The sequence below is a fragment of the Micromys minutus genome (assembly GCF_963924665.1).
Source record: "Micromys minutus genome assembly, chromosome: 9".
Lineage (NCBI taxonomy): Eukaryota > Metazoa > Chordata > Mammalia > Rodentia > Muridae > Micromys > Micromys minutus.
In genome coordinates, this window is record NC_137978.1 from 56,888,084 (window position 1) to 57,032,262 (window position 144,179).

General features: G+C 42.5%; 3 protein-coding genes and 1 pseudogene across 5 annotated transcripts; all 4 read right to left on the reverse strand.

Moving 5' to 3' along the window:
- Positions 1–3,654: 3,654 nt before the first annotated feature.
- Positions 3,655–27,169, reverse strand: LOC308424357 (uncharacterized protein; the record flags this gene model as incomplete). Its single annotated transcript, XM_080921276.1, has 6 exons — positions 3,655–4,225; positions 6,555–7,124; positions 7,500–7,830; positions 23,802–24,313; positions 25,873–26,457; positions 26,880–27,169. 6 exons carry the CDS (start codon positions 27,167–27,169, stop codon positions 3,655–3,657), a joined length of 2,859 nt encoding a protein of 952 aa, XP_080777402.1.
- A 16,447-nt stretch (positions 27,170–43,616) lies between these two features.
- CFAP107 (cilia and flagella associated protein 107) lies at positions 43,617–63,415 on the reverse strand (the record flags this gene model as incomplete). Of its 2 annotated transcripts, XM_080921032.1 has the most annotated exons (4): positions 43,617–43,798; positions 44,670–44,847; positions 46,250–46,363; positions 63,305–63,415. In XM_080921032.1, 4 exons carry the CDS (start codon positions 63,413–63,415, stop codon positions 43,617–43,619), a joined length of 585 nt encoding a protein of 194 aa, XP_080777158.1. The 2 variants fall into 2 exon arrangements, with proteins under 2 accessions (XP_080777158.1, XP_080777159.1); XM_080921033.1 differs by lacking the exon at positions 46,250–46,363.
- On the reverse strand, positions 54,852–55,155 carry LOC308424913 (ubiquitin-conjugating enzyme E2 H-like; annotated as a pseudogene). Its single transcript has one exon. The product of its transcript is annotated as a ubiquitin-conjugating enzyme E2 H-like (transcript).
- Positions 63,416–78,505: 15,090 nt separating the features above from the next.
- On the reverse strand, positions 78,506–89,157 carry AADACL3 (arylacetamide deacetylase like 3; the record flags this gene model as incomplete). The annotated part of the gene is made up of 4 exons (XM_080920827.1): positions 78,506–79,280; positions 79,837–79,900; positions 80,567–80,783; positions 88,987–89,157. 4 exons carry the CDS (start codon positions 89,155–89,157, stop codon positions 78,506–78,508), a joined length of 1,227 nt encoding a protein of 408 aa, XP_080776953.1.
- Positions 89,158–144,179: the final 55,022 nt, after the last annotated feature.

Here is a 144,179-nt window from a genome sequence, read left to right on the forward strand (position 1 = left end):
ATAGCCTAGACTATATAGGGAGATTTAGGATGATCAGTGACAAGAGCGTGGATGGATTTATTAGAATGACTCTCTACTAGCTGAAATTCCAAGAGTCAGTTATTCAGTCCATGAGTCTAGATGTCTCAGGTGAGATTCTGTATATGCTAGAATCCCAAAGAAGTACTTCTATGCCAGTGACAGAAAGGACTTGCAAGCAAGAACAAGCAGGCAAAGAGGAAGCTTCCCATTTCTATTCCCTTAATTAGACTGCCAGAAGGTGTGGCCAGGACTAAAGATGGATCTTTGTGGCATTAGACACTAGTCCGTACATCCTACACTTAAATTTTGTTTTAAGATTTGCATATTGCCGAATGTGCAGCTTTGGGAAGATCTGTTGCAGTAAATATTAAAGGATGGTTTAACCTTTTATCGGCCCCTGCACATGCGCAGTCTCACTCCACGGATGCTGCTCCACTATGGAATAGAGCACACACATTCGGTCCCCTTACCACTTGGCGCTCCAGGCCGCCTCTAAGAACTCTGGTCCAGTTCACTCCATCCACTACTGCTGCTTCTGTCCCTGGGTAGATAGGACCGCCCAGGCCTGTTGTTCTCACACATATCCCAACTTCGTGACAGGCTTTATATGTTCTGCCAGTACACCTTTGAACTCAATTAAATCACAACTAAGAACACACCAAAACACTCTGATCCAAATGGTAAAATATAATTTGCCCACCTAGATAAACCAAAGGATCTTCTACAGTTCCATCCCTTATAAAACATTCATAATGACCTTATTTGTGAAGAGATGCACCGAGAGAAACATAAATGTTCACCTCCATCTTCTCAAACAATCTCCTCCTTCTCCATCCATCATCAGACATGCTGAACTGACCTCTCATGGATTTTCAGCTTGATCTGGTCAAAACACACATCAGAGACTATGATAACCATTGGTGTGGCCTTCTTAAGACCTAACTAACCCCCTCATTTTTCTTGCTTCCTCCTCAAAGGTATCTCAGCACCCATGTACAGCTTGAGGAAGTTATGAAGAGTAGTCAACCCAATTCCCTGGACTTTGTGAGGCTGGACGTGGTAATTCTAAGGTTGTCTTTCTGGAGAATTTAGAAATGGCCATAATTTAACAGAATGGAATTAGCTAGAATTGATATTTCAGCCATAATCTCATTTGATAGAAATCCTTGTAATTGTTACTAAGTTGAAGTTACAATCTCTCACATTGGTACGGAATTTGTTTTTGATACAGAATTGGGGTTTTCATTGGCATAAATTTCTTCTGTTGATACAAAAAATATTTTAAAGTACAAGGCTTGGACTCAGTCCTTTTATTGCCATTACAAACTGTCTTTAGATGAGTAACTGATACAAGTTTAAGGCCAGACAGCAAATTCTTGGCTCTGAGTTAATTGCTAGGGTGCTTACTAGATATTTAGAAACAGCTGAGGGTAGTTAATAGGCAATAGTCCAGATTATTTTACATAGTTTTCAAAAACATCAGAAATCCATAGAATGTAACCTTTAATATTAATATTAATTTAATATTAATTATCATTTGTTGAGACATATCTCCAGATGAGGTTACACAATGTGACAAGGACCTTCCCCTAGAGAATAAAGATTACAGGGAACCAATCACTGGATGAGGAGTAAGCAGGGCTTTCCAGATCGGATGGGGGGGGGGGAGAGGAGAAAAGGGACTTGAGGCCTTTGGGACAGGAGAAATTTTGGGGTTCAAGATGTAATAAACTAGGGGCCCCAAGTTAGATGGCAGATCTACCAGTATCTACAACCAGAGGATTTAATTTAGTGTGGCTTACTAATTAGGATGTCAGTATTTGTGCACAGCGATTGAGTTACCAGTTGATTCTAAGTTTGCATGGCATTTTCCTTCACATGGTGATTCAACTGATTTCTAGAGAAAAGTACATATGGTGACAACGCATCCTAGACAGCATGATGTATAGGGTCGGTGTGGTAGCAACCCACCATTGGGACTTAAGAAAGGCGAGTGGAGAGATTTTAGAACAAAGGGTCAGAGAGTCTGCAGAGAACACCTGGCCGGTGCCATGTGGCCCACCAGTATCCAGCATAGTGTGAGATGAGAGTCCTTTTTTAATTATTTAATGCTACAGAACTTCATACTTATTATGTATAGGCATAAATGTTTTGACAACCTACGTTTATAAGGCTTCAACCCTCTCCTCTAATCCACCACCCAGAAGTAATAGAAAAGTTTTTAGGATGTGGGGGAAGTAGACCTGTTCAGCAATAGTTCTTTAAGTGTTAACTCCATCTTTGGCAGCAGTTCAGTCCCAGAACACCATCTATGACTCAGAAGCTGCAAACCAGTCCTCTAGACAGGCAGATAGCAGGCATGAACCAGCAGCTAAAGTCTAATCCTTTCAGCAGGCAAAGATCAGTTATGAACTGGAAGCTATAATTCAATTCCGAAGAAGCCACCAGGCTTGCACATCGTCCTGAGGTGAGGCTGCTGAAGCAGCAAGCTGCCTCAGGAGCCTCATTAGCAATTCTCGGGCAAGTGGATGTCTTTCAGTGGTGGCATTATCCCAAGGTGAGCTCAACAATGCTATGTAAGGCAAAAACGGTACTGGTATGTTCTTACGAATAAATGCCGAGATAGAGCAAACCAAACCAATGCTCAGTGCTGGTCTCCCACTGTGAGGTCAGTTGCCTGCTAAGTTCAGCTCTACTTTCAAGGTACATTATCATCTTCTGGGCTTCAAGGGCACTGAGGCTCATATATACAAGCATACCCCACCTAGCATCCTCCTAATCCCCTTTTCTGGCCTCTTTTAGCTCCTGCACTCATATTACACACAGATTTTATATGAGTCTCATTCTGTTGCCCTTGCTGGCCTAGAACTTACAAAGCTCTACCTGCAGGCACATAATACCACATCCCACATACAAAATTCATCTTTAAAAAATTTTAAGGGACAAGAAAAATGACTCCGCAGTTAAGAGCACTTGCTGCTCTGCAGAGGAGGACACAGGTCCCTAGAACCCACATGGCAGCTTACCAACTCCATAGAATTCCAGTTCCATGGGATCTGATTTCCTCTTCCAGCCTCCACAGGGACAAGGCATATGCCTGACATTACATACAAAAAAAAAAAAAAAAAAAAAAAAAAAAAAAAATGCAGGCAAGACACGGATACTCTATAGTAAATCTTTATTATCCCTCATGTCCTGAGTATCTTGGATTGTATTCTTAATACACTCCCATCAGAGTTTACTTCAACCTTTAGATGGCAGTCTTGGGTTTATGTATCTGCCACAACCAGCCACACAGTTATGATGTAGCAGAGTCCCAAAGAACATGGGAGAGAATGCGAGAGCGATTTTATTTCAAGTGGCTGTTCACAGAACTTTCTTAGCTTTCCAAATATAAACCATGTTAGTTATACAGATAGGAAAGGCAAACATCTCTCAGTTCTAAATATGACTTTATAATTACCATGCTGGGGCAATGCCCTTATATATCTATCTTGCTCCAATGCACTCTCATGATACTCAGCAACAAGTTAACAAGCAATCTAAAACCATACGTCGAGTGTCCCCTCACTAAACACCTGTACCTTGCCTTTTATTTCCCAATGCCCACCAAATTTTGATATTTGCATACAGCTAGTAAAATCTCTGACAGTTACACATCATGGTTTTGTTATAAATATATCGATTGCAGCACTGATCACAGCGGTCAGTACCGAAGAACACCCTCCCTGGCTCCCTAATGGTTTTCAGTAGCCTCATAAGCTCATCACAATGTTGTTGCATTCTTTGCATGTGGGGAGTACCACTGTAGTCATAGCTGTCCTTAGGAACAGGGTACAGTTCCACCCTTAGGCATTTTAAACTGGCAGTGTGATGTAACAGGTCCTTCATAGCGGACATGGAAATTTGGTTCCCGTAAAAGCTGAACTTGGTGAGCTGGGAGCACCTGCTCAAGGCAGGTAGTATAGCATAGATCTGGCTATCCTCAAGATGGCAGTCTTCTAGGCCCAAGGCCACCAGGGTGGGTTCCGCTTTTACTAACAAAACTCGGAGAGGTTCAGGACTTAGACCAGTCAATCTGACATTTTCCAAATTCAGCTCCTTCAACTGTCTGACACACGGGAACTCAGAAAGATGGTTCCATTCTGATACTGAAAGATTACAGTGAGTCACTGCCAGTTCATCCAAGGAGGTCTTCACGGACCTAATGAGAAAAAGAAGCACACAGTTCCTCGAGTTGATGGCTAACACAAGAGGATGACCAAGAGTGAAATACAAGGGCCTATGGGCCAAAATCTTTGTAACTGTGTAACAGAGAAGTACCCGTGATGTTACAAGAAGAGTCTACATACTAAAATCCATACTAAGGCCTGTCACCATCCTTAACTGCACGTATTCCCCTCATCGTCAAGCAAGACCCAAGTGATGCCTAGAGGAGCAGGGCACACACAGAAAGGACTAGCCCAACTAAGATCTGGCAAAAGCCTTGCAGTACCCACTGACCAACCCACACCCTCAGCACATCCTGCCTTTGTCGTGCCTTTGTCCCTCCCCAGACACCCATTCCCTATCCAGGCTAAAAGACATAAAAACTGGGTACGGCAACTGATTATAGTAGGGCACATCTTTGATCCCAGTACATGGAAGGCCGAGACGAGTTGATGCCGGGGAATTTGAGGCCAGCCTCATTTACACAGTAAGTTTACAAGATAGCCAGAACAACAAAGTGAGATCCTATCCTTAAAAAAACAAAATGCTGATTATTGCCAACACACACAACTATAATATTGACACCAGGAAACAGAAAAAAAAAGCGAGGTGGACAAGGCCAACCTGGGCCACATAGTAAGTCATTTTAAAAATAGCCCATTCCTGCTGCGTGATGTGATACACGACATTCAGGAGGCAGAGGCAAGCAGAGCTCTTAGTTAAGAGGGCAGAACCTCTACAGAGGTCTACAGGACAATACACACACACATACACACCAAAAAAAAAAAAAAAAAAAAAAAAAACAAAACAAAAAACAAAACAGAACAAAAACCAAACAATAAGCCCAGCCCATTACAGGGTGAGATTGCTTAGCAAAGGTACCTGTCCCCAAAGGAGCTGACAGTCTATAGTTCATCCCTGAGATCTATATGATAGAAAGAGAACTGACTCCTGCAGGTTGTCCTCTGACCACCAGAGCTGTATATAGCTCTCCCTCCCCACTCTTCTGAAACACATAAAACAAATGGCTTAGAATACAGTGATGAAGGTTGCACCTGCTTTTAATCCCAGCACTGGGACTTGGGGCGAAGGTAAGTAGATCTCTGCCACTGGGAGTGAGGGCAAAGTTAAGCGGATCTCTGTGAAATTGAGGGCAGTCTAGTCTACAGGACAGCTAGGGCTGCCTAGAGAAACCCAAATCTAAAAAGGAAGAAATAAAGGCAGATGCTAGATCCTAACTAGAGTATTTAAGAGCATTTGCTGTTCTTAGAAAGGATGTGGGTTCAATTCCTAGCACCTACATGGTGGCTCACCTGAAATAGTCCCTGAGGATCAAATGAGGCCTTCTTCTGATTGCCACAGGCAAATGATATACAAGCCTACACTCAGACTCACACACATACACAATAAAATATCAAAACATCTGCATAGCAAAATTTCCCCATTTCTTCAAAAAGGATGAACTTTAATATGTTCTCAAAGACTTCAGATATTACCATTATGAATACTATTCAGATGTACAACTTTTGACTGAATTATGTAATCATATGAATCTAAGTATGAGGAAAAAGAAAATATGTAGGCCAGTCAGAATCAAGGAAGGCAAAATGATTCATATTTCAGCTTGGCTCCAAGGGAAATACCTGTCAAGAACTCTTGAAATTTTTCATGCATTTTTATAGGATAACATTTAAAGCAAAAAAGCACCATTACATTTAAAGAAAAATGCCAGTGTTTCCTATATGAGAAATTGTAGGCCAGCTGATGTGTCTGTCCATCACATGCCTGCTGAATAGAGTACAAATGGGAACCTAATGGGGTTGGTTGTAACAATGACCACTTCACTTGTTTCTTCTTAGTTGAAACACATTCACTAAGGAAGAAACCAGAAGACTCTCACTAGACCTCACTGACTTCTAATGGGCTTCTCAGCGTGCACCTCTTTGAAGGCCACCAGCCCCAAGTTAGGCCTGCATCTTTCCATTAGTGATTATGTAAGACTTTTCTCCAGGCCAAAGCAGACATGAAAGCGACACCCTTGGGCTGGAGAGATGGCTCAGTGGTTAAGAGCACTGACTGCTTTTACAGAGCTTCTGAGTTATATTTCCAGCAACCACGTGGTGGCTCTCAATTTTTGATGGGTCTGTCTGAAGACAGTACCAGTGTACTCGCATACATAAAATTAAATCTTTGAGGAAAAAAAAGGAGAAAATGACACCCTGGTATACTTATGCCTCAGTACTGCCAATCTACATTGGCTGCAGGGACCCAGATACCCACAAATGTAAAGGAACAATGCTTTGCTCTGCAGAGCATGTGTTTACCTAAGCAGCTGGTCCAGGTGTCTCTCAAGGAAGCAGACAGCTTCCAGATACAGCTTCTGGAGGCTCTGCAGCTGATGGATCTGCAAGGTGAGCCTGGTGATTATACGCCTCCTCTTCTCTGGGGAGATCAAGTTCTCTTCACCGATGTTGGAGAGAGAAAGTTTCCGAAGGTTCCTCATTCGGCGCAGGTAAGGAGCCAAGTTAATCAAGAAGACTGGGCTGGAGGAGGAATGCAGGCCCAGTGTTTCTACATAATCCAGGTTCACCTTTTGTGAGAGCTTTCTGTAGTTTTGAAGGGATGGTGACCAAATCTGAAGCTCATTACAGTACAGCTGTAACAACCCTTTCCTCCTATCACCCCACTGAACTAGGTAGGAGAACAGCCTACTCTGGCCTCCATCCTTGAGATGCAAGTCCACGGCTACCTTCAGGGGATACATCATTACTGTCTTGGAACAGCAAGGATCTACTTGAATGGTCTTGGGCAACCAGTTATCTATGGACCCAGACCACACATCCCAATAGTCTTGTCCCACAGACCGTAAGTCCAGCACTAGTAGTTTGTAGTTTCTGTGGATAGAACAGAAAAAAAAGTCTCAGCAGCTAGGTAAGGGAACAATATTTATTGTGTCTTTATTCTAGCTCTAAAGTTGGACTTCTGTGTTTCACTTTTTCCCATGGACTTTAGTATGTCCCTGTCCTACTTCTAGTACCTGTGGAAAGCAGGAGCTGGCCTTCAGCCACTGCTGTATCCAACACAAGTCCTTCACACTCTATATCCCTTCCCAAGATGGCACGGCAATGGCCAAAACCTCTGTGGCTTTGCAAGCTGATGGCATCAGAGAATCCTCCACCCCATCCTTGCACCCTTCCACACTCAATGCCCCTCATCTCTGCACTAGATTTTCTGGGCTACGCTCCGAGGTTTACCTAAGTCTTCCTCACCTGGGGCGAACCTCCTGGACAAGCAGCTTATCAATCTCCTCTAAGACAACTTGTAACTGAGTCTCCAAGTAGGGTGTTCTCTTCCTCAAAACTCCAAGCGGGAGGCGGGGGAAAGGCCAGGAAGACACTATTGTCCTCAGGACCTTAATGTGATTACCATCGTAGGCTTGCTTGAGCAGTTGTGGTAAGAATATTGTGGGTAAGTTCTCCAAAGCATAGATGGCCAAGGCCTCATTCCTCAGAAGGCTCTGCACCGCCAGCTCCTGGAGTGTGAGTACGGACTTGCTGCTCATCTTGCTGTTCTTTGGGGGTAAAGATCCTAGAGAAGCATCTAGAAAAAGAACATCTATTTTTATGTTAATGCTTAGAGAACCCTTGTCACCCATCACAGGGCCACAGTCACTGCGCAGTTCACTCCAGGTTGCACTGAGCACAAAGTCAAAGTGCCCAGTGCTGGTGGCAGTCTCGATCTTCTCTCAAGCATCATTGGCCACAACCCACTTCATTCTTCTCCATTCCTAGTAGGAAGCGAGTCCTGAGGATGCTGGAAGTTAACCTAAACTCCCTGGAGTATTTTTTTCTCACCACTCAAGACCCTGTGTTGCTGGGAGAAGTGGCCCAGGCTTTGATTCCCAGCACTTGAAAGATGGGAGCTCTAGAGCTGAAACTATGGTTCAGCAATGAAGAGCACTTGTTGCTCTTGTAGAGGACCTGGATTTGATTCTCAGCCTTCACAGGTCCGATCACAAGGGTCTGGAACTCTAGTTCCAGAAAATCTGATGCACTCCTCTGGCCTTCTCAGACATACACATGGTATATGTATATATGAAGGCAAACTCTCATATGCATATTCAATGAATTAAAGGCAGGCATGGTGCTGTACATCTTTAATCCCAAGAGGCAGAGGGGGTGGATCTCCGAGTTTGAGGCCAGCATGTTCTCCATAGAGAGTTCCATGACAGCTAGAGCTACAGCGAAACTGTCTCCTAAGAAAGGAGAATCAAAAGATCAAGGCCAGCCTCAACTACTTTGCAAACTGGACATCAGCCTGGGCTACATGAAAGTTTAACAAGATATCCTAACTTGCTGTCCTCTCCAACCAGTCATGAAAATATAAGTGTACACAAAGCAAATATTTTGTTCAACTGATAAGAAGGCTTTAGTTTTTCTTACAGAACCAAATGGCTTCCTCGTTTGTGCTAAGCAGCAGCAAAATTATTTGAATCCACACCCAGTTTCAGGCACACCGAGGATACAGACTTTTGGTACCTTGCTCAGGCATCTTGTGGTTCATTGGCAAAGATGTAGAAGAAAAAAGCCAGCAGAGCAGCATTCTCAAACACAGAAGTACAAGATACCAATATCAAGGGGTTTGTTTTTCAATTAATTAATTAATTAATTAATTAATTATAAATACACTGTAGCTGTCCTCAGACACACCAGAAGAGGGCATCAGATTCCATTACAGATGGTTGTGAGCCACCATGTGGTTGCTGGGATTTGAACTCAGGACCTCTGGAAGAGCAGCCAGTGCTCTTAACCACTGAGTCATCTTTCCAGCTTCTGCTTGTTATAAGATGGGCCTGTGTGTGTGTGTGTGTGGTGTGTGTGTGTGTGTGTGTGTGTAATCCAGGCTATTCTGGAACTCACTCTGTAGGCTAGACTCAAACTCAGAGATCCACCTGCCTCTTCCTCTGAGTGCTGGGATTAAATGCATTTGCCCTCATACCCATATATATATACATACATATATATACACATACATATATACATATATATATATACACATATATGTGTGTGTGTGTATGTATGTTTGTGTGTCTGTATGTATATGTATATTTTTTTGCCTCAGGTTTTTTGCCCTGGCCTGGAATTCTTTATGTAGACTAGGCTGGCGTCAGACTCAGAGGATCTTCCTGCCTCTGCCACCCAAGGGCTGGGATCTAGGTATGCGCTATCACATCTGGAAGTTTTCTGTAGGTTTTAATGAAAAGTGTACATTCTCACTGCTGCTGCTTACATGTAACACTAGTTCATGAGGCCAAGGCAGGAGGATGCCCCCGAGGTTGAGACTAGCTCAGGCTCCATAATGATGATTCCCAAGTGGCACTACAGAGGGAGACACCCCTCCACCAGAAAACACCCCTCCACGATGCCCCTCCATTTCCGAAAACAAAGTTCAGAGTTCCAACTCAATGACCTGGTTTCTGTCCTATAACTACAGCTCCCACCCCTAAACAGCTTCACTCTCCACACTTGCAAAGTCATTGCCTCCTTCCTTTCTAGTGTTTCTTTCTTGAAAATATGTATAATAAGGCGATGTCATTTTGTCACCAGGAATCTACCAAACATAAATAAAATGCTGCCAAGCGTCATCACCCTAGTCCTAAATCTCGGATGGAGCATGCTTGCTGCTGCAGAGGACCCCCCGGAATGACGCCCCACACTTACATAGATAGCGCGGTCCTTTGTAAGCCTAGTTCCAATGGATGCAGGGCCCTCTTCTGGCATCTGTGAGCAGTGCATAAGCATTATGAAATAAATAAGTCAATTGGGCTGGGAATGTGGCTCAGTGGTAGAGCCATTGCCTGGTGTCTAACATGCTAAGGTCAACCCAATTCTATGAACAGTCTCTGGGCAGATGTGAACTAAGAAGTTGTCACCCCAGGTAAACCACCCACTGGTGACATAGGAGCCTCTCACCCAAGTCCAACTTGGCCAATCGATGAATTTATCAGGTTTTTATACAGGATCTCGGGTGAGGTTACATACAGGAGCCTAAGTGATTCCCCAAATAGTAACCACAGTCACACTCCAACACCCCAACATGACATCCCCAGACCTTCCCTACAGTATACTCAGCCTTCTGAAACCAGGAGCAGTTAGGACAGAACGGCACACAGCTGGCACAGGTGAGGTCTAATATCCCTCGCATAATGGAAGGTCATAGACATGATCACGTTAATCAGAGCTGCTCTGATGCAAAGGTTAATGGCTCTTGGGGACCAGGAGAGCATTCCACAACATATCCCCATTATTAAATTTTTTCTTTCAAATAGGGTCTCTCTGTGTACTTTGCGCTGGCCTCTAACCCATATTCTTCCAGCCTTGATTTTCCAAGTTTTACAGGCCTGTGCCACCAAAGTCTTGCTGGGGGTGCATGCCTTTAAACTCAGCACTCTGGAGGCAAAAGAAGAACGATCTCATTGAGGCCAGCCTGATCTTCCTATTGAGTTCTAGGACAACCAGGACTATGCAGAGCCTGTGTCCTCACCAAACAGACAATTTAATGTAAAATAGGCAAAAGGCAGAAATTAAAATGATTAGGCAAGGGTGCGCATGTTCATAAATGCTTTTAACCACAGCACTGCTTGGGAGGCAGAAGCAGGCTGCTATCTTTGAATCTGAGGCCAGGCCGGGGTGACATAGGGAGACCCTGTCTCAATAAGAGGGGGTTGGGGAGATGGAGGGATAGCTCAGTGCCTAAGTGAGCTGGCTGCTGTGAGAACTGGGATTGCATTCTCAGCAGCCACACAATGGCTCACAGCTCCAATTCTAGGCTTCCTCTAGGCTTCATGGGCTCCAGGCAGTCATGTGATACAGAGGGCAGGTAAATCACCCATTGGGAGTTTCACATCAGCCTGGGATACATAACAAGTTTGTCACAAAAGCAGGAAAACATTCTGTTCACCTAACAGTCGGAATCAAGATCGTAACATATCAAGTGCATACACACTTGGCTGCCAGAGACCGGCCGTAGGAGACGGGCTGGGATGCTCTAGCACCTCACCCAACCAGCTCAGACCTTCTTGGCTTGAGAAATGACCTGACCCTCCAACCTCAGCAGGATTCTAGGTGACACCACCAAGGACCTCATTTGGGGGTAAAGGGAGCAGAAGGGACTCAATGGAGGTGATAGACTTACCAGATGGGACAGAGAGCTTTCTATCTAAGCCAGTCTGCATGTGACTCCAAGCTCCCAGATAGGGTCTTCCCTGGATGGGCTGAAGCTTTAACTACCTTTCAACTCGACCCTCCCCTTCACAGCTGGAACTCTGAAAGCTAACAGCTGATAGCTGATTAGACATTTGAATCCCCACCCAGCAATCCTGTTGTTTTCCTTGTATGAAGTAATTAAAAGGGAAACAGTGAAATTCGGTTGTGAAATTCAAGTGAAACTCAAAACTATTGGGAATAAATGCCACAAACTCTGAGACTTCCCAATGAAGTCTGAGCACTGTCTTAGGCCTTAGGGGACAGACATGGCAAAGGCTTTTTGGTCTGTTCACCTAGACTGAAAACGGAAAACCAAACCAACATTAGACCTGGAGGCGCTGGCCTGTAGTTTCAACACTTGGGATGTAAAAGTTAGAGGAGTAGAAGTTTGAGGACAGCCTGAGCTACATAGTGAGAGGCCAGCCTGGGTTACATGAGACCCTGTCTCAAACACAGAGCCAAGAAGATGGCTCAGGTAAAGGCACTTTCTGCCAAGCCTGATTACCAAAGTTGGACTCACATGGTAAAAGGGGAAAAAAAAAAAAAAAAAAAAAAAAAACCAACCAAACAAAATTCCCTTAAGTAGGAATAGAGGCTGAGAAATGGCTTAGTGGTTTCGAACACTCACTGCTCTTTCAAGAGGACCCAGTTTCAGTTCCTACCACTCACATGGCCGCTCACAACCTTTCAGAACTCCACTTTCAAGGGAGCTGGCTCTCTCTTCTGTAGACACACACAGAACGCACACACATACATACACACAGGCAAAATGCTTACACACAGAAATGAAGTAAATCTAAATAATAATGATTATAAGACCCCGTACCTTTCCCTATCATTCTTTGACATCAAAAGTTGAAACGTATTCCACAGAGAAACAGTTTTATGAAGACAGCCATGTCTTCACTCCTCTGATAGGTAACATGTAGCCAGTGTCACCTACATGGTGCTCTGATGTGTATCAGACAGGACATTGTTATACGCAGACTTGCACTAGCTGTTGGATATCAGCCATTGCTACTGGGTAGAGGATGTTTGTTGGTGGGTCTGTAAGCTTGCTTGTCTTTGGGCCTTGACACTCAGCTTTGCCGATATTTTGGCTGGTACCTTGAACAGAACAGCTGTTCCTATTTATTCCTGTTATTCCAAAGTGCAGAACCACAGTTTCTAAGCCTGAAAGTCCAAAGGGGGGGAGTTATCTTTAACATCTGGTTTAGGTTTCAGATGTTCTGTCTTTCTTTCTCTCTCTCTTTTTCAGTTGTCCCGTGTGGTGTGGTGTCATAAGCATCCCAGTTCCAGCATTCAGCAAGCAGGTGGATGTGGAAGTTCAGGGCCAGCCTTGTTCATATAGGAAATTCCAGGCCCACCCGAATAGTGAACACCTGTCTCAAAAACCAGCCACCTAAACTATACACTCCATGTGCTGTGTGTGATGTCTGACTGTCAGGTAGGAGTGGTAAGCCTGTCACTGCATGGTAACAGGCATCAAAGCACATCTTACCCCTTCTACTTATTACATAGGTTTCTGAGATGTAACTCTGATTGTCAGCTGTAGACCTTTAACACCAGGCCCGGTCTACAAGAGCTTGTTCCGGGACAGCCAGGGCTACACACAAAGAAACTCTGTCTTGAAAAGCAAAACAGAACCACAAACAAAAGAAATCCATTTCTACACTTAATCCTATCAACACAAATCAGTGAAATGTTATCTCAAATAGTCCAAGAACAGAATTTGACAAGATTCATCTACCCATTCATGATTTTCCTTTCATTACCCCACTCACCCACCCACCCAAAGGCAGCGTGTCCTGTAGCCCAGTTCAGCTTCAAACATGCTAGCTGGCCAAGATGACCTTGAATTCCTGATCCACTCGCCTACCTCCACTTTCGTCTCCACAATCCTAATGCTACAGTAACCCTTTAAGACAGTTCCAACGGTTGCTGTGACATCCAACTGTACAACTATTTTGTTGCTACTTTATAACTGTGGTTTTGCTACTCGTATGAATGCAATGTAACTAGCTGGTATGTGGTATATCTGACATGCATTCACAAAGGAATTGCCCTGCAACGTGGAGAAACAGTGCCCTAAATGCTGGGATAAGAAGCTAAGAGCTGCTCACTGTCTTTAGTGCTGAGGGTTGAACCATGTGTCTGGCATGCTGGACACATACTCTGTCACCAGGCAATGTGTGCCATTGATTCAGGTAGCCCAGACTGTCCTAGACCTCTCTGTGTAACTGGGGGTGACTTTGAACTTCTGCTTTGGTCTCTATCTCGTAAGCGTTAGGACTCCAGCCGTGTGCCACTACGTCTGGCTTGTAGCACCATTTCCGTCATTTGAAATAAGGCTAGTTAGCTTAATACTACTCTGATAGTTCTCTTGAGAATCTCAGACTCTCAGTTCAAGGTCAAAGGGATGAGATGAAGGATTTTATCTTGGGAAAGTTGGTCAAAAAATGTGAAAAGGTTTAAATCACTTAATTAAAAACAAGGAGACACAGATCTTGCTGAAACAAAAGCCTTTCCTTACCAGAGGGATAATTAGAAGAGTGTAAAAGCTAAGGCAGGAAGTTACACAATAAAGGACATAAAAGGCTGTCTCTGCTCTTTCCTTTACCCAGCACTGGGGGGAGTGGGGAGGGAGGGGAAGGAGGAGTGGGGGGTGGGGAGGGAGGGGAAGGAGGGGAAGGAGGGATGGGGGTGGGGAGGGAGGGGAAGAAGAGGGGCAGGGTGGGGGGGGCGACAAGAGGAGTGCTTAAAGCCCAAGGCAGCACTGTGTCTCTGTAAACAATGCTCATCCTTTCAGAAGCCTTTATGTTATGGTATCAATAGATTAAAAAAAAAATCAATTTATTTTTGCTTTTATGTATGTGCAAGTGTGTGTGTGTGTGTGTGTGTGTGTGTGTGCACTTGCGTGTATAGGGTACCTAAGAGGACATTGGATTCCCTGGAACTACTGTTACCAGAGTCATTACCTAATGTTGAGTGCCAAGACCCAACCTCTGGCTCTTCAGAGAGTAGCAAGCTCTCTTAACCACTGAGTCCTCCATCTTTGGAGCCCTGGTCCCTTCCCATCTTAAATCTCCTTTTTAACAGTAGTTCTGGGACTTCCAGAAGGGTATTGAACTTTCAAATGACCTGTGGTATAATTTACCCCCAAATCTAAACATGTCTGTGATCATAGACCCTCCTCATAGCTAGCTAGACTGTCCTGCATGCCATGTGAGTTGAGCTTTATTAATGTTTTGAGAACAAAATCTGAAATCCCAAGGGTCTTGGGAATGCTAAGGGAGTGAGACAGGTTTGACAGTGGCCCGAATGGCCAGGCTGTTCACTTTACTTGGCATGTGACCAGTATTATTATCCCATGGGCCTTTCTTGAGCCCAACAGGTTCCGGTAGCAATCCTGACTGTCTGTGACCTGTTTCTGCTCAGAAAAGAAACTTCAAACTGTACAGCTGGCCTCAAACTCCCAGAGATCTGCCAGCCTCTGCCTTCTCAATGCTGGGATCAAAGGTGTGTACTCACCACACCCTGTTGACGTTAGCAGATTGTAATTTGAAAACCCACAACCACCACCGAAAGATTGACACCTCAGAAGAGGTTCCTAAAAAACAATAAGTGGATAGGCAAAAAATGGTCACACCATCGTGGTGCCTCTCAGCTTTAACGCCAGTACTCAGGAGGCTAAAGGAGGTGCCTCTGTGAGTTCAAGACCAGACAGAAACTTGTTTCACTGGAGGCTTGTATCACAATGTCTTGCTTAAGGATCCTTTCCAGTGTTTGATTTGTTTGTTTGTTTGTTTTTGATATGGGATCTGATTCAGCCCAGCCTGGACTCCAAGCCACTATGTAACCCTGGCTGTCCTGGAATTTAGTTTGATCGACCAGGCTGAACTCAAATTACAGTGATCCTCTTTCCCTGGCTTCCTGAGTGTTGGGATTAAAGGCATGTGCCACCGCACCTGGTCCACTTTATTTGTTTTTAATTACTTTTGTTTTTCTGTGTGCCTGTGTATGTGTGTGTGCGCCGGGGGGGGGGGGGGGGGGCTGTACCACAGCTCCTGTATGTGAGGAACAGAGTCACTAGTACATTTAATTTGTTATATCATATTTCTAATAGCCTTAGCCCTAAGGACCTCAAAGAGCAGAGTTTAATGGCCTGAAATAAAGCCGGCTTTGTCAAACATCAGAGGCCAATCCTCGGTGGCTGTAGCTCCTTCCCGGTATTAACTGTGTAAAAAACCAAGGTTTTTAGGGGCTCTGAGACTTTTCCAAAACACCCCATTCTTAGAATGTGAGACTCTGAAGACACGGAAATGGTTAAAGTCAGACTCAGAGACTTTCCAGTCATCCCAAGGCTATGAGAGCTTGCCTGTGCCTGACAAATAAAAACAATGGCCCAGAGTAATTAATTCTCAGAAAAAAAAAAACAAAAAAAAACAAAAAAAACCAGAATATACTGACTGATAGCCACCCGGCCCTCTAGAAAGCCCTACACAGGGTCCTGATGCATGTCATAGTTAACTCATGTTCTAATCACCCAATTCTGAGAAACAAAACAAGGACAAAACCCCTCAAAGTTTTGAAATATATAAACAAGGTTAGGAAAATGTAAAAAAAAAATTATTAATAGACCAAGCTGAGTTAAGACAAAACAAAAATGACTGCTTTAGGAACAGCTCCCCTGCCCCTTCCTGTACTGAATTCCAAGGAGAATGCAAATTGTCAACAACCTTACTGCCCAAGTTTCTCCCCCTTTCCTCCCCCTTCCTCTCCTCTTTCTGAAAATTATACTGTTGACCAATGGTAAAATAGTAGTTCACCTGCTCACAAAAAAACGTATAAAAGATAAATGCTTTTCCAGGTCAGGGTTGACTCTCCCTGCGAGGATGAGCAACCCAATGGACATGGAATAAACACCTCTTGTTATTACGGCGGTCTAATTGAGCTCTGTGGGTCGCGCTCCTGAGCTAAGATTCGGGGTCTTACAACACTGGCCTGTCCAGGAAACACGCCTTTTCTAAACCCAGCTTCCTGAATTTGCTCTTCAAATGTGCGTGAGAGCTGTGTCTGATTCTAAATTTCTCTCATTCATCTTTTGAAAGGAAACATTACATTTATTTGATCATTTATTTATTTGTTGGGGCGGGGCTGTGGGGAGCACACTGCCTGCCTTAATGTGCACTTGGAACTTGCAGGGGCTGGCTCCTCCTTTCAGCCTGTGGGTTCTAGGGGCTGAACTCAGGCTTGACAGGAAGGCGTTTCCCCACTGAACCATCTCTCACCTTCTTCCAGCTCCCTCCTCTTCAAGCACATCCTACCAGCCAGTGCCACCACAGCTTTATCTTAAGGCATATGAAGACCATCTTTCTTGTTGCTTAGGCTACTGAGTGATGGAAACTTAATGTTGGGCCATGGCATGTTCGTTTAACAGAATTAAGGATGTAAATTTGAATAGTGCAAACAAATACCAAGTCTTAGGCCTGGCATGGTAACGCAGGCCTTTAATCCCAGCACCTGAGTGAGACGCAGGACCAGGTAGATCTTTGTTGAGTTCTAGACCAGCTTGGTCTACAAAGTGAGACCATTCATTCCCCATCCAAAACACAACAAAATCTAAGTGTCGTGGAGTCTTGTTTTATCATCTTGGGGAAGTGTCTGCTGAATGGCCTGGCCTTCGTCTAGGGAAAGGCTTTCTGGTATATCGTGCACATTTTATACAAGTTGACATGGCACATATGATGTGACTTGAGAAAAGTGGCTAGGCTGCACCTGTGTGATGATGAATATATATATATCCATCCATATAGACTCGGTATATGCAAAGCCCCAGATGTGATCCTCAGCCCCAAAGAAGTAATGTTTGATCCAGGCTGTAGGTCACAGACAGCGGCATGTCTGTGGGTAGCTCACTCAGCTGGTTAAAATCTACCTCTGCTTAGTGTGCCAAAACCTTGAAGCTGGTCATAGTAGAGTCAACAAGGGCAGAGAAGACAGGGAGTTTATCCAAGTCACAGGTCTTCAGGAGGAATCCACTCAGGTATCTGTTTACTTCATCCCCAGCTGGCCTGAAGTGTGAGGACTAGGGTGGCCTGAAACTCAAGATGCTTCTGTCTCCCAAGAGGTGGGACTGAAGGCCTGAGCCACACACCTTTCCGACTCTTGTGTTGGTACAGGAGTAGATCTAGAAGCCATTATGGAAAGTTGAAACTTTTTTTTTTTTTTTTTTTGCCCAACATAAGACAGTCAACTTGGTTTATTATGTATTTATGTTATATGTGTTGGCAAGGAGACAACGTGTGAGAGCTGACTCCCTCCTTCCACCATACTGCTTCTAGAAGTCCAGCTCAGGTCCTTCTGAGGGGCAGCAAGCACCTTTATCAGGAGCCATGAGTTGGCCGAGGCACCTTAGCTTAGGTAAATTCGGTTTCAGAATACTATTTATCTATCCTATTTTTCCGACAGTCTTGAATAGGATCAGGGCAGAGCTAGTTCAGCTGTTTTCCAAAATCTCATTTCAGACATGCATCTTCTCCAGGTGAGTGGCATCTCAGCCCCAGGGAGGCAGAGGCAGGCAGATCCCTGGTTCTGTTTTTCTCCTTACCTAACGGGTCTCAGAGAATTATCAGCTCTTTAGGTTTGGGAACGTCCTCATTTCTTTACCTGCTGAGTTATCTACCAGTTCCTTAAATGCTTTCAGTTACTTTCTACTGAGGCTTTCTACTGAGGAAAAGTACAAGACTTTGTAAAAACAGTTAGCTACCACCTGAGTGGATTGGGTTGCCAGCCCTTCACCTGAGTTATTCTTTTAAACAAGTTCTACCTTCAGGGGCTCAAGGTTCCAGCAGGTGTTCCACATATCTGAAATATTAAATATCTCTGGATTTAGGAGTCTGACAAGTTAGAAACTAGTTTACTGTTTTTTACTCTCTCTTTCTCTCTCTGTCTCTCTGTCTGTCTCTCTGTCTCTCTCTGTCTCTGTCTCTGTCTCTGTCTCTCTCTCTCTCTCTCTGCCACCACACGTGAGTGACAGTCAATCTTTGAGAGTCTCACTTTGCTTTTCTTTGTCTTTGTTTTAGTTTGGATCGTCTGTGACTCTCACTATGTAGACCCACTGTCCTTGCGCTCACGGAGATCAGCTCGGCAGTGCTGGAGGGCTCGCACTGCCACCATCTGGCTCGTCACTGATTTTTAAAGTTGGAGTTTGGTCTCGAATTCTCAGTGTTGTAGAGCTTGCTCCTGTTGCTTGTATCACCTGTGTCTTGAGGCTACAGGCACGCACACAAGCATTTTCTAACTGATATAATCCCTAGTCCTCCTTTATCTCCCTTTTCTCCCTCCCTCCCTCTCTCCTCTCTCCTTCCTCCCCATCCCCTTCTTATTACCCTCTCTCCTTTCTTTTCTATTTTTTACTAATTATTATTATTATTATTTTATTTTATATGTGACTCTTTTCGACTGTACATATGTGTACCATATACATGCTTAGCGCCTGTAGAGGTCTGAAGAGAACATCAGAGCCCCTGGAACTGGACAACTGGTTGTCTGTGAACTACATTGTGGGTGCTGGGGTTCAATCACCCTTGGGTCCTTTGCAAGGGCGGTAACCAGTACCCTATCCCCTGAGGCATCTCTCCGGCCCAAGTTGGTTTAATTAAGCAACTCAGGCTAGCTGGGAACTTACGCTTTCTGTGCTTGTCTCTTGAATGTACATGTACTACACGTGCGCATGTGCGTTTGTTACCAAGTCAAGGTGAACTGTCCGTCTTGATGGAAGAGAATTTCACTGTCCATTAAAGCAGCAGCCGCTATGAGACAACATAGTGCCCCTGTCCTGCTAAGGCGCAGTCCCCACCTAACCTAACCAGTTGGAATGCCACAGAGGTGGGGGTAGGGAGATGCTCAGACCACGTGCTCCTGTCAGTAGCTGGGTGAAGAATTTGCAGTCAGCTGCCACCAAAAAGGGCTGTTTCCAAGCTATGAGAAGATGAGAGCAAACCTGAGTACGAAAGACAATTTAAAAATGTGACATGGTGTGGGGATCCTCGGCTCACACCTTTAATTCCTAGTACTTGGGAAACTAAGCCAGGCAGTGGTTGTGAGGTGGAGGCCCGTGTCTGGCTTAAAGAGTGAGTTCCAGGACATCCGGGGCTGCATAGTGAGACTCTTTGCAAGAAAATCGATGGACAAAAGCTCTACGAAACCATAAAAATAGGAGGTCAATGCAAAGCCCACAATTGCCTCGAACTGGGGGACAGGAAGGTTTACTTTCTGAAGTACTGAAGGTTTTTCTTTAAGTATTCAATGTGTGTGCTCGTGTGTGTATACACACGTGTGTGTACACGTGTGTCATGGCTCGTATTCTCTCCTGCACTCCCATGGGTTCTGGGGATCAAACGCTGTTCACCAGGCTTGCAAACAGCAAGTGCCTTTACCCACTGGGCCATATCAGTGGTCCCACTAAAGATTCTGTTTGGTTGTTGCTGCCTAATGTAGTCCAGGCTTGACAGCACTAAGAACTCACTTGAACTGACCCTCCTCTCTGCCTCTAAATACTTTCGTTTGTTTGAAAGTCCCAGGCCTCTGGTTTCAGTTTCCAGAGCCTTTTGAGATTGCAGCCCTGAGCACCACACCCAGATTATTTTAAGATTGCTACAATGCTTGTACATTGGTATTTAAAATCTATTTGTGTTTTTAAAATGTTTCACTTGTTAAAAAAAAAAAACTCCAAAGTTTAACCTATTTTCATATGTATTGCATTAATTAAGAGAACTAAACTTCCTTTATAACTTTAGGGTGCATGCGCACCCATTTATTTAAAATCAGTAAGCTTTTATAATTTTAAAAGGATACACTGGGGTGGGGGTGGGGGCACATCCCTTTAACTTAGTGCGCAGGAGGCAGAGGCTAGGGCATCCTGATCTACATAGTAACTTCTAGGCCAACAAGGACTACAAAATGAGATCCTGTCTCAAAACAAAAATTTTAAGAGAATTTTTTAGTGGCACAACTATTCATTCACATCCAATAGCATTTACTTAATAACCGAGAGAAGGAGAGACAGAGAAACAGAAGGGCAGAGAGAGGGAAACAGAGAGACAGAAAGACAAGAGACACACAGATGGGGGGGGGGGGGAGGGAGGGAGGGAGGGGGAGGGAGAGAGAGGAGGGTTGGGGGAGAGAGAGGGAGAGAGAGAGAGAGCGCTGCTATGGTTCTGGCTTTCCTAAATTCATCTGGCCTGGAACTGGAAGAAATCAGCCAGTCTTTGCTTTCCGAGATTCAAGGCATGGACAACCATGTGCCTAATATATAAAAATACCATTTACTTCTTCTAAATGTTAACTTAGGATGTTTGCTGCTTCGGCCTACCAGAAGATGGCACTCAGACCCCACAAATTGTAAAGCTTTCTTAAGAGCACTAGAGAGCACAAAGTTTGTGCTCTGCTTTGGGGCTGAGCCGCGATTTAATGGCGGTCACATGTCAGAGCCTTCGTACCTGTGTCTTTGCCTTCCTCCCGCTACCAGACGCAGAGGGCAAACTGAAGCATGGAAACGGGATGGAGGAAGAGGGACACTTGTTTAGCTCCCAGTATACTAAGCCCTAAGTGTGCATCAGTACATTGGCTTCGAGAAGGGCCCCATCATCTAGGTGTGGACTGATATCCTCAGTTAATGCTAAAACTAGGGCTCATGCTACAGGCTCCCAGCCTGTAAACTACGTTACCTAGATTCACTTCGCAGAACCCACTAGGCAGCTCCCGTAACTCTAGTTTCCGGGAGATCACATGCCCTCTTCTGGCCATTGTGGGAACTGCATAAACATGGTACACATGGGTTTTGGCAAAACAGACAAGTAAAACAAAAGAAACAAATTTTTTAAAAAATCTGCTCTGGGGCTAGAGATGCAGCTCAATTGTGTGTGTAAATCCCTAGGCTCAAGCCCCAGCACTACACAGTCCTAATGTGGTGACACATGCCGGCATTCCCAGCACTTGGGAGGTAGAGATCAAAAGATGTCAGAAGATCAAGGCAATCTTTGGCCACAGGAATTCAAGGCCAGCTTGGGCTATTCGACATCTTGTCCGTAGTCATAGAAAGAAGTGGTTTGTTTTTTTCTTATAGGAAGTGGAAGAACTCATCGCGTAGAAAGATTTTTCCTTGACATGATCGAGTCCCAAAGGATACAATAATTTTAATACCATAGAACTTTAAATAAAGTATTCCATCCCAGTGTGATCTTAGTATTAGACTCAAAGGCAACATAGTTCTTTATATCAGCTGCAACTAGTTTAGGCTAAGAAGGTTTGGAACCCAGCAGGTTGACAGACATGGTTTGGGAAGGTCTAGAGGCTTTAGCTAGCTGGGAGCCTCCTTCACTGTATGGGGGTGGGGGGATTTGTTTGTGCCCTGGTGGAAGTTACCGCTATTCACATGGATTCATTATGTCAAACTCTCCTAAAATGGAAGCAGGATGTGAGAACAGAGCACTGTGCCTGTGAGAATTCCTCATAGTCACCCTGTTTCTTGTTTTTTTTTTTAAGATTTATTATGTATGTATACAAATACACTGTAGCTGTCTTCAGACATACCAGAAGAGGGCACCAGATCTCATTACAGATGGTTGTGAGCCGCCATGTGGTTGCTGGGAGCTAGAACTCAGGACCTCTTGAAGAGCAGTCAGTGCTATCAACCACTGAGCCATTTATCTCCCCACCCCCACCCCCGTTTCAAAAGAGGGACTTGCAGGAGTGTTGTACGATCAGAGCTGCAGTCATCAAAGATTTCATATCAAGTCCTGCCACAAGTCCATGCAGCCAGTGAACCTCCAAGTGGGTAACTTGCATTTTGCTTCCCTTTAAATGCATCTCTTCATCCCATTGTATACACTCATGTTGGCCAAGCACGAACATCCCAAGCTTGGGGTACTCTCGTCATTCTCAAACTTTATTCTGGAGAGTAGATCTTCATTGCAGAGCTAAGGTGCATCACCTCGTGTGTATGAACTCCAAGAGTGGCCACAGATGCCCAAGAGAGATGTGAACGGGAAAGAATTGTTGAAACCACACCATTCCAGTCCAGATGTGGTGGATCACTCTTATAATCAAACACGTGGGGTGATAGCAGTGGGGGACAAGGCAGGAGGATTATTGGGAGTTCAGTATGGATGACACATACTGAGACTTCTTGCCAGTCATGGTGGTGCAGATTTTAATCCCAGCCCTTGGGAGGCAGAGGCAGAAGGATCTCTGGGAGTTTGAGGTCAGCCTGTTCCACACACAGTGAGTCCCATGGAAACCTGGTCTATGTAGGACTCTGTCCTAAAACAAAACAAAGAACAAAAGCAAAACAAACAACAAAAAGACTTATCACACATTTATTTAAACACTGAAATTTTCTCTACATTCAATACATACACAGCAGTGTAATGATTTAGAGCTTCACAGAGCATTTGCCTAGCATGCACAAAGTCCTACATTTAATCCCCATTAGTATATTCCTAATAAAGCCACCCACCCACAGTGCAATAGGGACAGTCACTTAAATCAAGAAGTCTGAATCATTTGTAGACTGAACAAGGGTGGTCAGCAGTAACTTAGGTACCTTAAGATTAACAAATATGTTACTATACTGTGTGTCGGCTTTACTGGTTTTAAAACTTGGGTATGGTTGTTGCCTACTTAGAACTTAAGGCTTTCCCTTCCTACTTTGTGGTGGCCCTTAGCACCTGGCAGTACCATCTGGAAGCTCTTTACATTCCTTTCAGTGAAGTTGTTTAGAATCTACATTGGCACTGCCCTCTGAGCAGAACTGTGGTCTTCCTCGATGGATGGGACTGTTGGTAGGCACATTCTCTATGGCCCAGAGCTGGAGATTAAGGTGGTGGCTGCCAGTGGCTACTTTGGCCTGCCAAGCTGTGACATAGTGTATTTCATTTACCCTATAGCCTGTGGTGGGGAAGAACACTCTAGCAACTTCTTTACCCCATCCATGAAGGGGTAAACCTATCCTAAAGGGTTTCTTTACCTAGAAACTTCACCTCTTATTACTGAATACACATGTCCCAAAGGACATCAACTACCTAGGTCAACATTTCTGAGGTTGCCTTTGCTGCTCAACCAACTCCCCCATCCCCACCCCATCCCCCACCCCAAGATCATATGTTTTGTGTTTTCTTCAGGATTTATCTATACCAGAGGATTCTATTTCTAAGAGCTAGAAGGAATCACTTGCCACACAAGTACCCAGTTAAGGAAATAGCCCCGATGAAGCTTGGGCTCTGACTCAGATAGCCTGGTTGCTAGGAAAACAGGGTGCGACGCTGAACCAGACTGTCCTGGTGTGTTCTAGATGCATCATTGTCTTGCTCAGCTCCTCTCTAAGTTGATCTAGCCTCTTATGGTGGAAAGCACTCTGGGCACCATAAATCTCCCACGGGGTAGAATACATCTCCAAGCTTAAGCAGCTCAGCCTGGAGGTGTGGTAGAGCAGGCTCTCCAGAGCAGCCACTGTGATGGGATTCCTTAAGTAGTTGAACATGATGAGCTGAACACACTGGCTCAGGGCTGGCAAGAAGACACTGAGCTGGGAGTCCATAATCATACAGTTCTCCAAGTCCAGGGTCTTCAGGGTGGCTCCGACTCTCTCCAGCAGGACTTGAAGGGGCTCAGGATTGATGTTGGTCAGAACGACACCACTCAGGTTCAGGTGTTCGAGCTGTCGGATGCCTGGACACTGGGACAGGGACTTCAAGTCTGATTCTGACAGCTGGGAATCGGTGATAGAGAGGATCTCCAAGGGGTTCTCCAGGCACCTAGGGAGAGAGCAAGCATGCTAGCGGTTACAAATAGTGCTTACGTAAGGGAATCCTGGGGGTAGAATAGATCATTTTCTCTAAGGTCATTTTGACCACCTGATAAGCATCAATACCTAGTATGCTGCCTGCTCACACAGTTGCTGGTAGAGCCTCTCAGAGGAAAACTACGCAAGGCTTGTGTCTGCCTGTACAATAACAGCCTTAGTAATAGCTTGAGAATTTAGTATATGCACATGGGATAGATCCCAAATGAGGCCAGGTCACTCACTGGATGGCCTTTCTTTCAGTCTCTGCTCCATTTTTTTTTTTTTGTCCCTGTATTTCCTATAGACAGGAATAATTCTGGGTTAAAAATTTTGAGATGGGTGGGTGGCCCCATGCCTCACCTAGTGAACATGGTCTCTTCCAGTTCCATCTGCACACTGTGTGACATTTTGGCTAATGTCATCCCCATTGAGTCCTTGGACTTGTCACATACCAAGTCTCTGGGACTTTCTAGAGGTTCTCCCTGCCCCCTAGTTCTCACTCTTGCATATTTCAATTCATTCTCCTGGCCCTCTGGCAATCCCTCCTGTCTGCCCTCATACCTGACCCTGCCCCACCTTTCCCCCTTCCCTCTCCCACCCAGTTTTCTTCCTTCCTCTGCCTCCCCATGATTATTTTGTTCCACCTTCTAAGTGGGATTGAAGCATCTATACTTGGGCCTTCCGTCTTCCAATGGTCTGCGAATCGTATCATGGACATTCTGAACTTTTTGGCTAATGTCCCCAGGGAGATACTTACAACCAACCACTGGATGGAGGTCGGGGACCAATATGGAAGAGTTAGAGGAAGGACTGAAGGAGATTGCAACCCCATAGGAAGAAGAACAGTGTCAACTAACTGGGACCCCCTCAGAACTCCCAGAGACTAAGCCAAAACCAAGAAGCATACACGGGCTGGCTTGTGGCCCCAGGCACTTGTGCAGCAGGGGACTGCCTTGTGTAGTGTCAGTGGAAGAGGATGAGATTAATCCCGTGGAAACTTAATGCCCCGGGGAAGAAAGATGCTGGTGGGAATGAGGTAGGGGTAGGTGGGTGGGTGAGGGAGCAACCTCTCAGAACTGGGGAATGGGTGAAGAACTTGGGGAAGAAACCAACCTTTGGAATATAAATAAATAAATAGTAAGAGTGGGCTGGAGAGATGGCTCAGTGGTTAAGAGCACTGACTGCTCTTCCAGAGATCCTGAATTCAAATCCCAGCAGCCACATGGTGGCTCACAACCATCTGTAATGAAATCTGATGCCCTCTTCTGGTGTGTCTGAAGACAGCAACAGTGTACTTATATATAATGAATAAATACATCTTAAATAAAAAAAATAATTAAAAATTAAAAAAAAGAGTCTGCTCACTGAAGTTACCCATTCTAACTTGAGGGATGGCATTATCACTGTGGGACTAGCCCAGCCTGCAGCCTTTGAAACAGAAAACCCTAGCCCAGCTTACGTCATTAAATTGCTTCAAGGAGAAAAAGGCTGTGCTGTGGTCCTCAGGGCATGCTCACCATCCCCCCTCACCTGAACACCTGGTCCATTTGACCTTTGAGGAAGCAGACAGAGTCCAGGGAGAGCTCCAGGAGGCTCTGCAGGTTGGGAAACTGAGACGTGAACTGGGTGACCAATTCCTGCTTCTCCTCGGGGGTAATGGAGGCAGGCACATGGATGTGAGAAAGAATGAACGTGAGAAGATTTCTCATTCGGCCCAGGTAAGGAGCAAAGATGGCCAGAGTAGACAGCTTCCAGGTGCAGCACACCTCCACTTCCTCAATACACTCCAGGTCCAGCATTTCTAGAACCTTCACGATGCTCTGGATAGCTACCGTGTTGATCTTCAGCTTCTTACAGCCAAGCTGCAGCAAAGATTTTCTCTTTCTTGCCCAGACGAAGACGTAGGACAGGCACGAATCCAACGCTCTTGGCTTGAGGCACAGGTCTAAGAACACTTGCACCGAGTCTTGCTTGGCTGCCGTCTTTGACCCTCTCTTTTGTACCCTTCTCTTACACTTCACCTCTGGAACGCAAGATGCTGCCGTATCTCCAGCCCACACGGTCCAGAAGTTCTTGTGCAAAGCCCGCAAGTCCAGGACTCGCAGTTTGTAACTCCTGTGGGAGAAAGTACACGTCTTACACTTAAGACAAGAATCCATTCTTTCCGTTACACTGTCTCCATTCTTTCATTACAGGCTAGCACTACCAACCAGATCTACAAGGACTCCTTACTCCCAGCATCATTTTCCTCCTTCTATGTGCCTCCTATTTATCCTGATGCTCTTCATCCCTTCCTCTTGAATCCAGTCCAGTCCCACTAGTGTCTATGCGGAAAGGCAGGGGCAGGCATATTCAGCCATAGCTATGTCTATCCTAGTCATAAACACTTAAACTCTTTCCCTAGATGCTCAGCAATGGTCCAATGGCCTCTGAAATCCTCATCACTGAGACCAACATAAGCCTGTAACCTTCCTTCCATTCTCTATTTTCTCTCTACCCACACCTCTCTTCAGAGTACTTGGGTCTGTCTCCCTCACCCGGGAATGTTCTCGTCAAGCAGTGTATCAATCCCATCCAGGATGGTTTGTAAGATATCCAGGTGCGATGTCGTCATCTTCATCAGACCACCCAGTGGGAGGCAGGGAAAAGGCCAGACCTCCACCATCTTCCTCAGGATGTTACATCGTTTGTGGGTGAAGGCGTCTTTGAAGAGTGGTGGGAAGAGCTCCATGGGCAGGTCCTGCAGAGCAGAGATGGCCAAGGCCTCATCCCTCAGCAGACTTTGCATTGCTAGATGCAGGAGTGTGGGTGTGCTCTGCAAGCTCATCCTCACAGATCTGTAGGGAGAAAAACGACACTGAGGAAATGTCTAAGAAAAGACTTCTTTGGGGGCTAAGGGTTAAGTTCCCAATCCAGAAACAAACTTAGGGCCGCAGCCACTGGCTCTGCCTAGGATTCTCTTTACCCATCCACTTCCAGACACAATTCCATTGTACTGTGCCCTCTCGCCTTGAAATGTACTCCAAAGGGGCTGGGGAGATGGCTCAGTGGTTAAGAGCACTGGCTGCTCTTCCAGAGGTCCTGAGTTCAAATCCCAGCAACCACATGGTGGCTCACAACCATATGTAACGAGATCTGATGCCCTCTTCTGGTGTGTCTGAAGACAGCTACAGTATACTTACATATAATAAATAAATCTTAAAAAAAAGAAAGAAAGAAATGTACTACAAGAAAAGGAACTTGGACGCTTATTTTGCTTCTTAGAAAAGAAACATCCAGGGCCCTGGAACAAGGATTGAGAATGTGCTGTGGACTAACACAGTCAACTTCTCAATTTTTGCAATGAACTTGGCCAGGAACCATTTAGAAGGCTGTAGGTGATTGTGATATTTACGGGGGTGAGGGGTGTCAGTCCCAGAACAGCCAAGACTATACAGAGAAAGCCTGTCTTTAAAAAATCAAACAAACAAACAAAAAAAAACCCAACAAATCTTAAGACTGTGTGAGCTAGGTGAAAACAGCAACAGGTCCCCTGTCTCTCTTGCCTGGGGGGTTACACAGCTTCACAAAGTCACAAGGTTTAGGAAAGTGCAGTATTGGGTGGTGTGAGAAGGTAAGGATCTGGGATCTGGTAGAGTGGGTAGGGAATGAGAGGAGGAAGGGAAAGTAGAGGTTATAGCCGAATGGTTTGGGTTGTGTTTTTAAAAAGGAGAGAGCCCATGTTTTTGGAATCATTGGAAAACAGGGTGTTATAAGAAGTGAAGTGTTGGGGAGAGAGATGGTTCAGCCCACTGACTGCTCTTCCAGAGGTCCTAGGTTCAAATCCCAGCAACCACGTGGTGGCTCACAACCATTGTAATGGGATTGGATACCCTCTTCTGTCGTATCTGAAGACAGTGACAGTGCAGTGTATTTCTATAAATTAAACAAACAAATATTTAAAAAGAAAAAGAGGTCAAGTGTTTTCCCACTGCCTCTGTGACTTTAGCCAGATCACACAACCACTCCCCATCTATAAATGAGGCTCATAACTGTACCCTGCTCCTTGATGTTTTGAAAGGTACAACCCTCACACTGGATTGAAGGATTTGGTGAGGCTGAAAGCCAGATTATCTATGAAAGCCAGGGTCATAGGGCTCCTTTGGAGCACAGGACAAAAAGGAACAGAGCCTCGTGGCCCAGGACTGTAGTCTCAGCTCAAAGAACAGTAGTGGCTGAGGAATTAAGAATTCAAGGTCAGCCTCAGCTATACTGTAGTTTCAGGACGGTCTGGTCTACTTGAAAACCTCTCTAACCATTTCCCCACTAATGAGGACACAAGGAAGGGAGAGGTCCTCCTAACTCCTGAAGAACATTCATGCCTTCCCTCTTCTAATCCTGTGACGCCCACATTTGCTTTATAGATAGCATCAAGTAGCACCTAAGCTCCCAAACGTCCATTCTTGAGTAGATGCTTCTTTCCTTCCTTCCTCTTCCTTAATTCTTTTTACATGGGTATAGGAAGTATTAGTTTTCAAGTATGATTTGATTTTGGGGGGCTTTGGTTTTTACCCCACCCCCACCATATCCCCTGCACCCCCCACCCCCCAGTTCCCTTCTACACCTCCTTTGTATTTCCCTGTCTCACCATCTGTTGCCCACCCCATCTGCTCTCACCCCTTTTCTCTTCTCAGAGTCTCCTATCCAGCTTCATAACCAAACACAGTGGATGGTTTCCATCCTGGCTGTGATCTTTTTGTTTTGTTCTGTTTGGGTTAGAAATTGCAGAAACATCATAGCTACATGAAGAGTATTATTAAAACTAGCTTGAAAACACAGAGACTGCCCAGGAAGACCAACAGTCAACTAACCTGGACCCCTGGGGCTCTCAGAGTCTGAACCACCAACCAAAGAGCATAAAGGGGTTGGGCCTGGGCCTCCCTGTACATACGGAGCAGATGTCCAGCTTAACCTTCAGGTGGGTCCCAAACAACTGGAGCAGAGGCTATACCAAAAACTGTTGCATGTACATGGGATATGCTCTTCTAGACCGGCTGCCTTGTTGAGCCTCAGTGGGGGAGGGGGTACTTGAAGTACTAGGATGGAGGAATACCTGGGGGGGGGGACCCACCTGCCCAGAGAAGGAGAAGGGGAGAGGATGAGGGGAAAGGATTATGTGAGCGGGTGACTGGGAGAGGAGCAGTAAAGCAAGATGTAAAGTGAATAAGTTAAAAAAAAGAAAAAGAAAAAGAGGGCTGAATAGATGGCTCATCAGTCAAGAGCACCTTCAAGAAAGTTCAATTCCCAGCAACCATAATAGGGCTTATAACCACCTGTAACTCTAGTCTCAGGGGGCCTTCTGCCCTCTATACCTTAGGAATTCTAATGATTTTGATCATCTCACAGAGACCATCTTTTGAAACTGTATCTCCCCTTTTTTTCTTTTTTCCACGTAGACGATCTTTAAGCTGCGTCTCCCACTCATCTTGTGTGACCGTCTTCTGCATTAAGCTAAAGTTCTCTGGCACTGCCCTACCCTCATCTTCCCTTTTCTATTCTGGAACAATTGAAAAAAAAAAAGCATCTTTTATTCTACTATACAAAGAAAGTCCTTCCTTATTAAAATGATGTCTGTTTTAACTTTACAAGAAATATAGTCTCATCCTTAGATGTTCCCTAATATTTCTGTTTACTGATCCATCTTTGGTTTCAGGCCCAAGGGGTTGAGGTGCATGTTATATACCAAAGCAGACCTGCTCTCCCAAGCGGCATCCCCCACCCCCATCCTGAACTTTCCAGCCCAAGGCCTGGCTGCCCTTCCCCCAGGGGCTCTTCTATGCTTATTTCAGACAATCCCCTCACACACACACACTTTTTTTTTCCTTCTCTCGAAGCATGCACTTTCTTTTTCTCCCCCCACCTTTGTCTCCCTCCCCATGGTGTCTTCCCTAGCCTCATTCCTTGAAGCCAGTGAACTTGCCCACCAGAGAGCAGTTTCCCAACAAACATGCATTTATGCATATTTTAATCTGACTTGAATGGGCTCACTTCACTATCGGAGAAATAACTTATTGATCTCTTTCATTTCTATTTCCTTTCTTGAGATAGGAGCCCCATTTTTATGGGGGAGATTCAGGTGGAGAGAGGATGCCGTCTCTTATAGCCCAGGCTAGCCTTGAACTTAGATATAGCCAAGGATGACTTTGAGCGTCTGATCCCATCTGAATGCTGGGATTTGGGGCAAGTATCAACAAATCCACACGCAAGCACTAACACCAACTGAGCCACATCGACAACCCCTGATTTCCTTCTTCATTGTCACTGGATAGAGCAACAGGACAAACTTACTAATTACATGCAATAATATAATGTATCAAATAAGATTCCCCTCCCTGCACAGTCACTGTTCCCTGTAATCCTAAGGGGTTTTTACTCCCACTTGTATAAAAAAAGAAGAAAAAAAAGTCAGTGGGCAAACTCAGCCAAGGGACCAGCCAAGGACCTGAGTTTGACTCCCAGATCCCACAAAAAGCCAGATGTGGTTGCATGTATCTGTAATCCCAGGCTACTATTACCCAATGGGAGGCTACTACCTGCTGCCTAAATGAACGAGCTGAGAGGAATGAAATTACTCCCCATAGTTACCTTCTGACTGAGTGTGTACCACACGAGCGCCAACATGTGGAGGTTTGGTCTGTTGGTATGTACCGTAACTCGAAATACTAAACCCCAGGGTCCGGTTGACCGTGGGACAAGGAGGTCCTCACATATACCAAGAGATGCTATGTAACCTTGATCCTTAATTTAAAACTATTGGTTAAGATACTGAGCCTGTAGCTGGGCAGGAGAGGTAGGCATGGCTTCGGTTCCGGAGCTTGAGGTCTGAGGCAGAGAACATGGCCACGAGGGCCAGCCAGGTGGAGTGGGGGGTGGCTCAGGCAGAACGTGACGAGTGATATCTCTCCGGGTTATTGATAGGGAGGTAGAGAAAATAGCATAGAGGTTGATACTGCCCAGCTCTGGTATTGTTAAGGCTTATTATAAATATAGGTTTTCGTTCTTTTATTTGGGAACTAAGGGATCTAAAGTGAGGTAGAAAACTACAATTAATTTTAACTACAACACACACACACACACACACACAAATGTAAGGCTCTTTTCACATATTTTCTTTCCAAATCTCACAAAGCTTATAAGTAAAGGAAAATGACCTACCTTACAGAATTGGCCAAGATCACAACTTTCTGGTCGGTGGAAGATCCTGTATCATTAAGAAGGTGGAGAAAATACAGAGAACCACAAAATCTTTATGAATTAATTCTGCAGTTGCAGAGATCATGCCAAGGTCATGTTTCCCGGAAGAAGCAGGGTGACTACAGGTCAATCCCAGGAAACAAGGCTGACACAGCAGGGGCAAGAGAGATGGCTCAGTGGTTGAGTCCCACCAGCTGAGGATGTGGGTTCAGTTCAGGGTACCCACACAGTGGCTCACAATCACTGCCACTCCGGCTCCAGGGGTTCTGACACCCTCTTCCAGTTTCTGCAGGCAGCAGGCATGCCTGCACATAAGTAAAAATCTTGGAAAGAGAAGCCATACAGTGTATCACATAGGAAGCCTAATTCTGAAACTAACAAGGATTTGCTATTATATTTAGGAATCTCAAGGACAAATTACATGTTCTTAGTCACTGTTTTACATCCTAATTAACAAAAGCAACAACCAGAATATATGCTTAAACAGACATAAGGTTTTATAAAATACATTTCTTAGAGGGAACTCTCTCTCTCTTTTATTTTTTTTTTTTTTTTGTTGTTTGTTTTGAGATAAGGTCTCAGTTTGTTGTCCTGTCTTGTCTTTCAACTTACAAAGTATGTCTTAGCCTCTGCCTCCTGGGTGCTGGGATTAAAAGTATTCACCTCCACTCCCAGCCTTCCAAAGTTCCTTCAAACCACAGGCAGGAAAAGCTGTAAACCTGCAACAAAACCAGAAAGTGTTGGGTGAAAGTGATGGGAGAGTTGGGAGGCAGGGAAGATAAACTTGAAGCCATGGGCCAGCATTTGAAATCATGTGCCTCTGTCCCCTGAGTACTGAGATTAAAGGTGTGGACCACTACATCTGGCTCTTTAAAACACTTTTAAAATTATTATTATTATTATTATCATTATTATTATTATAAAACTTAACTTCCCTTGGGTTCCAGGCGGACACTGAACTCTACCATGTACCCAAGGATGATCCTGAATTTCTACCTCCCAGTTGCAAAAATGACAGGCATGTGCCACCATGCCTGGCTTTATGTTGTGCTGGGAATCAAACCTAGGGCTTGTACTAGTGTACAAGCTGAGCCAGTACTGTATCACCTGAGCCAGGAGTTCCCCAGCAAGGACCCCTGTGGACCCCATCGTCCTGTCCAGGACACCTGATCAACTCAGTCACTCACCAGAGTTCCACCAGAATCTCTAACCAGAATGCTCTCTAGGGACTCCACTCTCCTTCAATGAGCAAAGGCAGGAACCGAGTCTTCCAGTGATGCTTTATGAAGAAAGCCAGCAAGCTGGGAAGGCAGTGGGTTAATGCTCCCAGTAAGACACTGAATATCAGGCAAACCAAGTTCCCATCTCCTTCCTCATCAGCCAGCACGGGGGGTGGGGGTGGGAGGAAACAAGCAGTCCATCTTAACAACTGATCAGGCACTCTGCCATATTTCTGAGACCTGTGGTATCTGCCTCTCCATTTCCCATTCCACTTGTCTTTTTGTTTTGTTTTGTTTGACTGTTTTTAGGTTAAGGGTTTCCTTATAGAGCCTTGGCCTGGAACTCTCTCACGGATGGGGCTGGTCCCAAACGGATAGAATTCACAGGCTTCTGCCACCTGAGTGCTGGAATTGAAAGAGCAGACCACTAACCTTCTAACAGCAACAACAATAATTTTGTGGGTTTTTTTTTTTTTTTTTTTTTTTTTTTTTTTTTTTTTTTGAGACATGGTTTCTCTGTGTAGGCCTGGCTGTCCTGGAATTCATTATGTAGACCAAGTGGACCTTAAACTCAGTGGCCTGCCTACCTCTGTCTCCCCAGGATTGGGATTAAAGGCATGCTCCACCACAGGGGACTTTCAATTACTTTCTATTATCACCATCATTTTAGTATGCCGTCTCTTGGGTTCCAGGCTGGCTTCAAATTCACCATGTAGCCAAGGATGGCCTGTGTCTACCTCCCAACTGCTAAAATTACAAGCATGTACCAAGATGCCTGGTTTTATGTAGTACTAGGGAAGAAACCCAGGGCTTGTTTGCACATACTAGTCAAGGGCTGTACTCACTGAGCTACCTCCCCCTCCCTGACTCCTTTATCCATATTTTAGAGCACATTCCTTCTATTTATACTGAAGTTGCTACATGTAGCAGCCTACACGGGTGATTCTTGCATTCCAGACCGAGTTTGAGCCAAGTATGGTTACATAGTCAATACTGCCTCAAAACAAACAAAAACTGGCCAGAACCAGTTCCAGAGGCTCTGCTGCCCTCTTCTGTCCTCCACAAACACCAGGCACTCACAGTGTGGACAGACATACATACTAGGCAAAACACTCAACGCATCAAATAAAAATAAAGTTTAAAAGGGGGGAGGGGTAGAAGTCTGTAAAACAGATTTCATGTTATCACAGCCTCATGCTAACTGCATTGCCCGCAACAGGAAGCCATGCCCGCTTCAACCCTAGCACTCGGGAGGCGAGGAGGATTTCTGAGTCTAAGCTCAGCCTGTAGGAAAGCCACACACCTTTACTCCCGGCGCTCAGTGAGCAAGGAGGCATATAGATCGCTCTGAGTTCACGGCCAGCCTGGTCTACGAACGGAGTTCTAAGACAGCTACGGCTACATAATGAGAACTTGTCTCAATAAGTAAGCAAATAAGTAAACAAACAAACCAACCAAAACAAAACCCCGGAAGCCTGGAAGCGTAGAGCAACGTTGCACACACACCATTAATCTCAGCAGAGGCAGGCTGATCTCTGAGCAGTGACGCCCTGTCTCAAAACAAAAACAAACTAACCAAAGAAGCCAGGCAAGTGACAGGCTTACCCCGATCCTTTAGGTTTGTGTAAATGCCTACTGTGAGGTGTGCTTGAAGTTTGTGACCCGTTTCTCCGGATGCACACCGATCCTTACGCTACCCTGGACTGTTCCTCCTGAACTGCTAGAGACATTAGGTTTGTTTACCCTGACGCCTATGGAGCCAAGACTACCTTTGGACGGTCATAAATACCTGCAGTGAAGTCGCGGTGCTGAATTCCAGAGGCCAGAGACCTTCTACGGAAGCCAGAGAAAGAAAATCCTCCAGCGCACTGCCTTCCCCTTATCAGGGAGACTAAGACTCCTCCTCCTCCTCTCCCCGCCTCCTTCTAGCCCCGCCCTTTTCTCCTTGTCCCTGCCTCCCCTCGTGTCTGTGGATGGCTGTTTGCTACTACAGACTTAAGGGTCAATTCAAAGACGCCAATGTTTTAAAGTGTCCAATTGTAACTAATCCTCTAAAGAAAACTAAGGCCTCTCACTCAGTTGAAAGGAACAGAAGCAAACAGACTTCAAGTCTCTGGTTATGTTACTGCGTTCTTGCGGGAGCAACACAAGTTTTATTTTTTTAATTTTTATTTCGTTTTAAGACACAGTCTCTTACAGCCCAGACTTGACCTCCAGTTCACTATGTAGCCGGTGACCTTAACTCTGGATTTTTCTGTTTTCAGCAAAATGCTGGGATCACAGGTGCGCGGCCATCTTTACACAGTGACTCGCTCAGAATCGAATCCACGTGTGATTCTCGTGCAAACACCGAGCCAGCAGGGCGTGGATCAAAAATCCCGGGGAGGTCAGAAAGAAGTCCAGTTCAGCAAGACTCAGTAGCCGGGTTCAAATGCTGACACCCAGTAGTTTATTTTTTAGGTCTGTTTAAAAACGACACAGTTGGGGGTGGTGGGGGGAAGCTTCCTGGCGGTAAGTAACACAATCCAGTGTGTACGATAATGCTTATGGCACATCTGCATTGAAACTTTGTAAAGTGCCTCTGACATCATCCATACAGATGAGTATTGGAGACATGTGACTTTGCAGGGGTCTGGGAGAGGATCTAGTGTGGTCTTGTCATTCATTCAGCTAGAGCAGAGATCTAACCACTCCCGGCCTCTAGCCTTCTGGGCAGAAAACTGGTTATACTTCTAACTTAACTTTGAAGAGCCAGCCCTAGCCCTTTAACATTCCTGGTTTCCCTGATGCTTATAAGTGAGCACAAGAACCTCTGTGCTTCCTACGCGCAGTGCTCTACCTCTGAACTATATTGCTGTGGAGGAAGCCTGGTTTGAACGGCCCTGGGAAGCATTGAGGTCCAGAGAGTTGACTAATACGGCAACTTGACTGATATTTCGCATAGATAAAGCCCTCTCCCGGTGGGAGGATTCCTGGAACAGGCAAATATGTCCCCCAAGGGAGGGGGGGGAATTGGGAATCTGGGTTCCTATAGCACACACTGCCAATCTTTGCCTTCCTGGGGGACCCTAGAAGTTCCAGTCTAGGTATAATTAAAGCCGAGCAAGAAGGTAGGAGTAACCGGGCTCAGTGTTTCACCGTACGTTTTAGAGACCTCTGAGATACCGCCTTTCTCAGGTGACAAAACTGAGGGGAACAACCAACGTGACAGCCACTCATGTCCTGTGGGCACGAAAGTTTTGCCTCAGAATCCATGCGTGCATATTCTCAGCATCAGCCCGTCTTAACTTTACCGGCAACTTTCCATATTTTCCAAGAGCAAAACAATCACAGAGGTGGAAGTGAGGTTAAGAGTTTGGTTTGGATTTCTTTTCTTTCCTTTTTTTTTTTTTTCAATTTGCACTTGGTTTTTCGTTTGTTTTGTTTGAGATAGTCCCTTGAATCCCAGATTGGCCCCTCAAACAAGCAAGGTAATCAAGGATGACCTTGGATTCCTGATCCTCCTGCCTCTGCCTCCGGAGTGTTGGGATGACAGACATGTTCCATGGTTTAGTTTTGAATTATTCACACACCTGTTTTCGTGAGTTAATAATACCAGGCACAGAAAGATGCTGAGTCGAAAACCATTTAGCCTATAAAGTGGTGTCAAAATGGCTATGGACAGCGGGAATGCAGGCTTATGTCCTTCTCCTCCCCCCACCTATGACCTGATTCCCAAACAATTTTCTAGCTGGGCTCTAAAGTCAAGATACCATCTTGTCTTGGCTGAAACCTGTTTTGATTTCTACCTCCTGCCCTGAAACTCCCTTGGGAAAGTGGGAAAGCCACCAACCCTGTTCTAGAAACCCAGGGTCAAAATACCCCAGCTAACTGCACAGTCTTGGCTCTCGTTAAACTGCTTGCCTGCTTTCCCTTGCAATTGCCAAATAGAATGCAGTTTTTCTGTGTTCTTTATCTTCAAAACCCCTGTAATATGCCTTGGGGCTGTTCTGTGCAAAATGCTTCTCTCCAGGCAGTCATGGGCAACAGCTGGCCTACTACAGACTTTTCTTTTTTCTTTTCTTTTTATCCTCTCCTCTCCTCTCCTCTCCTCTCCTCTCCTCTCCTCTCCTCTCCTTCCTTCCTTCATTCCTTCCTTCCTTCCTTTCTTGGTCCTGGGTTCAATTCCCAGCAACCACATGGTGGCTCTTAGCCATCTGTAAAGGATTCTGATGCCCTCTTCTGGTGTGAGGATAGCTACAGTGTACTCACATAAATAAAATACATAAACTTTTAGAAGGGTGCATTGGATCCTGTTTCGATGGTTGTGAGCCACCATGTGGTTGCTGGGAATTGAACTCAAGACCTATAGAAAAGGACTCAGTCCTCTCAACACCCCGAGCCACCTCTCCAGCCCAGTACAGACTCTCAAGTCTAACTTTGGCCATGGTCTTTGGGCCTTTATCTTTTTTACAGAAATAGCTACTTGTGAATGAATTCTGCTTTAGGCCTGGGCCATTTTTTGTACTTGTTCTCTCTTCCCTCTCCTCTCCCCTCTCCTCCCCTCTTCCCTCTCCCCTCTCTGGTTTCACTAAGATTTGGCTGGCCTGAAACTTGTAGATTAGAGCTAGTCATGAACTCACTGAGATCTAACTGTCTCTGCTTCTAGAGTGCTGGGACTAGAATGTGTGCACCACTCCCACAAAAGTTCCTGACTATGCCTATAGTCTTTGTATATCAAACATTAGCAGCTACTATGCCCAGCCTTGGGCTCTATATTAATTATTTTGTGCCTTGATTTCATGAAATATCTAGCACAAACAACTTGAAAGAAAGAAAAAAAAAGAAAGAATGGAAGGAAGGAAGAGAAAGAAAGGAAGGAAAGAAGGAGGGAAGGAAGGAAGGTGTCATTTAACTTCCCCAGTTAACCTAGTCTAGAAAGTACTTCACAGTGGTGCTCACAGTCATCTCCTAGGTGATTTTAGATCCTGTCAAGGTGACAGTTCAATAGTAATGACCACAGGCTCAGTATTTTTATTTGAATTAGAAATTACTATTATGCACATTTAATAAATGAAGACACAGATTTAGCAGTAACATTGTAGACCTATTATTACAGCTAAGGAAACTTTTAAAGGATGTCTGGCTCAGTGTTTCATGTATATTCCCTTTCTTTCTTTCTTTCTTTCTTTCTTTCTTTCTTTCTTCTTCTTCTTCTTCTTCTTCTTCTTCTTCTTCTTCTTCTTCTTCTTCTTCTTCTTCTTCTTCTTCTTCTTCTCCCCCCCCCCCGTCTCTCTCTCTCTGTCTTTCTCTCTGTGACAAGATCTTATTGTGACAGAGAAAGAAAATGAAAAGTTTCCTCCATCTTGTGTTCTTGACGAATCCATTTCAGATTTAATTAGAATCTGATATCCTCGACTGAGAAACTATCTAACTTTATCTCAAAACCCAAAGATCAGGATGTCCCAGCTATCTTGTCCCAGCTTCTGCTGAGACAAACTCCCTCCCAACTAACTGCTTATTTTAGCTTATGTTTAAAATGTCTTCCTTCGATCTGCTTACTTCTGCAAAGCCCCCTGCAGCTGTCCAGCAGGATGTCAGGATGTGGTTTCTGCCTTTAAAAACCTGTCTATAAAGTGTGTGGCTATAAAGGTCATCTCTGGGGGCCTACCCATAGCATCATGTAGCTCAGGCTAGCTTCAATTTCACTGTGTAGCTAAGGATGACCTTGAACTTCTTACTCACCTGCTTCCACCCGTTGAGTGCTAGGACCAAAAATGTACATCACATAGGTCAGTTTGCACCACACTAGGAATGGAACAGAGAGTTTCACGTGTGCTGGGCAAGTGCTCCACCTCTAATCCTTTCTCTTTTTGCTGTAGAATCCATTATTTGAAAGACATTATATAACTAGAAGAAAGAATAGCCTCCTGGAGTGAGTGCCAGCTACTGTGGAAACTGTTAGAATAGCAATGGCAGTGACTCCTCTTTATCCTATTGATATAGAAACTATGGAGTGGGCCAGTGACCCCTCCCTCCACCCCCAGGGCATTCTGATTGGGGCAAGGGAGAGACTGGGAATGGGGGAGGAAAGGTCTCCCTGGGAAAGAGAGAAAAATCCTACCTTGGTCAACCAAGTCACAGATTGTTTGAGACAGGTTCCATATCCTGTTGTAATTTTGTGTGTGTGTGTGTGTGTGTGTGTGTGTGTAACAACTTTAATCTGTTTTTGAAGAATATGTGTTTGTGGTGATTATCTCTGAAAAAAAAAATATGTAACTTGTGGGCTATGAGGTAATTTTCTTCCCAATAGAAAAAAAAACCCACTTTGCTTCAAGGGGTATTAAAAAGGGGTTATGGGCTGGGGAGATGGCTGAGTGGTTTAGAGCACTGACTGCTTTTTCAGAGGTCCTGAGTTCATTTCCCAGCAACCACATGGTGACTCACAACCATCTGTAATGGGATCTGTTGCCCTCTTCTGGTGTGTCTGAAGACAGCTACAGTGTGCTTATATATAATAAATAAATAAATAAATAGATAAATCTTTAAAAAGTGGGGTTACACCCCCCACTCTCTTTTCTCTTACTTCTGGCTGCCATAGGCAATGGCTCCTGTAGGTATCTGGATCCACCTCCATCAGACAGCTGCTCTCAGTTTACCCTTTGGTGATAAAGCAAGTCTCTGGCATTCAGTAGTAAACAGGAATATGAAACTATAAGGCAAATAAACCCTCCCCACGAGTTGCTTTGGTCATTTACTTCATCACAGCAATAGAGGCCCTAAGACACTGCGTGTATGTGAGGCAGTCATAGTCTCCAGGGCCTCAGGTCAATTCTTCTTCCACCAGGCCCAGCTCAGCTGTCTGGACAGGATATGGTATAATGGCCTCGAGGAGGTAGGAATGGAACTGTAAAGGTCGGGTAGGGTATAGGTGTCCTGGCTTGGGAAGAAAGAAAGAGAGAAAGAAAGGAGGGGGGGAGAGAGAGAGAGCCCACAGGGAAGAATTCATCCTGACACCCTGCAGAGGATTGAAGCCCCCTAGACTTCCCCTGTACCCACCTGGCTCATCTCCAGATCTGTAAGAGCATAGGTGTTCATCCTTTTAAGGCAATTTGGCCTGGGATGTTTTGTTACAGCAGCTGCAAGCAAATTAATCCACTATCCTGCTGAGCTTTTCAGGGCTGCCAAGCAACTGAACCAGGCAGAGCTTTTCCACCTTCCACTCTACCCATCTTTCCTCAGGAAAACCTTCATTAGTCCTAGGTGGCTGGGTCAGATCTCTCCATTCATGGGGGGGTGGGGTGGAGTGGTGGTGTTATGGTTTCTGCTTACTCTGGCACACCCTCATATCTTCTCAAGGGCTCCAGTCCCACAGGCCTGTTTCCCAACTCCTCTGTATCATGTAGGTATTTAATAGGCCTCTTCTCCTGCTGGACCAAGGTTCTGTGAGGGCAGCCCCAGATCAATCATAACTCAGTGGATGTTTACGGATTCACAGTCTGGGTGTTGGAGCAAAGAGGAAGGTCAGCTCTGTCTCCTAGAGCTTTCTTGACCTAACCTTTTCTCATCACCTGATTCCCCCTTGTGTCATCCCTCCCTCCCTTTAGTCATTCAACAAACATTTCCCAAGCCTTTCGTACGTGTCAGTGTCTAATGTTCTGGATACATGGAAAAAGAAGGAAGGAGACAGAGTACGTGCAGAGGTTACCTCAGAACAGAAGAAGGCTGGAGGCCAGCAGGTTTCCTGTGAAAAGGATGACACAAACTCAGGTTCTGAGTCACATTATTTGCCTGCAGTGTAAAATCACACATACCAGCTTGTGAACCAAGCACAGAGAGGACCCCGGATGTTCTATATCGAGGCCCAAAGACTAGGGCTCAAAGAGCATACGTATGGCCACTTCTCTGGGTCCAGTATCTGGTTCTACACCTCAACAACTGTATTACCTTAGGTCATTGGGTGAATATTATCTCTTCCTCCTGCCCTGTAAAACAGAACTGTCTCCGATGATTCTGAAGCTTGGAATGTGGTGGTTAGTCTAAGAGAGTCCACCCCCGCCCCCAGGCCGAGATCATGTTCAATCATCAACAAAGGTTAAGCTCAATCAACCAAGCCCTCTCTTTCCTGTTTCAAAGATGTAAGAAAATCAGTTTTTAGTCATTATTTTTCTGCAAAACAGATGATCAAGAAGAGCCAGTTGCCCTGACATTGCTGAGATTCATGAATGGATAGAGGGATGGACAGAGAGATGCATTTATATATTGTCACACCATGTCTGTTTGTATACCACGAGGAAGGTGAGAGAATAAATACACTAGTGGGCTCGTGAAACAAAATCCTTTTATTATTTCCACGACTTAAGTAGAGTCACTGATGGTTCAGGGCTTCTAGATAAGGACTCAGGAGCCTTGTTTCTACTATCAGGTCTAAGCAGTGCTGAAGGGTTTTATAAGCATAAAATCCAAAAGCATTTGGGCCAATGTACAGTTATAATTTTTACCAGTTAGCACCGGGGGGGGGGGGTGTTACAGACTTTCCCAAGCATTCCATCGTTGTCAGATGACATTGAATGTGTTTTTGTCCAACCAATCAAATTCATTTATTCTCTCTGTTGTTAGGAACAGGAATTATGTTTTGGGTATCTATTGTTGCTTAGAAAGGTCAGCTTAGGTAAAATGGAGTTTGAAGTCAAATGGTAGTACAAGGTCCCTTTATCTCCTCCCAACAGTATGTATACATGTATGCATGTATGAATGAATATATGAATGAAAAATGTCTATTTATAGAGAGATGAGTGAATTGATGGGTGCATGAATGGATGGAGAGATGAGTGTATATATAAAATGATGTATGGGTGGATAGATGGATGGGTGGATGGGTGGATGAAGAGATGGATAGATAAATGTATGTATGTATGTATGTATGTATGTATGTATGTATGTATGTATGAATAGATGGAGAGATGGATATATAGTTGGATGGCTAGATCTGTGGATGCAGAAATGGATGGAGAGATAGATGGAGAGGTGGAGGGAGAGATGGATGGATGGATGGATAAATAGATGGATTAACAGATGGATGAATAGATGGTAGATGTGCAAAGGACAGAGCTACCATGAAGTGTAGTCCTCCCTCAGATTGACAGAGAGGTCCAAAGGAGGCACTTGCTCTGATACTTGGTAGGAATATCCGAGTTCTTAGAAGAACAAGGTCTTCTGGGACTGGGATTAACCAGTCTGTATAAAGTCCACTGGAGGCACAGCATGACAGAGACTCAAAGGAATAGTGTGTTGGGTCTGAAAGGCATCCCAAAAGACAACAGATTATTCACAGTCACTCACTTAAGCATCATCTATATACAGGGCATTGTACCCACAGTAGTGGATGCCAACAGCTGGAGTGGAGATGGGGATTCATAGCAGGAAAAGGTTCTCGAGAGAAAGACTGGACTGGAACTGTTCTGCCAGCATGATGACCTGCGTTCATCCTCTGGGGGCCACATGGTAAAGGCAGAGAACAGACTTCTCCTGTAAGTTGTCCTCTGATCACATTAACATTCTATGATGTGCACATGCTTGAACCCGCCCTCCCCTCAGTGAATATGAAAAATATCCTGGGAAAAGGTGCCAAATTAGAATCATATTCTTAACTTGTGACAAGTCCCCATGGTGGGTGGACCACTGTTCTGGGTGAGAACAAGACTGTTTTGTTTCTTTTATGAAATCTACTTTGTTCCAACATCCTTAAAGATCTCTCCTCCCCAGAACCCCCAAAAGATCTGAGAACTCAATGTCCCATGACTCACTTTGTGCCAGCATACCCATTCTGTAGCCTGCCAAAATCAGTGAGATGGAGTTCTTTCCTGTCACCTGCTATTGTGACACAGTCCTCAGGTCACTGTCCCTATTCTCTGCAGTTTCCTCATGGGTCTCAGAGCCAAGAATGCTTCTCCCCCTTGGGCCTGACATCCCTTGAAAGTACATACCAACTTGTAAAGATCTAAGGGAAGCTGTGGCCTCTTTGTGCCTCAGTTTTCCTTTCTGTTGAATATGGTAAAATAAAACAAGACTGCTGAGATGGCTCATTGAGTAAGGCTACTTGCTGCCAAGTCTGACGATCTGAGTTCAAGTCACAGAAGCCACACATTAGGAGGAGATAATCTACTCATACAAGTTGTCCTCTGACCTCCACATTTAGGAATGCACACACATGCACACACATAAACAAACACATTTTAAAAGGGCTTGTGATGGCATTGATACTGATGGTCAACTTGACATCTCTAGACTCACATAAGAGATAAGCTTTGGGCATGCCGGTGGGTGATGCTCAAGATTGTAGGTGGCATCACTTCATGGACTAGGATTCTGAGGCAAAAAGAAGTGAATATTGAACCCACTATCACTTGGGATGCAAGGGACCAGCTAACTCCGGCTTCTGTCCCCATGCCTTCCCCAGCTTAATGAGCTGTACCCTGGAACCATGAGCCAGAACAAATCCTTCTTCCCCTAAAGCATTTGTCAGACCACAGTGACCAGTGCAATGGACTCATGACCTTTCTGCTTTTCTCCTATAGTGTCTCCTTGTCCTCTGTACACACTTGTCTTGACAGTCATGTAAGGAAGCTTTAATTATGGCGTGTAAACAAAATCAATCTATGAGTTTAGAGAGAAGGTTCCATAAAAACAAATCATTATTCCAAGAGGTTCCCACATCCCACCCAAAACAGTGGCCCACAATTAATTTTTGGGTACATCTGTAGATGTTTGCTATCTATCAAGTCCAGGGAGGCTGTGGGTCCTCTGCCGGCTCTGGCCAGACTACAAGAGGAGCTGTAGTTCTCAGAAGCGTGGGATGGGCTGCAGTCGAGGAGGAGGGACTGGGATGGCATGCTCCCTCCTGGACATAGCACACACCGGCAGCCTGGGGTAGGATGTAGTATAAATGCTCTCTTTCAGGGCAGTCTTTGAAACAAGCCACTTTTGCTGCAGTTTCTCTAACAGTCCATAGTTTGTGGGAGGTCCTGCAAGAGAAACCAGGGTTAGGTGACACAGGGCTTCCAGGAGTCTTGTACATAGCATAGTGGTTGTAAGAACACTTGGGAGGGCCAGTGGTGGTACACATTTTTATTCCCAAAATTGGGGGTGGGGGGCAGAGGCAGGCATCTGTGTGAGTCTGAGGCCAAGCTGTTCTACAGAGAACACACACAGTCACATCGTCCATCAGAGCAAGAAAGCCATCTCATTCTGGAATGGCCCAGTAGTTGCCCGGCGTGGCAGTTTTGTGCTAATGGAAACATCTTTAGGAGCTGCTGGGGGTGAGGTACAAAAGCCAACAAGTGGGAAGCACAGTTGTCCACACTCCTGTCATTTTTTTTCCAGGCAATTACAAAAGGAATAAGGTTAGCAAGGTGAGCAGAGGCCAGAGAAGTCATAAAAGGACTCCTCAAAAGCTCTACCCCTACCTGATTCATGTTTTTATACAGGATACACCCCTATCTTGTTTATTCAATCTTGTCTTACTTAGTAATAAAATAAATCTTGGAATATCAGCAGCCTGAAGGGAAAAAATGAATGCTTGACACCACCAAGTTCCCTAGGTACTCCAAGAAAGATTCAATTACTGTGCATAGAGTCTGGGCAGAGGAGTGGGAGTGTATTGTTTCTGACCACCTTTGCTCCTGGTAAATAGGCCCCATGACGTAGAGGTGAGGCTGCCATTACAGGATTATCCCTGATGTCAAGGAAAGGAAGCAGGTGTAGTCTCAAGCAACAAGCAGTTCATTTTTCTTTGTAGGTGTTTGTCTGTGATAAGAGCACACCTCAGCCCTGTACTTCTGTGGTTCCCTTATTGACCAAACACAGGGGGAAAAACATCTCCAATTATCAAAGTACCAAGAAGGGGAAAATCGGACTTCTCTGGCAGCCACAGCAATTTCTGTCCATTCCAGGTACGCAGGGCTGGCAAGCCTGGGTTATAATTGTGCCGATTGTAGTGGTCATCATAGGTGCTGATCAGATAGCGGTGCAAGGGCTCCTGGTGATGGGTGATCAGGTGCTTGTATGGGAGACCCTAGAAAGACACACATAGCCCCTACATTATCCATTAGAGCAAGGTGTCCCTTCCAGCCCAGGATGAGGTCAGTGAACACTGGTCAAGAATCTCCAGTGGAGAGGAAGTTTCCACTGGTCACCAGAGACTCCCAAGAGCCACAGAACTGTCGATCTCACTGGGACCATCCTCTTTCAATACCCAAGCTAGCAGCTCTCACTTCTCTGGCCAAGTCCATTTATTCCCTAGGGTGAGCCACAACAGTAAATTAAAATTAAAGGCAGGATGCTCTACTGAATGGAAGCTGTCAAGACCACTCAGAGTGTAGCTTTGAGATCTGATATCAGACCCTTTTGTTCAGTGTTGCCTTGACGCCCTAGTTGCCTATATCCAAGGCGAGGGGGCATTTGGGCCTCAGATTTCCTTCATTTGCTGTTGGGAGAACCAGAGAAATATCTGTAGATCACCTTCCCCCAGGAAGGATTTATGGTGCCCTCAGCTTCAAAGCAAGGAGCCCTTTCTTTGGTGAGGAGTTATCCACCAGAAGGGAGAAAGCTGTGCTTTTCTGCCTCTGGGATGCCTGCCTGAAACCGGAGTATTCCTAAGGAAATCCTTCTAGCCTGGAAGGGAATCCTAGGGAGCTGGACTGATTGAGGGGAGGTCTGTTTGTCATGGGCTGTAGACATTCTGAATCCCAGACTTCAAAATGTGGCTTCATAAACAGAGCGCAATGTCACATATGGCCACACGAGGTAGCAGAGAGCAGGCCAGGGATAGCCTATGAACCATGAGGGAGGGATGGGGCGTGGTGAATCCTTAGGAACAGAGAGAACATTGAGGAAGGAAGTTCTGGTTGTTTGGTTGTGTGTGGATGTAGTAGTGGGATCTCAGAGAACTTTTTTGAGAAACAGTTTCTCTTTGTAATAGCTCTGAAAGCTCTTAACCACTGAGCTATCTCTCCAGCCCCATAATTTTTTAAAGTTAAACAAAAAGAAGAGATACATGTATGGTCCAATCTATAGAAAAGCCACTCCCTTTCACCTTCACCATCAAGCCACATGATTTGAAAGAATTTGTTCCCTGCCTTTGGATTCTGAATAGCTGATCTCCAGGGTCCCTTCCTGAACTACAATACGCTGAATCTCACAAACCACACTTCACGCCTTCCTACCACCAGCCTAAGTTTGAACAGGTGTCAGGCAGATGGGAAGGGAAGTCAACAGGCTTGCAAAGCAAAACAGGATTCTCACTTGGGATTCTCGGAGTGTTTTGGCACCGAGCACAACTATGTCCTAAGGATGAATGGTGACAAGCTTGTCCCCCACCAAAACCTGGCAGGAGATGACCCTCCTTGATGTACCCAGGAGTGCTAGTATCCCAGAGCCTCTGGAACACTCCCACCTGCCAATAAAGGTCACTTTACCTCCACTCTCCTACTCGAATACCACCGGGAAATGTAGTCTGGTTTGTGGTCTGGGATGGGAACATATTCCTTCCTGTAAATGCACTGGGGCTTGTGGTCAGTGGCTTTGGTAAACTGGAAAAAGAACATATATTCATGAGAACATCTGAGATGCTGCCTCTCATACCCCTGCTTTGTCCCCCATCCGAAGATAGGGATAGGTAGACAGAGAGTGAATAAAAACGTCCGGGACACCAAACAACACAGGAAGGGTTGAGCTAAGGGTCTCAGAGTTTGTCTCAGACTCACTTGGACACTTTCTTTTGTCCTCTTTCTTTCTTTCTTTTCAATTTTTATTTTTATTTTATGTGCCTGAATGTTATACCTTCATGTATGTGTATAGGGGGGTTTCCTGTCCCCTGGAGCTTGGAGTCACAGACAAGTTGTAAGTTACCATGTCAGAGCTGAGAATTGAGCCCAGGGCCTCTAGAACAATAACCAGTGCTCTTAACCACTGAGCCATCTCTCCAGCCCAGATCTGTGCTTTCTTCCATTGTTCCTGGCATTCCTTCATGCTAGTAGTTCCCACCCTCCCTAATGCTACAACACGTTCATTCAATTATTATTACAGCTGCATTAGTATATGGAATATGTGCTGGCCTACAACTTTAAGATTATTTTTATTGTTACTTCATAACTGTAGTGTTGCTACTTTTATGAATTATAATGTAAATATCTGACATGCAGGTTACCTGGTATGTGACCCCTGTGAAAGGGCCATTCAAACATAATCGACCATTGCCCTATTCTGTAAGTCTCTTCCTTTCCTTTCTCCTTTCCATTCCTCATTTTCCAACCCCTTCCTTTCTTCCTTTCTCTTTTTCTTTTTTCCTTTTTTTTTCCTGGCTTGGTTTGATTTTTCAAGATAGAGTTTCTCTGTGTAGCCCTGTTTGACCTGAACATCACTCTGTAGACCAGGCTGGCCTTGAACTCACAGAGATCCTCCTGCCTCTGCCTCTTGAGTGCTGGGATTAAAGGCTTGCACCACCAAGGCCTGGCTCAAGTTTAGTCATTTGTTTTTAACTATACAGCGCAGTGGCATTAAGTAGTCCCCATTCTTATCCAGTCACCCTCAATATTCCTATCCAAAAGGTCCCCAATCCCAAACACCAGCCCCCCATTTTTGCTACCTTGGACATGCCTACTTTCGGTTTTTATGAATGTGCATATTCTGGACACCCAGAAAGGCAAGCAGTAGCGTTTGTCCTATCACACCTGACTCATTTCACTTTGTCTTCAACGTTCACCCATGCGGAAGAATGTACAGAGTTTCCTTTCTCATAAAGGCTGTCATAACTTGTTGATCCGTCTCTCCATGGGTGAGTACCTCCATTGTGTGCCTCTCTCTTGGCTAAATGTGAATAATGTTGCTCTGCATGTGGGTACAGGAACCGCCTTCTGAATCTCAGTTTTCCTTTTTTAAACAAGACTTATTTATTTTATTTATATGAGCACACTGTCGCTGAATTCAGACACGCCAGAAGAGGGCATCAGATCTCATTACAGATGGCTGTGAGCCACTGTGTGGTTCCAGGGATTTGAACTCAGGACCTGTGGCAGAGCAGTCAGTGCTCTTAACCACTGAGCCATCTCTTCAGCCCTCAGTTCCCATTCTTTTCAAGTTATGAACAGAAGAAGAGCTGGCAGCTCATATGACTATGTGTGTTCAATTCTTTTTACTCCTATCTCCTCTCATTTTAAAAACATTAAAAAATTATATACATATACACATACACATACACACACGCATATGCATACATACATACATACATACATATATATCCAGGAGAGGCCATCAGATTCCCCTAGAACTGGAGTTACAGGTGGCTGTGAGCTTACATGTATGTTCTGGGAACTGAACCTGGCTTCTCTAGAAGAGCAACTAGTAGTCTTGACTACTGAGCCATGTTTCCTAGTCCTCAAATTTTATTTTTTTTAGATTTATTTATTTTTTAAAAATATTAATTTTTAAAGATTTGTTTATTTTATGTGTGTATGCACACTATAGCTATCTTCAGACACACTAGAAGAAGGCATCAGATCCCATTTAGATGGTTGTGAGTTACCATGTGATTGCTGAGAATTGAACTCAGGACCTTTGGAAGAACAGTCAGTGCTCTTAACCACTGAGCCATCTATCCAGCCTTTTAATTTTATTTTTAACATCAAAATATATTGTAAGAAATTCTCAAAGAATAAAAAAACCTTTAATAGTTTTATTCATTTTTATTTCACATATATTAGTGTTTTGCCTGCATATACCACATATGTGCCCAGTGTTTTTAGAGGTCAGAAGAAGACACTGGATCCCCTGAAAATAGAGTTTCAGGTAATTGTGAGCCTCTATGTGTGTGTTAGGAACTGAATCCAGGTCCTCAGAACAACTATGCATCTAACTGTTGAGTCACTTCTCCAGCTCCATTTTTAAAATGATTTTTATTTTTTATCAATTATAACAATTGTGTGTGTCATAGTGTGTGCATGTACCAGTGCCTGAAGAGACCATTAGTGTCAGATCTCTATAGAGCTGGAAATATAGAGGTGGGGGGCAGCTGCCTGATGTGGGTGCTAGAAATCAAACTGGGTTCTCTGGGAAAGCAATGCATGTTTTTAATTGTTAGGATATTTATCTCTCTAGCCCCTTAAAACAATTTTGACATGTACTTATTTGATGGAGTAAGGGGGCATGTGGTGTATATATGTGTCTGGTGCATTTTGGGGGTGAGATGACAATTTGGGAATCAGTTCTCGTTTCTGCCAGGTGGGATCTGAGAATCAAACTCAGACCGTAACACTTTGCAGCAATCACCTTTATCCACTGAGCCATCCTGGTGCCACCTTTTCCTGTCCTTTAAAACATTTTTAAAATTTTGTTTAGTTGAAACAAAACACGCACCCATTCATTTTCCTCTCTTCAACCCCTACCATGCACCCCACATTGTGCACTCTAGAAATTCTGGTCTCTTTTAAAGAAATTGTTGTTATATAAGACACCTACTTACTCACACACACCCTTCTTCCCATCTCCCTACCCCCATGCATGCACACACCTACCTAGGTGTATAAATACATCCTGCCCAGTACACTTAGTGCTACTTGCATGTATATAACTTCAGGGGTGACTGCTGACCTTAGATGTATATAACTTCAGGGGTGATTGCTGACCTTAGATGTATATAACTTCAGGGGTGACTGCTGACCTTAGATGTATGTAACTTCAGGGGTGACTGCTGACATTAGATGTATGTAACTTCAGGGGTGACTGCTGACATTAGATGTATATAACTTCAGGGGTGACTGCTAACGTTAGATAACCAATTAGGAGCCCACCCATGAGCAGGACTTTGTCTAGCTCCTGACTCTATTTGTTGCCTGAAGTTCGTTTGTTGTCTGTGGGTGAGACCCTGTATTATGCTCTGTCTTTCCTTCCCTGCTGCCGCCTTCCTTCCTTCTTTTCTCCCCTTCTCCCTCCCCTCCTCCTTTTCTCCCTTCCTTCCTCCCTCTTTCCCTCCCTCCCTCCCTTCCTTCCTCTTTACCTCCCTCCCTTCCTTCCTCCCTCTTTCCCTCCCTCCCTTCCTTCCTCCTTCTCTCCCTCTCTCCCTTTCTCCCTTCCTCCCTCTCTCCTTCCCTCCCTTCCTTCCTTCCTCCTTCTCTCCCTCCCTCCCTTCCTTCCTTCCTCTCTCCTTCCCTCCCTTCCTTCCTCCTTCTCTCTCTCCCTCCCTTTCTTCTTCCCTTCCCTCCTTCCCTCCCTCCCCTCCTTCCTTTCTCCCCTCCTTCCTTCTTCGCTCCCTCCCTCCTTCCTTCCTTCCCTTCCTTTCCTTTCTTTTTTATTCTGAGATAAAGTCTCGGTATACAGCTCAGGCAGGCCCCAAACTTGGAATGTTCTTGCCTAGGCCTCCCACATACCAGATTAAGCGTGAGGAAGGTAGATGGGGCTCTAACATTGAGCTACATCCCTAGCTCTTGTTGCTGCTCCTCCTCCACCTCCTCCTCCTCCTTTTTCCCTTCTCCTTCTCTCCTCCTCTCCTCTCTTTCTTTCCTCTCCTTCCCCTTTCCATTCTTCATCTTCTCTTCTTTTTCTTTTGACATAGCAACTCAGGTGGGTCTCTTGTTTCAGGCTTCTCTGTGCTGGGATTACAGATTTCTGCCACCACAACCTACTGCACCATATTCTTAAGAGGTTACTGGTTGGACTTGATTTTTTCCCCTCACATCTTCAACCTTTATATCAGAGTAATACTGGCTTTATCTTTTCATCTTATTTCCTCCTCTTAAAATTTTAAAAAAGAAAACGCCTGTGTTTCCTGGATTCCTGTCTGTTCGCCATGTGGATGCAGTACACACAGAGACCAGAAGAGGGCGGCATTGGATTCCCTGGAACTGGAGTTACAGATTCATTTGCGCTATCACGTGGGTGGGTCCTCTAGAAGAGCTGCTTTGACTGCTGAGCCTTCTTTTCAGCCTCCAGTGTTTATTTTTTATTTTCGTCCTATTTTTTTTTCTCCATGCTTGATGACGTTTCCCAGTAAGTTCTCGGTCTCGGAGTTTTCTTTAAGGTTTTGATGGTTTTGATTACAAATCCAGTTTCCTGATCATTATATATCCATCTCTGGCTTTTCTATTCATTTAGAAATACGTTTGATAGATTGCGTGTTTCTAGGAATTTGTTCTTTACATATTGATTTTCCAGTTTTTCAAGGGGCTGGAGAGATTGCTCAATGGTTAAGGCCATTTGCTGCTCTGGCAGAAGAAAGGAGCCTCCAGTACCCATGCCACAGAGACACTCTTGTGATTTCAGTTCCCAGGGCTCTTATCGCCTCTTCTGACCTTCAGTGCATTACATGCATGTGGCATATAATTGCATAAACATAAACAAAAATCAAATCTCAGAAAAATAATTTTTAGTATAGTGACTCCCCATTTTCATTTTACTATTTAAAGTTGTTTTCTTGGTCTATCAATAGACGATGAATTTTGCCCATTTTTTTTCCTTTTAAAAATATCTATTAGTGCTTGTGAGTGTGTACAGCATGTGTGGATTATATGGTGTAGTATAGTGTAGTGCATAGACATGTGTGAAATGTATGATGTCTGTGTGAAGTATATGATGTGTCCAATATAGGGTGCATGTACGTAGTATGTATGGTGTGTGCAGAGTACATGGTGTGTGTAGTCAGTGTGGCATGTGTGAAGCATATGGTGTGTGAAGTTCTTATGGTTTGTGTAGTGTGTATGGTTTGTCTAAGCTGTATATAAGTGTTTGGTGTGTGTTGTGTATGGTGTCTAAGCTGTATGTAAGTGTTTGGTGTGAGTGTGTGTGTTGTGTATGGTGTCTAAGCTGTATGTAAGTGTTTGGTGTGAGTGTGTGTGTTGTGTATGGTGTCTAAGCTGTATGTAAGTGTTTGGTGTGTGTTGTGTATGGTGTATGTAGTTTGTGTATGTGAGGTGTAAAGCACATGTTGTTCTATGTTTGCATGTTGTGTATGTGGTGGTCACAGGAAAACATCTGGTGTCATTCTTGGCCTTCCCTTTGTTCAAAGAGTGTCTCTTATTGTTGGCCACTGCACTGTCCACCCTGGGCTGGCCCTCGAGCCTCAGAGGACGCTAGTCCTTTTTTCTCCCCTGTGGCCATAGGTGCTGAGATCGCACATTTGCCACCACAGCCAGCGTTTTACACAGATTTCTGGGATCTGAACTCAGGTCACCAGCTTTACACGATGTGCTTGTCGGATGTTGTCAACTGGGCACTGAGTTAGAATCATCTGGAACAAAAGGGAACTTCAACTGAGAAAATGTCCCCATGAGACTGGCCTGTAGACTAGTCTGTGGGAGCCTTTTGTTGATTAATGATTGATTGTGAGTGGCCATGCCACTGTGGGCAATGCCAACTTTGGTAGTCCCGGGCTATATAGAAAAGGAGGCTGAGCAATCCACGGGAAGCAAGCCAATGAGCAGCATCCCTTCCTCCTGCTTCACTTCCTGCCTCGGCTTGTCTGTGACTGGGACATGTTAGCCAAATAAACCCTTTCCTCCCTAAGCTGGGTTTGGTCAGACATTTATCACAACCACAAAAAGTAAGCTGTGACACAGGACAAGCAAGCACTTTCCTCTGCTGAGCCATTTCTCCAGCCCTTTGTCGATGTTTGCAATTAGCCAATTCCTGTTTTCATGGTTTTGTGCCCCTCTCCTTATAGATATATAGCCCAGGTTGGTCTCAGATTCACTATATAGTCCAGGTTAGCCCTCTGCTTCAGCTTCCTGAAAGCTGAGATTATAGCAAATGTACTACATCCTGCCCCCCTCCCGTGTGTGTGTGTGTGTGTGTGTGTGTGTGTGTGTGTGTGTGTGTGTGCAGGTGCCCACAGAGTCCAGAGGTGTTGACACCTTGGAGCTAGAGTTACCAGTGGTTGTGAGCTGCTGGGGGTGGGTGCTGAACTTGGGTCCTCTGCAAGATAAAATCTGCTCTTATCTGATAACCATCTTTTCAGCCTTGCTACTTATTTCTTTTTTCTTTCTTCCCCCCACCCCCACCCCAGAGCTGAGGACAGAACCCAGGGCCTTGTGCTTCCTAGGCAAGCGCTCTACCACTGAGCTAAATCCCCAACCCTTTCTTCTTCATCTGTTTTTAATCTGAACTTTTTTTTTTTTTTTTTTAAATTGAGGGGCAGGTAATCAGAATGCTATTTTCATACAGTCATTGAAAAAAGTACACTTTTCTTGTTTGAACTCACAATCACCACCTAGCAGTTCAAGTTCAAGCCTGCCCTAGGTAGCACCCACACGAAGGCTACATCATGAGCAAAGAGCTAATTCGCAGGGAAGCAAGCTGCAAGTGCCAGCAGAAATCCCCTAACCACAACAGAGGAGACAGTGCCAGGTTACACAGCACACAGTTAAAGCCGCCTGTGGACAAGCCAGGGTGCCAGGGGACAGCCCAGGGAACCAACCCCAGAAGTACAGACCTGCTTTCCCCCCCAAAGAAACCTTTTGCCCCATGCATGTAATTAACCATTGAAATAAGTAAATGCTTTGTCTTTTTATTTAGGAAAATCATCATACAAAAAAGTTGTACTTTACGTAGATTTTCAAAGGAAAGACTGATTGTGCTTTTTGAGCAAGTGACAATTCACAAGAAGTGGTTCTTCCCCATCTCGAGCCACTTTGGTACAAAAACTTCCATTTGTTTCAACTATAACCCATATCAAATTTAGGGTGTTTGGGGTCTCAAATAACCGTACTACCCACTCCCATAAGCAGTTTGGCAACTTCCAGGAGGAAAAACTAAGGCTGGAGTTCAAGGGGCTCCAGCAACAAGGCCAGTCTTCCTCCATCTGATGGTCCACCGAGAGCCTTGTCCAGCGAGGAGACTGTCTCTTGGTAGGTGAACATTAAATCTGTAACCTAAGTACAATTAACACAAATTTAAAAAAAATTAAAAATAAAAAAAAGAAAGGACAACAAAGAAACCAAACCAAACGGGCTGCCAGTTCCCCAGCCCTGTCAGTTCAGGACAAATGGACTCCAACGGGCCCAGCGCTAGGATCAGATGTCGCTCTGCGTCTTCCGGTCACCTTTCTCCTCCAGTCCCATTCTCTCAGAACACTCTACTGGATGACAAACTGTCTGACCCCAAAAGGAAATGGACTCAGAAAATGCTTCCTAAGTGTTCTCCAAGGCAAAACCAATGTAGCTGCAGGTCTAATAGCATGGAGGGCAGGACTCTACCTAGAAAAATGCTCTTAAATCGGAGTCAAAAAACCCCCAAAGCCCCAAGTCCCACTCCTCATCAACTCTCTGTCTCACACTGCTCCTCACAAAGGCCACTTAGGGATAGGGGGCGGCTGGCCGGGACAGAGAGGCTTCACGGACTCTCAAAGCTCGCGTCCCAGCCCTTTCCTTTCCACTGTGGGAAAGCACGCTCCATCTCCAAGAGCCGATAGGTGTGGTTTGTTTCCTTGGAACCATCCATAAAGAGAAGCAAACTTTCTGTTTTTCTCATGTTTATCTATCGGAGCGGACATCTCACAGTTCAGCAGCACACAGGCTGAGTAGGCCAAATGGGCTCATGAGTGCTTCCATTCGGACTACATATTGCTACCGAAATGGATTGTGGGAATGTGCTATACACCTCAGGTTGAGAAATAACCAAGAAATCAAGATCTAAAGGGTGATGTATATGTATATGATGTATATGTGTATGTGTATATGTATATGATATATACGTATATGATGTATATGTATATATATCATGCTGTTATTTATAAAAACTTGTTTAGTAATAAAAATGTCTTTGTTTAAATATGAATGTTAGAGTCTGCTTCTCAAGGTTAGGACTAATAATCTTTCTGAAAAGCAGATGTCTTTTCTTTTTTTTTAAATTTATTTATGCATATTATGTTATGAGTACACTGTTTCCAGCTTCAGACACACCAGAAGAGGGCATCCGATCCCATTTCAGAGGGTTGTGAGCCACCATGTGGTTGCTGGGAATTGAACTCGGGACCTTTGGAAGAGCAGCCAGTGCTCTTAACCCCTGAGTCATCTCTCCAGCCCACCTTTTCTTCTACACCTTCGTGTCCTGGGCCTCATCTTCTGAGAAGTCAGACACAGAGCTCTCCTATGAGCTGTCACATGTCCTGTTCCTCCAGAGCCTCCTCCGTTGCGAACTTCTGGATGTATTCTTTAATTCTTCTGCTCCGTGCATCACCAATGAATGAGAGAATCTTCGGGGTTACGATAGGCCAGCAACTGGGGCAGGAAGGACCCAGATATATTGGTAAGATCATAGAGTCCCAAGTTTGATTAATTACATCTAAACACACAGTTCCTGACGCTTCATCGGTGTTGGGATGGAAAATTTTATTCATGAATCCTATAGATGGAGATTTGAAAGGCTATTTATCAGGAAAAGCCACTAACTTTCCACACCCCGCCTTCATATGATGTTCCTTGTGGTCCATAAAACTTGGCAACAAATTCATTGAGTCCTCCTAGGATTGTAACCCAGGTTTGCTTTCAATGAATTTGACTACGTCCCTGTCCATCTTGCCAGGACACATGGTGTCGCCGCTGCCCCTCCCCCGACGCTGCTTTGGCTGTCTGTCACAGGCACGGGCTCGCAGGGCCTGCAGCCTCGCTGGCTCCTAGGCGGAGGTGGCAACATCCGCTGTCCTGTGGGGTCCGCTCAGCCCCCGTCCCCGCTGCTTTACCCCGCACGGGGAACCCCCGGGCACTGCCCCGCCTACTGGGGGCGGGGACAGAGACGGGCGCTCTGTTTGCCCTGCTCCGTGCCAAGCCTGCCTCCTCCAGCCTGGGCTCTCTCTCCTTCACCTTCCTGCCAGCTTCCTGATTTTTTTAATTTAAATCCTACATGGTGATGGAAAGGATTTTTGTCTGATTTCAGGGTTTTTGCCTGTTTGTTTTCCGTTTTTTAGTTGCAAGTAACTTATGACATGGTCCTAGTAATTTGTCACGTGCGCTTGAGAAACTTGTATCCTCCTTCCGTCAGATGGAGAGATACTTGCGTACATTATGTTTAAACAGTTTGTGGTGGCGCTCAAGCCCTTTGCTTCCATATTGACCTTATGTTTGATTGTTAAATGTGTAGCACTGAGATTTTTTATTTTTCTCTTTTTTTTCGAGATAGGGTTTCTATGTTTAGCCCTGGCTGTCCTAGAACTTACTCTGTAGACAATACTGGCCTTGAACTCAGAGATCTGCATCCTGAGTGCGGACATTAGAGGCACCAACACCACCGAGCTTGAGATAGTTTTATAAGAGATATTGTTTTTGCTTTTATTTTACGTGTAAGAGTGTTTTGCCTTCAAGTGTCTCTGTGTACTGTGTTTGTGGAGGTCCGGATTGGACATCAAGTTACAGATGGTTGTGAGCCACAATGTAGGTGCTGGGAACGGAACCCAGGGTTCTCTGGAATAGCAGCTAGGGCTCTTAATTGCAGAGTCATCTGTCCAGCCCATGTTTTAAACACGTGAAGACTTATTTCAAGGCCAAAAACAGATTCAGACTAAATAAAGTGGTACTGTAATTTCTTATGATATGTAGAAATACAAAGTTTTGGAAATCGAAGCGATCAAGCCCTGAACCACAGGACGTGAAACTTCTCACAACAACAGCATTCAACAAAGTGTAAGGTGACTGTATTAGAGAGCTGTCACACTTCTCCATGAGAATGCAGTCAGCAGCAAGAGTCTCAGATCAAACGGACACAATCTGCTTTTATGTTTTCTGTGTTTGCTTTCACTCATCTTAAGGCCATGAAAATCTGTGCTCCATTCAAGAAGGAAATCTCTACAACTTAAAATAACAGGGCAGCCAAGATGGTTCAGCGGGCGGAGGTGCTTGACGAACCCTGATGACCAGAGTTCACGAAGAAAGGAGCTGCCTTCCAGGCTGGAGAGATGTCTCAGGTTAAGAGCACTGACTGCTCTTCCAGAGGTCCTGAGTTCAAATCCCAGCAACAACATGGTGATGCCCTCTTCGGGTGTGTCTGAAGACAGCTACAGTGCACTCTTAAATAAAATAAACCAATCTTCTTCTTTTTTTTTTTTAAACTGACTTCCAAAAATTGTTCTCCCCACCTCCATAGTGTGTCATCAAAGGCACATTCCCAAATACATGCAAATGAATAACACTTGTTTGTTTGAGACAGGGTTTCTCTGTGTAAGCCTTGACTGCCCTAGAACTCCCTCTGTAAACCAGGTTGGCCTTGGGTTCTGAGATCCACCTGCATTTGCCTCGACAGTGCTGGGATTAAAGGTATAAAGCCTCATGCCCAGCTAAAAACTTTAAATTATATTTTCAGGGCTCTGGGAATATAGGTCAATGTCAGAGTGCTTCCCTAGAATTCACAAGAGCCCGTCTTCCATCTCCAGCATCAAAGCAAACCTATCTTTAAAATTTACCTTCCCCACACAAGATCTGCCTTCACGCCTGCACCCTCATCGTCTATCTGATGGGCACGCAGCATTCTGAAAGTGAGTTTCCCAGTAAACCACAATGGCAGTGTTCTACCAATATAGACAAAAACTTGAGAAGCCCAAACCTACGGTTTATATGAAGAAACACGCACAGTATAAGGACTGTCAAAAACTGTAAACTTCTAGCAACAATTAGTTAAATGTGCAGATGGGACGACACAAAACCTCAATTTGTTGCAGCAACTGAGCAGCAAGATTTTAGAATTTCTGTTTCCTGATTGAATTGGTTATTACATAGGTTTCCTCAGATGAGAGCGGAACTGTGTGCATTATCAAAACTTGCCACATTTTATTTATTTAAATGCATGGGAGCAGAGGTGGCTGGGGTGGAACATGCCAAGCATGCATGTGGAGCTCAGAGGACAATCTGTGGGAGTCAGTTCTCCCCTTTACACCCATGTGGCTTCCAGGGATCAAACTTGGGTCATAAGGCTTGGGGACAGGCACCTTAATGCATGGAGCCATCTAGCATGTCCTGTTTTTTGTTTTACTGCTATCATCAATGACATCAGTATAAGTTCTGTGTTCATTCGCATAGATCTATAATTTCTATATGTTTCTCCCCTAAATTGTGTAGGAAATAACAGTTAGTTACAAATTTAAATTATGTAATATTGGTTTTTATCTTTGTGTATTTTTGGTTAAGTGAGCTATCATCCCTTCATCTTGACTTGATTATGTCAGAAGGTGTGACTCTGGCTCTCCAGATCGCCAGGTGATGAACTCCCTCAGTGTTTGTTTACTTGGAAATACCATTGTCACTTCCTCATTTTCAAAGGTCAGTTGTGTGAGCTACAGAATCCTCAGTTGACAGTTCTTATGATTTACTTTGAATATATTTTCCTACTGCTTCTAGGTTTTTTGATGAAAAACCTCCATTGATATACACTCTGGTAAGTTATCATTACGGTACCTGCCATGTTATTGTTCATGGTCTTTCTATCTTCCTTCCTTCCTTCCTTCCTTCCTTCCTTCCTTCCTTCCTTCCTTTTTCCCTTCTTCCCTCCTTCCCTCCCTCCCTCCTTTCCTCCTTCCCTTCCTTTCTTTCTTTCTTTCTTCCCCCTCATTCCTCCTCCTCCTCATTCTGCAGATTTATTTAGTTCATGTATATGAATGTTTTGCCAGCATGTATGTGTGGGTACCATATGCATAGTCTGGTTGCCTTGGAGGTTAAACATCAAAAAAAAGGACATAAGACCCTTTGGCACTGGAGTTACAGGTGCTTGTGAGTCACCACATGAGTGCAGAGAACTGGACCTGGGTCTTCTGCAAAAGCACACAAGTGTTCTTAACTGCTGAGCCATCTCTCCCACCCGTGCTTCTCATGTTTTCAGAAGTCCCTGTGTCTTTGGTTTCTAATAGTTTGATGCTATAGTTAACATCAATGTGTCTCTCTCTACATGTCCTTGGGATTCCTCAAACTTCTTTTATTTGATTTATTTATTATATATAAGTACACTGTAGCTGTCTTCAGACACACCACAAAAGGGCATCTGATCTCATTACGATGGTTGTGAGCCACCATGCGGTTGCTGGGATTTGAACTCGGGACCTCTGGAAGAGCAATCAGTGCTCTTAACCACTGAGCCATCTCTCCAGCCCTTCCTCGAACTTCTTAAAGTTCACAAAGCCATGCCTTTCCTCAAGCTGTGATATAAATATATATATTTTCGAGACAGGATCTCACTATGTAGACCAGGCCAGCCATAACCTCACAGAAGATGCACAGTCTCACACTGGTTTGTCTGCCTCTACCTCTGAGTGCCAGATATTTTTAAAGATATTTTATTTTGAAATAATCTTATACTTATCTAGAAATTATTCAAAAATAGTACAGAAGTCCTCTATAAAATGTTTACTTGGCTTCACCAAATAGAAGAGTTTCCTGTAGAGATGGTGCAATTACCAGTACCAGTATAGCTGGATTAATGCATAAGTATAAACCAAAACTCAGAATATACTTGGATTCCTTTGGATTTGAATAAGAAATTATTATTTACTGATCACTTACAATTTTTGTTTAATTCTACTGGGAATGAAATTATTTTTTCCAATTTTATTGGATATTCTCTGTATTTATATTTCAAAGTCCTTCCTACTCCCACTCCCACCCTCCTCCCCCTCAAGTTGCTTTCATGAAGATGCTCCCTCTCCCAGTCACTCTCTCCACCTCAGTGCCTTGGCTGATGATGGTGTTGTTCTTCCCACGAGGGTGTAAGCCTCTCAGCTCTTTCAGTTGTTTCTCTAACTCTTTTATTGGGGTCCCCATTTTCAGTCTGATGTTTAGCTGCAAACATCCCCATCTGTATCTGCATGACTCTGGGAGAGCCTCTGAGGAGACACCCATGTCTGGTTCCTGCCAGTAAACAGTTCTTGCATCAGCAATAGTGCTTGGGTTTGGTGGCTGCATATGGGGTGGTTCTCCAGGTGAGGCAGTCTCTGTAGATCTTTTTTTTTTCAATCCCTGCTCCTCTATTTTGACCTTGTGTTTCCTCTCCTGTTTTGTGTGTCCCTCTAAGAAGGACTGAGACATCCACATTCTGGTCTTTTTTTTTTTTTTTTTTTTTTGAGCTTCATAAGTTCTGTGGATGGTTTCTTGGGTATTCTGAACTTTTTTTTGGGGGGGGTACTGAGTGCTGGAATTAAAGGTGCCACATGCTCATTGATATTCTTTCTTTATCTAGAGAGACTTTGCTATCGTGTTTATTCCTTTGCCATGCTTTCCTTTTCCTTTGAATGTCTAATGATTTTTTCATTGCTGAAAAAAAAAAAAAAATAAAAGCACAAATTCTTTCACTCATTGTTGACCAGATATATACAAGGGAGAGAACTTTTTTCTTTTAAGATAGCTGGTCTTTGGAGTCAGCTGTTAATGAAGGCTGATGCCACTCTCAAGCTTTTTCTTAGAACACATCTTGCCTGGGCTTTTTTATAGTTTATCATATTCACATACACACTTCCTATTAAATGTCTAAATTTGCCTTCAAGACTTCACCTCCCTCTTTCATTTTCTTGGTATGGTCTTAATATATAGTCTATGTTGGCCTTGAATTTACAACCCTCTTGCCCAGCTTTTTCGAGTGTTGAGATTATAGACATGGGTCACCAAACCCAGCGTTTGTCTTCATGTGTTATATTAAATTCCTCTACTTCCTCCCCCCCCCCCACCTTTTCCTTATTCTACCCCTGTCCCTACATTCACTTAACAAAGTCTCACTATGCAGCTATGTGGTGTTGGGTGGCCTGAGGCCCCTTACATAGATCAGACTTCAACTCCACAAGAGATTCCTCTACTGCTTCCCAAGTGCTAGGAGTAAGGGTATGCACCACCTTTGGGCTTCTCTACTCACTGTCTCCTGTTTGAGAGAGTCCTTATTTTCTTCCAGCTTTCTCCTATAGGAACTGTGACTGGTTATTTACAGACTGAAGTCCCTTGCAGCTTTTTTTCTACAGGAACCGTAACTCGATCTGGTCATTTCCTTTTGCACGCCTTGGTGCTCCTCTTCCTCATATCCGTCAATCACAGTTGAAGCTAATGATGACTCGAGCCATGTCTGGTGATGACTAATGTTCTTCATGGAAACAATCTTTTTAAAAAATTGATCGATTTTTAGTTATATGAACACACTGTAGCTGTCTTCAGACACACCAGAAGAGGGTTTCAGATCCCATTACAGATGGTCGTGAGCCACTATGTGGTTGCTGGATATTGAACTCAGGACCTCTGGAAGAGCAGCCAGTGCTTTGAACCGCTGAGCCATCTCTCCAGCCTGGAAACAATCTTTTCAAGTCCAAAGTGATGGAACACAGTTAAAAGAATGGTGAGAAATGCCCAGGGGAACTGTGGGAAACATTTGCATTCAACTTTTAAGACATATTTATTCTTGTTGAATGTCAGAACATAGCTATAAAACCCAATCTGGTAAAGGAATATTCTGCATGTGGTCCACAGGGTACCCTCAGTCTGGATGTGGACTTCTGCCTTATTTTCATGCTATCCCAGATGTCATCTGTAGTATGTGCTAGGCAATTGTGTTTGAATTGGTCTGTCCTGAGAGTTTTGGGAAAGGGCTACTCGGTTAGTGTTTAGTATATACTTACTGACATTTATGTACATGATTTTCTGATCATGTTTTTTCCTGGACTCAAACAGCCTTTCTTGGATCATTGCCTTTCTGCTAGCTTCATGCGTAAAATAAAGTACACTAAAACTGAAGTAAAGTTTGCAGCATTTAGACTTTAGTCCACCCCATTCTTTAAGGTCCTCAAATCCTAGGTCTTCTAGAGATTTGGATAACTGTCTGAAGGATGACACACAGCTACTATCAGCTTTCCCTGTTCTCCTGAGGTCTAAGCTGGTGGTTCTGTTTTACCTTATTTTGTTTTCCATGTCCCAGGATTATATATAAGGATGTCTGGGAATTGCTGAAAAGAAATATATATATATATATATATATACATACATACCTACTATACATACATATAAACATTCATACATATACACATACATAATACATGCATACATACATACATACAGACAGACAGACACACATATAATCTTGGACTGGCTTAGGTCTTGATTTGTTATCAAGAATGACCTTGAAATATAGATCCTTAAGTACAGGCAATACAACACCTCACCTAGTTTTTACACCTCTGGAAATTGAAGTCTGGGCAGGTCTCATGCAGGTTTGATAAGCACTGTGCCAATTGAACTACTCAGGCTCAGTCCTGGCAAAACTCTAAGTGACTTCTTGCTGGCCAAAAGGGTAAAGGTTCAGTTTCAAGTATCCCACTGAGTGGAAGCCAACACCAAGAACTGTCCTGTTTGGAGAGTTAGAAGTGGACATGGGCAGGAGGGCTTGTGGAACCAGTGCAGTGAGGATCAACATAGCCAGTAACATCACTGCAGGGGATGCTATGCCTGCTTCAGTAGGTGCTGTGATCAGAGAAGGGCTAGGCTGAGAAGAGCAGAAATTCTTTAAATCAAAGTAAAAATAATGACCCAGGGTTAAAAGTGCTTACTGCTCCTGCAGAGGACAAACTTTGGTTCCCATCACCCACAGTGGGCCGTTCATAACTGCCTGTAGCTCCAGTTCCAATGGATCGGACTCCCTCTCATGGCTTCTGCAGGCATCTGCATGCAAGTGCACAGGTGCATGTGATCACAGACACATAAACATACCACACACATGCAAATTATTGTTTTTTAAAGATTTACGTATGTGTGTGTGTGTGTGTGTGTGTGTGTGTGTGTGTGTGTGTGTGTATCTTGGTGTTTGTTTACATGCATGTAAGTACCATGTTTATACAGCATGGGGAAGACAGAAGAAGACATTGGATCCCCGGGAGTTGTGTGTCAGTTGCAGTGGGGACTGGGAACCAAACTCTAAACCCAGTTGCCTGCCACAACAATACATGCTAATCTTAGCCACTGAGCCTTGTGACCAGCCCAGTGGATAAAGATAAACTTTAGAGAACTATAAAGCTGGTGGTACATGCCATTAACTCAAGAATGTGGGAGGCAGAGGCAGGAACTCTGTGAGCTCAAGGTCAGCCTAGTCTACGAAGGAGTTCAAAGACATCAAGGGGGTATGTAGAGAGACTGCCCCAGAAAACCAAATAAACAAACAGACAATAAAATTTAAAAGTACAAAGGAATTGGGGATCAGCTGGTACCTTGAAATTCCCCAGTGACAACACTGTTAGAATTACAATTGTATCAATGCCCCTGCTATGGTGTCTTCAGGCATAAAAAGGGACCTTAATTATTGCTTGAATGCATCTTTTCTATGTAGAACATAAAGACCCTACCTTATGCCAGGGCCTTAAGCCAAACCACGCACTATCTCTTTCATTTCAGAATAGCAATGACTTTACTCCTCTCTCTGAGCTAGTTTAAAGACCCTACCTTATGCCAGGGCCTTAAGCCAAACCACGCACTGTCTCTTTCATTTCAGAATAGCAATGACTTTACTCCTCTCTCTGAGCTAGTTCCCCGCCAGGTCTTCCTCCTTACCTTCTGTCTTTCTTCTACCCAGTTTCCAACGAGCACTTTGGTTGAATACTTCTTTTCAATCTTCCAGCCTGGAGTAGAAAATGCCTCAGGAACCACTGAGGTGGAAAACATGACCAGGATCTATCCCACGTCTCTTTGCTTTGGCAGATTCAAGGGCGAGAGAGATGTTAGGAGGTTCTTAGATTATTCATCTCCTCATCTATCCTTCATGAGTGGGTAGCAAGTGACACTCTTGTCACGCTTCAGAAATTCAAAGCAAAGCCAGAGAGGGCTCACTTTCCTCTGGGGAGAGTGATGTGATCTTGGATTCTCTTCTGTTGACTGTCTCCATGGTGACAGACTCTAGGCACAAATATTCTTTACTAGAAGCAGCTGATTCTGGGGGAGCAAAGCTCGCCCCACAAACCCAAGCCAAAGTGAAAAGGCACCACAATGGAAACCATAGTGAAAGGCCAGGTCTCTGTTGTCACGCCAAGAGGGCCACCCCCATTGCTGCAACCTCTTTTAATTATTATTATATTTATTTATACTCCAGATGTTGCCCCCCTTCGTGGTTCCCCCTCCCTGAGTTCTTCTCTTCTCCTGCCTCCCCTTTGCTTCTGAGATAATGCTCCCCTACCCAACCATCCACACTACCTCACCCCCACTAGCATCCCCCTTCCCTGGGCATCAAGATTTTTTTTTTTTTATAGGATAATGTAATCCTCTCCCACCGAGGCCAGACAAGGCCGTCCTCTGCTACAAATGTGCTGGGGTGGGGGGCGGCATGGACCAGCCCATGTGTGCTCTTTGGTTGATATCCCAGGGGTTCAGGTTAGTTGATATTGTTTTTCCTATGGGTTTGCAATCCCCTTCAGCTCCTTCAGTCATCCCCCTAACTCTTCCACAGTGGTTCCAGATCTCAGTCCAATGGTTGGCTGCTAAGTACTTGCATCTGTCTCAGTCAGCTGCTGCTAGAGCCTCTCAGAGGACAGCCATGGTAGGTTCCTGTCTGCAACAACAACATGGCATCAATAATAGTGTTAGGGTTTGGTGCCTGTCCATGGGATAGATCCCAAGTTCTGCAGGTAACTGAATGGCCTTTCCTTTAGTCTACCAGATTTTTGTCCCTGCATTTTCCTTTGACAGAAAGAATCCTGGGTCAAAAATTTGGAAGATGGGTGGATGGCCCCATGCCTCAATTGTAGCCATATCTATCTACTGGAGGCGGTGGTCTCTTCAAGTTCTGTCTCTCCACTATTGGGCATTTTAGCTAAGGATATTCCTGATTGGGTCCTGGGAACCTCTTGCATCCCAAGTCTCCGGAACTTTCTAGAGTTTTCCCAAGCCCCCACCCAACACTGCTCATATTTCCATTCATTTTCCTGACCCCCTGGGCTTCTCTCTTTTCTCCCTCCATATTTGATCATACTACCCCCTCCCCTCTCCCGCCCATTTCCATTCCTCTCTCTGCCGCCTATGATTATTTTGTTTCCCCTTCTAAGAGGGATTAAAGTATCTACACTTGGGTGTTCTTTCCTGTTAAGCTTCATATTGTCTGTCAGTTGTATCATGAGTATTCTGAACTTTTTGGCTAATATTCACTTATCAGTGACTCTATGCCATGCATGTCCTTTTGGGTCTAGATTACCTCACTCAGTATAATATTTTCTAGTACCATTCACTGGCCTAAAAAAATTCATGATGTCCTCATTTTTAATAGCTGAATAGTATTTCATTTTATAAATGAAACCACATTTTCTGTATCCATTCTTTAGTTGAGGGTCATCTGGGTTGTTTCCAACTTCTGCATATTACAAATAAGGCTGCTATAAACATAGTGGAGCATGTGTCCTTGTTATATGGTAGAGCATCTTTTAGGTATATGTCCAGGAGTGGTATAGCTGCATCTTTAGGTAGGATTTCCAATTTTTTGAGGAACCACAAGATTTATTTCCAGAGTGGTTGTTGTGCCAGTTTGCAATCCCGCCAGCAATGGAGGAGGGTTCCTCTTTCTCCACAACTGGAGTGAGTTGGACACTTTCCTGAAGGTGAGTCAAATGGTAATACTACTTGGTGTTGATATGTAAACCTATGCTAAGATACTAATAGGCATTCACCCACAGCACCCCTTGAAGGTTAGTCCTGTAATGGTATCTGCTTTGTAGTTGAGGACACTGAAGCACATAGAAAGGTTCAGCTGCCTAAAACCACAGGGTTACCTAGTGGGACACCTGAGGATTTCATCTATTCCAACTCAAGCTTACATCATTGTCTTCCATCCTCTGCCTTCCTGTGTCTCTGCTTAAGAGGTTTCCATGAAGAATCCTGTATCATGCTTGCAGCTAACCACAATATGGTTCATTCATTCATTCAGTTTTCATCCATTCATTCATTCATTCATTCCATATTCTCTACCTTAGGAGTCATGATGATTTGAATAAAAATGTCTCTCATAGGCCCATAGGGAATGTCACTGTTAGGAGGTGTGGCCTTGTTGGAGGAAGTGGGTTACTTTGAGGTCTCAGATGCTCAAGCCAGGCCATTGTCTCATTGTCTCACAGTCTCCTTTTGTTGCCTACAGATCAAGTTGTAGAATTCTCATGCTTTCTGACATATTGAGACAGACCAAACCTCTGAACTGTAGGCCGGCCCCAATTAAATGCTGTCCTTTATGAGAATTACCACAAGACTCTGTTATGCTGGCAGACAGGAGCTTCCTCTGAGAGGCTCCACCCAACAGCTGACTGAAACAGATGCAGACACCCACAGCCAAACATGAGACAGACATGGGATGTCCTATGGAAGAGTTGAGGGAAGGATTGAGAGACCTGAAGGAGATAAGGCCTTCACAAGAAGTCCCAACAGAATCAACTAATCTGGACCCTTGGGATGCCCAAAGACTGAACCACCAACCAAAGAGCATGCATATGTTCCAGCCCTTAGCCCGTTCTCCCTCCCCAACCCCTGCACACATATGTAGCAGATATACAGTGTGATCTTCATGCAGGACCCCCCCAAAACTGGAGCTGGGGCTTTCCCTGACCTTGTTGTCTGCCTGTAGTTCCCCTAACTGGGCTGCCTTGTGTGGGAGAGGATATGCCTAGTCTTGCAGTGACTTGAGGTGCCAGTGTGGGTTGGTGCCCAGAGAATATGGGGAGGAGCTCTGTGTGTGGGGTGATGGAGAGGAGGAAGATGCTACAATCTGAGTTTAAAGAGAATAAGTAAATACATTAATGGAAACAAAAAGGGTTTGCTGTGGTCATAGTGTCTCTTCACAGCAATAGAAACCCAAACTAAGACAGGTGCTTAGGTGAAGTTGCAATGCATTAATGAATGCACATTGGCTCAATTCAATGGGACAGGACCCAGTATCTTGATTATTCTCTGGGCCAAAGGATCAGAAGCCACTGAGATAGCTATCTACAGAGGGCTGGCTTAGCATAGTAGAGTATGTTTATATGATGTAATGTTTTACAGCTCTTATGAAAGCCTGGTCTAGGGGCATGTTCTGTAACTCAGTGGCAGAGCACTTGCCTAACATGGGAAAGGCCCTTAGATTAAACCCTCTCGAAGGAAAAAGGGAAGGGAGAGGCTGAAAAGAAGAGAAAGAGCAAAGAGCAAAAGGGAGACAGAGAAAAGGAACAGGGTTAACCCAAAAAGAGGCACTAGTAAATAAAGGAAACTGTTTAAAATTACATTTTATTTTACTTCATGTGGATAGGTGTTTTGCTTCCACATATGTCTGTGTATCACATTTATGATTATTGACCTTGGACACCAGAAGAGAACATCAGATTCCTTGGAATGGGAGTTACAAAGATCTGTGAGCCAGCATGTAGGTGCTGGAAATTGAACCTGGTTTTCTTTGGGAGAACAACTAGTGATCTTAACCACTGAGCCCTAGAAAAACCACCAGGCAGGTCAAGGGAGAAAACTGTCAGCACTCACCAGTGTTCCTCGTGCCCTGCATTCCTCAAAACTCACTCTGCACCCTAAAGACCCCAGTGTCTTGCTTTTCATTGTCTTGTCCTTCATACAGTTGGCACCCATGTACTCATTCTTAAACTCAGCTGTCTGATAGAGCAAGCACTTAGTGCTTTTAAGGCTGGTCATTAATTCCTAGAACCACACATAAAGAAACAAACAAGAAAAGACACTGCTTTTAAGAATGTATGTAAAGTGTGTGTGTGTGTGTGTGTGTGTGTGTGTGTTTGTGTCTCTGTGTGTATCTATGTTTATGATGTATTAATGTATGTGTGTAGACAGCTTTATGAACTCAGTTTCTCCTTACACTTTTCTGGGACTTCCAGAGATCAAACTTTGGTTATCAGACTTGCATGGAAAATCCTTAACCCTCTAAGCCATCTTTCTGCCTTGGATAACAGCCCTCCCACACTCTCACATGCCTTATAAGATTATGTGTACCACATGAGTGCAAATGTCTGAGGATATCAGAAATGGACACCAGATCTCCTAGAACTCAAGGTACAGGTGGTTGTGTGCTGTCTGATGTAGGTTCTGGGAACTGAACCTGTGTCCTCTGTATGACCAGTAAGCATGTTTAACTGCTGTTCCATCTGTCTAGCCTGAGGTGTATCTTTAATACTACTAAAAGATTCTAAAAGAATCATGATGTTTTGTGCAGGAATACAAACCCTGACTAATACAGTTACCACAGTGCCATCTCCTGATGCCCAAGTATAGCCATTTCCTTGCTACAGTGGTACAAACTTTTTGCTTTTACTCAATCCTTCTCTCCCTCTCTCTTCCTTCCTCCCTCCCTCCCTTTCTTTCTTTCTTTCTTTAAAATAAAGGCTAAATTTGCAACTTTTGCATGTGTGTCAGTTTTTTGTGTGTGCATGCGTGTGAATGTATGAGTGTGGTGTGGTGTGGTGGTGGTGGTGGTGGTGTGTGTGTACATGAGTTCAGGTGCCTATGAAGGCCAGCAGATTGTGTAGGATCTCCTGGAACTGGAGTTAAAGACAGCTGGGAGTCATCATATAGGTGCTGGAAACTCAACCTGGACCAAAAGTAACCAGTTTTCTTTGGTTTTCTTATTTATTTATGTATTTATTTATTTATTTATGTATGTATGTATGTATGTATGTATGTATGTATGTATGTATGTATTTATTTACGTATTTATTCACTTCACATCCTGATCTCTGTCTCATATCCATCCTCACACTGTCTCTTTCCCAGCTCCCTTCTTCTTCTCCTCTGAGTGGTTGGAGGTCCCCCTTGGGTATACCCCCTACCTTGGACATCATGTCTCTGCAGGGCTAGGCACATCCTCTCCCACTGAGGCCAGACAAGGCAGCCCAGTTAAGGGAATGGGATTCACGTTCAGGTCACAGCTATAAGGACAGCCCCTGCTCCAGTGCTTGGGAGACCCACATGAGAGCAGCCACTATCCACAACTGCTGGGCCTCTTTATAAACATTATATTGAATGGAGCTACAACCAGGCTGTAACCGACCTCCTGCGAGAGCCGCTGTCACCTTCTCTCAGTGCTGTGAAATCTCATGACTTGCTGTCATGGTAGGAATATTTGATTCACAGAATTGGCAAATCCAAGTTTTGAGGAGTAATCTTGGTTGTCAACTTGATTGAACAAGAATCCACAGGAGACATTCCTCTGGGCAGGTTTGTGAGGGTATGTCTGGGAGGGATTAGTTGAGGGGGGGGGACCATCCCCCCACAGTGGGCAGCATCTTTCAGCCTTGGCCCAGAAATAAGAAAATCTGTTGAAAAGGAAGAGCTGCTCATCCCTGCCTTCACTTCTTGCTTCTGAATGCTTCTGTCTATTGCTGCTGCTCTCCTCTGCTCCCAGCAGAACTTAGCTTCTTCCGGCTTCCAACCAGTGGTCCCACCAGGAGTTCTCCATACTTTCAGCACCAGACTAGGACAACTGAGGTGATAACCAACCACGATATAGCCAACAGGTTCTCAGCCTCTTAAGCATGTAGACAGCCACCGCTCGACTACCCAGCCCTTATCGTGTAAGCCAACCTGATAAATCCCCTTTGAAACCCATGTTCATTTCATTGGTTCCGTTCCTCTAGAGGACCCCACTTAATAGAGTTGTACATTATGGTATATTGGTTGACTGTTTCTCAGATAGCTACTTATCCTTACACTTTCCACATTAGAAATTGAAGCAGAAAGCTTAAATAGACTTATTAATTTTGAAATAATAAAAGAAAATCACATAATTAATTTTACTTGTCCAACCCCCCACCTCCAAAAAAATGTGTACGAATGGCATGGTTCTATGTACTTATTTCTTACAAAAATGTTTAATCACTGAGTTCGTAAGAGTAGATGGAATTCTTATTCATCTGTTGTGACTTATTTTTGTTTGTTTCTGTTACTTATGTTTTTCTTTTCTTTTGTTTTTGAGACGAGGGTTTCTCTGTGTAGCTCTGGCCATCTTGGAATTCAGCATGCAGACCAAATTGGCTACATAGTGCCTTTGCTTCCCGAGTGCTTGGATTAAAGACATGCACCATCACAGCCCAGCATGGCAGTGTCTTGTTCAAAGAAGGAAAGCCAGCTTCATACCCCTACATACACACATAATTGGAATAGAGAGAAGCCCTTACATAGCTTTCGTAGCGAATTGTGAAATTTTTGTTTTGTTTGGAGACTGGGTCTCACTATGTAGCCCTGGCTGTCATGGAACTCAGTACATGGATCAGTTTGGTCTCAAACAACAAGATCCATCTGCCTCCACCTCCTAAGTGCTGGGATTAAAGGCTTGGACCACTGTACTTACTGATATGTTCCTTTTTATATTGTGGTATATAAATATGCATACATCCCCATCTCCCAAAACAGATAAAAGAAGCCCCCCTCACCATTCACGGCAAATTCCCTTCAGTCAGTCCTGAGTTTTAGAGAGCTCAGTCTAGGTACATTCCTAGATAGAGTCAAAGCCAGGGGGCAGAGGTTGAAGGCTGAATTAATCAATCACAAGTAGTTAATGATGATTTCAGGCATTTCTATAAGATGCCTGAAAAGCTAGAAACGGACACATTCAGAGAGCTTCTGGGTTGGCAAGTAGATCTGGGTTTTTTAGAAAAGTGGGACATTCCCAAATCCCTTGCCCACATGCAGGATGAGAAGAGTTCCAGACAGGAGCCAGTAGGATGGCTCAGTGGGTGGAGGCACTTAACAAACTTAATGATCTGAGCTTTGTTCTAGGAACCACTTGGTGGAAGAAGAGACCTGGTGGTCTTGACTTAGCTTCTGACTACCATAACCAACGAGCCACCTCTCCAGCCCATCTTTCCTGGCTTTTATTGTTAGTTCTGAGAAAATAACCAATAGAGATGTACTAATTCTTTTAATTTTTTTCTTTTATTATTTTAGTTTGTGTATATGATTTACATGTTTGAATATGTATATATTGCTTTCTTTTTCCTTCCAGTGTGGGTTCTGAGGGTCACACTCAGGTTCTCTGGCTTTTGTGTCAAACCCTTTTATTCCCTGAGTCATTTTACCTGGTCCTGCTAATTATTTTAAGGTGGTTGTATTTTCAAATTATTTTTAAATGTGTGTGTGTGTATGTGTATTTGTGTGTGTGTGTGTGTGTGAGAGAGAGAGAGAGAGAGAGAGAGAGAGAGAGAGAGAGAGAGAGAGGGAGAGGGAGGGAGGGAGGGGGAGGGAGAGGAAGAGGAAGGGAGGGAGGGAGGGAGGGAGGGAAGGAGGGAGAAAGAGAAAGAAAGGGAGAGAGTATATGAGTAAGTGTAAGTGCATTTATGCTATAGTGCCATAAGAAGGTCAGAGGACAATGTTCAGGAGTATTTTCTCTCCTCCCACCATGCTGAAAGTGATTTAAGGACAGAATGATACCATCTTCCTCCAGAGATAAATTTTCAGCCATGTGTGCATATGAGGAGTTAGGAGCAACTTCAATTTAATCCAGTCATTGTGTAATCAGAACAGCATGTTCCCAACAAAGAGGAATTGCAGTGTGTCATGCAAAAGCTCCTTGGAAAAGAACCTAACACTGCTAGTACATAGGAAATTCAGAGAACATAACACCTACAGAAAAAAACTAAGGGTTGAACACTCCATTAACTTCTTCTACTCCACAGGACCAAGAAAAGAAACCACTAATGCCACCAGGGGGTTTGCTATCAACCTGATAGACCTGATATACCTGTCTTGATATGTCTGATGGAAGCATGAATCTTATCAGAGCTCCACTAAGGAAGTAAGCACTCCTTGTGTGCACATCCAGGTGTATTACGGAGGAGCCCTTCTGTTGCCAAGCAGGAAAACTAAGAGATTAGGAGGGCAAGCAAATGGCCATCTACCTTCCAAGATGTTTTGCAAAAACAGTAAGAGAGACCAGAGTCTGTTTTCAATTCCACCATCTTCTTTTTCCCTCTTGCATGACTTCAACTCATGATAAATCCAAGGCTAATCTTGAGCCCTGGAATCTCCGGCCTCTAACTTCTGAGTGTTGGCATTAGAGGTGTGCACCACTATGCCCAGTTTTATTTGCCTACAGGATTTTGTGCATAATGGGCAAGTACTCTAGCAACCAAGTCACTTCTACAGTACCAGAATGTGTTGCTTCACTTTATTATGAACATTGTTCTTCTAGGGATAAAAAGATGGCTTAGTGATTAAGAGCATGTAGTTTTCTTGCAGGGGACTTGAGTTCAAGCACTGCCTGAAACTGCAGCTCCAGGGAATCTGAAGCCTCTAGCTTTCAATATCACCCATATTCACATGCACATAAGCCTTCCTTTCATGTACACACAGTTAAAAAGACTGAGAACACTTGTCCAAAGAGATGCTTCTGTGGTGATGACAGAAGCAGAGTATTGTGACTTCATACTGGAGACCACCCCCTGAGGCCATCTTGTCTTTTGTGAGGTTTTGTTTTCTGTGCTGGAGAGTAAACTCAGGCTTGCTTGTGCTAAGACAGTGTTCTGCAATGCTCCTCCAGCCTTCCTTTAGGAATTTTCTAGGGATAGAAATACTAAGAAACGGAACCTCAGGTTCAGCAATTTTCTAAACAAGGCAACCAGTTGTGGCATTGGGGCTGGTAGTTCTGTGTGGAAAACAGAACAAGCCTTGGCAGTTTATGTAGGGAGAAGCTGGCTCACTGACTCCAGGCATCCTTTGCTTTGTAAGGTGACGATATCAGAGATGTAACACTAACTGTTGTTTATGAGAGTCGGGAAGCTGTGACAATCTCAACTTAGCTTGGCAGGCTTGGCCTTTACCCACTGAGCAACCTAACCAGACCTGACAATTGATCCTGGTGAGATTTACAGTAACTATGAAAACATCTGGACATGTCTGTGCAGGGATTGCTGGATTAGCATAGTTGAGAGCAAGCAACACCACTCCATAGATGGGAACTAGAGTAAAGGAGAAAGACAAAGGGGATCAGGGATGGGGAGGTGGCTCAGTGGTTAAGGGCAATCTCTGTCATTTCAGAAGACCTGAGTTTGGTTCTTAGCACCAGTATTAGGCAGCCTGTAACTTCAGCTTCAGAGAAACCCAATGGTCAGCCTCCTTTGATACTGTACTCACATGCCCATACACAAAGGTACCTATCTACATACATGCATGCGTAATTTAAAAACTAATAAAATAAGCAAGGACAAATGTCTTTACTAGATCTCTAATATAAATTGACTGAAACAGTACAAGATGGGCAACATGTAGACAATAATATATTTTAGTAAATAATATTTACTGAAATCCTCTCTCAAATTTGCATACGCACACATGTAAGTATGGAGAAGTATGGTTTTAAAGGATGTGCAACATCACATTAAAAAAAATCAAAGCAATCAGTTGGGAGTGGTTGTACGTGCCTTTAATTTCAGCATTTGTGAGGTAGAAAAGGGCAGATCTCTAAATTTGAGGCCAGCCTGATCTACAGAGTTTCAGGATAGCTACTCAGTGAAACCCTGTCTCAAAAAGCAACACCAAAACAAAACCTCCATAAATAAATAAATAGTAAAATTAAAAAAATAATTAAGGCAGGAGCCAGGCATAGTTGTGCAAAATTTTAATCCCAGGATTCAGGAGGCAGAAACAGACAGATCTCCGTGAGTTCCAGGACAGCCAGAGCTATGCAGTGAGACACTGTCTCAAAATAAAACAATAAAATAAAATTTGGAACATTAGTTAGACATAGTTAAGTGAACAGATATGAAAGGAGGTTAATAAAGAAATGTTGAGGTAGGAGACATGTCTCAGAAGTTGAGCACACTGCTTGTTCTGGTGGAGGACACAGAATCTGTTCCCAACACTCGTGCTGGGCACTTCACAACTGCCTGTGACTCCAATGCCTGGGAATCTGATGTCATCTTCTGTGCCCGTCCACCCCCAGACATCGCATTACATACATTGTGCAGGCAAACATTCATACACATAAAATAAAAATAAGTAAAGCTTACTTTTTAAAATAAGGATTAGCCCTATTTCTAATATTTTAAGATTTTACTTAAAAGGGGGATGTGTTTGTGTGTCACTAGTATAATTGGAAAGTGTTTAATTTGGGTCCTGAACCTAGGGCTTCATGCATGTTGGACAAGCTTCCTATGGCTGAGCCACACCTTCAGCCGCAAGGTACATCTTATTTAAAGCAAAGACATATAACAAAATGGCATTTTCTGATTTCAGATATACCAAGTTCTAAAATTGTTCCCTGGGGAGGAATGTGTCCCTCTGTCCCATTTGCAGTCAGGGTTGGCCATGTGTCTGCCAAGAGCATGTGAGCAGAAGTCATGCATGTCCCTCATATCCGAAGTTTGGATAGATCAGTACTACCTTACTCTTTCCCCTTTGCCACAAGACCAAAGACATTTTAGCTAGGGCCTGACTCTTACCCTATTGAGGTGAACTGGAAGGGGGTTGGAAGTCCTTTTTAACATATAAAGGCCATGCAATGTGAGAATTAGATTATTGCAGTCATAGCCCTGGGCATGGGACTGTAGATCGGTTAGCACAGCCAGATTTATCTTGGCTAGCCTAGGGATAAGATGAATAAGAGAGCAGTCGCTAGGAGCAGAGTTCAAGGGACACGGAGAGACAGGACAAGGAGGCTTATTTGTCATAGATGGTAGAGGCAAAGTAATAGATGGACAATAGATTCTAGAGCCCAGACAGATGTGAGTAGTTTCAATATGGCCCAAGCCTTCCTCTCTCAGTTGTTTGCTGGCCAAAGAAAGCAGTGTGGTGGGCTCAGAATGTGGTTCAGCAGGTCAAGTGCTAGTCTCACATGCATGAAGCTCTGGGTTTGGTTCCCACTACTGTATAACTTGGAAGTGGTAGTGCACACCCGTAATTGCTGCTCAAGTTAGGAGGATCAGAAGTTCAAGACTATCCTTGGCTAAATAACAAGTTCAAAGCCAGGTTACAATATATAAGATCCCGTCTCAGGGTTGGGGGAAAGCAGCTTAGGATGCAGCTCTTTGTCCTTTATCATGTTGTTCTGGCCGAGAACTAAAAGATGGGGAGTTCTAAACAAGTACTGGGAATTTACTGAGAAAACACTCCAAGCTCAAATTGTCTGCACCTAAAAGTACATGGATTTTTTTTTTTAATGCCTCCTAAGCACTCTAAGCTGGCCACCTCAGTAATGCATCCTAGGGGCTTTCTGTGCTAGTCAAAGCCAATCAGTCTTGAAAACACACACACACACACACATACACACATGCACACACACACACACGTGTGTGTGTGTGTGTGTGTGTGTGTGTGTGTACATATGTTTTCATCCTGACTTAGGTCACATAGAAGCTGACATCTGTGTTTGGAAAATGATTCAAGTGAGAAGATAGGCTTGGTTTCTCCTTTATATTAATTCTTCATTTCTGGACTAACAGGCTACAGTTTATAAACCACAAGTTTTCTTGTCAGGCCATGATGTACAATGTGGGAAGCCATATAGCCTTGGACATTTAATCAACCAGCTGGCTTTGAGTTGGACTTGAAAGAATTGAGAAATTAGTGCTAATTATCTCTCAGAGCATCAGCTCCCTCCTCTTAAAGGTGGGTTTGAGAATTGGATTCAGTGGCTCACATCTGTCATCTGCAATTGAGATATTGAGGCAGAAGGATCACTATGATCACTCTCAAGATCTAGTTGGGCTACATAGTGAGTTTTAGGCCTATCTAGGTTATAGAGTATAAGTCTGTCTCTCCAAAATAATATCTGCTTTGAAGCCAAGCATGAAACAAGAGTATCACCATGAATGCAAATGCAGCCTGGGCTCTGTGGGAAAACCCTGTCTCAAATTAAAATTAAATGAAAAAAAAAAAAAAAAAAAAACAAGAAAAAGATAAGAATACCCACTCTGTAGAATGGCTGAGAAACATCTAAGGAAGTGCTCGACATCCTTAGCCATCAGGGAAATGCAAATCAAAACAACCCTGAGATTACACCTCACACCAGTCAGATTGGCCAAGATCCAAAACTCAGATGACAGCAGATGCTGGCGAGGTTGTGGAGAAAGAGGAACACTTCTCCACTGTTGGTGGGGTTGTAAACTGATACAACCACTCTGGAAATCAGTCTGGCAATTCCTCAGAAAATTGGACATAGTACTACCTGAAGTTCCAGTTATTCCACTTCTGGGCATATACCCCAGAGACACTCCAATATACAACAAAGATACATGCACCACAATGTTCATAGCAGCTCTATTTATAATAGCCAGAAGCTGGAAAGAACCCAAATGTCCTTCAGTAGATGAATGGATACAAAAATTGTGGTACATTTACACAATGGAGTACTACTCAGCCATCAGAAACAATGACTTAACCAAATTCTTAAGAAAATGGTTGCATCTAGAGAATATCATCCTGAGTGAGATAACCCAGTCACAAAAGAACAGACATAATATGCAGTCACTGATATTGGGATGCTAACCCCAGAGGCTCGGACCGCCCCTCCCCCCCCAAAAAAAAACTCACAGACTGTGTGAAGTTCAATAAAAAAAGAAAAGAAAAGAAAAGAAAACAAAACAAAACAAAACAAAACAAAAAACAAAAACAAAAACAAAAACATCATGCTCAATCCTTACACACCAAGAAAACATTGACTGATTCCGGGTTACATCCTGTTTTACATGCACTTTTTGCTCATTGTAACTAGTAAGACCTTAATGCAGAGTATCAATCCTTAAAAAAAAAGAAGAAGAAGAAAAAAAAAAGCCAAGCACTGAAAAAAAAAAAAAAAAAAGAAAAAAAAAAAGAATACCCACTCTGTAGAACTCAGGTAAAGAAAAGAATGTTCAATGTTCTTCATATGTAGAGTTTGATGTCATGAATATGTTGCAAGAATAATCGAGATAAATGGGTTAACAGAAAGAAATACAAGTTTCCTCCTGGGGACCCCAGCGAGCTACTAAGGTAAAAGTCCTTTGTCTGCAATACTGTAGGGAGAAGCTATGAAAATGTACCTTCAGCCCTGAGATATCCCCAAGCCGTTTCCTTTAGGCACCATCTTCCAGTAGCATATCAGTTTCACCACCTCCCAGTCAAAGAGACAAGCACCGATCTATGTGGGAGACCAGTTGATACCCCTTCACCCTCTATTGGCTGTAGGAACATTACCCAAAACCCACTTCAGAATGAAGACCTACTCACCTCAACTCATAGGCCTTTATCAGAGAAGACCATACTCCTGGGGTTCCAATGCTTCCTACAATATATTTTCTCAGTGGCTAGGTTTTATTTTTCTACCAAAGCCATCTGCTGAATAACTATGAATGGCTTGAGAAGCCACCCATGAGAATTTCTCTCTAACGATATTTCAACACAGTCAACTGAGAACGAGTTAGGCTTTTCTGGGTTTCTCTGTGAGTGAACTTGAATGTTGGCCTTTGAAAGCTGCTGGTCAGCAAGAGACGAATTCTCCTGAAGACAGGAAGACCACATGGTCATCTTTTTCAAAGGAATTTTTACTCCCAGGAGGCAGTTGGTCATCATGACTCTAGCATCCTATTGCCACTTTCATGAAACTTGATTCATTTGGGTTTCCATTTCCATAGTCAAGTGAATGTTAATGTTCGCCCAACATCTGTCTAGCCTTTGACTAGGGAAGTATTCACTACTCTCCTACCTCCAAACCTGACTGAGTCCAAACACCAGGGGAGGCTGTTTCATACCCTGCTCCAAGGGTAGCATAGACCTTGGACTGAGCAGTCAGAAATATGTCTACTCTCTTGTTTGTAACCACCATACACAGCTCAGAAAACCAGTAGAAACAGTAAATTGCTGTGAAATTTTTGTTGAGATTGCTGAGGAAAATGGATACACCATTACAAGTTAGCATAGCTCTTAGAGTCCATATCAGGAAATTGTTTAGGGCCATCATATAAAGAATAAATACATCACATAGGAGAGAAGGGCAGAGGGTATATGAAGAGAGGATAAGCCAGCAGTCCTTTCTGAGTCCCAGCATAAGACCACGTCTGATTTATACCTAAAATTTGTTGTTATATATGCCAATCCATTTTATGTCTACATGGGACAAAATGCATTGATTCTTGGTGTTAAAACACATAGTTCACGATAAGACATCTTGTTCCCTTGACTTTCTCTAGAATTCCCACTGTGAATGTGGTCTGAGTTTCATTGAACTTGGCTTCCCTTTAACTTTTGTCTCTTAGTATTTATGACGTTGCTTTAGGGCCATTTCTTGGGAATTCACTCTGATACTTAGAACACCCAAGCTCTCCTAGGCAGGCAACTTTGGCTGTCTTCACTTGTATCTATCTAGGAGTCATTTGCCATGGGGAATCTGTCTCCACTTTCTCATAACTTTCAACTCAAGCAAGATGGGCACCCAGAGACTGTTACCACCACTTACCACCCATCAGACTTGGCACCACAACTCTACATTCTGAGCCACATTGGCAAAGCTCAATAAGACGGATACAACCAACAAGTTTTCTTCAAGATCAATTCAACCAGATACATCTACCATACAGTCTCAATCAGCCCAAACAGCCTGAGTTCTAGCTAAGGGGATTATGAACAAGCTTCATGCAGTTTCATTCTCTCAAATAGGTGCTGAAGATGGTCAGTTCCTACTTTCCCCAATAGTGAACAAGGACAGAGAGCTCCACTCCATCCTTCTCTCCCTGCATCCTCTCCATTCATGATAAAGAACATACATTGACTATCTTATAATCCAGACTAGGTTGGTGAAGCACCCCCAGGAAGGAATAAGGGTCAGAACTTTCTAATGAACTGGATAATCAGGTCCATAATTCGTAAGGAGCAAGGGAAGCTCAATAATCCATAGTCAATGGTGTTAAGCACTCCATGGAAGCCATCCTCCATATGATGCCAGGTCACAGGCACCCCCAGATCTTCCAGCCTCTTCTTATATAAGAGAGAATGGTCCCGGAGAAGATCATACTCACAGCTTACAATGCAGGCTTCTGGGAGCTGAGACACTATACTATCATCTGCAAGGAGGGGTGAGCAGGTATCGTTCAGTGCTGTCTTTATCTCTTGGTAAGCATCTTTATTCACTGGTCCCCAGGGTATAGATTGGTAACCTCGCTTCTTAAACCTCTCTGGGATGTTTTCGGCACCCAACCACTTTCTGTATTTCTCCCAGACTTCTGGAGGCAAATGCATACCATTCTTTATGACACTTTTCCAGGAAGACTTCACGTCTAGGTGGCAACAGAAACAGTAGAAGGCCAGGTCTGAAGAGAGCAGTGGGATGTTGTTATTCTGCTGATAAGAAGGGCTCCCAAAATCTACCAATTGTAGGGAAGGGTAGATCATAATCTGAGCCTGGATCCGGGGGAGATCTGTTCGGTTCACTAACAGTTGACAAGTCACAGTAGCTGCAGTTCCTCCTACACTGTCACCACAGACAACCACACGAGCTGGATCCACTCCATACACATCCAGTGATTTCAGAAAGTGGATGGTGGCTACTACACAGTCATCTTTCATCACTGGGTACTTGTACATGGGGGATTTTCTGTATCTAAAGAAGAAGAAACAAGGGCCATAGATTATGCTCAGCGCTCAGCCTAACTCCCAAGTACCCTTGACTAACATCTCATATACCCAGTCTGCCTTTGAAGTCTGTATAGGAAGAGATTTGCAAGGCCCCAAACACACAGTAGACACAAAATCCTAACATCTGCCACCTGCAGCTGCTGTTGCACTTGGGGACCGATATGACATTGCTTAGGTGATTCGGTGATTATGCAGGGCACTGCTGACTTTAGGTGGAGGAAATGTTACCTGTCTGAGCTATTAGACCTAATGAACTCTTCCATCCAAAAGCAAAGTGACCACGACCATTCCCATATGCCTCCAAATGGTAGAGTTAAATGATGTCTTTAGCCACATATGCACCAAGGAAGGGACTTCCATCCACTGTCCCTTTCTCCTCCATTTGTTGCCTCTCCTTATTGGGTCCTCACAGCCCAGCCCTCCCCCATGGTTCTTTCCAATTCTATTGGCTTCAAACTTCAGACCCTGTCACTATGAATCAGGGTTGTCTGCCTGTATGTTCCCATTGTATCCTTTCTTACCCAACTGAAACGACAACAGAGTTACAGTCCTTGGACAAACGCAAGCATATGCTGTGGTGGGTTCCTGGAAAACAAAACCAAATGTCACATTTACTAGGACATTTGTCTTTCTCCAGCATTTGTAGCTATCCTCTTCTTGTAAACAGAGCATCTGAGTTATCTGACCAGGTCATAAAATAGCTTCTGGCTTTAGAGTAAATATCCTTCTTACTGTTTTGCTTCTGTGAGTTGCCAGAACAACAGTCTCCAAGATAACCATGACTGATATATTTCACCACTTATCAAAAACACCCTTATAATGAATACAGTACAGTGACTTGGTGTGTGTTATTCTCATATCTGCTTAGGAACAGGTTAGACCATTCCATAATATACCACCAAATGATCTGTGCCTACTAATTGCCCTGTTTTTTTTTTTTTTTAGTCCTGACAGTCAACTGTCTACCAGGAGGAAGTTTTTAATACTTATTTTACTTTTACCTATACATACATGTTTGAAGGTATCCACAGAGACCAGAAGAAGAAGTTAGATTCCTTGGAGCTACAATTACAGGCAGTTGTATGATGCCCAACATAGGTGCTAGGAACCAAACCTGGGTCCTCTGGAACAGCAGGAAGTGCTCTTAACTACTGAGTCATCTCTCTAGCCCCACAGAATGACCATTCTTTCCAGCCCATTTAGCAGGGTGACAGGGAAGTCAAAGAAGCCAGAAGAAAGGCTCTGTCTTACTCAAGCTCCCTAGGATGGTTCCACCACCATGGAAGAAAATGATTCCAATCCTTGGGATGGTGGAAGGTTTCTTGGGCTTGTATAGTTTCACAGGGATTGTCCCAAAGTGAAGATCTTTGACCACAACATCAGTATCGTTTTTGAGTGGCTTCAGATCATGCAGAAAACTGGCAAATTGGGGTGCATAACAGAGTCCCAGTTTCTCAAAAATCATTCCCTGTCAAATAAAGAAGAAGCAATGAGTTATGACTGTTTATGCAACAATTATTTAACATGAAGTCTGGAGCCTGTTGGCTACATCTACCCTCTCCAGGTGTGAAGAAGGATCTTGGAAAATAATATTAATGAAACTGGACCACAGACCTCCTGCATTCTCTCTCTCTCTCTCTCTCTCTCTCTCTCTCTCTCTCTCTCTCTCTCTCAGCATCCTCATGAAGCACCTGCAGTTAAAGTTACACCTATCCAGGCCCATGTGGTTCCTCCATTGTCAGATCCACTCCTTTTCCTAGATACTTTGCATGCCAGACATGACAAACCAGGCTTTTGGACAATGTCTGAGTCTTCCTTTTGGAGACATTTGCTTTACCTGTGGTCTGGGAATTGTCTTCTTTCCAAGTCAGACAACTTGGGTCTCCCAAATATTTATTGCTATGAAGGTAATGTTTCTGAAGAAGGAGACTAGGGTATTTTCCTATCTTTCCATGGCATCTACAGAAATATTTTTGGAAAATATGGTCCTTAAGGTTTTTCTCTTTAAGAAAATTAAGAATGGGGGTAAGGAGTGAGAAGGTATATGTGTTTGTCTAGGGTCAGTGATGTCAACGCAGATGGTGGTACATGGGGCTTCTTCAGGTTGTTGTGTTATCTTTAAGAGTTAATAGCTTTTGACACAAAAGCAAATAAATAATATAAATGTAGCAATAACAATATTCCTCTGTATTCATAGACCCAGTGTCTGGCTCAGTCATCATTAGAGAAGTTGCCTTTTGCAGGAGATGGGAACCAATACAGAGACCCACAACTGGACAATGAACAGAAAGTGAGAAACCTTGGAACAATGAGTCCTAAATGGGAAATCTTCCACCAAAATCCTCCCCTAAGAACTCAGAGGGAAGAGGAGGCATAATGATTACAAAACCAGTGGGGATAAACAGCATCAAGAAAACCGTGTCCCCCAGCCAGAATAGAATCAACACACATCTGAACTCACAGAGACCGTGGCAGCACGCACAGAGCTTACACAGGTACAAGCTAGATGGGGTCCCAGGTCTAAGAGGGGAAATACATATAAGCCCCCACCCCTAACCAAGAAGCTGTCTCCAGGTGACAACCACTCAAAAAAGAAAAATGGGTTTTCTCCAGTGGAGTCTCAATGGGTACACAAACCACACTTAAGAGAGGCTCCATACACAGCAGCAGATACCAATACAAAAATTAAATGATGCTTTTGAAGATGTTTTGTGTTACAATGCTTTGTTTGGGCTTAAAAAAAACCCTTACTTATTTTTTGTTTATCTATTATGATTCCTACTTTCTTTTTTAAAAAGTATTTTTTAAAGATTTATTTATTTTATGTGTATGTGTACACTGTAGCTGTCTTCAGACACACCAGAAGAGGGCATCAGATCCCATTGCATGTGGTTGTGAGCCACCATCTGTTTGCTGGAAATTGAATTCTGGATCTCTGGAAGAGCAACCAGTGCTCATAACCACTAAGCCATCTCTCCAGCCCCAGATTCACAATTTTCTATGTATATTTCTTGTGCTCTTTACTTTTTTTGTTGTTAGTATTTTTGGGACAGTTTCTTTGTGTAATCCTGGCTATCCTTGAACTTGTTCTGTAGGCCAGGCTGGCCTGAAGCTCAGAAATCCACCTGCCTCTGCTTTCTTAGTGTTGGGATTAAAGCATACACCCCCATGCCCAGCTTCTCTCTGTTTTTCTTTCTTTAAAAATATTTATTTATTTTATATGAATACACCGTAGTTGTCTCAAGACACACCAGAAGAGGCATTGGATCCCATTACAGATGGTTGTGAGTCACCATGTGGTTGCTGGGAATTGAACTCAGGACCTCTGGAAGAGCAATCAGTGCTCTTAACCACTGAACCATCTCTCCAGACTCCCCTCTGTTTTCTGTTGTTCTATTTTCTTTGCTTTGTGTTTTCTCTAGAGAGAGAGAGAGAGAGAGAGAGAGAGAGAGAGAGAGAGAGAGAGAGAGAGAGAGAGAGACAGAGAGAGACAGAGAGACACAGAGAGACAGAGACAGAGAGACAGAGAGAGACAGACAGAGAGAGAGAGAGAGAGAGAGAGAGAGAGAGAGAGAGAGAGAGAGAGGAAGATGGGGGAAAGGAGGAGGAGGAAGAGGAGGAGGCATGGAGTGAAACTTGGGGGTGATAGGGAGAATCTGGGAGGATAGGAGGAAGAGAAACATAATTAGAATATACTGTATGAAAAAAATCAAATACGTAAGTAAATGAACAGTCCTGGGTCTTTCTGGAAGTTTCTAGTCCTAAATCACAGCCAAAATGGCTGTGATTAAAGCCCATGCACTCATCTCAGAACATTTTTTTTTTTTGTTGGTGTGTATCCTGTGTTAGATGTATGTGATGTCTGTTTTGGTGTGTATGTCCTCTATTGTATGTATGTGATGTATGCTTTGATGTGTGTGTCCTACGTTGGATGTGTGCAATGTATGTACTTGTTATCGTAGGTGTATGCACATCTGTGTAAGCAGGAGGAAGCCAGAGGTCAACACTGGATGTCTTTCCTCAACTGCTCTGTCATGTTTATTTAGCCAATTATTTATTGTTTCATTGCATTTATTTATTTGTGTGTATGTGTGTGTCTTCGTGACCCAAAGAGCATGTGGCCATGTGGTCAGAGGACAACTTGACAGAGTCAGTTCTGTTCTCCCACCATGTGGGACCCAGAGATAGAAATCACTGACATTCGCCACTGTGCCATCTTATAGACCCATCTACTGTATGTTTTTGAGACAGTGTCTCTTACTGAACCTGAAACGTATCTCGTCAGTTGAGCTAGTTAGCTGGCTAATGAGCTTCAAGGATTCACTTGTTTCTGTGCCTCCTCCCATGCTGCAGGCACAAACTCAAACCATCAGGCTCAGTTCTGTGCTTTGCTTCTCATGATATGAACCCAGGTTCTCATGCTTGAGCAGTAGGCACTTTAGAAGTGGCACCGTCTCCCCTTCACAATGCTCTTTAGACAAATTCATCCAGGAAAGCAGTTTCATATGCAAATAACTGTCAGACAAGTAATGTGTGACGAAAGGATGCACGTGCAAGAAGGAAACAAGTGATGGCTGCTATCTGATATCACCGTGGTGTCAAATGGAAGAGGGGACCACAACTTTCTATGTTTGTAGTAGATGAAAAAGCTTGTGCTCAAAACACCTGTGATTCCTCTTGTGCTAGGATTATAATTCTGCCCCTGGAGATGGTACTCTGCTAACCTCCCTGCTTCCAATTCCCAACGGCAGGAAACCCTACAATCAGAGATTAGCAGTGAAAATAGGGTAATTTTTATCCTATTCACCAAAGCTATGGGTCCTTGCATTCTGACCCTTGAGTAAACAAGCCCTGGTCTCCCTGCTGTTTTGCTATGCTTTACTCCTGGCTCTGCCCTCCGCATGAAGCTATTTGTAGCTAGATTCCTTGTGAGCTTCCTGAAAACTGGCCAGCCTCTGCTACCGTGGACTGCAAGCTCCCCCAGGCACTCTACCTAGGACTTCCCCCCCCCCAACGATCTCTGAACTCAGATCTTGGGCAGAGATACACAGGGATTGTATAACACACCATTAGAGAAAGAATCAATGCTGACAGTGTATGATGTATAAGTAGGACGTATCCTACCACAGTCGCTACTACGGTATACCTTCTGAATAACTTAATTCCCAGATCCTTGAGAAATGACAGGCAGTAGGGGCTGTTGTGAGTTCCTATTTAGCAGACAAGGAAACTGAGTCATGGTAACTAGGAACTTGAACTGTAGATCACAAACGAGAGTGCCAAAGGGAAAACCAAAGATTCTAGTCAGGTCATTTGCAAAAGCAGGTCTGGGGTACTGTTTTAAGTGTGGTACATTCGACTTAACATAATGATCCCCAGTTCCACAATTTTTCTAAAAATATACTTTCATTTTCTTTTATGGCTGGGTAAACATTCCATCTGCGCACAGCAATGCACACATTTAATCTCAACACTCACAAGGCAGATCTCTCTTGAGTACAAGGCAAGCCTGGCTTCCAAAGTGAGACCCTGTCTCATTTTTTCACTGTGTGTTTCCTACTGTGTATTTTCTTCATCCATTCATCGATTGATGGGTGTCTAGGGTGACTTTATTTTCTGGCTATTGTGAACAGAGCAGCAGTGAGCATGGATGCTCGGACATCTCCGTGGTAGGGTATAGAGATCTTGGGGTGTTATAGTGAGATGACCCAGATTTCAGAAAGAGGTAAATCATGCTCTCTCTCATACCCAAACCCAAGCTTATGATTTTTATATTTGTGTGTAAAAATGGTTCTGAGTGTGGCTATGGGTTATGAAATAGGAAGGAGGCTATGAGATGGTGAAACGGGCAGTGAAAATGGGAAACAGAATAACAGGACCTATGGGATATGAAGATAGATCGGAAATACGGGCATGGAAGTGTAAGAGAGAACAGGTTAGGGGAACAGGGGGAGAATCTACAATTTAAAAAAAAATATACCAGTATAAAAGCTAAATAGTTTCTATAACAATCATTTAAAAAATAGGGTTTTTTTTTTGGGGGGGGAGGGGGTGAGTTTGTCTTTTGTTTCTTTTTGAGACAGGATTTCTCTTTGTATCCCTGGCTCTCCCATAACTCACTATGTAGACCTGACTGGCCTCAAGCTCACAGAGATCTACAAGCCTCTACCTTCACTGTACTGGTATCAAAGACATGTGCCACCAGCCTAGCCTCAAAAAATAGTTCTTAAAAAGACAAGGAAGACAACAGCTGCTCTTTTAGAGGACCGAGGTTCAATTCCCAGCACCCACATGGAAGCTCACAACTATCTGTAACTGTAGTCCCAGAGGATCCTGCAACACTCTTCTGGCCTCCGCAGGTACTGTGTGTACATGTACACGAACAGTCACACATATAGACAAAACACCTCTCTCTACATATGACATAAGTAAATAGTACTGTTTTTTTTTTTTTTTTTAAGATGTGTTCTGGGCTTCTGCTCATATTCTGAGCTAATTTCCCAAACTGTTTCCTTAACTCCGTTGCTTGCTGACTCTCCCTAGCAGATCTGTAGTTGCTGGGACTCAGAATTTCTGAGCAAAATACTGAGGGCTAATAGAGAAGGAGGAAAGCTTTTTCCTGAGTACCACAAGTTTGCATTTCCTCTGTTGCTCTGAGGCCCTTGTGAGAAAGGTCCCAGGGTGATGCTAGTGATAGGTGGGAGAGCTTTCAGGAAGAAAAGCTTAGTGGGAGGTCACTGAAGACGTGGGTTGATGGCTGAAGGTAGAGTATAAAAACAAAGCCCAAGCCAGGAGGTGGTAGCATACATCTTTAATCCCAGCACTCTGGAGGCAGAGGCAGGCCTGGTCTACAAAAGGAGCTCTTGGCCAGCCAGAGCTACACCGGTAAATCCTGTCTCAAAGAAGCAAACAAGGCTGCCCACTCTCTCCCCACCTATTCAATATAGTACTAGAAGTTCTAGCCAGAGCAACTAGACAACAAAAAGAGGTCAAAGGGATGGAAACTGAAAAGGAAGAAGTCAAAATATCACTATTTGCAGATGATATGATAGTAAACTTAAGTGACCTCAAAAATTCTACCAGAGAACTCCTGAACATGATAAACAACTTCAGCAAAGTGACTAAATTTTAAATTAAACAAATCAGTAGCCTTCCTCTACTCAAAGGATAAATAGGCTGAGAAAGAAATTAGGGAAACAACACCCCTCACAATAGTCACAAACAATATAAAATATCTTGGTGTGACTCTAACCAAGGAAATGAAAGAGCTGTATGACAAGAACTTGAAGTCTCTGAAGAAAGAAATCAAAGAAGATCTTAGAAAATGGAAAGATCTCCCATGATTATGGAATGGCAGGATTTATATAGTAAATATGGCAATTGCCAAAAGGAAACTATAGATTCAATGCAATCCCCATCAAGATTCCCACTCAAATCTTCATAAAGTTGGAAAGAGCAATTTGCAAATTCATTTGGAATAACAAAAAACTCAGAATAACAAAAACTATTCTTAACAATAAAAGAACTGCTGGGGGAATCAATATCTCTGACATCAAGCTGTATTACAGAACAATAGTGATAAAAAATTATATGATATTGGTACAGAGACAGGCAGGTAGATAGAATTAAAGACCCAGAAATGAACCCACACATCTGTGGTCACTTGATCTTTGACAAAGGAGCTAAAACTATCCAGTGGGAGGAAAAACCCAGCATTTTCAACAAATGGTGCTGATTCAACTGGAGGTCAGCATGTAGTAGAATGCAAATCAATCCATTCTTATCACCTTGTATAAAGCTCAAGTCCAAGTGGATCAAAGACTTTCACATAAAACCAGATATGCTCAAACTAATAAAAGAGAAAATGGGGAAAAGCCTTGAACACATGGGCACTGGGAAATATACACAAAGAACTCAAGAAGTTAGACTCCAGAGCATCAAATAACCCTATTAAAAATTGGGGACAAAGCTAAACAAAGAATTCTCAGATGAGGAATATCAAATGGCTGAGAAGCACCTAAAGAAATGTTCAACATACTGAGTGATCAGAAAAATGCAATTCAAAACAACACTGAGATTCCATCTCACACCAGTCAGAATGGCTAAGATCAAAATATTCAGGTGACAGTAGATTCTGACTAGGATGTGGAGAAAAAAAGAATACTTCTCCATTGTTGGTGGGATTGCAAGCTGGTATGACCACTCTGAAAATCAGTCTGGCAGTTCCTCAGAAAATTAGACATAGTACTACTTGAGGACCCAGCTATACTACTACTGGGCATACAGCCAAAAGATGCTCCAACATATAACAAGGACACATGCACTACTATGTTAAAACACCCAGATGTCCTTCAACAGAGGAATGGATATAGAAATCGTGGTACATTTACACAATGGAGCACTACTCAGCTATTAAAAACAATGACTTCATGAAATTCTTAGGCAAATGGATAGAACTGGAAAATATCATCCTGAATGAGGTAACCCCATCACAAAAGAACACACATGGTATGCATTCACTGATACATGGATATTAGCCTCAAAGCTAGGAATACCCAAGGTACAATCCACAGGCCAACTGAAACTGAAGAATTTGGAAGACCGAAGAGTGGATGCCTCAGTCTTTCTTAAAAGGGGGAACGAAATATTGACAGGAGGAAATACAGAGACAAAGTGTGGAGCTGAGACTGAAGGAAAGGTCAACCAGAGACTGCCCCGCCCAGGGATCTATTCCATATACAGTCACCAAACCCAGACAATATTGTGGATGCCAAGAAGTACATGCTGACAGGTGCCTGATTTAGCTGTCTCCTGAGAGGCTCTGCCAGAGTCTGAGAAATACAGAGTCAGATGCTCTCAACCAACCACTGGACTAAGAATGGGGTCCCTAATGGAGGAGTTAGAAAGGACTGAAGGAGCTGAAGGGGTTTTCAATTCCACAGGAGGAAAAACAATATCAACTAACCAGACCACCTTGAGCTCCTAGAAACTAAACCACAACCAAAGAGTACAGAGGAACCCAAGGATCTAGCAGTATACGTAGAGAGTAGCAGAGGACGGCCTTATCAGACATCAAGGAGAGGAGAGGCCCTTGGCACTGTGAAGGCTCAATACCCCAGTGTAGGGGAATGCCAGAGCCAGGAGATGGGAGGGAGTGGATGGGTGGTGGAACACTCTCATAGAGACAGAGGAATGGGGGGATGGGATACAGGGATTCCAGAGGGAAAACCTGGAAAGGGGATAATATTTGAAATGTAAGAAAATATAATAATAATAAAGAACAACAACAAAAACAAAAAAAGATCAAAGTCTACTGATATACACACAATAAAATACATGGAGAAGTCCATTTGCTTGTCTGATAAATTAAAAAAAATGATTTTTTAAAAAGGCACTATGGTCCCTCAGTCCTTTCCTTGGCCATATGTGCTCTCTCTCTTAACACCATCAGGCTGACAGCACAAGTTTTAACCTCAAAAACCATGCTCCTAAAAAAAAAAAAAAAAAAAAAAAAACTTTTCACTTTGTAAGTCCATTGTCTTGAGTATTTTATTACAGCAATGGAAACATAGAGAAAGCAAGCATTCTTTGGATTGTGTGTAGTATCAAAGCATCCAGTATCTTATTGGTCCTAACCTTAGGCAAAGGAAGTGAGCAAAGCAGAGACTCACCCATGTCATTGTTAGATGGAGAAAGCAACTGAGTATCCGCAGCCTCATGGGGTGAGTGATGCCTTCAGGGATGTGTTCAGTCCGTACATATCTGAAGATCACCCACAGCAGACTGCCCAGTGAGAACACAGCAACTGCACCTACAAGGAGTGTCAGGGCCAGAACCACCATGATGCCTTCACCTCAGTGGATCTGTACCTGTCCTAGGCCATGGAAGACAAAGCAGATCAGCAGGTCTTATATATTACCAGCTTCTCTCTCCACCTCCCTGCTTCCTGTAAACACTGGCCCAGCCCAAAGGTGTCACAGATCCAGAGGAGGTTGGTTTCCCTGGCTAGCGTCCAGACAGAGGAGAAAGTGGTTTCTATAAAGTTATTCAGATGGAAAGATAATTCAGGAGCTCCTACTTGAATCCTGGCATCGCTACTAGATAGGGCATTGAGTAAGCCAAAGAGTTACTGTAGTCATTAGAAACTTGCCCTTAGATCTTATTGCCCACACCCTATTTCTAGTCTTGCCACACTCACTATTCCTCAACTAGATGAGGAGGCCCGAGGGCCTTTGAGCTTGCTGTTTCTCTGTGCAACAACAGCCTCCCGCCAAATACCTGATGTCAACTGGACTCAGTTCTTCTTTTCCTGCCTGTAGTTGTTCAAATGTCATCTTCTGCCTAGCTAGATATTTAAAATTGCAGTACCTCACTAAATAGCCCCATGGCCCTATCCTACCATACTGCTTGCTTCTCATCTGTGGCTTTTATTGTCACCAAGGATGTCTGTCCTTTGAGTGTAGAATGTATTTTTGAATATAGAAATGTTTTATGTTGTTGTCCTTTTAAGGTTTATTGATTTATTTTTTATTATATATATATGTATATAATATATATATATTTAATATATATTTTTTATTATATATTATTATATATATCATATATATAATATATATATATATATATATATATATATATATATATATATATATATATATATATATATATATATATATATATATATATATATATATATATATATGACTATCTTGCCTGCACATGTATCTGTGTATCATGCCCTTCTGGCGCACTGGATGTCGTAGGAAGGCATCAGATCCACTGGAATGAAGTGACAGATGGTTGTGAGCTACCATGTGGGTGCTGGGAATTGAATTTATGTCCTCCGAATGAGCAGCCAGTGATCTTAACTACTAAGCGATCCCTCTAGCCCTCATCTTTGTGGCTTTGAGCCTAGAGGCTGGATTAGGGTCTGGGTCCTTGTAAGGATTATGCAAATGTCCACAAAACCAAGGGATTTATAAAAAGCTTGTTTTCTCCATTGTAAAACAGAGAAGCGTGGGCGCACTTGCTTTCTAGGTCAGGTCAGAGGCTAAGGCAGTTTTCACAGACTTTCCTAGCAAAGTCCTACATAATCATCCTAATGAAACAGAGGTCCCATCTCCTGCCAACTGGTGGTGGTTGGCTTTGATTATGAAATTAACACAACCTAGAATCAACTGGGAATAAAGTCTCCATTAGGGATCGCTCACATTAGGTTGGCCTGTGCCACACCTGTTTAGGACTGTCTCAATTAAAGTACTTGATGTGGAAGACCCAGGCCACTGTGGGCAGCACTGTTCTCTAGCTAAGGGGATCCTGACCTGTGTAAGAATGGAGAAATGGAGATGAACACAAGGAAGCAAGCTGTCAAGTATGCATGCATGAATTCCTCTGTGCTGTCCTCTGTGGGTGTAAAGTGACTAGTTGTTTGAAGTTCCTGCTTTGATTTCCCCACAGTGATGAACTGTAACCTGGAATTATTAGCTGAAGTAAACCTCTTTCTCCCCTAAGTTGCTTTTCATCGGGGTATTTTATTCCAGCTGCTGAAATGAAATAAGAACACTCGCCAACAGGTAATGGAGCAGAAACCTTCAAAAAAGGGCTTTTTACCTCACACAAGACATTGGGCCAATGCCCAGAGAAGTATGGGTGATAGGTGAGCTGGATATCAGTATCTCATAGACAAATACCAGAGATCTTGCTAAGCATCTCTACACATATGTTGACTCTTGCAACACAAATGTATCTGGTCTAGCATGTCAACACAGCTGAGGTTAAGAAATTTGGATCAGGGCCATTTGGATTTGAATGTTGGGTCTGCTCAATGCCAGCATTCTAATAATGAGAAAGCAACTGACAGTTTCTGAATCTTTCCTCGTGGAGGAGTTTAGTGCACCAAACACATCAGCACATGTAAAACTTAAGTATGACTATGCCAAGCCACATGTTCAATAGATGAAGCTAAAAACAATGGCAAACACATTTCCTCCACATTCTCCCGACATATTCATGTTCCTCCTGCACACACAGGGAAGCAATGCTCTGGCCCCTGCTACAAGGGCTTGGGAACATGGGATGCATCCTGGCCAGTGGGGTGTGAGTAGGTATATTAGAGCCCATGCTTAGCCGTGGAAGGTCTGCATAGTCCTCCAATGCCTGGCTTTAGAGCATCTAGAGTCCCTTATGTTCTTTACCTTGGGAAAGGAAGAGCTCCTGAGGGTGACTCCTACCAGGTCACATCTCTGTGCCAGTCTTGGAGGGTAGTGGCATGAGGTGGACTGGAAAGCAAAGGGTATCACCAGGGGCATTTATATAAGATGCTGTGGGGGAAAATGCATAAAGCTACAGAGATGCAAGGTTACTGTTTCTGCCAGCCACCTTTTGTGGTGGCTATTTTGACAACGGTAGGCTTCAGTGGTACTAGATTCTAAATCTAGATTAGCAGTAAGCTACTCTTGTATATTTCTTTCTGATTTTATTCCTTGTTTGTGTTTTGCACCTGTGATTCAAGCTTCTACATAAAGCTGCTGTTTTTGATAGTTAATCAGCGCATACCCACATTCCCCATCCCCAGCTATAGTCTGTGTGGAGAGCTGATCTGGGGAAAGAACCATAGACCAGAAATTTTATTCATCTGTAACATAAAGCAAGGGTCCATTTCTGTGTGTCAAGCTATGGGCCAAATTCTTTGCATATGTTACAGTATGACAATGAACTCAGGTTTAACTTGCTGGTAAATAAACCAGGGCTCAGTCATCCTTGACACTGTTCCAAGGCTCTGCTGTCCCTGGTTCCTCATTAACCTTGAGCCGAATAGTTTTGTGAACTATTTGTGTTGGACGGTCCCTTGTTAACTTGACACAATCTTGAGTCATTTGGGAAGAGGAACTCTAAATTGAGAGAATGCCACCAAAAGATGTGCATGTAGGCTAGTCTATAATGTTCTTTTCTTTATTCCTTCCTTCCTTCCTTCCTTCTTTCCTTCACTTCTTCCTTCTTTCCTTTTTTCCATTCTTTTTTAAATTAATGATTGATGTTGGAGGGCCCCGCACTACGAACAGGGCTAACTTTGGGTAGGTGGCATTGAGTTGTATAAGAAAATAAACTGAGCAAGTCAGGAGGATCCATCCATCTATTCAAATATATATATATATATATATATATATATATATATATATTTGTTTATATGTACATGTATAAGTCTATATGTATGTATGTAAGCATGCATGAACACATGTGGAGTTGATTGAGACAGGTGGACTGGTGGCTGGCCTCAGCCAAAGTGTATGTGTATATGAATATATGTTTGTTTATACATACTTGCCCATATAAAGGATTTTACTTCTTTTCCTTTTCTTTCTTGCTGCTTCGAAAAGAGTTAATTAGCCCAGGCTGGGAGGAACTCCAGGCTGTCTGGCCAGAGAAGGGGACACTATCATAAATCCTTTACCTAATTCTTCCACTGTTAAGCAGCAAGTTCTAGTAACCACTGTGGCACAGTGTGGCACAAAATTCATGTTTACATATTTAACTCATCACTTAGAACTCCTTGCTCTAAGAATAGAGAGACAGCTCAGTCCATAAAGTGTTTGTTTGCAACCATGGGGACCTGAGTTTGGATCCCCAACACCCAGATATAGCAGCACACACCTGTGATCACCAGCACTGGAGTAGTATAGAGTGGGGTGCAGGGAGCTTGCTGAGACTCTCTGGCTTACTAGTTGGCTGAATAGGTGAAAGACAAGACTTAGTGGAAGACCAATCTCAAGAAATAAGATGGACTGTTGAGACAGCTCAGGGGGCAAAAGAGTTTGCTAATAAGCATGATAACCTAAGTTTGATCCCTGAGACCAACATTGAGGAAGGAGACAACCAACTTCCACAAGTTTCCCTCTAATCTCCACATGCATGCTCTCTGACACACAGACATACAGCTACACAGACACACAAACACACACCGACAGTCAAACAGACAGAAAGACACATTAAACCAGTTTAAAAGCGGTTACAGTGATGGCTCAGCAGTGGAGAGTGTGTACTGCTGTTGAAGAAGACCTAAGTTCAGTTCTCAGCACCCATGTGGAGCAGTTCACAATTACCTGTAATTCGAACCCCAGGGGATATGACCTCTTCTGACCTCTGCAAGGCGCTCTCTCACACACGGCCCACATGTACACATGCAAAAAAGGAAATCTTAATTAAGAAAAACATAGTGTGGAGAAGTAATTGAAAAAGATTCACATTGATTTCCAACTCTATAAACACACACACACACACACACACACACACACACACACACACACGTTAAATCACTGCTAGAATAATCCATGTGTGAGTAATGCTCTGGACTTGAATAAAATATTTATATTTAATTTAAAGTTTAATTATTATTGTGTGTGAGAGAGACAGAGACAAAAACAGTGGCAGACAGAGAGAGAGAGAGGGAGGGAGTGGAATGGAGGGAGGGAGGGAGGGAGGGAGGGAGGGAGGAAGGGAGGGAGGGAAGGAGAGAGAGAACACTGCAGGTAGGCCTGTGGAATCAGAAGACAACTTTTTGAGATCTCTTTCTACAGTGTAGTTTGTGGACCAAACTTAGGCCATAGTCTTCTGTGACAAGCCCATGAACCACATCATAGGACCCCAATAAGGTTTTGACTCACAGGCACTCTCCTCCCAATGAGCCCAGCAGTTGGTTGTTTTCTCTGCTGGTACTGTTGGGTGTGTCAACCCCCCTCTTTGGGACCTGTGAGCATTACTGTGATTCTGCTTCTGTATATGTCCCATCGAGTCACCTTGTGTCTCTTGTGAACAGCACCCTAAATTCCGCCTTTGCTTGCTCAGGACTCTCCTGGTAATCAGCTGTCTTGATTAAGAAAAGAGAGAGAAAGAGAGAGAGAGAGAGAGAGAGAGAGAGAGAGAGAGAGAGAGAGAGAGAGAGAGAGAGAGAGAGAGAGAGACAAGAATCACATAGGCAACCTGTCTTTACAAACACATGTCCAGGTACAAATCAGACCATCAGTCAGGAGAAGTCACAACAAGATGAAGGAGGTACCATGGGAAATGGATTATACTCATGGCCATGATGATATCAGGACAGGGCTAGAGGCCATCCCTGTTCCAAACTGCTAAAGAGCAGCTAGAAGAGGAAAAAAAAAAAAACACACACACACACACACACACACACATGCTCAGTTCCTCTGTTCCTCTGTCTAGATTTTTTTTTTTATTGATTCATGTCTCATGCTCATTTAATGAGTAAGAAATTTAGCCTTGATAAAGTTAAACAGCTTTCAGAAGTTTACAGAAACATCACAACCACAGGGGACTTCACAGACAAAGGAACTTCCTCTTGTGCCTCCTGATTTTATGCAAAGGCAACATTTCAGTTAGCAAAGAGAGCTCCTGGCAACCTTACCAGGTTAGCTGTCTGCCATCCAGCTCCAAACAGAAACATGAGTAATCTGGATGCAATCTAAGCAGAAACTGACTGTGGGTTTCTCAACAGGCAGCTGGTTACAAATCTATGTTAGGCTAAAGTTTGTTTCACAGCAACAGAAAAGGATTATTCTTCTATCTATGCAGACATACTGGTGTAAAAATGTGTTCTGTGGGGCTGGCAAGATAGCTCAGTGGGTAAAGGCGCTTGATGCGCAAACCTGACATCTTGAGTTCATCTCTTGGTACACATGATGGGAACATACTGCTAATTAAAATGTCTGTGTCTGTGCCATGGGGAGGGGGAAGTACATAGCACTGAAGTCTAGCTGTAATTCTGCACTGATATCCAAGTATTATACTACTGAACCATTCCCAAAGTTCCTACAGTAGTCTTGTTTGTTTGTTTTATGGGTTGTTTTGGAGACAGGGTCTCTCTCTTTCTCTCTCTATGTATCCCCAGCCTTTCTGGAGCTCATTGTGTTGACCAGGCTGTCCTCAAACAGAGATCCATCTGCTTCTACCTCCTTGGTGATGGGATATAAAACAAGAACAAAAATCAATAGTTAACAAACAAAATCAATACAGAAAAAAAAAAATAACAATAAAACAATGGGAGCTGGGCATGGTGCTCGAACCTGTAAGTTGAGTCAAGAGAAGTCCACAAGTTCAAGGCCATCCTGAGGTACATCACAGGATCAAATCTCAAAAACTAGACTGAAGTGGAAACTTAAGGGTTTTTGGGAACATCAGTTGGATGGTGTGTTACATGGGCAAACACGTGAAGAAATGTTTAGCTAAAGTGGATATAGAAGAAAGGCTAAGACAAACAGGTGAAGGGACATTTTATTAAAACAGACATTGGAGAAAGGATGTTCTATTAGAAGAAGCATGTGAAAAGATAAAGGATTTTTCATTAATCACATGCATCTATTGGTCCGCCTTACATTGTATAGTTGAGTTCTATTTGTCAGGACTTCATAGAAAAAAATCTACCAAAAAAAAAAAAAAAAATACAAAACAAAACTGGTGTTGTGTTGTGGCTTCAATCACTTTTGTGGACTCCGGCTAACTGATAGAGTGATGTCAGCCAAGACAGACACACACGCTTAGGCAAGACATAAAAAGGACTTGACAAACAGCGACTGAAGCTGAGCTTGACTTACTTGTGGAGCTTGCTGTACAACACTTGCTGAGCTAGCGTCTTTGCCTATCTTTACTTCGCTAAGAGAGGCATAGATAAGAATGATTTTCTGATGTTCCTCTCTGGTTCCTTCTGTGGGTTTGTGTCAAGGCTGAGGCCTGGCTATTCCTGTTAGGTCATGTCACTGCTATTGTTAACTGGATTCTACTGAATTAGACTGTCGATGTATCTTTAAAGAGCTTTCGAGTGGATCGAGCTGCCACTGCTGACAGCTATAAACTCAACTGCTGATTTCCTGACAACACAGACTAGATTTACTCCAAAAAACCCTCTCTAAGCAGGTCCACTTCCTCTGTACCATTTCTTTTCCACTACCTCTGGTGGGTGGTGGGCAAAAAAGTAGGTTAAAGTGTTTAAAAGCCATCATTGAAAATAAGGTTTAAAAACTAAAAGTTACACTAGATAGTAAAAATGAAAGAAGTCAGTGTTAAGGTGCTGACTCATTATTTTAATTAGTAAAGTTATTGTTGTTATTTATTTATTTATTTATTTATTTATTTATTTATTTATTTATTTGAGAGAACGTCTCACAAGTAGCTCAGGCTGGCCTGGAACTTGCTCTATGTTCCAGGCTAGCTTCAAACTTGTGGCAATTCTTACCCTCATCTGCCAAGTGTCATGATTACTGACATGTACCACAATACTTCCCTCATCTTTGAATTTAAGTCAGATCCACAACTTCACATTTTTCTTAATTAACATCCTCAAAATTGTATGAACTCAAGCCAAACCAAACCTAAAATTGTGTGTGTGTGTGTGTGTGTGTGTGTGTGTGTTTTCACAGATGCTTATGCTTATGAATTTCCATGGGATATTTTTACCTGCTCTTGTCTTCTTCATGCTGACTATTTATATAATTTTTGGAGTCTACAAAATTGATTTAATCAAGTATTGTTAGACATCTAGATTGTCTCTAATTTCCCCTCAATTTTGGATAATAGTTATTTTAGTAGGAGAAGAAAAGAACTCTAGGTAAGGATTAATAAATTAAAAAAACAGACCGAATACTTCCACATTTTTGGTATAGAGAGACATGTTATCCCTCAGAACAGCTTGTATTTTGGTCTAGAGCAGACTGGAAGTCATCATTCCGATGCTCCCAACACACTAAACATTATCATCATTCTTTGATTTGTGCTTCACCTCACGGTGTACCTGAGGATGACCTGGAACTGAGGATAAATCTGATTCTCTCGCCCCATCACCCAAGTGCTGGAATTGCAGCACCAAGTCTAGTTCAACAGGCTTGGTCTTTTCCTTTTCTCTCTACTTTTTTTTAAAGATAGCATTTTTATTACAGGAAACATAGAATTATCAAAATACAAAGTTCTAGAGCTCAGTTCTAATAGATACATCTACAACACAACTGCTAAACTCAAGGCTTGGAGAACATTGAAGAAGACAGCGCTTTGAAGATAGTAAGAGCCAGAGTAACAGGGTATCTGCTGGGACTTTCTGTCTCCTAGATTTTTAAGGGAAGTTACATTTACATTTATTTTTTTTTTTATAAATCTTCCATTCCTTCTATTGTTGTTTAGTTTCTGCTTGTATTTTGATATTTATGAATGTAAAAATTATTTGAACATATAAGAACCTAGGGTTTTAATTTTTAAAAAATGTGTGTATTTAAGTGTTTTCTATCATCTATATCTAGAGATTAGACGCATGTTTGGGGTCAGGTGTCAGAGGAAGCCACAAAACAGTGACAGATACCCCTGAAACTAGAGTTACAGATGATTAATCACCAGCTGTTGTACTGGTGACAGGAACTGAATGCAGGCCCTCTATAATTATAGCAAAAACTCTCTTTCTTTTTAAATTTATTTTATAAAATATTATTATAGCTCATGAAATTTGTTACATAATAATATATGATGAATACACGATTTTTCTTCTTTTACTTTTCTTTCTTTCTTTCTTTTTTTTCTAAGAAGGTCTGAGGCTTCCACATTTTGGCCTTCCTTCTTTTTGAGCTTCATAAGGTCTGTGAGTTGTTTCTTGGGTATTCAGAGCTTTCTGGGGCTAGTCTCTTTACTTTTCACGTTACATGTATGGGTGTTCTGCCTGCTCGTATGTCTGTGTATTATGCACACGAAGTGCTTAAGGAAGCCAGAAGAGGATGTGGACTACCTAGAACCAGTATTACAGAGATTGGGAGTCACCATGTCAGTGACGGGAACTGAACATGGGTTCTTTGCAAGAGCAACATTTGCTTTTAATCCCCAAGGAGGACCCTGGAAGCTGTGGGTAAGATGACATATCCTGTTTGCAGGATGATCCTGTGTGTCTCCTCAGCTGCTGTTGGGGAAGACTGGCTTCTGTACTTTATGGGAATGCTTCCAACAGGGCAAATATTAAACCTAGAAGGTTTGAATGTTCTCAGGATCAAAAGGAAGTCATCTGTGGTGCTAACAAAATAAATAAAACCAGGTGGCAAAAAAGGAAGATTCGCTATCACAGATTGTGTGTTGGGAACTATTGCATAACCTTCTCCCTACCCAAAGGCCACCACAACTTCATATCTCCCCCCACACACATGGACATGGGCATGCACACATATTCTGCTTGCAAGAATAGCTGCCCAATAATTATCTTCAGACTCTAAACAGATATCATTGTCAATCTGTTACTTCAAAGTATCTTTTGTAATCCAGCATATCTGAGACTTTGAAAATGCTTCTCTGCCCCTCCAGATAATTCCCAATGCTTTATTTCCCCACTTCAGAGCTATTCAAATCAGTATTCTTTGGAGAATCTCTCTCTCTCTCTCTCTCTCTCTCTCTCTCTCTCTCTCTCATCAGAAAAAGGGTCCAGGACTCTTCTACTCTCACTTGGTTTCTCCTGTGCATAGGAAAACACAAGAGTCCCTCAGCCTCTGGCACACACACTAATTCAACCATGATGGCTGGAGTCCCCAAGGCTCAGTCATACTCTGTCCAGAAGCCTGAGGTCAAGTGTTTCTGCATTATAGATCTGCGTAGGGCATCTCAGTTACTTAAGTTTTTTGGAGTCATCCATAATTTCTAACTGTATTTTCCCTCATGTATTGTGTTGCTGTGTTCTTCAAGCACTTATAAAAGTATCATCACTATAGGCATCTTTAGTAGTTTTTGCTCAGACTGTCATAAAATGCTATAGACTGAGAGCATTAAACAGCAGAATGCTATTCTCTGACACTTCAGAGAGGCTGTGCAAGATCAAGGTGGGAGCAAGACTGGCTCCTTTTTTGGCCTACAAGGTAGAGAAGGCTATTCTCTCCTCTTCAATTTTCTGTTTGTCTTTATGTCCTAATTCCCCCTTTCAATAAGTAAGTACGCTAGTCACAGTTGACAGGGCCTTAATGGAACAGCCTTGCTAGGGCCCTCATCTTCAAATAATGTCTCATTCTAGGGTATTTATTTGGTGGTTAGGACTTTAGACACAGATTAGGGAACGAGGGACAAGATTAACCTTAAAGTAGTATCCTTTATCATCAATGCTAAACGATTCTGTTCTCTTAAGATAAATACGTCTTGATTCTCACTCCACAAAGTCAGAAGATATGAAGCATTTTAAGTGAAGATTACCCCAGGAAAAGGTTCTCTCGAAGAGGGATGTCAGGCTCTTTCCATCTCTAGCCTCACCACTGAGCAAGGGAGAACTGGCTTCTCCTATTAAGATGATGAGGGAATGATCCAAGCATGCACAGCTGTCTAGAGGAATTGCCTGCTTGCTCCTCATGGCCACAGGTGGAAGTGCTAAGTGTTGAGAGCCACCTGGCACAAGTTTCTGATGTTATCGAACCTGCCTACCCATACACCCGAGTCATACATTCTTCTCATAGGCTTTATCAGAAAGAAGGGTAGTATTACAGTCATGCGATTGGAACCTGCATGAGAAACAGATGGACGCTCAGGTAGGAGCATCTGAGAAGAGTTTCATAAGAAACCGTGTAGACACCATGGATAGTATAGCTGGTAACTGCAAGATTCCACCCAACTCACAGAAGTGGATCCCAGAACTGTGTGAAGAGAGCTTCTAGCTGGATCTGAGTCTTCAACCTAGCTATGCAGGAAGGCAATCTCACTGGGCTTAATAACCAAGTCCAGCATTCCTCTTTACCCTCCCTAAACATCCTCATGTATCTGTACATACCTTTCAGGGTGATAGAGGACAAAGATGTACAAATGGACTCATAGAACCAATTTCCAAAGTCGCTGAGAAGCTAAAGGAAGGTAGAGGACACATCTAGAGGACCAAGGGACAATAGCCAGCACTGGGATAGTTTGATTGACAGCTCTTTACACTCTATGAGGCATATCAGTTAATAAACTCAGGAACACTAGGACTGAGCTGATTAGTTCTCTGTAGTTGCGGTAATAACTTACCACAAACTTAGCAGTTTAATTCTCTTTGCATTCTGGAGTTAGAAGTCACAGACTCAGTGTAGAAGACACAGTACCTCTAGATGCTCATATTCAGATCTTTCTCTTTTCTAGTTTCAAGAGTCCATCTTTGTTCCTCCTCTCGTGATTCCCATTCCTCAATGAGTCTGTCATCTGGTTTGATCATTACATTCCTTCTCTGACTCTCCATCTCCCTCCTATAAGGACCTGTATGATTGTATCAGTCATTTAGAGAACCCAGGATGATGTCCTCATCTCAGGCATGGCTTTTCTCCTCTCTCCTACTGCCACCTTGGCCTAGAGATTACCCTATGCAAAGGTAGGGAGGCCTACAGTAAGGGTGATGAGGCTATTGATGGTCACTAGTAGGAGGGAAACGGGGTTCCTAGTACCCTCTCTTGGAATTGCAGCCATTGCTTCTTCATTCCTTCCTCCAACTGCAAGTGACCTTGGGAGATACTAGAGTATAGAAGAAGCACGTTAACTGAAAGAACAGTCATTGTGAAAAATAAGGAGAACAATGTGATATCAGATATTATAAATAAAGGAATTACCTTGTAGTAAAAATCTGAATGCTGAATGAGTGTATTATTTATAAATGATTTTTATAATTATAGTAAACTCTTTAGTCTCCCATGCCATCTTCCCCATCTCAGGCAGCCCGACTCTGGGTCACCTCACACACATCCCCCACCCTTACTCTCCCTATAATTCCCCTCCACCCCACCCCCACCTCAACCCCTCACATCAAGTTGCTGTGGGACTTGGTGCATCCCCTCCCATTAAGGCCAGACAAGACTATCCATTTAGGAGCTGTGGTCCACAGGCAGGTAAGCAGACAGCAGGCTCAGGGACAGCTCCTGCTTTAGTTGTTGGGGGACCTGCATGAAAACCAAGCAGTTCATCTGCTACATATATGCAGGAGGCTGAATTCTAGCTCGTGTTCACTCTGTGGTTGGTGATTCAGTTTCTGGGAGTCCCAAAGGGTCCAGGTTAGTTGACTCAGTTACACTTTCTGTGCAGTCCTTGTCTTCTTCTGGTCCCCCAATCCTTTGCCCAACTATTCCATAAAACTCCCCGAGCTCCATCTAATGTTTGGGTGTGAGCCTGCATCCCTTTCCACTGGCTGCTGGGTAGAGCCTCTCTACCTTCTCAGTGAGTTATGTTAGGTACCTGTTTTTCTGTGGGCTGTTCCACAATCTGCATGTCTGTTTTATGCCAGTATTCTTGAGTGCTGCAGCAGCTGCTGCTGCCGCCACTGCTCTTCTGCTTAGAATTGTTCTAGCTGCTGAGGATCTTGATGTTTATATGTGAACTTGTTGCTTGTCTAGCTCTGTGAAAAATGTCATTGGAATTTTAATGGAAATCACACTGAACATATTTAGCTTTTTGAGACAGGATCTCATTATATAACCCCATCTGGCCTGATGCTTTTTAATTTTGGCCTTGAACATATAGCAATCCACCTTCATCTGTCTCTCAAGTGCTGGGATCAAAGGTACGAGTCAGCACGCCTGGCATATTACATAGGTTTTGTTTTGTTGGTAATCATGGCTGGCTTGGAACTTGCCATGTAGATCAGGCTAGCCTCAAACTCAGAGATAAGCCTGTCATTGCTTTCCAAGTGTTGTGATTAAAGGCATTTGTCACCATACCAGACATTACTATGTATTTTTTTAAAGCTATTGTTAAGTGCTATCTTTCTTCCAGTTAACTTCTCAACAAGGTTGTATTGGCATATAAGACAGCTACTTAATTTTGTGTGTTGATTTCATATCCCATTACCTTGATAAAAGGATATATCAAGATTAAGACCTCCTTGTTAGAATCATGAGGGTCTTTCAAGTACCTATATGTCATCCACAAGTAATTTTGTGTCTTCTTTTCTGATGTGGACCCTGCTTCCTTGCTTTTTTTGTCTTACTACAGTAGCTAATACTTTAGTCATTATGTTGAGTAAGGACAGGCATCTCCTTAGAATGAAATGCTGCAAATTTTTTCTTATTTGGCATAATGTTGGCAATGGGTTTCTTGTAGGCAGCCTCTGGAATGCATCTATCTAGTGTTAGTTTCTATGGGATTTTTTATTAGAAAGATTGTAACATAAAATATATGGTGTGTTCTGTGTGCTGTTTATTTTTTAATCTTTGTGTTTTGCTGCTAAAAAGCTACATCTTGAGGTAAGATACACAACACTTCCATTTCAGACCCAAACACCTTGCCTTAAAGTGCCTTCTGAGCATCCATGTTTAGGAATGGGCAGTCTCTTGATCTTGTTTATGGAAAAAAGAAAGAAGAGTAAAACAGCTCAAGGGTAAAAATAGTGTTCTTTTGATAATGGAAGGGGAGTGAGCTGTTTGTGTGAAAACGTTGCACCCTTTCCAACAATGGCTACTGTCATTTACCCCACTGTGGGAAAACACCAGTGGTGGGAAGAAGAACACGGAAGCTCATCACCAGAGAAATGTTCTTCTCTGTCTAGGAATTTCTCAATCAGATGCTCCGTCCTATCCCAGCAGTTCCAAGCCATTTCTACAGGACACAGAGGTGCCTGATTTGATAATGTGATTTTGCTTGCACTCCTGATCAGCCTACTCCAATTACTTCTAGGGATGTTGCAAACACCTTATCTAATGATGTTTTGTGGAACATCTGACAGCTGTTTCTATCTACTTGCTACCCTTTGTTCTTTCTCCGTTCTTAAAAAACTCACTCACTTAAAACTGAGTGTACCTATTATATGTGGATTATTCTCTGTGTAGAAAAGGGTAAGTTGCACTTTTCAAAGCTCCTTTTTACAGCTATATGGAAAATAGACTCACTCCTTGAGTCATTTATTATTTGCATTACCTTTATTTTTTATACTTTTTTATTACTCTATATTTACATTTGAGATGTTATCCCTTTAAACTGCCCCGCTCCCATCTCCCCTTCCCCACCATTTGCCTTCACAAAGGTGCACTCCCTTCTGATCCCCCTCTCCACCTCATTGCCTTGGCATTGCCCTACATTGGGAAAACATGTCCTCTCTGGAACAAAAGTCTCTTCTCACATTGATGCCAGACACTGCTATCTTCAGCTACATGCGCAACTGGATCAATAGGCCTCTTAAAGTGTGCACAAAGGGAGTTTGGGAGAATTTGGTTGGTTGATAATGTTATTATCTTCCCATGAGGTTGCAACCCCTTTCAACTCTGTAGGTTCTTTCTTTAGCAACCTCATGGGGATCCCCGAGTTCAGACCAATGGTTAGCTGCAAACATGCTGAGCTGTATCTATATGACTCTAGCGTAGTCCCTGAGGGGTATCTCTGTCTGGTTTCTGCCAGTAAGTACTTTTTGGGATCATCTATAGTGCTTGGATTAGATGACTGCATATGTGGTAGATCCCCAGGTGAGGGGCAGCTTCTGAGTGATCTTTTCTCCAATCCCTGTTCCTCTATTTGACCTAGCATTTCCTCCCATGAGAGTTTTGTTCTCTCTTCTAAGAAGAACTGAGGCATCCCCATTTTGGCCTTCCTTCTTTTTAAGCTTTATAATGTCTGTGATTTGTTTCTTGGGTATCGAGTATTCAGAGCTTTCTGGGCTAGTATCTGCTTATCACTGAGTATATGCCATGTGTGTTCTTTTGTGACTGTGTTACTTCATTCAGGATGATAGTCTCTAGTTCCATCAATTTGCCTATGAATTTCGTGAAGTCATTGTTTCTAATAGCTGAGTAGTACTCCATTGTGTAAATGTACCACACTTTCTGTATCCATTCATCTGTTGATACACATCTGGGTTCTTTCCAGCTTCTTGCTATTATAAATAAGGCTGCTATAAACATGGTGGAGCATATGTCCTTGTTATATGTTGGAGCATCTTTGGGGTATATGCCCTGGAGTAGAAGAGCTGAGTTTTCAGGAAGTACTATGTCTAATTTTCTGAGAAACCACCAGACTGATTTTCAGAGTGGTTGTAACAACTTACTACCCCACCAACAATAAAGAGTGTTCCTCTTTCTCCACATTCTCACCAGCATCTGCTGTCACCTGGGTTTTTTATCTTAGCCATTCTAACTGCTGTGAAGTAGAATCTCAGGGTTGTTTTGATTTGCATTTCTCTGATGATTAGGGATATTGAGCATTTCTTTATATGCTTCTCAGCCATTTAATGATCCTCAGCTGAGAATTCTTTGTTTAGCTCCGTACTCCATTTCTTAATAGGACTATTTGATTCTCTATAGTCTAGCATTCGTAGTTTCTTTGTATATATTGGATACTAGCCCTCTATCAGATGTAGAATTGGTAAAGATCCTTTCATAATCTTAGGCTGCTGTTTTTCCTTCTTAACAGTGTCCTTAGCCTTACAGAAGCTTTGCAATTTCATGAGGTCCCATTTGTTGATTCTTGATCTTAGAGCATAAGCCATTGGTGTTCTGCTCAGAAATTTTTTCCCTGTGCCTATGTGTTTTAAGCTCTTCCCCACTTTCTCTTCTAATAATTTCAGTGTGCCTGGTTTTATGTGGAGATCTTTGATCTACTTGGACTTGAGCTTTGTACAAGGAGATAGGAAATGATTGATTTGCATTCTTCTGCATGCTGACTGTCAGTTGAACCAACACCATTTGTTGAGGAGGCTGTTCTTTTTCCATTGAATGTTTTTAGCTACTTTGTCAAAGATCAAATGACCATAGGTGTGTGGGTTCATTTCTGGGTCCTCAATTCTGTTCCATTGATCTACCTGAGTTGGAAAGATCAGGAATCCAAGGTCCATATCTTAACATAGTAAAAGCAATATACAGCAAGCCAGTAGCCAACATCAAACTAAATGGAGAGAAACTTGAAACAATCCCACTAAAATCAGGGACTAGACAAAACTACCCACTGTCCCCCTATCTATTCAATATAGTACTGGAAGTCCTGGCCAAAGCAATTAGACAACAAAAAGAAATCAAAGGGATTCACATTGGAAAGGAAGAAGTTAAAACATCACTATTTGAAGATGATATGAGAGTATATGTAAGTGACTCCAAAAATTCCACCAGAGAACATTTACAACTAATAAACAACTTCAGAAAAGTGGTTGGCTACAAAATTAACTCAAACAAATCAACCACCTTCCTCTATGCAATGAATAAGCAGGCTGAGAAAGAAATTAGGGAGTCAACACCCTTCACAATAGTCACAAAGACTATAAATACCTTGGGATGACCCTACCCAAGCAAGTGAAGGATCTGTATGACAAGAACTTCAAGACTCTGGAGAAGGAAATTGAAGATCTTAGAAGATGGAAAGACCTCCTATGCTCATGAACTGGCAGGATCAACATTGTAAAAATGGCTATCTTGCCAAAAGCAATCTACAGATTCAATGCAATAATCCCCATCAAAATCCCAACTCAATTCTTCAGAGTTGGAAAAAGCAATTTGCAAATTCATCTGGAATAACTAAAATCCTACAATAGTGAAATCTATTCTCAAGAATAAAAACACTTCTGGGGAAATCACCATCCCTGATCTCAAGTTATATTACAAAGCAATTGTGATAAAAACTGCATGGAATTGGTACAGAGATAGGCAGGTAGATCAACTGCATTATCTTTATTGATTTGAAATTATTGAGTCGATTTTGAATTCATGGAATGAAATCGACTTAGTCATGGTGTACAACTTTCTTGATGCAATCTTAAATATGGTTTTCAAGAAATGTACTGATTTATTTTGAGGTGTGGATATTGAGGAGCTTTGTAGGGGTTTTTATGTTGCTATCACTATTTCTGTATCTGATTTGAGTACGGAGTGTTGCTGGCTTTGTAGAATGGCTGGGTAGTGTTCCTCTTTCCTCTTTGTGAGAAGACTTGAGGATCTTTGACACTAGCTCTTCTTTAAAGGTCTGGCAGGATTCTGCAGTAATTTCATATTATCCTGATCCTTCTTAAAGAGTCCATCTTACTGGTCTTTTATTTGAGGTTTATTTTCTTTTAAATTATGTGTACGGGGCTTTTCCTGTATGTATGTCTGTACTACATACATGCAGTGCTTGCAAAAGTCAGATGAGTGGGGATCCATCCCATATTCAGCCACCAAACCCACGTACTATTGCTGATGCTAAGTAGTGCTTACTGGCAGGAACATGATATGGATGCCACTTCAGAGGCTCAGCCAGAGCCATACTGATACAGAGGAGAATGCCTGCAGCTAACCATCAGACTGAACACAGAGACCCCAATGAAGGAGCTAGAGAAAGGACTGAAGGAGCTGAAAGGGTCTGCAACATTATGGGAAGAACAAAATTATCAACTAACCTAACCCACCACAGCTCCCAGAGACTAAAATACCTACCAATGAGGTTTGAATGGAGAGACCCATGGCTCCAGGTGCACGTGCAGCAGAGCTCAGCATTTTCTGGCATCAATGGGAGGAGAGGCTTTTGGTCCAGCAAAGGCTCATTTTCCCAGTGTGGGGGAACTCGAAGGCACTAAGGTGGGAAAGGGTGGTTGGAAGTGAAAACACCTTCACAGAGGCAATAGGAGAGGGAGGGGGAATGTGACTGGAGGAAAGGGGATATCTTAGTCAGGGTATCTATTCCTGCAAAAAACATCATGGCTAAGAAGCAAGTTGGGGAGGAAAGGGTTTATTCAGCTTACACTTCCATGTTGCTGTTTATCACAGAAGGAAGGAAGTCAGGACTGGAACTCAAGCAGGTCAGGAAGCAAAAGCTGATGCAGAGGCCATGGAGGGATGTTACTTACTGGCTTGCTTCCACTGGCTTGCTCAGCCTGCTTTCTTATTGAACTCAGGTCTACCAGCCCAGGGATGGCACCACCCACAATGAGCTGGGCCCTCCCCCCAGGATCACTAGTTTAGAAAATGCCGTAAAGCTGGATCTCATGGAGGCATTTTCTCAACTGAGGCTTCTTTGTGATAACTCCAGCTTGTGTCAAGTTGACATAAAACCAGCCAGTACGGGGGATAACATCTGAAATGTAAATACAGAGAATATCCAATAAAAAAAAGTCAGAAGAGAGCATCCAATTCTCTAGGACTGGGGTTGCAGATAGTTGTGGGCTACCTATCATATAGGTTCTAGAAATTTGACCCCCATCCATTGGAAGAGTAGCCAGTACTCTTAACCACTGAGCCATCTCTCCAGTCTCTTGGTGAACTTTTATATTCTGACTCTCAGTCTGTGGATGTCTTTAGGTGTAAACTCTGATTCTTATGGACAATGTAAATTTGGATCCAGTTTTGTTTTTTTTTTTTTTTTAATCCAGTTCACCAGTTTGCAAAGAAAAAAAGTTAAAAAAGGAAAACTCTTTCTTTAAAATAGGCAAGAAAATACAACACTAGAAGAATGATTAAGAGAGAAACAATAATAATTAAAAAACAAATCATAAGATGAGTCTGTGTCTTTAAAAACTGGACGCTGCCAGTGTGTGGGGTCGGACAGGTTTGTTACACTTTTTCCTGTGTTTTATAATGGTGTTTACACTCTATTAGACAAGAGCCTTATGTTCACAAGAACTATTTTCACTTAGTAGTTTCCCTTCTTTGCACACCTGGGGCCTCTGCTAGCCACCTTATCTTTGTAGTCTGTGCAGTGGGTCTCTCACCCTCCTGAGAATGCCCTGCGTATACCACTGGAGTGTCCACCAGGGGTGCCTCCCATGTGCATTGGCACCCTGAGAAGGAACCACAGAGCTGAGCTCCATCCTGGGGGAGGGCCTGTCTGTCTTCACCCTTTCAAGATTTCCTACATTTTAATTGTCTGACATCTTACTCAGATAAGAGGCAAAAACCATGCATACATAGCATTCTGGCTACATCCAGCCAGTTGGCAAGAGGTCTGCAGCATAGGAAGGACATGTCATTTAATTCAAATTCCATTTGGTTCTAATTCAATTCTGTTCAAACCTGACTCCGAGGCCAAGTTCTCCATCCTGCAGACAAAGATCACAGTCACGTGCCTTAAAGCTTATGCCAGCCACCAAATACCTGCCCTTTCACATCAACCCACTCACGTTTTAATGATTTTTCTATTCTTGGTGGGATCTGGGGTTATAATTTTGTGAGACCGTCTGCACAAGAGCCTTTGCTCTCCGGAAAGATGAGAAAAGGGAAGGCTGATACAGTGGGTATTTGTCTTATTACTTAAGAATATTGAATTCTGGGGACGGAAGAGATGACTCAGCAGTTAAGCGCACTGGCTGCTCTTCCGAGGACTCAAGCTCCAGTCCCAGAACCCATGTGGTGGCACACAACCATCTGTAACTCTGATTATTTGGGATCATATGCCCTCTACTTGCCTTTGCAAACACCAGGCATGTATATGGTACAAAGACAAACACATAGGGGAAAACATGAATACACAAAAATAAAAAAAAAGGAATATTTGGTTCTGCTTTTTAAGAAAGAAGTTGAGTGAAAAGAAGGGCTAAGTACAGACATAAAATTACCTTAGCAGCTTGCTGTAGTGGGAGAACTGGGTTCTGACGACCCCAGGTAGCCTTAGTTTCTGCTGCTTAGTTTCTTGCAGTTGCCTCTCGGCATCTGATTATATCGTGTGTTAAGCTGCTTTTACTTTCTGATTGCAGATTGTCCCTCCTGTGAGCCTATGATCCTGTGGTTTTAGATGTGTTAGCACTTCCGGGAGACCTGCTGTCTCCGGGCAGGATTGGGGGCATGAGTAGTTGTGGCACAGGGTCAGCTCTGGGGCACAGATGGAAACCTGAAGCATTGTATCCATGGCTGCTCGGCAGGTCCTGGTTCCCATGGGCCTGGACAGGTCCTATTTGTGCCCAGTATTTAGGCAGCAGTGACAGTCTCACCGGTGTGTGTCACCACTCCTGGGAGACCTTGATGCAGTTCTTTTTAATACACATTTTATTTTTTGATTATATGTATGCAGGTCTGTGCATTAATGTGTACAAACGTGTGTCATTGCCATGCTCATGGAGACCAGAAGAGGGTGTAGAACCTCATGGTGCTGGAATTATGTTTGCTTATCTGACATGAGTGCTGGGAACCTGACTCAAGTCCTTTGTAAGAGCAGTGTGCGCCCTTAGCCTATTATCCATCTCTCCAGTCTGAATAGGGCAAGGTTCTTTGTTGTTATTTTTGTTTTGATTCGGTTTTGAGACAAGATATCAGGACATAGCACCAGCTGTCCTGGAATTCTCTGTTAGACCAGGTTTGCCTCAAACTTGTAAAAATCTGCTTTCTCCATAATAGTTGGGACACCTAAATCCTTAATAAAACTGTGCTTTGGGTGCTCATTCTTGTAAGTCAGGGGCAACCATGGTATAATGTCACATTAATATGTGTCCCTTAATAGTATCTAGATCATGGAGATGCTGGTCCATTTGCCCCTGCCTCCTGGATGCTAGAACTAAATGCATCTACCAATACAGTAAGATTTAAGCTTATTTTGAAATCCCACTTCCTGTTCTTACTACAATAGGTACAAGTAAGATGCAGTTTCCACCATGGGACCTTTTCTCTTCTGATTATAGAGAACAAAGGGGATGAGATCTCAGGGTAAAAGTGAGAGTGACTAAGGCAAATCAGAGGCATTTAACTTCTAAAAGGAAGGAAGGATGTACCAGCAGTCACTGTGATCTTCTAACTGGGATTGTGGCAGTGAGTGAATAACCACAGTGCCCATGAGTGAACTTTATTATCAAATATTTAGAGGACCATTGGATATAGGAGGAGGATGTTAAAAATCTGGTGCCCTGTGTAGGCATAGATTTTTTTGCAATGTACTTTAAGAAGCTTCAACTTCTCTTCTTGCCCACTACCCAACAGAGGCAGTGGAAGAGAAAAGTTATTAGAATAAGGACAAAATAGTTTAGCAATAGTTACTTGGGATTGAGCTCAGTCTTCTTTGGCAGCAGTTCAGTCCCAGAGCAGACACCAAATACAACTCAACAGCTTCAGACTAGTACACTAGGCATGAACCAGCAGCTGTAGTTCAATCCTGAAGAAACAACAAGGTTTGCCAACTGGCCCAAAGCCATGGAGAGGACAAGCTGCGGCAGGAACCCCATGAGAAGTTCTTTGGCAAGTTTGTCTCAATGGCAACCCTATCACAAGTAGAAATCAATTATGCCATGTAAGGCGAACCAATACTCGCTAGCAAAGAATGGTGAGAAAAAGTAAGCCAAAGCAATGCTCAGTCCTGGTGGCCCACTGTCTGTGTGGTCACACTTCTACTTCTTTATCACACATCCTTTCACTCATGTCTGCTTCGTGAGAACATTGTTCCAAGTGTTACTTTAGCAAGGCATCCTTTTACCCGTGTGCCTCAGCAAAACATCATTTTACACAACCGACTTGTCAAATAAACCAGAAGTTTCCACTTCAGCCACGGGCCACTCAACTTCCCACAAGTGAGTACTAATCAATTCTCCATAAGGAAGGGCCCTGAATCTTTGCAACAGCTATATATTTATTTTTAGTTAACTGATTTATTATATGAGACAATGTTTTGCAATGATGGTAAGCCTGGCCTTGAACTTGGGGATTTCTTGATTTTGTTTTCTGGGGAAATATTTTTATAGGTAGTGACTGCCTTGTCCAGATCTCCCTCTGTTTTCAGTCCTTTCCAAAACTCCATGGTGAAGATCTTGAGAGATGTAGACACCGACTGTACATAGGAAACAAAGAAAATCTTTTATTTGCCAGGAATCTCTAGGCATTTGTTCTGAATGGATGTTAATCCCGAAGAGTTCTATAGCTATTGAGTGTCCCGAGGTCAAGGCTGGAACTTACTGTGATTGGCTGACAGGCAACTTCTAGCCTTAACTGGGCCTCCTGACCCACAGATATATTTCATAGGTGTGCTTACCTGCAGTTCATGCAGTAGGTACACTGAGAATCTCAAACAATGGCACACTAACTCTCTCATCACAGAATGGAAGACACTGTGGGGGAGTCATGTGGATCTCACCCTCCCTGCCAAGCTGATAAAGAAAATTACTGCTGTATTCCACAAAGCACCTCAAGATCACCACACAAGACTTCAGAAAAGTACACATCACCCTTTTTCTACCTCTTCTACCCAAAATGCTCACAAGTCAGACAGACCTTGGGGAATGAGTGTAGATGATCCTGAAGTTACTCATGCATTGATTCTGCTTACAGGTGCTCTCCAGCTGTAGTGTCCCCACTGAGTCAGGGAACAGTGGTGCAAGGCATTTGGAAAAGCACCAGCTCAACTGCCCTCTGCCTTTTTCTTCATATCAGTTAGTAAGAGAAAAACTATCTGCTTATCTACAGAAGAGCTTGAAGCAGGCCTTTGCTATCTTGAGTCACCACTGTAGACATTGTCTGTCTTTCCTGCTTTGTTCCATGAAAAGCCACACAGAAACCATGATGGCCCTTTACCAAACCTCATACCACTCCGTTGCACTAAAGGCCTTATGGGGTTTCCATTATATAAACAGAAAGTAGCAAGTAATTTAAATGGAAGAGTAATTAGGCTCCACCCAGAATATATATGTAGACAATTCTTGGATACAAGTCCTAGAGGCTATTCTCAGGAAAGAAGGAGTTTGTAGTGGAGCATGACCATAAATAAGTCAACATCATGTCATCAAGAGTTAGGTGTGCCTTGGGAAAGTAGTTTAAGTTGCAGCAAATCTGGTTGGCAGGTACTCAAACCATTTTACTTTTTCTACTTATAAATACTCCAAGAAAAGGAACTTAAAGGAGAAAAGATTTATTTTAGCTCGCAGTCCAAGGTACAACCCAACATGGTCAGAGGAAATCAGAGCAACAGGATCTTAAGGCAGCTGGCCACATTTTGCCAAGTAGCAGAGATCCATGAATGTGTCTGCATTAGAGCTCAACTTGTTTCCTCTGTAGTGTGAGGTTCCCCTCCCCAGGGAACAAGCATAATAGTTAAGATGATCTTCCCACAGGAATTAATATAATTAAGATACCCCCAGATAGATATTCCCAGGAGCTCATCTTCTAGATGCTTCTAGAGCCCATCAAGTTGACAACCAACACACAGGGAGGCTGTTCACTTTTGAATGTGATGTCTGACGTATGCTTCAGGACCAAAACACTAGGAGTTAATCATGTAGGCCCTAAAGTTGGAGGAGCTAATGCAACAGGACTCCAGTACTAGAGAATCATGTGATACAGGGGCCTGGGGGAATCAGCACACCAGAATCAGACAGACTATCCCAACCTTATTCCTTTATCCCACCCAATATTCCTTTAGCTCCCTCTCCTGAGGAAACTCAACAATGTTCTGCATGTCAAGGGAGAACCATTTCAAAGCAATGACAAAGATCCTCAAAATGAGTCAGGTTTTTAATCTGACTTGCAAGCTACCAGATTAGATTACTTCAGTTTGAAAGATACATTGAAAATAATACTTGGACACCAAGTTCAGACTCAAAGAATTTTCTCTTTCCTTATAGAAGAAATGCCAAGACACACATGTCTTGAGTCTCAGAACTGCGTTATGGGTAAAGAAGGCATAAAGAAAGGACAGACACACGTAGATACATATAACAAAGCTGAAATCTGATGGTGTTCTGCTAACGCTACTGATATTTTGTGAACCTGGAACCTTAGCATGTTTATTAGGTACAATGAGGAGGAGTGTTTAGTTGATCTCCATGGGAGGTGTCTGAAGAGGTAGTCTCAGGTGGTAAACTCCCAGGAGGAAGAATCCACAGCTGTAGGTCTTTTCACACAGGCACACACACACACACACACACACACACACACACACACACACACACACACACACACACACACACACATTACTCATGCACACACATAGGCACTGGTCAATTGTCCATAAGTACTTGGACTATATAAAAAGTTATCTAGATTGTCATGGTGGCATACCTCTGCATGTCTATCTCTATGGGTGTTTAGCTGTTGTATGAACTGTGTGTGCAAATGTGAGTGTGGAGTCTGTCTGTCAGTATTGTGTTGTCTGTCTCTCGCAAAGGGCTTCATTCTGTGTTTACTGGATAGCACAGAAAACATCACATGCAGAAGGAAGCAGACACTTTACAGAAATCTTTAGCAGAGTTTTACAAGGGATTAAGTTACTGGATGCAACTGATCTCAACTGACCCAGCAACAGATATCATTGTTTAAAAACTAGTATCCATGAATGGTTGCTTTCAATCTTTATGGAAGATTTTTGGGAAATCACTTTCAACTTCTGCATTTGTTAGTTTCAGAAAAGGATACATATGCATTTCCTGAGTAAAGGGCATGGAAGAATATATAATTTAAGATTATAGTCATGCATTAATTTAGGTTATAAAAGTTGACCACATGGGAAATCCATGGCAGTAAGGTTGCCTGTTATATTGTTCTCTTAAAGGCAGGTTAAACATTTTGAGTACACAATAGGGTAGTACTCTTAAGTCTTTTTTTATTGGGTATTCTCTGTATTTACATTTCAAATGTTATTCCCTTTTCCCCCACTCTCCTCCACTTGCTTTCATGAAGGTGCTCCCTCTCCAAACCACCCTCTCTACCTCAGTGCCTTGGCATTCCCCTACATTTTGAAAATGCGCCTTCACTGGACCAAAGGCCATTGATGCCAGACAATGCTATCCTCTGCTACATATGCAACTGGAGTCATGGGTCTCTCCATGTGTGCTCATTGGTTGGTGCTTTAGTCCTTGGGAGTTCTGGAGGGTTTGGTTGATTGATAATGCTGTTCTTCCCCTGGGGTTGCAAAACCTTTCAGCTCCTTCAGTCCTTTCTCTAGCTTTTTCATTGGGGTCCCTGTGTTTAATAAAATGGTTATCTCCAAGCATCTTCAACTGTATCATTATGACTCTAGTAGAGCCTCTGAGGAGGCATCCATATCTGGCTCCTTTCAGGAAGCACTTCTTGGCATTGGCAATAGTTCTTGGGTTTGGTGGCTGCATATGGGGTGGATCCCCTAGTGAGAAAGTCTCTGAATAATCTTTTTTCTCAACCTTTGGTCCTCTATTTATCTCTGTATTTCCTCCTGTGAGTGTTTTGTTCTCCCTTCTAAGAAGGACTGAGGCATCCACATTCTGGCTTTCCTTCTTTTTGAGCCTTATAAGGTCTATGAATTGTTTCCTGGGTATTCAAAACTTTTTGGGGCTAGTATCTGTTTATCAGTGGTACTCTTAAGTCTTAAGTAACTGCGAGGTGTTTGTATTATTAACTCTGGCTGTGAGATCTAGCAAAAATTCTAGTCTCTTAGCTTGTAAGAGATACTGTCAGAATATTACAGCACCATATTTAAATAACCATTACAGGCTCAGGGATATACAAGCCTTTAGAAAGAAGTGGTTTTTGAGATTATGCCACCCACAGAGTGGGAACAATATTACTTATATTGTTTGAAAAACACAGGCTGACAGAGCATCTAATAAATATACTGGCTTATCTAAAAACTAAAAAGATTCAGGGAGCCATGTTGCTTCTGTGATATTCATAACCAGTCACAGAGCCTTCTGCTCCTCTGGTTCCCACTTGAAATAAGCAGGAAGACTGCAATCTGTTGTTGGCTTGAATCAGCCAATGTGTCTGCTGTGTGTGTGTGTATTATAAAGGTGGAAAGAACATGATCAGAGAGGACTTGGAAGACAGCACATTGGGGGAAGTGCTTGCCATCCTAGCATAAGGATCTGAGTACGGGTCCTCAGCACCTATATTAAAAAAATATGGTGCAGTGACACAGTTGTAACCATGTTATTGGAGCAGTGAGGAGAAAGATTAATCCCACAGCTGCACTGAACCACCGGTCTAGCCAACACAGTGAACCCCAGATTCAGTGAGAGAGCCTGTTTCCAAAAGTAAGGTGGAAACTGATGAAAGGAGATGCTTCATGCGATCCTCTGAAGTCACCCACATGCACATATATGGGTAAGTGTACCCACACCTAAATCTGCACACACACACACACACACACACACGAACACACAGCACTAATTTTTATGAGAGGTACTACAATGTGTAGTGGCTCATCCTCTATCCTGAGGACGTATCTCAATGCTGCTTACATTGTAGAACCATAATTAACTTCACTGTGGTCACTATCCCCTGAGAGTTTCTGGTTGACTTCACCTCTTACACTTTGCATAAATCTCCCCAAGGCACTTTGCACTTATGTGCTCATGAATGCTGGACACCATAAGCAAACTCAAACACAGTGGATTATAGTAATCTCCTCTGGAATGTCAAAGTAATTAGATTTTGGAGAACTACACTCTACTAGGGCAGAATCCAGAACGCCCCGAGTAAGGCTGGAAAGATTTCCTGTTGTTTCTACTAGTACAAGAAAGTTGGTTTCTGTCTTTATCAACTATATGGTTTGGAGTAAAAGGCACCAGGCAGATGAATGACAGCTTACTATATGCCATGAGATATGTTTACATGATTCAATGAAGATGTTACAGCTGGTGGTTAGCTGTGATTGTAGTCACCTTCTGAGTAATTTCAAGATCAGTTATAATCATTCTGGAAGGTCCATCTGACTTCTGCACATTCCAGTCGGGTGAGTGGAATCAGGGTGTGATATTATTCCTCAGGATTAATACCCACTCAAAACAGATGTCCAGTGGCCCCTGGCAAAAATGGTTGCGTACCTTTGGTGGATTTGGAGTCAGAATATTTGTAAAATATAAAAGGTGTTAATTATCCAAGAGGCTGAAGCAGGAAAATGGGCAGTTTGATGTTATGCAGGGCAACATAAGAAAACCATGACTTAAAGAATAAAGTAGGTGTAAATTAAATATGTAGTTAGTACAAGAGTCACAGCCCATTATCAAGGAGAGCTGACCTCCACTTCGCTCCAAAGGCTCATATCTTCCCATTACCTTGGATTTGGAAATTGCAGGAGAGACCCACAGCTTCTTTTCGTTGATATATATAATGCCACTGAATTTTGTATTAGTTCCTCTTTTTCTCTTATTTTTATGTGTATAGGTGTTTTGCTTTCATGTTAGTCTGTGCACTATGTAAGTGAAAGAAATAGGGGAGAATGTGTTTCTTTTTTTTATTGACACTTTTTAAAAACATTTATTAATTGACACAATATAAAGAAAATACAAATTTAAGGATATATTGGTGTGAACTATAAATATAGGACTGCTTTAGTCTTTAATATTTATTTATGTGTGTATTCAAGTGTCTGCTGAGACCAGAAGATGATGTCTGAGCCCTAAAGGCTAAAGTTACAGGAAGCTTTTAGGTTCTCTGCTGGGAACTTCCAGGACCTAAAGAAGAGCAGGAAGTACTCTCTATCATCAAGCTGTGTCTTCAGCCTCAGATCATTCTTTATTATATGCATATAGGAAAATTGAAGTCAGCATAAAATGCTAATAAGAATGGTGGGTATGACTTTTATCTTTCATTTTTATTGAATTAATATACGTTTAAAAAATAAAAATACAAAAATGTTTCTAGAGCCTTATATACTTAACTGTAGACCATAGTAAGTTACCACTGCCTTTACCTGGACTGGTGAGACATAGTACATTTCTTCCATTGATGCTCAGTTTTATCCACAGCCAGTAAATCCTTGAAAGGAAAAAAAGTTCTCTATTGCTAGTTTACCTATATCCCTGTCTGTCAAAATCTTTTTCATGTAAACATGTTTTGCAAATAAATACTATACTCCCCTCTCTAAATTTGATGGTTTTCTCTTCTTCCTATCCCCACACAGTAAATATTCCAGTCTCGGTGCACTGTGGGGAGAGTCCTCAGCCAGTCAGCAGCATCCTCTTCCTGTCCTACTCAGGGTCCAGGCTACTAGCCCAGGTTCCTGATGTACTAGTTGTGATTTACTAGTCTTATTTTTTTCTCTCTTTCAACTTTATTTATAAAAAAGAGGAATACATATACAGATTTTAAAAGGCATTTTGGCATAACACTATATGAATATTTTTTGTCAGTACTTAATTCTTTTGGAGATTTGATAGCATGCATTGAAATCCCGCTAGTTACCAAAAGCATAAAGTACATGTAGGACAGAATGTAACATGGAAACAGTTTTCTTGGTGAGTATAGATTAAGCATAATGATCTTTGAATACCAAAAATTACCACAACGCTATGTTCTTAGCTCTTGGATTATTAGTGATTTAAGGTCTAGATTTACCACACTCTGAGAGGGTGCTATACATTTTTTTCCCCTAAGAAAAACTGAGGCTTTCATTTTTTTTTTTTTTTTTTTTTTTTTTTTTTTGGCCTTTGTTTTTCTTGAGATTCCTATGGCCTGTGAGTTGTTTCTGGGGTGTTCAGAGCTTTCTGGGATTAGTATCCAATTATCAGTGACTGCATATTATGTCTGTTCTTTTGTGACTGGGTTATCTCACTCAAGATGATATTCTCTAGATGCATCCATTTTCTTAAGAATTTCGTTAAGTCATTGTTTCTGATAGCGGAGTAGTACTCCCTTGTGTAAATACACCACAATTTTTGTATTCATTCATCTACTGAAAGGCATCTGGGTTCTTTAGATTCTGGTTATTATAAATAGGGTTTCTATGAACATTGTGGTGCATGTGTCTTTGTTGTATGTTGGAACTTCTCTGGGGTATATGCCCAGAAGTAGAATAACTGGGTCTTTGGGTAGTACTATGTCCAATTTTCTGAGGAAATACCAGACTGATTTTCAGAGTGGTTGTACCAGTTTACAACCCCACCAACAGTGGAGTAGTGTCCTGTTTCTCGGCATCCTCGCCAGCATCTGCTGTTTTCTGAGTTTTTGATCTTAGCCATTCTGACTGGTGTGAGGTAGAATCTCAGGGTTGTTTTGATTTGCATTTCCCTGATGACTAAGGATGTTGAGCATTTCCTTAGATGATTCTCAGCCATTAGATATTCCTCAGTTGAAAATTTTTTGTTTAGCTCTGTACCCCATTTTTTAAAAGAGAATTGTTTGATTCTTTGGCGTCTAACTTCTTGAGTTCTTTGTATACATTAAATATTAGACCTTTATCAGATGTGGAGTTGGTAAAGATCGTTTTCCCAATTTGTTGGCTGCTGTTTTGTTTTCTTGACAGTGTCCTTAGCCTTACAGAAACTTTGCAATCTCATTAAGTCCCATTTTTCAATCTTTGACCGTAGAGCACAAGCCACTGGTGTTTTGTTCAGGAAATTTTTTCATGTGCCTATGTGTTCTAAAGTTTTCCCTACTTTCTCTTCTAATAGTTTTGGTGTAGCTGATTTAATGTGGAGATCTTTGATCCACTTGCACTTGAGCTTTGTGCAAGGAGATAAGAAAGGGTCTATTTTCATTCTTCTCTATGCTGAGTGTCAGTTGAACCAACACCATTTATTGAAGAGGCTGTCCTTTTTCCATTGAATGTTTACAGCTCCTTTGTCAAAAATCAAGTGACCACGTGTGTGAGGGTTCATTTCTGGATCTTCTATTCTGTTTTATTCATCAATGTGCCTATCTCTGTACCAGTACTATGTGGTTTTTAACACAATTGCCTTATAATATAGCTTGAGGTCAGGGATGGTGATACCTGCAGATGTTTTCTTGTTGTTGAGGATGGATTTCGATATTCTAGGTTTTTTGTTATTCCGGATGAATTTGCACATTGCTGTTTCTAACTCTATAAAGAATTGGGTTGGAATTTTGATGGGGATTGCATTGGATCTGTAGATTGCTTTTGGTAAGATGGCCATTTTTACAATGTTGATACTTCCAATCCATGAGCATGGGAGATCTTTCCATCTTCTGAAATTTTCCTCAATTTCCTTCTTCAGAGATTTGAAGTTCTTGTCATACAGGTCCTTCACTTACTTAGTTATAGTCATACCAAGGTATTTTATATTGTTTGTGACTATTGTGAAGAGTATCTTTTCCCTAATTTCTTTCTTTGGATATTTGTCCTTTGAGTTAATTTTCTTGAGTTAATTTATATCCAGCCACTTTGCTGAAGTTTATCAGCTGTAGAAGTTCTCTGGTGCAATTTTTGGGGTCATTTACATATACATCATTTCATCTTCAAATAGTGATATTTTTACTTCTTTTCCAATTTGTATCCCTTTGATTTCCTTTTTCTGTCTAATTGCTCCGGCCAGGAATTCCAGTACTATGTTCAATAGATAGGGGGAGAGTGGGCAGCCTTGTCTAGTCCCTGATTTTAGTGAGATTGCTTCAAGGTTCTCACTGTTAAGTTTGATGTTGGTGAATTGGTTTGCTGTATATTGCTTTTATTATGTTTAGGGATGGGCCTTAGATTCTTGTTCTTTCTAAGACTTTTAACATGAAGGGGTGTTGAATTTTGTCAAATGCTTTCTCAGAATCTAGTAAGATGGCCATGTGTTTTTTTTCCTTTGAGTTTGTTTATATGGTGAATTACATTGATGGATTTCCATATATTCAACCATCCTTGCATCCCAGGGATGAAGCATACTTGATCCTGGTGAATGATCGTTTTGATGTGTTCTTAGAGTCAGTTTCCAAGGATGTTGTTGAGTATTTTTTGCATCAATGTTCATAAGGGAGATTGGTCTAAATTTCTCTTTCCTTGTAGGGTCTTTGTGTGGTTTAAGAATGAGGGTTGTTGTGGCCTCAAAAAATGAGTTGAGTAGTATTCCATCTGACTCTATTTTGTGGAATAGTTTGGAGAGCATTGGTATTAGGTCGTCCATAAATGTCTGATAGAATTCTGCACTGAATCCATCTGGTCCTGGACTCTTTTTGGTTGGGAGGCTTTTGATGACTGCCTCTATTATTTTTAGGTGTTATGGCATTATTTAGATGGCTTACCTGGTCCTGGTCTAACTTTAGTATCTGGTATCTGTCTAGGAATTCATTCATTTCCTTCAGATTTTCCAGTTTTGTTGAGTATATTTTGTTCTAGACAACTGTGCTGTTAAGTTGCTAGTGTGTGCTCTCTCCAGTTTCTTTTTGGAGGCACTCGGAGATCTGAGTTTTCCTCTTAGTACTGCTTTCATTGCATCCCATAGGTTTGGTTAGGTTTTGCTTTCATTTTCATTAAATTCTAGAAAATCCTTAATTTCTTTCTTTATTTCCTCTTTGATCATGCTATCATTTAGCAGAGCATTGTTCAGCTTCCATGTGTATGTAGGCTTTTTGTTGTCTTTGTTGTTATTAAAGACCAGCCTTAGTCCATGGTGATCGGATAGGATGCATGGGAGTATTTCAGTCTTCTTATATCTATTGAGGCTTATTTTGTGACCGACTATATGGTCAATTTTAGAGAAGGTGCCATGGGATGCTGAGAAGAAGGTGTATTCTTTGTTTTAAGGTGAAATGTTCTGTAGATATCTATTAATTCCAATTGGTTCATAACTTCTGCTAGTTTCACTGTGTCCTTGTTCAATTTCTGCTTCCGTGGTCTGTCCATTGATGAGAGTGTGGTTTTGAAGTCTTCCACTATTATTGTGTGTGGTGCAATGTATTTTTTGAGCTTTAGTAGGGTTTCTTTTATGAATAGGGGTGCTTTTGTATTTGGAGCATATATGTTAAGGATTGAGATTTCCTCCTGATATATTGTCCCTGTAATAAGTAAAAAGTATCCTTCCTTATCTTTTTTGATAACTTTTGTTTGAAAATCTACTTTATTCGTTATTAGAATGGCTACTCCAGCTTGTTTCTTGGGGCCATTTGCTTGGAAGATTTTTTTCCCAGCCTTTTACCCTGAGATAGTGTCTGTCTTTGTCTCTGAGATGAGTTTCCTGTATGCAGCAAAATGCTGGATTCTGTTTATGTATCCAGTCTGATAGCCTATATCTCTTTATTGGGGAATTGAGTTCATTTATGTTAGCAGATATTTAGGTATAGTGGTTACTGTTTCCTTCTATTTTTGCTTTTAGAGATAGAATTATTTCTGCGTGTCTTTCTTCTTTTGGTTTTCTTGCTTAGTTATTTTCTTGTTTTTTCTAGGATGTAGTTTCCCTCCTTGTGTTGGGACTTCCATTTATTATTCTTTGTAGGGCTGGATTTGTCATCAGATATCGTGTAAATTTAGTTTTGTCCTGAAATATTTTGGTCTCTCCATCTATGGTGATTGAGTTTTGCTGGATATAGCAGCCTGGGCTGACATTTGTATTCTCTTAGGGTCTGTATGATGTCTGTTCAGGATCTTTTAGCTTTTATAGTCTCTGTTGAGAAGTTGGGTGTAATTCTGATTGGTCTGTCTTTATATGTTACATGATCTTTTTCCCTTACTGCTTTCAGTATTATTTCTTTGCTTTGAACACCTGGCATTTTGGCTTTTATGTGTAGGGAAGAATTTCTTTTCTGGTCTAATCTATTTAGAGTTCTGTAGGCTTCTTTTATGCTCATGGTTATCTCATTCTTAAGGGTAGGGAAGTTTTCTTCTACAATTTTGTTGAAGATATTTACTGTGCCTCTTAGTTGATATTCTTCACCCTCTTCTATTCGTGTTATCCTTAGGTTTGGTCTTCTCATTGTGTTCTGGGTGAGGAGCTTTTTGGGTTTTGCATCTTTGACTGTTTTGTCGATGTTTTCAATGTTGTCTTCGGCCCCTGAGATTCTCTCTTCCATCTCTTGTAGTTTGTTGGAGATGCTTGCATCTGTGACTCCTGACTTCTTTTTCAGGTTTTCCACCTCCAAGGTTGTCTCTTTTTGTGTTTTTTTTTATTGTTTCTATTTCCATTTTCAATTCCTTTATCTCTTTGGTTGTGTTTTCCTGTAGTTCTTTGATTTCTTTGAGTGTTTTTGTGTTTCCTCTTTAAAAGCTTCTATTTGTTTATTTTTCCTCCCTTGCTTGTTTAAGGGAGTTATTCAGGATCTTCTTAAAGATCTACATCATCTTGAGGTATGATATTAGGTCTGAGTCTTCTTTTTCTGCAGTGTTTTGCAATCCACTGCTTGCTGTGGTGGGAGAGCTGGGTTCTGATGTTGCTAGGTTGTCTTGGTTTCCATTGCTTAAGTTCTTTCGTTTTCCTCTTGCCATCTTGTTGTCTGTGATTATACGTGGTCTTGTTAGTGATTGGTACCCATTTCTCCCATGGACCTGAGGTCCCATGGGTTCAGGAAGAAAACCACTTCTGAGTGTTCAGCTTTTGGTGGGCAAACAGTGAGTTCTGGTAGCAGTGGCTCAGCTCTGTCTTTGTGGGCTCAGATGTGGGAGCTCTTGTGAGGCTGTTCTGGTAGCTCAGCCCTGTGTCCACAGGTCCTGAGCACTACTGGCAGGGACCTGGCTCTTTCTCTAGGCCACAATGGACCCTTTTCCCGGTAGCATGGTACTTTCTGCTCTCTCAGGACTCCCAATGTGCTCTCCCTGGGCCTATGTGTCAGACTTCCCTCTGGTCCAGGAGTAAGAGGGTCTGTAGAGTTGAACTTCAAGCACTGTCTTTCCCAGGTAACCCCCAGATTTCACTGACAAAGACCTTACTGTGGGCCTGTGTGTCGAGACTTTGAGCCAGGGCTTTTTGGGCAGTTCCCGAGTCCCTATGCCAGAATTCTGGATCCACTGAACCAGAGGGCTGTGTTTTCTGTGTGGTCTGCTTCGCCCTCTCTGCACTTTGGTTACTTATGGCACAGTCTCATCAGGCCTGTGTCCCTAGATCTCCGCTGTTCCAAGTGCGGAAAGGCCCGAGCGTTTGATCTGTGCCCACAGGCTTTCCAGGCAGATCCCAAGTCCCTATGCCAGAGTTCTGGCTCCGTTGAACTGGAGGGCCGCGTTTTCCGCCTAGCCCTCTGTGCACTTTGGCTACTCACAGTGCAGTATCACTAGGCCTGTGTCCCTGTATATCAGCTGTTCCAGGTGCCAAGGGACCTGAGTGTTTGGTCTGCCCCCAAGGGCTTCCCGGGTGGATCCCGAGTCCCTACGCCAGAGTTTCAGCTCGGCTGAACCAGAGGGCCGAGTTTTCTGTGTTCTCCGCCTGTGTTTTTTTTTTTTTTTCTTCAATGTTCAGAGGGCTTTTATTTTAGTTTTTCTTGTATTTTTATTGTACATTTTATTTACATTTCAAATATTTTTGCCTACCTCAGTTTCCCCTCTGGAAAGTCCCTGTACTATCCTTCCTCCCCCTGCTTCAATGAGGGTGCTCTTCCACCCACTCATTCACTCACGTCTTCCCGCCCTGACATTCCCATACACTGGAACATCAAGCCTTCACAGGACTAAGGGCATCTCCTCCAATTGAAGTCACATAAGGCCATGCTAGTGACATATGCAGCTGGAGCCATGAGCCCCTCCATATGTATTCTTTGATTGGTGCTTTGGTCCCTGGGAGCTAGGGTGGGGGGGTCTGGTTGGTTGATACAGGGTGGTTTTTTTCTTTGAGTTTGTTTATATAATGTTTTACATTGCTGGATTATCATATATTGAACCATGCCTGCATCCCTGGGTTGAAACCTACTTGATCATGGTGAATGATCATTGTGATGTGTTCTTGGATTCTATTTGCAAGCTTTTTGTTGAGCATTCTTCATTGCTATTCATAGTTATATTTGTCTGAAGTTCTCTTTCTTTCTTTGAGTCTTTGGGTGGTTTAGATATGAAGGTAATTGTGGCTTCATAGAATGAATGGGGATAGTGATTCTTCTGTTTCTATTTATGGAATAGTTTGAAGAGTATTGGTATTAGAACCTCTGTGTAAGATTTGATAGAATTCTGCACTAAACCCATCTGATCCTGGGCTTATTTTTTTGTTAGGAGACATTTAATGACTGTTTCTATTTCTTTAGGGGTTATGGAACTATTTAGATAGTTTGTCTGATCCCAATTTAACTCTGGTATCTGATATTTGTCTAGAAAGTTGTCCATTTCATCCAGATTTTCCAGTTTTGTTGAGTATAGGCTTTTGTAGTGGATCTGATGACTTTTTGAATTTCTTCAGTTTCTGTTGTTATTTCTCCATTTTTACTTGTGATTTTGTTAATTTGGATACTGTCTCTGTGCCCTCTGGTTAGTCTGGTTAAGGGTTTATCTATCTTGCTGATTTTCTCGAAGAACCAGCTTCTAGTTTTGTTGATTCTTTGCATAGTATTTTTTTCTACTTGATTGATTTCAGCCTTGAATTTTATTATTTCCTGCCTTCTACTCTTCTTGGGTGTATTTGCTTCTTTGTTCTAGAGCTTTTGATGTGCTATGAAGCTGCTGGTGTGTGCTCTCTTCACTTTCTTTATGGAGGCACACAGAACTATGAGTTTTCCTCTTAGCACTGCTTTTATTGTGTCCTATAAATTTGGGTCTGTTGTGTCTTCATTTTCATTAAATTCTAAAACATCTCATTTTCTTTCTTTCTTCCTTGACCAAGTTATCATTAAGTAGAGAGTTGTTCAGCTTCTATGTGTGTATGTGGACTTTCTGTTGTTTTTCTTGTTACCAAAGACCGGCTTTAGTCTGTGGTGATCAGATAGGATGCATGGGATTATTTCAATTTTCTTGTAGCTGTTGAGACTTGTGCCCTATTATATGGGCAGTTTTGGAGAAGGTACCATGAGGTGCTGAGAAGAAGACATAATTTTTTGTTTTAGAATGAAATGTTCTATAGATATCTGTTAAATCCATTTGGTTCATAACTTCTGTTACTTTTGGTGTCGATATTTAGTTTCTGTTTCCATGATCTGTCCATTGGTGAGATTGGGTTATTGAAGTTTTCCACTATTGTTGTGTGAATTCAATGTACACTTTGAGTTTTAGCAAAGTTTTGTTTATGAATGTGTGTGCCCTAGTATTTAGGCATAGATGTCCAGAATTGAGAGTTCACCTTGGTAGATTATTTTTCCTTTGAGGAAAATAAAATGTCTATTCTCATCTTTTTAAATAATTTTTGAAAAATTTTTGATATTAAAATGGCTACTCCAGCTTGTTTCTTGGGACCGTTTGCTTGGAGATTTTTTTCCAGCCTTTTACTTTGAGGTAGTGTCTGTCTTTGTCACTGAGGTGCATTTCTTGTATGCTGAGTCCTATTTATGTATCCAGTCTATTAGTCTATATTTTTATTGGGGAATTGAGTCCATTGATGTTAAAAGATGTTAAGGACGAGTGATTGTTGTTTCCTGTTATTTTTGTTGTTAGAAGTGGAATTAAGTTTGTATGGTATCTTCTTTTGAGTTTGTTGAGAGAATATTGCTTCTTTGCTTTTTCTAGGATGTAGTTTCCCTCCTTGTGTCAGAGTTTTCTCTCTGTTATCCTATGTAGGGCTGGTTTTGTATAAAGATATTATGTCAATTTGGTTTTGTCATGAAATATCTTGGTTTCTACATTCATGTTAATTGAGAATTTTGCTGGGTATAGTAACCTGGACTGGCATTTTTGTTTTCTTAGGGTTTGTATGATATCTGCCTATATTCTTCTGTCATTTAGAGTCTCTGGTGATAATCCTGGTGTAATTCTGACAGGTCTACATTTATATGTTACTTAACACTTTTCCCTTACTGCTTTTAATATTCTTTCTTTGTTCTGTGCTTTTAGTGTTTTGATTATTATGTCATGGGAGGATTTTTTTTTTTTGGTACAGTCTATTTGGATTTTTGTAGGCTTCTTGTATGCTCATGAACATCTCTTTCTTTAGGTTAGGGAAGTTTTCTTTTATAACTTTGTTAATAAAATTACTGGCCCGTTGAGTTTGGAATTTTCACTCTCTTCTATACCTATTATCCTTAGTTTTGGTTGTTTCACTGTGTCCTGGATTTCCTAGATGTTTTGGGTTAGGAGCTTTTTGCATTTGTTATTTTCTTTGACTGATGTGTCAGTGTTTCTATGGTATTTTTTGTACTTGAGTGTCTGTCTTCTATCTCTTGTATTTTGTTGGTGATGCATCTATTTTCTAGGGTTTTTATCTTCAGGGTTGTCTCCCTTTGTGATGTCTTTATTGTTTCTATTTCTATAATTTAAGTCCTAGATGGCTTTGTTCAATTCCTTCAACTCTTTGGTTGTGTTTTCATGGAATTATTTAGGTATTTTTGTATTTCTACTTTAAGTCATTCTACCTGTTTACCTGTGTTCTCTTGTATTTCTTTCTTTTTTAAAAAAATATTTATTTATTTATTACATATAATGTACACTGTAGCTGTCCTCAGACACACCAGAAGAGAGCATCGGATTCCATTACAGATGGTTGTAAGCCACCATGTGGTTGCTGGGAAATGAACTCAGGACCTCTGGAAGAGCAGACAGTGCTCTTAACCACTGAGCCATCTCTCCAGCCCTTCCTGTATTTCTTCAAGAGAGTTATTTATGTCCTTCTAAAAGTCCTCTATCATCATCATGAGATGTGATTTTAAGTCAGAATCTTGTTTTTAGGTATGTTGTGCTATCCAGCACTTGCTGTAGTGGGAAAACTAGGTTCTGATGATCCCAAATAGCCTTAGTTTCTGTTGCTTAGGTTCTTGTGCTTTCCTCTTGCCATCTGGCTATCTTCTGTGTTAGTTTGTGTTGCTGTCTCTGACTAGAGTCTGTCTCTCTTGTGAGCCTGTGAGCCTGTGATTTTAGGTGTATCAATACTCCTGGGAGACCATTTCTTTTAGGGCAGCATTTGGTATGGAGAACTGTGCCACAGGGTTAACTCCAGGGCACAGATGAAGACCAGAAGAATACTGTCCCCTGTTTCTCTGCAGTTCCTGAATGTTGTAATCTCTTGGAGCGTCCCTCTTGGGTTGGTTATTGGAGCAAAAGTGTTCCACTCACCTGTGAACTTAGGAGTAACAGTACTCCTGGGCCATCAGCTCTGTCTGGGCAGAATTGGGTACATGGAGCTGAGCCACAGGGTTAACTCTGGGGATATAGATAAAGACTGCTATGGTATGCTTACAGATGGAGCCTGGCATGGCTGCCCTCTGAGAGGCCCAAGAAGCAGCTAAAATACTCAGATGCAGATAATTACTTTATTATTTTTTATTATTATTTTATTTTAATTACATTCCAGCTGTTGCCCCACTCTTTGTTTCTCCTCCCAAAGTTTCTCATCCCATTCCTCCTTCCCATTGCCCCAAGGAAGTGCTCCCTACCCCACCAGGCCTCTCCATTTTTTGAGAATTAAATGCATCTTCTCTCACTAAGCCCTGACCAAGCTGACTTTTTCTACATTTGTGCCAGGAGCCTTAGATTGGCCAGTGTATGCTCTTGGCCTCTGAAGGCTCTCTGTGGTCTGGTTAAGTTGAGACTGCTGGTCTTCCTATTGGGTCACTCTCCCCTTCAGCTTCTTCAATCCTTCCCCTAACTCAACTATAGGGTTTCCAGCTTCTGATCATTGGTTGTGTGTAATTATCTGCATCTGAGTATTTTAGCTGCTTCTTGGGCCTCTCAGAGGGCAGCCATGCTAGGCTCCATCTGTAAGCATATCATAGCATCAATAATAGTGTCAGGCCTTGGTGCCCTCCCATGAGATGGGTCTCAAAGCAGTCCAATGACTGGGAATGTGTTTTTAAGACATAAAGGCCCTCCTCCTTCTATAATAAATTTCCCTTTGTTTAGAGGGAACTTTCTAATGGATGTAATCATAAGAGTGGCTTTAAAGTGCAAGTCTGAATTAAAGTTTAATGATTTCATGGGGCTTTGAAAATTCTAGAAATAGAGGCTGCCCATTGAGTATAAGTTCAAATCCACCAACCACAAATTTAGGTTTCTGGGATAGTCACATTCTACTCTGGGAACTTAAAATGCTTAGCCCCCCACTATATCAGCCTCAGTGTTTGTAGCTTAAATCAGCAAAAAGCAGAAAGCTTCTCTTGTGTAGGACCCTGGATAGAACCTTATAAGATATCTTTGGCTAAGGGTCTTCTTAGCTCCAATCAAGGGTCAGCCTGAGATCTTCATAGCTTGGTGCTCACATAGGAGAGGTTCAATTTGAGATGCCTGAGGAATTCACTGGCTATCTCTTAAACAGTGGATCTCAACTTTCCTAATGTTATGACCCTTTAATGCAAATTCTTCATGTTGTGAACCCTGACCATAAAATTAGTTTCATTGCTACTTTATAGCTATAATTTTGCTAGTTATACATTTGCATGTAAATAGCTGGTTTTGATAGTCTTAGGGGACTTCTGTGAAAAAATTCTTTTGATCCCCCAAAGGATCTCAACCTACAGGTTGAAAAGAGCTGATCAAAAGTCTCTAGTACTTATCTCAATAGAGCTAGGTACAATATTGTTGAACTTCAAAGGAGTCAATGCTTCTGCCTTTGCATTGGAGTTCCTGAAGGAGATAAAACACACAATCCCTGGATCCTCCTATGTTTTATCTACATGGATAAAAGACAGAACAAGCTCTGCAAGTCTGCTGACTTTGGACAATGAGCAGATCTGGCTATGGAGTAGTGAACAGATAGGTAAGGAAGGGGAATTTAGGCTGCTCCCTCTCTCCGTTGCGCTCCTCCTCTTTGTGGTTCACCTTGTCACATACACCACTGCTCTAGTCTCTGATTTCACACCCGAGAGGCGAGTCACTGAGCACCTTATACGATTTCATTGCACTTTTCCAACCTCCCAGAGATCTGGCTGAGGATTGGTATCACTTCGCATTCAGCCTTTTCCCCACTGAAAGACCATTTGCTACCCAGGATGGTTCATGTTGGCAATGATGAAAGATTTATCTGCATTGTAAATGGGGTGCCAGGATCCACTGTGGCTCAGTAGGAATATATCCAGGCCACAATCTGATGCAACCAGTTCACACAAGGATACTTCCAATATCAAGAAGAGGTCAGAAGAGGTGGAGTCAGGCCATGGTATTTGTCTTCAGGTTACCAGGTACATGTGTTTGTGGATGAAAAGTTCAAAAGTCTTCTCAGTCTCAAAGTTAGGAAAAGCATTCATTTGTTACTCTTTTAAAAAATCTGCTTTAATGTGGTCTAGTTACATAAAAACTAAAGATGAGTTCTCATGGATAGAAGGTTGATATTCCATCGTTACCTCAGTGTTAACCTTGTATTTCTTTGTGTATTTAAGAGAAAGAAATTTAAAAAAATATTAAAAAACTCAAGAAATATTTTGTGGATGAAAAGGTCACTGTATTATATTTATTTACTGGGAACTTGACTGAGGTGCTTAATTTTTCTCTAGGTGTCTCTGGAGATCTATTGATTATATGAGCCACAGGGTGTCTCCTAAGAATAATCTTAAAGTAATGGTTAGATCAACAGAGCAGCTCTATCTGAACCATTTGTGAAATGAGGACCTGTGGAGTCTATGCTCATGTCTTTCAGACTAAGATGTCCTGTTTGAAGAGATTGTCACAGAAGACATTGTGTGAATTTCCTGATAATATTATAGAATAAATCGTATTCTACAATCTTGTGAGCCAATTTTAGTACCATGACAAAAAATGCAGAGCCTTTCCTTTAACTCTTTGAATGCACAAAAGGCACTTTTTAAAGTGCCTTTAAAAGGATGCAACTAATCAGAAGAGGATGAATTTTCTTACTCCATAAATACTGCCAATCATAAGGTTGCATATATTGTATAGTTTTTGTAGTTATAGAAGACTCTTTGCAGACTGCTGAGGGAGAATTGCTAATAGTTTTACTTAACTATGAATTCTGTGTATCATGTTATCAACCTGCCAGACAAAGATGTACCCACTAGTGCAATAGGGGAATGATGGTTATGGTTTAACCAATGACTTCCTGATAGGATTTGATGTCCACACTATAGAAGATAACTCATATTTGGTACTGCAAAATCTGGCAGTGGTTGGAGCTGGTAGCCCTACTGAGTAAGCTACCATTTTGCTTTACTAAATAGACATGGCATGCCATCAAATTAGTTCCGATAACTATGTTTGTGTCCAGACCTAAGGGCCTGATCAGAGAAGATTCTTTTTTTCAGTAGTTAATAATGACTAAAGAGGCTCACAACTGATCAGAATACCGAGAATCAATGACTGTTGAATACTCATCAGTAAATGAAACATCTCTATAACCCCATCTACAGCTTAGAGATTATAGAAGAAGGGTCGAAAAGAACATATGAACTAGAAATGGAGGAAATACTTGGACTAACAGTGACTGCGGCAAGATTGATTCCATCAATATGGATGGGGGATGGTTTCACAAGACCCTGCTCCTTGATGAGGTTTTTAATGGTTGTCGGGTAAGGGGAAAAAGCATTTGTAAGTTGTAAATTGCATCTGCAAATAAACTCCTCACCTATACTCCTGTAAATATATCTAATGAAATTTACTGGGTCACATAGAAAGAAAAGATTAAAAAAATAATTGAGAAAAAGAAGGTGATCAGTGGAAGTAGGTAATGGTAGTAACATAGAATAAATACATTATACAGAAGTTTAAAATGTCTTAGTGAAGCCTATTTTTGTCAACTAATATACACTATGTGATTTCTAGAGTTTTTAGTTAATTTTTAAATTTACTTTTTAATCTTTTTGTACAGCTCATATTTTATCCCCCTCCTGGTCCACCCTCTGACTGTTACACATTGTATACCTCCTACCCCTGTCTCCAAGAGGATGTCCCCACCCTCCCTCACCAGACCTCCTCAGTCACTGGGACCCCAAATCTCTCGAGGGTTAGGTACAATTTCTCTGATGGAGTCCAGACTGAGCCGTCCTCTGCTGTACATGTGTTGGGGGCCTCATATCAGCTGGTGGGTGCTGCCTGGTTGGTGGCTCAGTGTCTGAAAATCTTGGGGATCCAGGTTAGTTGAGACTGCTGGTCTTCCTATAGGGTTGCCCCCCCACCTCAGCTTCTTCCAGCTTTATTTTAATTCATCCACAGGTGTCACCAGCTTCTGTCCATTAGTTGGGTGTAAATATTTGTATCTGATTCCTGCAGCTGCTTGTTGGGCCTTTCGAAGGGCCGTCATGATAGGCCCCTGGTTGTAAGCACACATCAGTATTACTGTCAGGCCTATGCACAGGACACTAGTGGTCTCTACCACTCCCCACCATGTGGGTGCTGGAAGCCAAACTAATACCCTCAGTAAGAGCAGCAAGTACTCTTAATTGCTGAGCCTTATCTTCAGCCCCCTGTTTAAAACTGTTTATGAGACACAGTACCATTACTTAGACATGGATGGCCTGGAATTTACTGTATAGACCAGGATGGTCTCAAAACTACAGAGATACATCTGTCTCTGCCTCCCAAGTGCTGGCATTAAAAGTATGCACCACCGCATCCAGCTTAAAACTTAAAAAAAGTTACTCTAGTCACATGGGAAATTTCTTCCTGGGATATACTTATAAGAGTTATTAAAGAAATGAATTAAAATGGGAGGATAGTAAACAGTCATTTGAATATAAATACAAAACAATAATAAAATTGTTTTGTAGTTGAAACAATAGAAAACGTTGAGGCTGCAAGTGTAACTTTGCAAAGTGGCTTCCAGATATAGTGCTGGCATGATTCCTGCTTCATGGAACTGACTTTTGCACAGGCAGTTGGTGTGTAAGAATGGAGAGGAAGGATGTGAAAAAACTCAGTTACCATAGGGAAAAAGACACAAACTTTTGCAATTTTTAGAGGAACTAAATCATTGATCATCTAAATGTGTTTGGGATGCACCATCTGTGGCTTAATGAGGTCTGCTCCTCTAAGGCATTTAATCCAGAACTAAAGTACCCCAACTGGATCCTGGATGGCTCTCTTGCAAGCATCAGAGTGACTTAGAGTGTTGGTACACATTCCTTACAGTGATGGCCCCAAATGACATAAGAATGTGATAGAACATTTGAAATGTAAATACAGAGAATATCCAATAAGAATTAAAAAGAAAAGAATGCGATATAGAAAGTGCTATAGGGAAAGTAGTAATTAAGGGAAAATGCGTCATCGGTTCCTCAAAAGATCTCTATGACATTCCCCCTCCATAACCAGGAACTATATCACGGGTCTTATAAAAGAAAGCTGGGTGTTGTGGTCTGTGCAGCTTAAGGAGTTCCTGCCAGAGAGTCCACTGACATGTAGCAGGATCTTGACTTAAGTCATAAAAACAAATTTCAGGATGAGTCGTTATGAAACACAGTCAGAGTTCATCAAGCAAAAGGTACACAGTCAGAAGTGAGTATGGGAATTGAAGAAAAGAGACAAACTTCAGCATCTTACTGTAGCTGTGTTGGTTTGGGCTTTTCTTTTCTTTTGTTTTTGAAAGCTACATTATTTAAAGGTGTGCTCTATACTTAATGATTAGTAAACTGTACTGTTATGTTTCTCCTTCCTTCCTTCTTTCCTCCCTCCCTCCCTCCCTCCTTCCCTCCCTCCTTCCTTCCCTCCTTCCTTCCCTCCTTCTTTTTTCTTTTTCTTTTTCTTTCTTTCTTTCTTTCTTTCTTTCTTTCTTTCTTTTTTTCTTTCTTTCTTTTTTCTTTCTTTCTTTTCTTTTTTTTTCTTTTTCTTTTTCTTTTCTTTTTTTTTTGTGCTTCAGCAGCTGTTTCTTGACATGCTGGTGGGAACTATAGCAACAGACCCGGAGACGCACCAGAATACAAGGTGGAGAGTCGAGTGTCTGCAGTGACAGCAAGGGATGCACAAGGAGGAATGGGGGAGGGCAAAGCTGTTGGGAAAGCAAGTCAGGGCCAGGGTCAAAAGTCCTTACACTGGAACCCTGGGTCGCACGCCCTCAGCCCTATTCTTGCAGCCTCCTGACTCCAGGCTAGGGCTGGGAATTCTCTGGACAACTTTTTACAGGAGCAAAGTACACAGAGACGCTGCTGCCCTTCTGTGATAAAGTCAGAAAATTTCCAATCCCGCGTTCCTCCTTCACCCCTGGCTCAGGTAGGGCCATGAGAAATAGTTGGGCTCTATTGCAGTTTTCGGAGGCATTAATTTTCCCTGGTGTTCCAGCCCACCAGCGCCCCACCATGGCTCAGAGTGAGCACTACAAGCGTTGCTGGCCTAATGGATAGGATAGAAGAGGGGAAGGGAAAAAGGCTAGAAGAGGGGTTCCAGAGGGCCATCAAGGTACAGGCACTACACGCATGGTGTTGGTGAAGCCTGAGCCAGGGCGCTATCCAGTCAACACAATGACCACTTATCCCTTCTTGAAGAAGCCTCGGGCCTTGCCAACATTCATGGCCAAGTTTACACGAAGGTCAACATCCTCAGCCCAGGCATCCTGTACCGCATCCTCACACAGCACAGGGAAGATGCCACCGTACAGATGAGCCTGGCGAGCAGTCTGGGGATTGCGCGTCACATCAATGATAGGGGCACGAGGGTGGTATCTGACCACTTGGTGAACACTGCTGCCAGACTTGGGGAGCACGATAATGGCCCCACTGCGGCACTTGAAGGAGGTCTCCATGGTGGCAGCTTCTGTGAGGTTGCCGGTAATAGGCATCAATGTTTATAGAAACCTTGGCATATTAAAATGCAAATACCTAATATCATGAAGTCATTAGACATGTTATCAGACCGTTAAAGACATGCGCAGTGCCTATAGATGACTAGATAAGGGATAAGATCAATATTGGTTCTAATGTGTATCATGTTAATAGAATAGGTCAAGCTACAGTCAAGGGTCTTAGATATAAAAATGCCTGGTGCTTCAATTAAGGGAATACATTCATTTGCCAAGAGACGATCAGCAAACCAAAAAATCTGAGATCTCAAATGCCCAGTGTGTTAATTGCAAGAAGTACAATATTTTGTTCTGCAAAATTGAATGAGCCATTAGGGCAACAGTTTTCCTAAAGCTCGGTGAGAAATAATGCCAAGGCTTCCTGAGGGTATGCATGCAATACAGCAAATGCAGCCATTGCATTCAGACATGCAGAGCCAAAAGCAATATCCAAGGTAATTTCCTGCTTTGGGGGAAATTAAATGGGGGGAGGATAGCTCTAGGCCCCATAACAATTATTATGTATGTGTTGCCTCTTGTCAGCCAAAGAGTAACACGCAGACCATAAAACCTCAATACTCAGCAATAGTCACCAGGCTATAGGAAAAAAAAAATGGAATTAATTCAGCTTATATACTATAAGTGTGTGTTAGCAACAGAATGTAAGCCAACAAAAGTTTCGTGTTGGGAACACAGATTTATTTGTTTCCACTGGAAATGAAAGTCTGTGGATACCATCAAAATTGATAAAGATTAGAACTGAGCAAGAGGGGTCTCCTGAGGACCTTGGCCACTGACCCGAAAAGCATGAAAATGCCTCGGTTTCTAATTTCCAAAATACTGCACAATTAATGGCTTAAAACAGAAGGGAGGAATGGAAGGGACAATTCTAGAATTTTGGGTTCTTTAAAAAACACAGAAATATTATAAGAATATGTTTTCATTTTAATCCCAGGTGTTGGGATATGGGGCTGTTCTGTATCATCTACAGATTTATATCTAAATATATATATATTTATAGATATATAAATATGATTTGCCTTGTGCACTAGGAGAGGCATGTTCTTTTTTTTTTCTTTTTTCTTTTTTCTTTCTTTCTTTCTTTCTTTCTTTTTTTAACCAACCACGGGCATTTTCTGTGATTGTGTAACATTCGGAATTCTGGGAACATTTCAGAGGGTGTGAAAATGGTAGGGGCCCAAGAGGTGGGATGCATGATTGTTGATCATTTGGAGGATTATTGACTGCAGTTTGTTGAATAAGCAAAAGGAAAGAAATAAGAATCAGAAATCTCTCCCTCCCCTGACTCCCTCTCTCTCTTCTATTCTCTAGGTCCTATCTAGTGATAGGGGGTGGAAATTGGAGAATAATGGGCAGGACAACAGTGAACCCACAAAGTAACAAAGACAGGCTACACTGGATCTCCTAGAGTTGAGGTTGCAGCTTCCTGATGTGAGTTCTGGGAACCAAATTTGACTTCTTTATGACTGATGGTGTGTTAGCCCTTTAGACACGGTACCATCTCTTAAGCCATTCTTATAGTTTTGAACAGAAGAAAAGGAAAAAAATTGTAGAATACTAGAATACTTCTTACCCCATTAAAAAATGACTTTTCCCCAAAACGCCATACACAATGATTTTATTGGTCATTTCTAATTCCTCTGTCACCAATGGCCAGTGAATTAAAAAAAAAAAGACAGGCTTATATTTCACAATTTGAAATGAAATGGTACTTCCAATGAGTAATACATGCTGAATTCTTTTGAAAGCAGAAAGAGCCATTAAGAAAGTTAAGTTTACCTAAGTTTACATAAGTGCTATACTCCCACTTCATCTCTTTCCCCTTCTCATCCCCTCTTAATTTATTGTGTCTTTCTATCCACATTTTAACCAGGAGACTATATTGGATAAGCTGAGAATTTGCTCCATCCCAAGAGTTTCTACATGATGCATTGGCCATAAAGAAGAACCATAAAATGGTGGTGACTCAGCTATGTTCGATGGAAGTCCTTGTGAGGCTGTTCAAACCCAACACAGCTTCTTCCAGTCCCAGGTGAGGCATCATCTTCTACCATGGAGGGGGTGAAGTGATAGGCAGCCTGGGTAAGAAACATCCCTGGGGCATGGGGCAAGTGGAATTTCAAGACCTGCATCACCTCAACTACATTCCTATAAGGTTCTTTCAGGATGGAGTCAAAGCAAGCAATAGTTGAGGATTCTTAGTGATTAGATTGAAGTTGAGAGTCATATCTATGCCATAGTTTTGGTTTAATGGTGAACATCAATGTCCAGGAATATCTTCCAGCGTAATGAGTATGAATGACTCATTTCACCTTTCTTTCTTTGCCTTCTTTCCCAACCCTTTCCTTCCACTCACAGCCATCGCCTTATTCCATCTGTCCCACAATGATGCCAAGTCCATCCGTTTTACTTAACTGGATAGGCTGGGACCATAATGCCTGTCCTGTCCACTGTATACCCCCGTAATAATGTCAGAGTTTAGTTTTACCCCTTTGGGTTCATTCAAAGGGATCTTTGAAGATATAGCTTGAAACTTGCCATTCTTTTTCTTCAACCTTTTCTATGCCCTTTAGTGACCTCTCTGGATAGTCACCCGTGTCTCACTTTCAGATTGCTTTGTTAAATTCCCTCCACTGCCCTGTGTTATGACACATGTGTGGTTTAGGATAGATTCCTACCATCTTGGGTATCACTTTTACTCTTGAAAAATTAATTTATGGGTAAATGGATGTTTAGATAATATACTGCCTAAAAGGAGACATGGTGAATGAACTAGTAGATATATAGTTGGTGGGTGGATGGATGGATGGATGCTTGCATACATGCATGTCCAAATTTTCCCATGAGAGGGCAATTTCTCCTTCTTTCTCTCAGACTCATAAAGGTCACTTACTGCCACCTGGTGGTAGAAATATCCATGGTAGTTCTATAGCTGGAGGTGTTGTCATGGTGCCCTTTCTTACTCACAAGCTATGTGTCCCATCTATGGGACCCACCTATGCTCAAGTGAATTCTCCTGCATCAAAAACCATTAGCAATAGCACTTAGCCCCAAGCCATCGGTCTCCCTGTGGAGAGTAAGAACAGTCAGTGCTGGTTCAACAGCTACTTACTGACCACATACTTAGCTCAGGCCCTCTCCAGGTTCTGGGAATACACTAGAGAACAGAAAGACCCAACCCCTGATTTATAAACCTATGAGTCAAAGGAGAAAGTTGGACCATTTAGGAGAACACAAACAAAGAGGTGGTTTCAGATGTGGATAACATGCAGGATAAACCACTTATATACATAAAATAAAAATAAATAAAAACTACTGCCTGTCTAGAAGATTGAGGGCCCTAATGGATTCTTGCTTTAGCACTCAGAGATTCCTTACCAGGATCATCCTTGTTCCACGCCTTGTGGAGCCTACAGAGGAGGAGCTTAGGAGCAAAACTCTCAACCAGGACCAACTTGAGGCTCTGGAAGGGAAAGACCTCAGGGTGACAGAGGAGGGATTGAAGCCGGGTAATACACAGGTGTAGAGTGAAGGTTGGGGCTAGTAGAGATCTTTCCCTTGGGTACATTTAAACTGGAGTTTATCTTTAAAAAATAACCTTTTAAATTGGATAATTTATGTATTTATATTTCAAATGTTATCCCATTTTTTTTCTTTTATCTCCACTCTTCCTTGCCCACGTCCCCTCCCCCTCCGATAACCGCCCTCTCTCCGTGTTTCTATAAAGATATTCCCACTCTCACCCACCCATTCACTCCCACCTCTATGCCCTGGAATTCCCCTATACTGGGGTATTGAGTCTTCACAAGACCAAGGGCTTCTTCTTTTATTGATGCCAGACAATGCCATCCTCTGTTACATATATAGCTGGAGCCATGGGTCCCTCCATGTGTACTCACTTGTTGGTAGTTTAGTCCCTGGGAGCTCTGGAGGGGGTGGGTCTGGTTGGTTGATACTGTTGCTCATCCTTCAGCTCCTTCAGTTATTTTTTTCCCTCTAACTCCTCTATTTGGGTCCCCATGCTCAGTCCAATGGTTAACTTCAAGCATGCTTCTTCATCTGTATCAGTAAGGCTCTGGCAGAGCCTCACAGGAGACATCCATATCAGGCTCCTGTCAGTAAGCACTTCTTGGCATTAGCAATAGTGACAGGGTTTAGTGGCTGCATATGGAATGGATCCCCAGGTGGGGCAGTTTCTGGATGACCTTTCCTCCAGTTCCTGCTTCACTCTTTGTCTCTGTATTTCCTTATTCTCCCTTCTCGGAAGGACTGAAGCATCCACATTTTAGTCTTCCTTCTTCTTGAGCTTAGTATGGTCTGTGAATTGTTTCTTGGGTATTCCAAGATTTTGGGCTAATATCCCCTTACCAGTGAGTGCATACCATGTGTGTTCTTTTGTGACTGGGTTACCTCACTCAGGATGAAAATTTCTAGTTCCATCTATTTGCCTAAAAATTTCATGTGGCTGAGAAGCACCCTAAAAAATGTTCAACATCCTTAGTTATCAGAAAAAAAAATGTAAATCAGAACAATCCTGAGATTCCATCTCACACCGGTCAGAATGGCTAAGATAAAAACCCAGGTGACAGCAGATAGATTCTGGTGAGGATGTAGAGAAAAAGGAACACTCCTCCATTGTTGGTAGGATTGCAAGCTGGTACAACCACCCTGGAAATCAGTCTGGAGGTTCCTCAGAAAATTGAACATAGTTCTACCTGAGGACCCAGCTGTACATATACCTAAAATAAGCTCCAACATTTAACAAGGACACATGCTCCATTATGTTCATAGCAGCATTGTTGGTGATAGCCAGAAGCTGGAAAAAGACCAGATGTTCTTCAACAGAGGAATGGATACAGAAAATGTGGTACATTTAAACAATGGAGTACTACTCAGCTATGACTTCATGAAAAAACAATGACTTCATGAAATTCTTAGGCAAATTGATGGAACTAGAAAATATCCTGAGTGAGGTGATCCAATCACAAAAGAAAACACATGGTACGCACTCACTAATAATACAAATTCATGCAAATGTACTCATACATCTTTATGCATTCCAACTGGTTTAGGCTACTTATCTTATAGTTACATATGTACACACACACACACACACACACACACACACACACACACACACACACATCCGTACTTACATATATGTATGGAACAAAAACCCAAGAGCCAATGAAGAAAGAATTCACTCATTCTAGATGACAAATGATCTACAATCTTTATTTCATACAGAAAGGAAAAGTTCTACCCCCTTATTGCTAAATGAATTAAACCCAAGACTGAAAACAAAAGGAGCTTTTGTCTTTAGTAATACTAAGCTTGCTTGCCTTGTTGTTAAGAAAAGATCTGCCCTGTCCTGAGGTAAGAAGAAGCCTGACTGCTCTTTCTGCTCTCTGTAGCTTGTTCTTTGTTCTCTGAATTCTTCATACTGCTCTCTGCTTCTGCTCCTACCCCAATGTCCTCTATATTTCTCAGGGAAAGTGAAAGGCGGAAATGTATCAGACTATCTGCTTTCCGAATTTCTAAGTTGCTTTCTTAATTTCTAAGTAATTTTCTTTTAATTTTTAAGTCACTCTACTATGCTGTCCTCCTAATCTTGCTCTCTTCTCCTGCTCTGATGTGAAGATGCCATGCAATGTAATTGTTCTTAGTTTTCTGTGCATTTTCTAGGGGGGCGGGGATAGTTTGCATGGTTTGACCAAGAATGTTTTTTTTTGTTTTTTTTTTTTGTTTTTTTTTTTTTTTTTTTACAAAAGTTCAAATATAATTCAAACATAAACTCAAATCATAAATTGGACAAGGAAGTTTACAACAAAGATGTTTACATGTTTGCATTTAAAATAATTATCTGGAGCTGGATAGATGGCTCAGAGGTTAAAAGCACTGACTGTTCTTTCAAAGGTCCTGAGGTCAATTCCCAGCAACCATCTGTAATGGGATCAAATGTGTCTGAAGACATCGACAGTGTACTCACATATATAAAATAAATAAATCTTTAAAAATGTTTGCATTGGGTCTAAGAAAAGAATAATTATCTGGCTAAACATTGGTTTTCTGTTACTGGTTTCACAGGGTCATGGAGAGATAAAGATCATAATTTTTGTGACTAACCAATTATTGAAGTTTTGTATCAAGAAACCCAGTGAATATTTTATCTTCTGTCCTTGCACCTATAATAAAGGGTCCAGCCTACTGTGGGTGATGCCACCCTTGGCTCCTGGTTCCCTTTTATAATCTTTGGTTAATTGTACAACTCCTTGGAATGTGTCATGAGTTGTAAATGCCTGCTTTCCATTTCAGAAGCAAGTAACTCTTGACACATGAAGATTGGCAAAGTTCTAATTTCAGTTTTCATATCAGAGAGTGCTTTAATAACAGTCCTTGTATAAAGGGGTTAATAATTACTAGTATAACTAGGAATTCTTATAGGATCATCATTAAAAATTAAAAATCATATATTTGTCTCTGTAACATCACTACAAGAGAGTACATCTTCATTGATCTGCATAAATCTGCCCCAAAAGATGGGATAATACCTAGAGATTGTTTTATATATATATATATATATATATATATATATATATATATATATATATATATATATATATATATAATAGGGAAAGTATTTATAGCAGGACTACTTCTAAAAATGTAGTGACCTTGGCCTTGCCTAGAAGGGCTCATCCATTGCAGTTTTATAGTCTGTGGTAAAATCATCTCAGGAAGATCATCTGCTAGTTTTTAGCCTTTCCTACAAGGCTCCCAGCAATTACAGTTATATATAGCTATATAACCTTGAACTTCTGCTCCTTCTACCTCACTCCATCTCCCAGGTGCTGGAATTACAGGTGTATGCCACCATACCTTCTTTATGCAGTACTATGTACTAGATGAGCAGTCTACCAATTGAGAACACCCAGTCTCCAGGTGTGTTTTATAAAACAATATAGACACGAATAAAACTATGTAAAAATAACATAGAAGTTATGATGAGCACAGGATTCAGAATATTTTCTTTTAAATATTAGAAGAAAGAACAAAGATGCTACAGGTAGCCTGAACTGGCTAAAGTTTACAATTAAGGTCTTGATTTTTGCTGTGGTAATGACTTCTCAGGAGTTCATTGCATGGTTAAAAAAAAAAAACTACCTACAGAAGTCCTACTATTCAGGGACCAATTAGGAGGGTAATATAAAAAAACAACCCAGGAGGCCTTTGAGTGTATGCAGGATCAGCTAGGGTGTTTCTTAGTTAGGTGACATCATGACAAAAAGCAACTCAGAGAAGAAAGTGTTTATCTTGCTCACATTTTAATATCACCCAGTTTATCATCAAAGCAATGAGAAAAGAAACTCACACAAGGCAGAAACCTAGAGGCAGGGGTTGATACAGAGGCCAGGGAGGGGTGTTACTTATTACTGTATTGCTCAGTATAATTTCTTTTAGTATTTAGAACCACAAGCCAAGACCTTCCCACATCAATCCTCAATCTAGAAAACACACCACAGGCTTGTTTACAAAGAGGCATCTTCTCACTTAAGATTTACACCTCCAAAAAGATGCTGTGTGTTTTAGGTTGACATATATATTATTTGGGATGTTTCTTTAAGAAACCAAAACCACTCAGCAGGGCACAGATTAAAGAAGAGAGGAAAAAAACTTAAATCCTCAGCTTTCACATCTGCCTGTTGAGAAACATTCAACTTTGAGGCTAGTGCACAGTGCACCTGTATCATTGGAATAAGACAACCCTTCGGATGACTTTGAAAGAGACATTTTTTAAATATCCAGTGATTTACCCACAGTGGGGTTCCACCGTGTCTGCACATAAACAACATCACTTAGAATCCATGGCTCTGAAAGCCTGCCAGAAAATGAAGGTCTCATGAACCCAACTCACACATAGGTTGCATGAATACATTTTTCAATATTCCTCAGTGTATCATTTTGCCAGATGCTTACAGAGATCTGGGCCATGGACCTGGAATGTGATTGATATTGTGGCTAGTGAGTCACCCAGAGAAGGGGATGTGAACCTACCAAAGGGCCTCAGTGAGCAGTGCCTTCGAGAGATGCCTGAGAGAATCTTCATATGGAGAGATGCTCTCTTCTCCTTTTCTTTGCCATACAACTCCCTTCCTTTCACTTCTCCTTCCATTATCTTTCCTCTTTTCTCCCCTCTTGTTTGACTTCTCAGGAAGCAAACAACTCAACCTCGCCATCAATCTCAGCTCCCCATCTCTATAGCTAGGTAGGCAGAGCAGCAGGACTTTTAGTTGCCATTTTCCTCCCATCAATTCAGGTTTTTCTGCTTTTGATGACAAATGTTTTGCTTTCTATTTTCATGTATGTGGGTTCCTGGGGGGGGCATAGCAAGCTGTGGTGTAAATATAGAGGTCAGAGAACAACCTTCCAATGCTTTTCTTCCACCATGTGGCTTCCAGTGAATTCAGGACAGGCCAAGAGGCTTAGAAACAGGCTCCTTAATCTCTCTGGCCCAAAGCCCATAGCTTTTAGGTTACACAATTTGCCTCATCACCTCTTTATCTTCAGGGGGGTCTGAATAGAGAATCCCAGCTGTTTTGACTTTGGGGGAAAATCTTTATATTCACAAAAGGAAAAATTGGAGTGTAACTATTCTTACTTCTTCAGCCATTTCAGGATGTAGTCAAATTCAGTCTCACATACATAGAAGACCATGTTTAAATGGATGTCACCCACCTCTATGTGGAGCAGCATAATGCCTTTCCTCTTTCTCTTCAGGTACTGAAAGTTTCCTGACTACTATTACCCCTTTGCTATTCAGGACTCTAAATGCCTCAGTTCCTTTCCCGAAGTTCCAGACAACCTATGGGATTGACCTCGACCAGGCTGTGGTCTGTGGAGAAAGAACCAAAGTTTAGCTACAGCTATCATCATCCAGACAGTATTGGGCAGACCAGATCTTCCACATATCTGGGCTCAAGTCCTGGTTTATCCAGTCCTGTAGGCAATCCATTTCCAGCTAACATCACATCTGCAGAACCAACATATCCCATTCCTCACCAGAGACTTTATATTGACATGCCTTTTTAGGTATCTAACCATTGACTTCTCCCGGAGAAATGCCATAATGTCAGAAACTTGTATTTCCCCAGACACCTGGATGAAATAGAAGTGGCTTGACTCTGACAATATTCTCGAAAGGTTCAAGAATAAAATTCAGCTACCTGAGTTTCCTGGACCTTTTAGCAAGGCTGCTTATCTAGAATTCAAACACTTTCTGGATCTAGGAATTTCACACCTTGTAGCAGATAATGGGGTCATTGTCCAAATTCCAGAGGTATTACTAGTGAACATGCACTGGGACATTCTCTGAGATGACAACTTACTTTACAAGAAGCATTTAGAAGTCCAGGGGGTCCCTGTGACCTGGTACAATGGCGAAGATGGCTTTTATGGATGCATGGTTTTGTTTGATATGAAGATTTTAGATTTCTCTTGTTGCTGGAGAATAATATATGTCATTGTGAGTTTCACAAAGGGCATTTGAAGGGTTATGCGTAGAAATGAGTGGTAGAACTCTTGCTTGCCGCATGAGGCTCTGAGTTAAATGTCTAGCACTGCAGACTGACAGAGAGAGCAACACACACACACACACTCAGAGAGAGAGACAGAGAGACAGACAAAGAAACAAAGACACAAAGACAGAGACAGAGAGACAAAGAGACAGAGACAGAAAGACAGACTGAAACAGAGACATAGAGACAGCAAGACAGACAGAGAGACAGACAGACAGAAACAGAGAAAGACGGACAGTGAAAGAAACAGAGGTGGAGAGACGGTTAGATGATAGGTAGATAGATGATAGATGATAGATAGATAGATAGATAGATAGATAGATAGATAGATAGATGGATGGATGGATGGATGGATGGATGGATGGATGGATGGATAGATAGATAGATTGATTGATACATAGATAGATAGATAGTGTAAAGAAGGCTTCTGCCACAACTACAAATATAACTGACTTCCAGTTTCCATGAAAGAAAATGTTAAGTTGGCACATGGCCCAGGGAAAAGGGTAAAAGGAAAATAAAGGCTTACTGACTGGAGGCTTGAAACCCTAACCGTGTCCTCTGCTGCATCTACCAATGTTCCCTACCATTCCTGTTCATAGAATGAACATGAAAGAAGAAAGAAAATGCTGTTACATTTTCTTAAATTTTAACTTATGTTCTAGATTAATAAACGAGAGCAAACAGAATGTCAATAGTGAAGTCTGTATACACAATTGCAAAACATCCTGGGCCATACAACTGCTAAAATAGGCTATGCCTCTTCATTGATGAGGTCAAGGTGACAGGCCTACTCACTTGGGTTCATAGAAATCTCACCACCAATTGGCTAACCCTGGGCCGTGTAATTGCATATTAAAGAAGCATTTGCAGGAAAGAGAAGCAGAAAACAGAGAGGAAGGGGACTAGAAAGAAAACATGAACTATATGGAGTTTTTCCTGGACTCAATCCCTTAATTAGACACCCAAAGTCAGGTCTCAGGTTACCAAATAGTAGTCAGAACCAAGGTTGTTCTAGAAAGCTCTGGAGGTCATCTGGAATATAAATTTT